The sequence below is a fragment of the Erithacus rubecula genome (assembly GCF_903797595.1).
Source record: "Erithacus rubecula genome assembly, chromosome: 3".
Taxonomy (NCBI): Eukaryota; Metazoa; Chordata; class Aves; order Passeriformes; family Muscicapidae; genus Erithacus; species Erithacus rubecula.
In genome coordinates, this window is record NC_136689.1 from 68,649,664 (window position 1) to 68,789,798 (window position 140,135).

Sequence of the window (140,135 nt, forward strand, 5' to 3'; positions counted from 1 at the left end):
TCCCATTTTTTTGCTTCCCTTGAAGGGATGACCCTGGCCATCACACCTGCCTTTCTGCACCTCTGTTTATAGGGTGGATTGATACCTGATGACAACAGCAGCCAGTCCAGGTGACCCCAACCTCATAGGGCTTCTCTGGGGCTGGCTTGTTTCTGAACACTGGTGCTGGTTCATCCACAGAGTTTGGGTTGGATACAGGCAGCCCCCAGCCACTTTTGCACTGCCTGCCCCAAAGTGATGCCTCCTGTACCGCAGAGCCTCTGCCTGCAGATCATCCAGATCAGCACAAGCCAAAGTCCATTGGCTTCAACAGCAGTACTGAGTCCTTGGCAGCCAATTTGAAAAAGAAGCAGCAACAAAATAAAATAAGCATGCGGCTTCTGTGCCAGCTGAGGCCAGAGAACTGGTTGGAGGAGCTTCATCAAGGAGCTTCCTCAATGAGCTCTGCAGAGACATGGTACTTCACGCCTACAGCCAAATCTTCCTCCGGGTTTCCCTGGCTCTGCCTCAGTTCTCTTTAATATTGGCTGGGATAAATGAAAAGAGAATTTGGCCTTTGCTGTCAAATGCATTTTTTTATCTACAAAGTGTCTTAAGGACACTAAGTAATGAGCTCACACTAAGGCCTGTGAGAGAAGTGAGACATTAGCACCTTATCTTTTTAGGGGAGCCAGAGGCTAAAGGAATTGCCCAAAGCCCAAGACGATCAAGGCCTGACTATGTATGAGTCCTGGGCTCTTAAAGCTTTGTCCCAATGGCAGGGTCTTAGTTCATTTTCATAGTATCTTTACCCACAAAATCTGCATGAATAAAAGCACCGGGGTTCTTTGACACCCTTTACTTCCACTGCAGATGCAGCCCGATGCTTCCTGTAACATCCTCCTTAACTGCAAGCAAGAGCAAGAAACTTGCCTATGATCAAAGGCTCCGTTTTGACAGTTCAGGTGCAATTAAATGTGAGTATCAAGTAGGGTGCCTGCAGTTTATCATTAAATCTGTGCTGAAGTGCTGGCAAAAAACTAGAGCCACAGCACTTCCTTGCAGATCGTGTAGTTAGATATCTAAATGGGTGCACTTGCAGGCAGGAAATTGTGCTTGAGCCATTGGAGGCTTGGGCACAGTCCAGCTGACACTGAATAGCCAGACACTCCTATAACAATGTATTTCATCTCACACATAGGCCTCTCACATTGCTGAAAGAGCCAGGGGCAAGCATTCAACAAAAAATTTTCTTTAATCATGGACCAGATAGAAGGGAGCAGACAGCTGCTACCTTTAAAGCAATTTTGAATCAAGGCCATTTGCTGTATCTTTGGTATTTACACTCAAAGGCTTCTCTAGGACCAAATATCTGCCTGAGCTTGGAAAAGCAAGATCACATTTGGTGTTGAAATCTGTTCTCCGATGGATTAAAATAATAAATGTTTAATCCACTTAAAAAACAAAACAAAAAAAAGCAGAAGAACTTAACATTAAGCAAAATGTCCAGTGGGAGCCAGATAGAATGAACACCAGAAACCAGTGTTCGTTAAGGCAGAGGAGAAAAGCAGTTGTTCTTTGATTTCCTCAGCTCCTGGAAAAATCACTCTTGCCTTCTGAGAGGAATGTTACATTTGTCTTTACAAACAAACTGTAGATCTGTTGGTAGGTAAAGTTAGCACCTATAGATAAAAGAAACAATGAGAGGGATTACACTGATTGATGAATGGAAAAAGAGATTTGCCTTTACAAACAAACTGTAGGTTTGCTGGTAAATAAAATTGGGTAACAGAAGATGAAAGAAGCAACGGGGAGGGGGAAAACTGAATTCTACAAGAATTAAAAATTAAAAGGGAGGGTTATACATTAGAGGGGAATGTCAGGTGTCAGGCGTTCCGGGAAGTCTGTGCCTCTCGAGTACCTCAGCCAATGGGGAAAGAGAGAGGGAAAAGCGGCCGGGAAAATAGGATAAAAAGGGAGGCTGCGTCCTCCAAAAATTTGAGAGATCCCAGGGGAATGCCCCATGGCCTCTCCCTTTATTCGAATAAAGCAAAAAGGACTCCTCTGTCTCCTTTTTGGACATAAACCTCTGGTGTTTGTGGGTTAATTTCCCTTACAACTTGGGGGCTCGTCCGGGATATTTCCACCGTCCGGGGCAGCAGGCAGCGGTGGAGCTGAAGGCGCGCCTCACCCAGTTTCGGTGATCAGCTCCCCCGGGTGCCGGCTGGCACTGGGCGATCGATTGGGTTCCCGAGACTGTCCAGGAGACAGACGAGTGGCGGACCAGGGGGGTCCGTGAAGAGTCCGCAGGGAAGGACCACTGAAAATCTCACCGGTGAGTAAAGTGGGATCCTCGGGGAAGCAAACCTGGGAGGGCGCCCATGGAGGGCAGCACAGGTGAAACGGGGAACCCATGGAAGGTAGCACAGGTACACCTGGGAGGGCGCCCATGGAGGGCAGCACAGGTGAAACGGGGAACCCATGGAGGGTTGGAAGGGTGAAGCCAGGAAAAATATTGTTATTTTGTGTGGCCAGAGTATAAGTTGTCAAAGGGGCTTATAAGGCCATGTTATATAGATGCCCTGGGGGGGCAATACGGGAAATCGAGAAGGGATCTCGATAGTCCATGCCCTGAGGGGCAAAAAGGGGAGTTGAGAGAGGGTCTCGACAGCGGCGGATGGATGGAGAGTGTTTGTGTGTTGGAAGAGAATTGAGGAGGAGTGTGTGATAGGTATGGGTGTGGCAATGAGCGGCAGGTCCGAGCACGGAGCTGTGGGACCAGGAACACGGGCTGGGGGCTGTGGGGCTTCCGGGGCTCAGCGCGGGGCTGTGCCTGACCCCGCCATCCCCGGGCAGGGCCAGCAGTGTCCACTGGCCCCCGTGAGGCTCGGGGTGCCCCGGCCCCGTAAGGTTTGGGGTGCCCAGCCGCCTGCGATGCTGCGGGCCGTGCTCGCTGGGAGCATCGGTGGGGGAGGAGCTGTGTTTGCACTGTGACAGGACGCAAACTGACTCTGGTATACCGTGTGTGATAAAGAAAGGGAGAACGAGAATAAAGGAATATATGGGAAATGCAGATTGTACGTGAAGAGATTAGGATTCTGTTTTAAGGATTTTGTGAGTTTTGCTGGAAAATACAAGTAATACAGGGAAAGGCATGGGAATTTGCTAAATGTGTGGGAGGGGTTTAAAAAGCATGAGTTTCTGATTGCTCCTCATTGTGACTGTAATTTACTGGGAAGAGATTTGATGACTAGAATGGGAAAGCAAATTAGTTTTGTGAAAAGTAACAAGAGTAAAAAAAAAAAAAAAAAAAAAAAAAAAAAAAAAGATGTAACACAGAGTCTGTGTTACTGTCTGTAATATCTTTATGTTAAATGTCTGGTAAGATTTATGCTGAAATGCAGCTGCAGAGATATACGAAGTTTGTTTAGGCAAGCTTTGCAGAAAATATTAAGAGTTTACTCCACCCTCAGGAGTTAAGCTGTTGCAATATGTAGATGATTTGCTGTTATAGGGGGAGCAGAAAGAGGTGGTTGAGGAGAGAGTCAGATATTTGGGACACCTTCTGACTGAGGAGTTGCAGTGTGTTAGTCCAGAAGGAGTGCAGGGGATTTTTGCCCCAGACTGACAAGGAGTTGCGGAAATTTTTGGAGTTGGTGGGGGACGGCGGAGCTTGGATCGAGGATTTTTCTGTTGTGGCTAGACCTTTGTGTAACTTTTTAACCCAGAGCGGTCCTGGTGTTGTGATGTGGACACCAGAAGTGGAGCAGTGCTTTGGAAAATTGAGGGATGGATTAGTTGGTGCTCTGGTCTTGGCTCTTCTGGACGCAGAAAAGGAATTTCAACTACATGTGGGTGTTGAGCTGGGTCATGCTAAAGGAATTTTCGTGTAAGAGAATAAGGAACGCAGAAGCCTGTCGCCTGTTTTTCTGAGTTGTTAACCCAGTGGCCAGAGGCTGGCTCCATTGTCTGCAGAAACTGTGACCACAGCTCTGATAGGGGCTGACAAGGGGAGGGTATGTGATTGTAAAAAGTTTAGCACCAGATTAAAGCTTTGTTAACTGAGAGAGTCTCTATGTGGATGACGAGTGTTCGATTATTACAATATGAATCTTGTTTAATGGAACAGGAGGATTTAGAATTTAAAAATGGGGAAAATTTTAATCCAGCCTCCTGTTTGAATGGCCCCGAAGAAAGGGGGAGACAGGAGGAAAGCCATGATTGTATCCAGGTTATAGATCTCCAGACTAGAGCTAGGGAAGATTTGAGAGATAATCCCTGGCCTGAGGGAGAGAATGTGTTCCTCGATGGGTCGTCAAGAGTAATAAACGGGAAGCGTTTTACAGGATACTCTATCGTGAATGGCAAACAATTAAAGGAAGGGGGGAGGTTACCGCCCCCCTGGTCAGCCCAGACAGCTGAGCTGTATGCGCTGATCAGAGCCTGTGAGTTATACCGGGATAAGACAGTGAATGTTTTTACCGATTCTAAATATGCTTATGAGGTGATACATGCATTTGGGAAACTGTGGGAAGAACGAGGTTTATTAAATTCTAGGGGAGAGACGTTCGCCCATGAAAACTTGGTCTCTCGCCTATTGGAGGTGATGAGTTTGCCAAAGGGGGTGGCAGTGGTCCACATTGGGGGGCATCAGGCAGGGTGCTCGGGGGGGGGCAATGGGAGGCCGATTGGCTGATGGGGAGGCTCGGAGAGCTGCGTTGTTGCCAGAGGTCTCTGGGATCCTCCCCTTGCTCCCAGTGGCTGCACCGCTGCCAGAGAGTCTGTCTTTCCCACCAGAGGAACTCGAGATAATTAGGGGGAGTGGGGCAGAAGAAATAGGAAACAATTGGTTTACAAGGGATGGGAGGCAGTGGATCCCAAAAGCTCTGGCCTTACAATTGTTAAAACAACTTCATGAAGGGAGTCACTGGGGCTCTCGAGGGTTGGCAGAAGCCTTCCTAAAAATGTATGCTGCTGTGGGTCTTTTTAGCTTGGCAAAACGAACTATTGAGGGTTGTTTGACTTGTGCTAAAACCAATAACAAGGTTACAAAGAAACTTGCCAGGGGAGGGAGGCCTTGGGCTGTACGTCCCTTCCAGAGATGTCAGGTGGATTTTACTGAAATGCCCCGAGTGGCAAGGTTTAAATATCTTCCGGTAATAGTATGTCAATTAACAGGCTGGCCAGAAGCATTCCCTACTGTTTCAGCAACTACAGGATTAGTTGTTAAAGTATTTCTGGAACAAATAATTCCAAAATATGGAATTGTGGAAGCAATAGACTCAGATAGGAGAACTCATATTACAGGAAAAATTCTTCAAGGAGTTATGGCTGCTTTAGGGATACAATGGAACCTGCACACCCCCTGGCACCCCCAAAGTTCGGGTCGGGTTGAAAGAATGAATGGAGAAATAAAGAAACACCTTCTGAAGCTGGTGATAGAAACCAAGATGCCGTGGGTATGGCTCCTGCCCCTGGCTTTGGAAGAATAAGGGCCAGATCCAGGGAAGATATTCAATTATCTCCCTTTGAGTTAATGTTTGGAATTCCTTATCCTTGCAACTCTCAGCCTAGTGGGGGGATAGAGATAAGTGATGTGTATTTGAAGCATTATGTGTCTCGGGTACTGTCTCTTGTGAAATCTCTTCGACAGGAGGCTCAGCTGGCACAGACCCTGCCTTTGGACTTTGCTGTTCACAACATCCAGCCAGGAGATTGGGTCCTAGTTAAGGAGTATAAAGAAGCACCACTGGTGGTGAAGTGGCGTGGACCTTTCCAGGTGTTGCTGACCACAGAAACAGCCGTCAAGACAGCTGAACACGGGTGGACCCATCACACTCGGGTCAAGGTCTCTAAGGCCCCAGAGATTTGGACATCTCAGCTGGAGGAGAAGGACGGGAAGCCGCAGGGGCGGACTGGAGCAGTAGCAAGTGCGTCGACATCGAGGGAAGCCTCGTGTGCCTACCCACAGACTGCCTGCTGAAATAAGTTTGTGTGGGCATCCCACCTCTCGGATCTCCAGTCACTGGGGGGCCAGCCCTTTGCTGTCACTGTTTTCCTTTATATTAAGCTGTTTCTGTGCCTTCACTCACCACAGGTGCAGAAGACAACGTGAAAGTAAAAATTAGGTTAGGGAATTACATAACCCAGTTAGAATGTTTCTCTTAATGATCTTACCTTTATACTGTCAGTTAGGATGGGGCCAGGAATGGGAAAATAAGTTTTTAACCTTAGAAGAAGAAGTAGCAAAAACCTTTAACCTTAGCAATTGCTGGGTCTGTGGGGGGGGCCAGGAGGATCTGAAAACTGGCCATGGGTGGCCAGCCCAGTCAAACCTAAATGGTGGGTTAGCACCCTGAGTGAAGTCCATAATGGAACAGGATTCTGGGATGAAGAAGGAAGTCCATGGCGGCTTCATTCTTCTGAAAGAGGCACTTATTGTCTAAATAGAACAGGAAGCATATACGTGGGGAAAAGTGTTTGTGACTGGACTTTATCTTTGGATTTAGATTGTTGGACCCCCAAATGCCTTCCTTATGATTGTTCCAGATATCAGGGCAGATGGAATCAAACTCATGTTAAGCTCTCAAATGGTAGCTGGGTAAAGTGTTCCTACCATTCTTACCAGAAAGATTTGGAAGGCTGTAAAGCAGTGGGGAGGGATAAGGTTTTTTTGACTCCTAACTTTAAAGCTGCCCCCGAGATAATTCCACAAGTAGGACACATGTTGTTCGTGACTATCAGTGGAAGTGGCAACACTGGAATGGAACTTGAACTCTTTTTAACAGGTTCTGGTCCCAATCTAATAAAACAGATCTGGGATGTAACTGCAGCTGGAAACCTCATGTGGGAGCATGGAAGTGCAAATACTGTGATTCTTATGGTGGGGCAACTATTCTTGCGGGACCACTAGGCCCAGGAAGCAAGCTGTATTTTGACCCCCCAGTAGATCATGAAAATTGGGAAGGTCCCTTTGCCAACGGGACGTGGGCTTTAAAGGGGCATTACTGGATTTGTGGCCAACATGCCTATCGCAGGTTACCCCCAAACTGGTCAGGAATATGTTATGTGGGGTATATCAGACCTCTGTTCTTTCTGCTACCACAAGTTCAGGGAAACCAGTTAGGAATCAAGGTATATGATGATCTAATCAGGGAAAAGAGGTCAATTGGTGTATTCTTGGCTGGGGGGAGCAGCCAAAAGTGGGGTAATGATGAGTGGCCAGCTGAACAAATCATACAACACTATGGCCCAGCCACTTGGAATCCTAGTGAATTAATATCAGGTGCCAGAGAACCCATTTATAATTTAAATCGGATAATTAGGTTACAAGCTGTCTTTGAAATAGTAAGTAACCAGACAGCTACAGCTCTTGACCTTCTTGCTGACCAATCTACTCAGATGAGAAATGCAATATTTCAACACCGGATGGTATTAGACTACTTATTAGCAAAAGAAAGGGGTGTGTGTGGCAAATTAAATGACTCAAACGGCTGTTTGCAAATAAATGACAATAGAAAAGTGGTGAAACAAATAGCAAAAGGAATAAGAAAGTTAGCTCATGTACCTGTCCAAACATAGAAAGGATGGGAATGGGACATGTTTTCATGGCTACCTGGTGGACTGTGGGTTAAACAACTGCTTTTTTTTCCTCTTATGTGCTGTAGCAACTCTAGTCTTTTTACCATGCATGATCCCTTGCTTAATACAACTTATTCAACATGTGATCAAGGGGATGCAAGTTATAGCCATGCCTACTGACCCAGAGATGGCTACAAAAGGACAGAAATTGATGTCATTGCAAATAATTGCAAAACCAAAAAGGACACAAGAACAAGAAATTAAGACAATGATAGCTAAAGTTTGTAAAGACAATTACTAAAAATAAAAGAGGAGGGATTGAGAGGAATGTTACATTTGTCTTTACAAACAAACTGTAGATCTGTTGGTAGGTAAAGTTAGCACCTATAGATAAAAGAAACAATGAGAGGGATTACACTGATTGATGAATGGAAAAAGAGATTTGCCTTTACAAACAAACTGTAGGTTTGCTGGTAAATAAAATTGGGTAACAGAAGATGAAAGAAGCAACGGGGAGGGGGAAAACTGAATTCTACAAGAATTAAAAATTAAAAGGGAGGGTTATACATTAGAGGGGAATGTCAGGTGTCAGGCGTTCCGGGAAGTCTGTGCCTCTCGAGTACCTCAGCCAATGGGGAAAGAGAGAGGGAAAAGCGGCCGGGAAAATAGGATAAAAAGGGAGGCTGCGTCCTCCAAAAATTTGAGAGATCCCAGGGGAATGCCCCATGGCCTCTCCCTTTATTCGAATAAAGCAAAAAGGACTCCTCTGTCTCCTTTTTGGACATAAACCTCTGGTGTTTGTGGGTTAATTTCCCTTACACCTTCTGTTCCTTTTTTGTAAGGAATCTTTAAACATGGTCAACTACAAGAGAGAATTGATGACAACTCTGTGAATCCAAGTCAGTATTTTTGTGGGGTTTACAAGTCATACTTGGACACTGGAGTGACAGTGACAGGTAAGTTTCCCTCTCAAAGAAATACATCAGCTGCTCCATGGTAGTCCTGTCCACTGTTGTTTATCCTTGTCTCTCATCAGAAAACAATAATTTGTACTCTCTTATGAAAGTAATGAAAATCTTTTGTCTTTTGCTGTCACCTCTCTTCCTGTTGGATAGGTGGTGATACAGCCACTATTGGTGTACTGAGACTAAAACTCAATAGCAAGCTGCAGCCAGATTTAAGGAAATGAGTCAATAAGCAGAACAGGAAAGAAACACATCAATTTAAGCCTAGAAAACCACATAATATGGGGGTTAATACATTTCTTTGTACTGTGAAACTGAGGGCATAAACTTTCAGGTGCAGTGGCTATGATGGGCAAGTTCCCACTCTGTCTCAAGTCAAAACATATTCATTACAAAAAGATCAAATTGGTATGAGGCAGTGCTGCCTGTAAATATTGAAACATAAATTGCCTGAATGGGCTTGCTGAAATGCTACCATGAGCAATGTGTTTGTCAACATGACTGCAAGGGAAAGCGAGCCAAATTAATGACAACTGCCAAAAAAGTAGAGCAAAAAAGGTATACTTTCTCCTGTGTGTCAGAAGCTGAATTTATGCCAGGCTGTGTCAGGATGCGAATGAAAACATGCTCGGAGGCTGCTGAATCCCACAAGTCTTCATTTCCTGCTCTAAATATTTTCCTCTTTTTATTTGGCCAGGTGTAAGGGAGGGTGATAAGGATAGATCCATTATTTTGTGGAGCAAGGAGGAGGACAGGATTGCTAGAAACATCTGTTAATTTGGATTTGGTGCCTTGAGGCCATTTCCTCTTCTCATTGTACCAGAACCAGCCAGAGACTTCACTGCACTTCATGTCCCATTGGCACCTTCCATGCAGGGTTTGAAGAAAGCTTGGAAGACTATAAACAAGTCTTTGAATGCACCAGAAGGTAGCTTTTATTCTCTCTGATTTGCATATTGTGAAATAGGAGCACTGAAAAGTTTATTTTCAGTTTCCTGCTGCTCAGCACCTGCATGGAAGGTCAGCATTTCAGAAGCACTACGAGTGCTTGGGAGGAACCAAGCTCTTTCTCATAACTTTGAACAACAGCCACCTCTTTGCTAAATTTGCTACTATGCAAATGCTGGGTAAAGTCAGCACTGATGTTGACTAAAGCAGAGTTTGCAATCTGTTTGAGGCACCCCTTAGCACCTCTTCTTATCACTGTGGTTTTACCCTCCCTAATGACTAATGCGCTAGAAATAAATCGGTGACATGAAAAGTGGCACATTTTTCTGCAAGCACAATCACCCAGGAAATTTGCATCATTTTTCTCCTCCCCATCCTGCCCATCTTTCCCTAGAGAACTGTTTCTTAATGGGGAGGATCACTTATGGTGCTGGCAAATGACTCAAGTAAAGGATTATGGACAGGGATGTCTCCAAAGGCCAGATTCTGGCATCCTGCTGCTTGAGCAATGGGGTGAACAGGAATTTGTGTTTGAAGGCTTGGTCTATGAATAAGAGACCTGGTTGCTCACATCAGTGTTTTGTCTCATAACATCTCTGGGCAGGGAAGAAGCAGTGTTTCTGTGACCTGTGATCATGCCATAATTATCCCAGGTATAAATGAAGATCTGGAGCCACAGTCATTGAAATCTGAGTCAGTGACAGTGATTTTCACCTGATGTTGCTGGTGTTATTTTAGAACTAGTGACCCAAATTGAAGCACACAAAATGCTATGTATTTGCTGCATAAACATATATAAATTTTGGACAGCTGCAATACGGTGTGTACTCCTGCTGTTGTTTTGACAGTCTTAGCTCAATGAAACTACTAATTGAACTTCCAGTGCTGAAAATAATATGGCCATATGTATAACTGCAGTGTGTACTTCATAAATGAGATGGTGCCACCATAAACTGTGAAAATAATGCAGCTGTATAAAATTAGAGTGATGAATGTGCATTGGCCTGCAATTCTACTGTGCAAGCCAAAGCTGGTACCAAACTGCTCCCTCAAAACCGCGGGCGTCTGAACAAGCTTTATAGGGCAGCAACTGCTTACTCTGCACTTGCATGTGTGGGATACAATGTCGGTATTTATTTCCCCCCTTTCATCCAAAGTTTTCTACTTTGGTGACATTTCTGTTATGATGGTCCTTCACCACTATAGGTGGGCTTTGCTTCAGTTTTGGAAAAAAATACCCATTCTGGGCTATGACCGGCTGTGTGGGCCGGGACTCCCAGATGGAGGAAAGATGAGAAACGGGACAAAGCAATGGGGAATTTGGGTTTTGCTGCAGTTGTCCTTCTAAGGAGAAACTGAGAAAATCCTCAGTTTAGCGGGTTGTCACCATCACGGGGCTTCCTCCCTCCGCTTCTCCCGCACACAGCTCCAAACAAAGCACAAGTTATAACAGGGGACAAAGACCTCGGCCATCAAGGGCTGAGATCAGTAAGGTAAGGAACATGAATATAGTGAAAAAACACCCAAGTAAAGAGACAAAGGACCGGGAGTGAATCCTAATCACTCACAGAGGAGGGAGAGGATGAGGAGACAAAGACCATGATTGCTATCAGCTCCAGCAGGGAACTTCCCAGCCACATCCCAGGCTATCACAGGGTGCCCGGAGGGAAGAAGCTCGGAGTGATACTGAGTTAGTGAGTGATACACCTCTTTGTGGTCACAGGCAAGCCTGGCCGAGACTGCTGGGGCATTATCTGCAGAAGACAATGGTGATGAAACAGCTTAGGGGTTGTTGTAGTGTTTTTTTTTGTTTGTTTGTTGGTTTGGTTTTTTTTAATATATATTTTTAATAAAACAATCTTCAGCTGCCACAGTATTGCAACATTAAAAGATGAAGGTTTAGCGCAGTTAGATCTCTGGCCAGTGTGAGTACTCTGCTGGATGTTTCCTGAAAGAGGCACACTTGGGATTAAGGGTAGTTAAGCCATCAGCAGATAAACAGAGAATTGTCAGCTTCCAGAGCCAGAGCAATCGCTGCAGGTGAGGGTGCATCACCGGGGGGTGACTGTCGCTGTTCATCGATCTTGATAAGCATGCAGAAACCCCTGCGGACAAATAGCAGCCGTGGTTCTTATCACTAGGGTCATAAACCGAGACTCTCCCTCTGATACTACTCCACAAAAAACCCCCAAACCGCTACATCACAGAAGTGATTAGCAGCATGTGAGAGATCTGTAGGAAACAGCGGTGGGTCCATATGCAGAACCCTATGCCACAGCACACTTTTCTTGCCTAAGCTTACAGGCTGCAGAATGAAATGAGATGGCGCACTACATGGACTCAGCAGAAAAAGATCACACCTCAGAGACAGTCAGAATAATCTTGCTCTGTCAATATTCATTATTTTAAATATAATTTTCATGTTGTGGCAACACAATTGCACCTTGTCTGCCTTAAACCAGCATTCACAAGAACCAACCCGCTGGCGAGGCTCCGTTGGGGCTTCAGACATGACTACATAGCATCAGCTCCAAAGAAAGGTTTGTCATGCTGCCATCAGCATTTTCTTGTTATATGGGATGTCTGGACAGGTAGGACTTTGGCATTAGGCTCTGGCAAGCAGCAACCTGCAACTGCAGCTTTTTACAGAGCTCGAAAGTAATTCAGTGCGAGGCAAGGATTGGCTGCACCGAGAATCGGGACCGAGACACCAGAGGTGGGCTCCTCCTCACCTCAGATTTGTACCTTGGTCCTCCTTGTCCAGTCGAGCACTTCTGCCAAAAGCCACCTGGCAGTCTCCTGGAGCCACCACTGCACATCAGAGAAGTTTTCCTCATAAATTAAATGACAGAACAAGCTGGCTGGGGCTGGATCTGGATCTGGATGGAGCAGGATGCTGCTATTTATAAGACGGCAAGGATGAGGAAGGTGGTTAAGGAGTTCAAGCCAAAGAATAGTCTTTATAGCAGCAGGGAATGAATTAATGGGCCATGAGGTGGAAAGGATAAAATAAAATCCTAGCACTGAGAACTATGCTTCCTGGACTAACTTTGATAAAGCCACAAGGAACAAGATTAAAACTGTCTGGGCCAATGAGCTTCTGCGGAGAGCAGTCCAATTTGCCTAAGGCAGGTATGACCAGTAGGAAAGGTGACATCCCAAGCAAGAAAACTGTTTGCTGAAGTTGGTCTCTCTTGTGATTCTGCTCAGGCATTGCCTGAAAGATGCTGATCCTGAGTTCAGAGCCTGCAGACTACTTGATTTTTCCACTTCTGATACAGTGCAGTAGATAATCTGTGTTTTCTCATCTGTCATTAGCACCACTGGTGTAAAAACACATTCAGAGAAAGCAAAACACGTCTGACTTTAAAATGAAATTGACTTCTGCCACGGATAGCCAAATCTTTGTTAAAGTTGGGAAGATGATGAAAGGGAACATTAGCAGAAAAAAGAATAAGATAAGAGGTTTGCATGTCTGCAAAGTGGAGTTTTGTGGAATTACATCAGATGGTTTTTAAAGAAGATTAAAAGAGAGAAATTAGTAGGAAATTAAGAAATGGAGAGGGGAAACTTGCAGGTAAGGAGTAAACCGCAGTTTAGGCTTTAAAGGAAGAGAGAAAGGAAGAGAACAACCCATGATAAAAACTAAAATGAGAAATTGTTGGAAGAGAATTGCAGTGTCAGAGAGAGAGAGCGTGAAGAAAACTGTGTAATATTAGGCCTGGCAAAATGTATTTTATTTATTCATGGTTCTTATGGATTATTTTTTGCTGGCAGCTGCTGAGGGTCCCATTGCTGCACATTCCCCTCCCTCCATGGAGGGCAGCCAAGCCCTTCAGTTTGAGGATGATGAATGTGCAAAACAGTTTTGAACGCTTCAACTTTAAACAAAGCACTCTCCAAAGCTCCGTTCTTCCTTGGGCAGTCAACCCCAAGTCTCCCTGGTGGAAACCTGGCAGCTTCCATGAGCTTCTTTTGCAGGTTGGTACATTATTAATGCTGAAATATAGATACAGGGGTTGAGGTAAAAGAGAATCAGGCAAAGTTCCCTTACAAAAAAGGTGTAATTTACTCCCTCTTTGTATGTGCTGTGCTGACTCGTTGCAGACAGGTGGGTGGGAATGTCCAGTTCTCCCAGATCTAGAGCAGCTTCTGTATGGGACCCTCCAAATCCTGTTGTAGTCAATAGAAACTCCACCACTCACTTTAATGGGACTTGGTGTGGCCCTGCAAGGCTCACAGCCCTCAAAGTCACACCTACCTGCACCCAGTGGCCTCTTCAAAAATTTGGAAAAATTGGGTAAATTGTGAAGTTGAAAAACAGCCTAATCCTTTTAATTCTTTTCCTGAGTAAGGGAAAGCCTTGTCCAAGCCTAATGAGAATGTTCAAAAGAAAAGCCTTTCTCACAGGTAATTTTTATTAAGCCCAACAGTGACACAGTAAATTTTTCAAAAGCTTTAAGCTTTCTTCTTCAGAAAGACTTTAGCAGTTTTTTGCTCTTCAGCCACATCTCTAAGGAGGTCTGTACTCCTTTAAGGAAGGTATGAAAATAGAGTTCTGAACATCTCTTTTTAAATCAGAGTTATGTTACAGGACTGACATTAGACATGGATTTAAGCAAGCCTTGCAGCCCACAGGTCTGGGAACTCTGCACTTATTTTCTGAGAGCAATCTTACATGAGATACAAGCAGTGCTGTTCTAGAAAACATGAACATGCTTGACTGGAGCTCTAGAAGATATGAGTAATAATGAGACTGATCTATGAACTTAATAAGATGCTTATTCTCTCAGACCATAAGCTGGTTGGTTGAAAAAATACCTACTAACAGAGTGAGGCTGGGAAAGGGCTGTTTTGAAGCTCTGCCACTGCAGAAATTCCCTCAGAATCAGCTTGTATTCAGCAGGGCAGGAGGCAGGAACCCATGTGGACATTGAGCAGCAGCTGTAGTCCCCAAGACTCTGAACATGCTGACATAAGTTTGAATGTATCTGCCTTGGTTGGTATGTCCTGAAGACATTTGCTTGCACAAACAATTTCAAGTTAGACACCACTGAAATTCCCCAAGCTTCTTTCGGGAGTGTAAGGGCTGCAGAAGCCCTGAATGAAATGCTGCAACCAACCAGTGTGGTTTGACCAGGCACCTCGACAGGGACAGCATTGTTTTTGATGTATTTCATAGGTACCAGTAATGTCCTCCCCTCTGCGAGGCACAGGCAGGCTGCTTTCATTTTTAGAAGCCCCAACAAAACAAAAAAATACTTCATATATCCATGTACTTAACCAGCCACACCATCTATCCCAGGAAATTCGTGGGGTTTCCTAAAGAGCTCTCTCTGTTACTTAATTCACTGTACATGGTGGGGAATCTGCAGCTGTAGTGTTAGTTATAAATGATGTAATTTTCAGGAAGTGTCAGGTTGAAATGCAGTTACTGCCATGCCAGCATCCAGCACATAAATATCCCAGTGGGCTTGTTTTTCCATGAGGATTTCAGATTTGACTCTGAAATTCCAGGCCCTGGTTCTCATTCTGTGTGAGTCCAGTTCCTCAGCTAAGGATGTTTCAGAGTAGCTTGTCCTGCAGGTAAGAGCTGGAAAGATCTGCCTGTGGCTTGGAAATGTGCAGTGCAAACAAGTCAAGAAAACTGGTCTGCATAACATGAAGACTTGCATACCTCACTTTATTTTCTCTGCTAAAGTGCACCATGACAGACACAATGTCTTGATGATTGCTGGACTTTGTTGGACATGGACTGGGTGTTCTGCCTGGGGTAACCATAGGGTTTATAACACCAATCACGGGGTGTAAAGCACCCTGAACCTGGTGACTGGTCCTAATGAGCTATATTTAAAGTGTTTACACAGTGCAATTTCATCTTCTCAAGGCCTGCAGTGTGAACTGTGGACTCTTAGTATCCTAAGGACAATATATCTGGTACTTCTGCTAGGCTAGAGAAAATAACCTTTCTTCTACTCAGTTTGCTGTAATTAATGCCAGAGTTGAATTGCACCACTTTCTTTTTTTCATATTCGGTAATTTGTTGAAACCTTAATCTTTTGGGTTAACATTTTCTGTGCCAGATGAATACCTCAATCTGATTCTGGAGGGATGTTTCTGGCTCTTCAGCTCTTTCTATGACATTTTTTCCCGTGAAAGACATAACACCACTAAATGCTTGAAACTAGATTTTCTACATAACATTAATCACTGCCTGGTTGTGATTCCCCTTCCAAAATGTAAGAGCAAAAAAAAAAAAAAAAAAAAAAAAAAAAGTGGTGCAACTCAACTCTGGTTCCTGTGAAAAATACCCAGATTTAGCTAAATTATAAATCCTTGCAAAGCTGCAGTTTGCACACTCCTGGCAGAGGCTTCTAAGTGTGGCTGCTGAGCTCTTTGATGTTTCAGTCTGTGCAGACTTGTGCTCTGGTCAATCTATGGCTGCAGGGACTGAGTGGGAGGTTTTCTGGTAATGCTCTTTTTGGTGCCTTCTGGTACAGCCATGGAGACTTGTGCTCTGTGTCAATCACCTCCTGGATCCCAAGCAATGAGGAGGAAGGAACCTGGACTTTATTTGTGGAGTTGGTATAAAAAGGTGGACTGAAGCAGCCTGCAGTGAAAGACTAGAACTGGGGACTTGGAGTGGAGAAGGTACCTGGGCCTCACTGTAAGAAACCTGGTCAGGGAGTTGGGGTTGGAAACTGAGGCTGGAAACTGCTGGGATGAAATGTGGGCAACAGCTGGACAAGGAAAATGGGAGAGATGGCGCTGAAGAGTAGAAAGTGGCCTATTAGGGCTGGAGACCAGGAATAAGGGAACAGGGAGTCTGTGACATGGAACTTTGGCAGTGGCACAGGGGCAGATGACAGAGAAGGTTGGCACTGGAGAGCAGGAAGCTGGGGTTGTGCTTCAGAGATCCCATGCAATTGAAGGGAAGCTCAGGATGCTGAAAAGCATCATGCACTCATGTAATGGAAGTGTGTGGTTATGTCATGAATGACTTGCACAGTCAGCCTTAATTTGGGTGTTTTCTGATTTTAAATGCTTATGTTTGCAATCTCAATTTTCTTTTTAATTGAGCTTTTTGTCAATGATAGGACTACCTATATTTACTCTGTAGAGCTGGTGCCAAAGGGCTATCATGATGCTTTAGTATGCAAGTCCTGAACAGTGAAGTAGTTGTTGCACTTAGTAAATTATGATGAAATATCTTCATGCCATTTATTTGTGGTGCTGTTTGTATATGAGGACTGTAATTCTCTTAAAACTCATCTACTTCAGATGAGAATGAATTAACATGAATGATTGAGGAGCTGTCTAACTAATGGACTTCCAATATAGTTAGTGCCCAGCAACAAATTCAATGTTGCTTTGGATAACAGAAGAATTAGGGTTTTTAAAATAGTCACATTTTGGTAATTGAAATTCACTGATGTGAAAATATTTTTCACATATATGTTTTCTCTTTAGTTTAATATACAGTGAACTATTAATTATTAAGAAGATACAGGCATATTCAGTACAGTAAAAAACAAAATTTGATTAATGTAAGTGTATTTTTCTAAATGTTGTCTTGTGATGGGATAAGGGAAGAGGAAAGTGCAGCTCTGCAGATAATTGCCAGAGCTTATAAACAACCCCTCCCTTTCATTTTGTGACAGCTGCAGCAGCAGAGACAATATCCAGGACTGTACAGAGAGCAACTGCTGCAGGAGCACCCCCGGTGTGTTCGTCCAGCTCTCTGTACTGGCAGTAAATGTTCAAAACGCGGCAGGAGTCAGCCCTGAGAGCCTGGCTAATGCTGCCCCTGCCTTGAGCAGGGGGATGGCAGGAGGATCTGCAGAGGTGCCCTTCCACCTTGGTTGTGCTGTGCTGACATGGGGAACACAACTCAGGCACATCCACACATGCTGAAGGAGGTGGGACCCTGGTTGGGGGATAGAGGGTTTGTGGCTCCTCCAAGGTGACTCACTGAGAGGAGTCTGGGCCACCAAAAGGGATGTGTCAGCAGACCCAGGTGGTCCTCAGGATTGGGAGCCTCAGGGGGCTCTTTGCACTGCCTATCTCTGGGTACTAAACTTCAGCGCAGGAAGCCTTTCCCCTTATCTTATCTGTGGAGGGAGATTAGTCCAGGCAGCAAGGAGGTGACTCAGAGTATGGATTTCTGCTCTGAATCACCTCCAGGGACATCTCCCCTTTGAGTGTAAAGGCAGTCAGCTGGTACTGAAGGAGCAACTTTGCTACATTTTGTACTAACAGATGTCAAATCACCTGACATGTCAATGCAGGATGAGAGAGTTGGGATTGTTCAGCTTGGAAAAGAGAAAGGCTTCAGAACGACCTAGCCTTCCAGTATCTGAAGGGAGCCAACAAGAAAGATGGAGAAGGGCTTTTACAAGAGTCTGTAGTTACAGGACAAGGGGGAATTGATTAAAAGTAAACAAGAGTAGGTTTAGATTGGAAATTAGGAGGAAGTTCTTTGCAGTTGAGGCACTGTAACAGGTTGCCCAGAGATGCTGTGGAAACCCTGGAAGTGTTCAGGGCCAGACTGTATGGGGCTCTGAGAACCTGGCCTAGTGAAAGGTGTCCCAGACCATGGCAGCTGGGGTTTGGACAAGATGATCTTTAAGGTCCATTCAAACCCAAACCATTCTATGGCTCTGTGATTCTATGATTCATTATTAAGGTTATAATTAATAGATAAGCATTTACAAACTACTGCTATCAGGAGAAAATTATTGATCAAATTTCTGGACCTAACCCAAGGACAAAAAATGGGTTGAATGGCACACAGGTGAATGGAGGATTTTTGCTCTCCTAAGGCAGGATCATTGACCATCTTCTCCTGCTTGGAGCCTTTAATCTTAATGAAGGGGTGAAGCCTCTCCTATTAACTTTAGGGTGGAGTTTTTTCTTTTTTGAGGGAGACTGGGGTTTCACAGCAATACCACGAATATGCATTCTTTTTACATGCCTGTTTTCAGGTTAGCGACCTGTAAAAATACTCACTCTGCTGAATCTTTTAAAGCATGCAATAAAACAGAGTTTTATGAAAGAGAACAAGAAAATGTGTATGAGACTGTCAGATTTCAATGAGATAAAATGTTCATCCTAATTTTATCACAGGGCATCAATATGAGAAGTCACAATTACCTGTGATCAGCAGGGCTTGAAGCTGTTTCCACCAATAGATGCTTCTTTAATCACTATGGGCTGTACTTTTGTCTCACAGTTTTAGGAAACAGCCTTCTGGAAAGCCTTTGTGCAAGGTGTGGAGTTTGACAGGCCTTGACTCAGTAGCAATTTTAACGGTCAATGTAATTTTCCCCCATTAGTCCCAGAACTCTGAGATCATAGCAGTCTTAATTTTTTTTTTTTCCACTGAAAGATGTCACCTGAGCAGGGGATATTATGAAGTTTGGGATATGTCTCATGCATGTGTGCTCACTGGCTGCTGGACTGAAGGGAAGAGCACTGAACTCTCCCTGCCTCTTGCTTGAGGAAGCTTCAAAGAAGCTTCTTTACCCCATTCCTTCAAAGAAGATTTCTTTGCCCCATTAATGATTTAATAAACAACAACCAAAATTAGGGACATTACTGTCTGATTCTTGTCAAGTTCTGACAGCTTGGCTGACTGTTTCAAAAGCAGCTGAAAGAAAACAGGAGGAAAGAAGGATACACAGTGAAGTGATATAAACTCTCTAGGAAACTGGGCTAAGAAGAGTTCCTAGGCTTTTTAATAACAGAATAAACATTGGAAATATGATTTAAGCCTCTAGTGTTGACTCAGAAATGAAAAGGAATGGATCCCCCATGTGCTGATTATTTTTAAAATGCTCACAAGCTCCCATAAACCCATTCGGTTTTATGATTATTTGGTGACTTGTTCCTGGCACTGAAGGTTTGACACTGAGGTCTTACATGCATATTGTGTATTAGAGGTCTCTTGGGTGATCATAATGGAGGAACCATGAGTTAGCTACCTTTGTTATGCTATCCCAGCACTTGCAGGACTTGCTGCTATTATTCCTGTGAATGATAGGTGTTCCCACCTCCCCAGTACTAGATATGCTTGCGTGTGTCTGATAGCACTTTGCTCTCATTGACTCATTGACTGTTATATATAATGTGCTTATAAAATTCACTAGAAAAATCCAGATAGGGGAAAAAAATATCCCCAAAGCAGACTGGTGAGAGAATAGCAAAGGGCAGAAGAGCACAGCTGCCTTTGCATGGCAGAGTGCAGGGCCATCCTCTCCTCTGTCTTTCGATGCCTCTGGCACTGGATGAACCCTTTTGATCCTTTTTATTCAGGTAGGAACTGAAAAGGGCAGTACCAAAGAACTTGCTGCCTTTTACAAATCCGTCTCCTAGTGAAACGTTTTATTGAAATAAACCATGTGAAACAATCTGAAGATGAAATCTATTTATCTTTCTTCTTTTCTTCCCAGGCCTATTGCTGTGAACTTCTCAAGATTTCCTCCCGAGAGACTTACAGACTCTTCTCATAACAGGTGCAGCCTGGGGGACGATGGCAGCAATCCAGGGATCCTCCTGGGAGTAATTACCTTTTCCAGTTCCCCTCATCTGCTGCATCTCTCTCTGGTAGCACTTCTGCCAGGTACTGTGCATGTAATCCATACAGCAGAGGGAGTCAGATGCTAAAATCTGCAGTAGCCCCTCCAGACCAGGACCTTGTGTTTGCACACAGGATCTGAAAGCCTTGATTCTTTGCTCTCTGCTTAACCTGGATGGGTGTATATGGGGTGAACTGGTGTCAGCTGAGCTGGCAAAACTCTGTTGTAATTATACAATCACAGCAGCAACAACAGCAATATCATTGAGTCATTGTGTGAATGCTCTTCAACGCTGCACTGCAAGATCCATCTCAGCAAGCATGTGATCTTTTCCTACATCTGTGTAGCCCCCCTGCCTTACTGCTGGACATCATTTGCAGCAGGGCTGACCAGTGCAGACTTGGAGGGACATTTGGTTCCATTTCGTAATGCATTTTTCTCCTTTGAGTCTATGGAGGTCTGGTACCATAGCACTGCCTGTAGGCACTAGATGACACTTGTTTTCTGAGGAAGAAAGGAAAACAATACCTAGGGAAGGGTAGGGACTTGGTGCACAGAGGCATGGAAGGAATTGTGCCTCCCAAACCTGGTGTGTCTCTTCAAAGACAGCATGTTACACAAATGCCTGATGTGAATTTGGCATAAGCACCTTCATAAATTGTAAAAACGACTGTACAGCCCCCTCTCCAGCATCTCAGAGGCATTTTCTGAACAAAGTCTGTAGAACCTGGAGTGGCCACGGTGGGAAGGTATGGGTCACAGCAGGTGCCCCAAGAGCAGAGGGAAGGACAGCAGGAGGCCCCTTAAGGGACATCTCAGAAGAAGCAATTTAGATGTTTGCTCTTCAGACTACTCAGCTGGACAAGGGAGGGGCGGGGAGATTGGCAAAATATTTCACATGGTCCTTCCAGCTGATCAACTGAGAAGTGAAAGTCAGCTGCATGTGCTAAAATGATGCCTGTGGTGTAAAATACATCCTGAGAGGTCAAAGATGACAGTGACTAATACTTCAGAGACAGATATGAAGGGGGTACCAGACTCAATCTGATGGCTGAAATTTGACCTATTTGACTTCTCCTGTGTTATCTCAATTATTTCATTAGGAAGTTTTGAATCAAGAAGCACTGTGGGATGCAAAAATCTGCTTCAAATGTTCATTGTGAGAATGGTAATTGAGTTTTAAATATTTATGGCAGAACCTGGAGTTGTACTAGTGAATGCATTATAGACTCTCCCTAGTGGTAAGCCTGGCTTGCTAGAGACCTTGCACTGCAAATAGCCCCAGTGCAGTGAAGAAGGGGGAAAGGAATATTTTTTTTCTGAAAATGATTTATTTAGCTGATTATAGAGGGCTTACTCCTTCCTAGGCAACACTTTCAGCTAGGAGCTACAGGATATGGGGAGGAGAAGGGTGTTCTAAACAAGCCTGACACCTGGACTATGTTCACACCACTTGAAGCTGTTTGCTCCCCAAAAACACTGGATCTGCAAAAAGATGAGGAAACGAGCAGTGAAAGACTCCTGCCCACTGTTGCCATTTGTAGCTCTTGCCGCTTGGCATTACTGATCCCATGTGAGACGCTAGGAGGTACATATGCATTTTTTCATTTATTGGCGGTGGAAATAGGATTTTTTTCTCTGCAGGCAGAGCAGAAATGAGTCTGTGGTCCTGTGCTCCGCTGCTAGCATAGGCCTTGGTGCAGTGGATAAAAACGAGGCCTTATTCCCTCGCCTGGCCCTGGGTCTGCCGTGGCAAGACAACGCACCACACGTACTTTAATGTGCCCGACTCACGGAGCTGTAAGCCTCCAGCGGAGGCGGATGGTGCTCCAGGCACTGGAGCCGGAGCTCCTGCCGCGCGCGGGGTGTCCGGCAGCCCGGCGCTCCCGGGAGCGGCTCCTGAGGGGCGCGGGCAGGCGCCGCTCTGTCCCGCCGGCAGCGCGCTCAGGTGCGGCTGTCCCTCACCTTGGGCAGGTGGCACAACAAGCCGCAGCTTAAACCCGCAGAGCCCGTTCTCAGCCCCGAGGAGCCCCCACCTCCGGCCGGCGGGGCACGGGCTGTCCGCGGCTGCGAGGCCGCCCCGCTCCGGCCCCCCGGGCAGCCCGGCCCGCGGAGCAGCGGCCGGGGCGGGCTGGGGCGCACCGGGGTCCGGGGCGGCTCCGGCGCTCCCCGGCCACGCCTCGCTCGGCCCCGCACCCCGGCGGGGCGGGGGGGGACGGGGGGCGGCGCCGGCTGCCGGGGCGAAGGCGCCGGCTGCGGCGGCGGGCGCGGGGCTGCCATCCCGCGGGCAGGCACGGCGGCGGCGGATGGCGGCAAGGTCAGTGGGCGCCCGCTGCCCGCCACGGGGCTCCCCTCCCGGGCTCCCCCAGGGGCGGCGGGCGATGCTCGCGGGCGGTGGATCCAGCGGCGGGGGCGCCTCTCCCTCCTCCTCCTCCTCTTCCCGGCGGGGAGCGGGGCCGCCGCGGGCGCGGATGCCCCCCGCCACGCCTCCCTCCTCCCCTCCCGCCCGGGCCAGGGGCAGCCGCGGGTTTCGTAAGCGCCTGCCCCGGGCGGCCCCGCCGCGCTCGGGTCCCCCCGGGCGGTGCCGCGGCGCGATGCGATGCGCGGTGCAGGTGAGCGGCCGAGCAGCGCGGCCGCGTCCCGGGAGGGCGGCGGGCGCCGAGGTTACTCCGGACCCGCCGGGGTCGCGCCTGCACCGCACCGGCGCTGCTGCGAGCCGAGGAGGGGTGTCCGTGTGCTTTGCGAGCAAGTAAACCCAGATAACTTAGAGACGGGCTTTGGTGGGGTCCTTTGTTCCAGCGGGAGGTTCGGTGGTGCTTTAGCGTTGGTTTGGTTCTTCTTTTTCTTTTTTTTGGGGGGGGTTGATTTCCCTTCCTTATGCCGGCGGTTAACGGGGAAGATACGCGGTAACTCGGGTGCTGTCATTAAGTGCCAGACATCTCGCCGGGCTTTTAGAAAAAGGCTTTAATTATTTTTTTAAGCAGCCTGGCGGTGAGGCGTGAAGTCCCCTGCCCAGATAGGATCCTCGCTGTACGGAGCGGCAGCGCTCGGAGTTCCTTACGGCTTTAGATGCCGACCCGGCTGAGGTCGAGCTGCCAAAAATGTGATTTACGGACCCTGGCGACATCCGTCACCCGAGCGCTTTGTTCCGCACGCCGTCCGGTGGAGGGACTGCTCTGCCAGCATCTCTGCCTCTCCTGAAATGTGGAGACACTTAGGATATGTGCACCAGGGTGCCAGCCCGGAGACATTGAGTGCGTGTGTTTGTGTAATAGGTGTCTGACGAAAAAAAAAAAAAGCAAACAGGCTTTTGATAAGGTCCCATTAATTGAACTGTAAACGTAGTAATTCCTCTGTGCTTGTTTGCTCACTGAAACTCTTCCTCCTCCTCGTCGATGTGGCTCATGGTTTGTTTTTCTTTGCTTTTTGTTTTCAACTGGTACGTTTCAGAGAGCTTTGGATACAGATTTACTTAGCTTTTTTGTCTGATTTAGGCTGTTTGAAGTTATTTGTAGCCTTTCAGCTCAGGATGAGTACGAAAGTCCTGTTCTCAGCCTTTCTGTACCATAGGCCTTTTTGAAATGCCCAGTGAGTCTGCACTAATGTAGAGCCTATGGGATGACAACAGCAGCAATCTAGGAAAAATACCCTTCTGCTGAAAACTCTCTTCTTGGCTATGTAACAGCGTGCGGTTGGGTTGCAGCTGCTTACTAGTTGCATGAAAGGTGGAACATAGAAGTAGTCCTGGCTGAGGAGTGCAAAGCTGGGACAGCCTTGTGCTGTTGCTGGCCGTGGCACTGGTGTACCCGTGGCTTTTGGGACTCCTGTGGAAAATTCCTGCTATGCACAAGCTGGCAGTACAGTTAAAAAGCCCAAGCCTCAGGCTCAAAGCTGGGAGGTCTCTCAGAGGGTTTGGACAGCTGGCCAGGTATGTGAACACAAATGAAAATGATGCCTGTTTGTTGCTGCTTTTCTGGGGGGAAGAAATTTGGTTGGACCACACCTGATAGAAGTTTTTATATGCTTGTTGTGAAGTCTTCTTGGGAGTGTTGGACAGTGCTGTGAGATATCCAGATTAGAAATGCCAGGAAGACAATAAATACTGTTTTGGCCTTAATGTTGTGTGTTTAAATTATACATGGAAATGAATCTGTCATCCAAAGACCTGCTGTGGCTTAGCAGAGTGCCCAGGGAATGGGGAAGTAGATCCTTCTGGGTGCTGGTCACCCTTCCCCGAGGGACTCACTTGGTCCTTCAGCTTTGCCAAAATCCGTGGATATGTTTTTGTCTTACCTGTACTTGGCTTCAGTTCAGGGTTCTCACCTTGACCCCTCGATGAACTGGATCAGAAACTCCATCAGCCGCAGTCCGACAGAGGCTTCAGCACAGGTTTAACTTCAGTCATGTGAGTTGCCCCAGTGAAATTAGAGGTGGATACTTAAAAGGCAAGCTTGCATATGGAACATTCAAGCTCAGGGCTGCCTCTCATAAGCTTTCTAGGGTGTGAACTGCACATCATTTTTCCATGCATGGGGCTGAGAACAAATGCCATATCATGTTTGGGTTCCATCCAGAGCAGCTGACATACTTGGGACCAGTCCTGGCAGAGTAGCAGCAGTGGTGCTTCTCTGCTGGAGTTTTATGGAGCATTAGTGTGTGCTTGGGGCTTGAAGTCTTGCTAGAAGCTAATGAAGCTTATACTCCTAAATACTCAAGCCATCCTTTTGAGCAGAATTTAGTTTTATAAGTGAGTGAAGTATTTTTCAGACTGTGACCTCACTCAGTTGATAGGGCCTGGAGGACACAGGTCTAGTGGTATGAATGGATCTAGATGATTCCCTTATGAGTTGACATGACTCTACCCAAGACCTGGTGATTTGTGGTTCTGGCCACATGGCTGTTGACTTTGGGACTTGGATTAGGGCTCCAGCCTTTTTAAGAAGAGTGTCCTTACACTGCCTTTTGTGTACCTGTGTCTATTTGTCAGCCAATTCTGCAGCCCCCTTCCATACACCAAGTAGAAGATACTTAGGCAAGTAATGTTACTGCCTCGATTGTGGTTATTCAGCTGAGTGAATGGTGTGCAATCCAAGTTCAAAGGAGTAGATTTTGGGTGTGAGTGCTCTTTTTGTGGAGCGTGTGGGAAACTAATTTCCAGAGCCTGGGATCTTGGCATGCCTTACATTTTCTCCTGTTCTTATGCTTTGCCTTCTATCCGGTGGGTGGGTGGGCTGGAAGTCAGATGGCTTTCCTCCCCTTGCAGAAAGCAGCTCTTCAGAGAAATTCCACAGCTGTTTCTGGCTCTGTCTGGAGCTGTCTTCTTGCTTTGTCGCTGCTGTTTCCTCCTGCTGCGCTCTGCGAAGGGAGCGGGGGAGTCCTTGGAACTGATGCAGCTCTGTAGCATGATCTGTCACACCGAGCGAGGTTAGAGGAAACCTCCCAGCCCTCATCAGTGCAGCTTCTCCCTGGGTCCTGGACTGGCCAGAGCTCAGCATTTGCTGCTCTGACTGCAGCAGAGCTGCCCCCTGCCTTAAAGGCAGCGATGGTGGCAAGCACCAGCATGGATTAAGGGGCACTGGAGATGGAGAAGGATGCTGAGGTCTCTGGAATGAATTAATTTCCAGGGTTGTGAAGGAGGGTGATGTCTGAGTGATGGTCCTTCAGCCCTGACAAAGCATTTCACCGTTTTCAGATGCAAATCAGCTTGCCCGGTTTTCTGCTGCAGAAATTACCCCTTCAGAGCGACCCCCAGATGTAAATAAGTTTGATATTTGCCCCTTCCCACTCCAGATGTGTAACATCTGGGTAATTACAGAGCTGAACTGTATTGTGTGCTATGCAGCTCACAGGCTGGGTTGAGCAAGATGTTTTTTGGGATGTAGCAGAACATGGGAACACCACTAATCAAACATCATAGTTTTCATCTGGTTTTATTTTATTTCATTTTAACTTAAGTTTCCCCAGGAAATGAGCGCTGCTTGTGTCCTGCTTGGCCAGTTTCAACCAAATTGCACCAGTGGCTGGCAGTCTGGAAGATCGCTGATTTCCACTTGCGTTTGTTAAGAGTAGTGGGTGGGCTGGGAAATCTTTGAAGCAGCACTCTCTCTGATGAAAACTAGACTGCCTACAGCTACTCTGTGTTCTGCCTGGTAGTGGCTGCCCATCCAGGCATTGCATGTGTGGTGATCAAACACTCAGCACCTCTGCAGCCCTGGCCAATTTGCAGGGTGTGTGTGGCAGGGGCAGATGCGAAGCAGCACTGAAGGGAGCTGCAGAGGCAGGAGGGCAGAGGACACAGATGTCTCACAGATGAGTCCTGTTTGCTACTCTTCCTTGCAGCATGGCTGCCCTTTGGTTTGTCAGGCTAAAGCCACGTGAGATTTAGGAAGGCTTGTGGGCTGACAGCCATAGTTTGGACAAGTCTGCTTTGTCTGTCCTCCAGACTACCTTGGGAGGTGAGTGTTGGAGCAGATGGGAATGTGCACGCTGGGCAGGACTTAGCAGAGATGTGTGTGTGTGGGCAAACTTGCATGTGTGCAATGGCAGTATGATATTCTAGTGCCAGCCATCCTGTTGAATTCAGTGATAATTTGACACTGATAACATTCAGTGCTGTATGTTTCTCCCAGAGTAGCTTCTGTGAGTGAATTCAGTCTCTGATTCCCACATAGCCCTCTCCTCAGTTACTTTAGGTAGGTGTGCACTTGGGCTGAGGTGCTGCTGTGAGGTGTCAGGGACGTGCCTGTGTGTTGCTGAGCATCCCAGTATAGATGCAGCTGGTTTGGCGTGGCTATCTTGAGAGGTCTGCCTCTGAAAGCTGGACACCACCTCTGAAAGCAGATTTACCCTCACCTGGATGTGCTGGGTGTGGTGAGCACATTTCTTCCAGATGTGGACTGAAAGAAAAAACAAGCGTTGATAGTATAAATAGGAATGTCAGAGGTGTCGAGCATTTATGTGCATCACATGCAGTTCTTAATATCTAATGTGATACCGTTTTGATACCCCTTCTGTAGCTGCTGATTCAGCCTATGCATACCTGCTGTCATAGGGCATAGAGCATGCCCTGCAGGGATCACCAGTGTCAGGCTCCTCAGAGTATTATATGACACCTTAGAGGGCCAAGGTAAATCTCAAACACCCATGTACATCTAGGTAAAACCAGATGCATCTGTCAAGGTGAGGCAAAGGGAGGAACTGTATAGCTGGTTCCCCATCAGGGTTTACAGAGGATGTGGAGCACTGAGTCGTGCCAATGAGACAAAATGCTGTTCCCTTTCCCCACAAAAAAACTGTGCCTGGGCATCTCTGGCATCCCAGTGTAATTCTCTACACTGTAAGGGATATGTCACTTAGTGAAGCAGAACATCTCTTGATTCCTTTCTTTTCCCCTCCATGAACACCATCTCTAACCACTGGTAGCTTGGCATGGTAGATGACTGTGGTGGGCAAGAATGGACTCTTGTGCTTGGACAAGACATTGCAGGTCCCTCCTCTGAAGGTGCCAGCCACCCAAGCTTCTGTGTCAGGAATCCTGAAGCAGGCAGATGTGGTGTAAAGCATGGCATTATCTGTGCCTGCTCTTGTTAGATGCATTGTGCTACCTGTATTCATTTAGGATGGTGCAGTGCTTTCTCTGTGAGCTTTTGAACTGAACCAAGCAGGTAGCATGCCAAAAAGGAAGGTTTGCAATGTTTCCATTACCACAGTGGACTTTTCCATGGTGGAGCTTTTCCAAAAGATGTGCACTGAGAAGAGCTGGTGTGACCCAAGTGCCTGGGACATTGCAGGCTCTGACTACACCTCAGGGACTTGATAGCTCGAGGTTTTGCAAGCTCTGTTCTCTGAGAATGAGGAAAGATAGAAGTGAAACTTGCTTTGTTATGTGCACAAGATCGTGTAAAACTTGTGGTAGTAGCTGCCAGCACCCCACAGGTAAGGTGAAAGTACTACTTAAAAGGTAGCTGGGTGTGTGTTTGCAGTTGGGGACATACAAAGGCAAATAAGACTTTTTGAAAAGCATGAAGCATGCAGAGGGAGCATGCTGTCAGACACAGTGCCTCTTGCCATCTAATACCATCTGCAAATAAAACAAGTTAGGTTGTTGCTATTGCAGCTGCTTTCCCTCACAAAGCAGGGTGACCCAGACGCTGAGAAAAATGTTGGCAATTGGCCTGAAGTCAGAGGTGTGCAGGGTAATTTACTTAAAGGACCCAATGTAACAATTATCATCCAGAATGAACACATGCAACTGTAATGTTTGCTTGCTAGTTGTATTTTACATGATGCTCTCCCTGAAGTTGCTCATTGACTGCATCTACCAGCAAACACAGAAGCGTGGCTTGGAGATGATGGGCTTCTTCCCTGACTGCAGTTAGGAGCAATGATTACACTTCAGTTTTATTGTGGAGGTAGGAGGGATTCAGTGGCTTGGGCAGAAGGCTGTTAGAGGGGTCATTTGGGATCCGGGCCTTGGGAGCTTTCCTTCTGACCTTGGGCAATGCACATTGGCTGCTCAGCACCTCTGTTCATAAAATCTGATTTGTGGCAATCAGCCTCAGGGTGGGTGATTGATACTGGACTTGGTTTCCTCCTCTGAAACAACCCCGAAATTCCCAGATGTTTGTGCATGGAATTGAAGCATAAAAGCTCCCTCTCTTCTCCTTGCTCTTTACCTCAGATTAAGGTGGAGGAAAGGGGGTTGTTCACAGCCATCTGCTGGAGGCATCCATCATGTTGGGAGCAGAGGCTGCTGGTTGTTCCACATGTTATTAATGATGAAAATAGATAAACATATGATCGCATAATTGTGTTGCATTTCAATTGCTTACAAAATAATGACATCAGGAGAACAACAGGGTTGCAAAATCAGGCGGACAAAAGCAATGAAGTTCCAGGACTAATGTTGCAGAACTCCCCTTTGCATCTGCATTATGATACAATCTTTAATTCTGTAATTGCATCATTTTTTCCCTTTCACAGAGTCCCTTTTTCACTGGATGGGTAATTGCTGCATAATTCATTTTCTCTTCCCCACATTTACTTTCTCCATGTGTCTCTACATGTATTTATTTTACATCCTACCCAGACCTTGAACTGAACAGTTGCTAATTGCTTCCTGGAGGGCTTTCTCAGGTGGGGAAGTTATTCTTGCAGCATTATCAGGTACAGGTACTGTCTTTGTTTTCACAGCTGAGGAATGAAGTCAGAGCAAATCAATCTCAGGTGATTGAAACACCTTCAATTTTGGCTGCATCAAAGAGGTACTTGGGTATGATTTTATTTTTGACTCATCCTAGAGTACCTGGCATGATGTAGCATGGAAGCACAAGGACAGCTGACCTCAGCTGCTGGTGTGGGTAGATTAGCCCTAAATGCCTTGACTGGAGGGTGGAGCCACCCCATTAGGGGTTACCTGAAGAGAAAACTGTTGTCAGACTTACTGAGCTTCTTAAAAGGTTGAGTGTGGAGCCAAGGAGGAGGTAATTCCTGCTTGTGGATAGCATGTCCAACTTCCTCAAGCAAGGTGGTTGTCTCTCTTCCTGCATTGCTTTGTTCACTAATGTTTGTGACTTTCAGAAACCTGAGTGAGGCAGGGTTTTGAGGGACAGCAGTTGCTGTTATCACACAACCTTACCTCCTTTTTTTGAAAGCATTTGATTTCCAGAGCTCAAATGGTTTGTGATCATTGAATTTGAAACAGAGTCAGTGCAGATATATACAGAGGCAGGGTGAATGGTTGTATAGGTGTTCTTCATTATCAAACCTCCAAATTTTGAAGTGATCGAGTTTGCAGACTTTGTATTAAAAAATAACATAGCTAGGTTTAAATGTAATTTTATAACTGTACAAAGGGAGAAGTGGGAGATAAATAAAAATTAGGCCCTGTCATATGAATCTGCAGTGGCCTGAGTCATCCAGAGAGCACAGACCCTTGGGATCTGGCAGTCATTTCTAACTCATGAGATTAAGGCCTGGTGAGGGAGCCCTGTTTGGCTATGGATGGTGGTCAGTGGCTGGAGTGGGATGACATGCTCAGCAGCTTGTCTGGTGCTTTGCAGCCCAGAGTCTGGATATCCTCAGATCCCAGTTAAGGATGGATAGGCAGAGGTCTGGTGCTTCCCAAGACCTCTCTGACTTGCCTGTGTCTGTTCTGCTGTTCACTATGTCAGCCTGGTCATCCCCTTAAAGTTACCCTTCCTAGTCCTGCCTGCTTTCCCCCTCTGTGTTCCCCTAATAAATGCCTTCTGCTTCTATCCATGCTCTTGGGTAACATCACGTTAGTCTGTTGTTTCTGGTCCCACTTACCATTTTCCAGAGGTCCCAGATAGCCTGGTAGGGTTATGTCCAGTCTTGATTACAGTGTAGATCTGTTATTTTTGCTTGTTCAAACTGGGGATGAAGGCAATCCCAATGCCTTTGAAGCCTTTTATCAGGATTAGTCGTCCTTACTTTTAGACCAGAGCCATTACTATGGGATACTTTGAGATCTAATAATGGGGAAATGGCTGCTTTATGCCAATCCTATTTATACCTTATATCTAAAGAATATGCTGTGTTCCACCCTGTTCCTCAGTGGTTCGTTGTATTCAGTCTTGTTTGATGTCACCTGCCTTCTATGGGGTTGAATATGATATTTTAACATTGCAACAGTTCATAGTGAGGAACACTAGTTGCTCATGCTTTTTTTTTATTTCCTGGAAATTAATATTTCAGCATGATAGTGCAAGAAAGTGTGTGCAGGTTCTAGAGGCTGAGCTTCCAGCTGAAATGCAAGTTGGTGAACTTGGCCACCTTCCAGAAAAGTGATGTGTTGTTCCAGCAAGTCATTAGATGTCTGCACTTCTGTCTCCTGACCAATTTACAGTGAGTCTCTTCCTACATCTTTATTCAGGGGAGGGGGGGTGGTTAGTACCAACCTCATGCAGCAGCAAGAGAGGATGAAGTAGACAATTTCTGGTTGTGTTCAAATGAGCATAACAATAGGCTTTGTTTATGTACTTTGGGATTTTTTTGTTTCATTTTACTAAATGAGGAAAAGTGGATGTACCAGCAAAGAAAATATGCTTGCCAACAAATTTGGTCTTGGAACAGACTAGGCTGACCTGCAGTGAAACAGTTGGGATGATAATAATTTAAAAGATAGACTTGTGTTCTCGGGAGTTTTTGATATAAATCATGGCAGTGATCATTATAAACCATGTCATACTAGATTCATAAAATAATGTCAGAGTGTCTTAAAAAGTTTCAGATCACTCAAAGGACTATCCACCTTTACAAAATAATTAATAAGCCAGATGCTAAAAACTGGCACCAACCAGTTTTTCTCCTTGCATTGCTGCTGTGTGTGAGTCCAAGAGCAAGTATTTGATTACTGAACTTCATGTATTTGAGGAGAGACAATTAACATGGGGACTGGTCTTCAGCTCTTATCTGAAAGTTCTTGAGGTTCCAGTGACTTTGTCAAGCCTGTGGGAAGTTACTGGGAGAAATGGTTTGTATGATTGGAGACAGCTACACATCTTTAAGAAGTGAGGGACAGGTGTTGTGGGGGGAGAAAGTAAAGAGCAAAAAACACTGCACAGTATGGCCTAGGCATCTCCAGCCTGGTGTGCCTGTGTGCCTAGAATTTGGTCTGAGCTTGGATAGGTTTCACTTAATCCCTGATAGAGCTATGTTCTCTCTATTTTGTATATATGGTTTTCTTTTGAAGTAAGCATGTTTAGGCAGACCTTCAGGCACTCTAAGTTGCCATAGCTCTCCTGGGAAAGAAGTGCTCCTCTGTGGGGTGGCCCCCATTTTAGGTGTGCCCTGCTGGCCTCTCTCCACCCCTGGTTTGCCTCCCCCTTCTCCTCTTCCTCACAGCATCTGTGGTCAGATGCTGAGAGGCAGGGACAGGGCTTGGAAAAAGCTGGCTCAGCAGAGGAGGTGGAGAGCCAGCTGATGCCACTATTAATGTTCTTTCAAAATTGATGGATGAGACGATTACAAAATTGCAGAGGGAAGTGAAAGTTAACAGAATCCATGTTTTAATTGTATTCTGGATTGTTTTCAGCAACCAGCTTCTGAGGTGCAGGACAGATCAAGCATTTTTGTGAGGATGTTGATGTGGACTCACGCTGTAGTGTTTTTAAAGAAGGAAAAAATTGGGCCAGTCTGTTTTCCACACTCTGCTGCTCTCAGTCTTCTTCACTTGTCCTGTGTGATAGTATGCTGTGCCTAGACAGTAAATCAGATCTGAAATACTGTCCCTGTGCAGTTAGAGAAGAAAGGCTCTTCCAAGCACCTGTGGTGTCAAAGTGCTCCAGCCTGTAAGGCGTACCTTGGTTCTGGACTTGTAATTTCCTCTGTGTGCTGCTCTTCATCCCCATGGAAAGGAGTGAGGATGATGGAGCTGTGTGGCTTGTGGGTGGCCAGCACTGCTGGCCTTTAGCCTGAGAGGGATTATTTTTCAGCTGATGAAGCCCTTCTGCTCAGGCTGGAAGTAGCAGTTGTGTGCTGCGTGAGGTTTTCTTCTGGACAAGCCTTTTGCTTGAGTATGCTTCATCCAGGATTGGACCAAAACACTTCCTTCTAAGCTTTGTTTTTCTTCAGGCTTTAAATAAAACAATTTTATTTGTAGTATTTTTCCTAGCTTTTTTTTCCTTTGTGACTGAGAACTTCTCCCCACAGGCTCCTTAATTCAAACATAACTTGCCGCAATTCTGCATGTTTTGAAAAAGTACTCGTGTAGGTGGTTAAGAGAAGAAAGCATAATTTTTTTTTTTTGCTTGCCTCCTCCTGCTTTCTCCTAAGTCAAAAGCTGAGAATGGGACATCTTTCAGGAGTGGGCTCTTAAATTTAAGTCCCAGTCCTGGCATCTTCATCAAACAGGCATTCTTTTCCATCAGTTTCAGGTGGAGTTGCATAAGAGAAGGTATCCTTGTAGTCTTGGAGGGCTGCTCTGTTTCTGAAAATGAATGATGTGGGGTGGAGATGGTCTTCTGCCTCAATATTTTAGCATGTGTGTTTCTTCCATCTCTCTCATACCCTTGTAAGAGTTTCAGGGATCCAGCTGGGGAGTGAGGAGCCTGCTCCATTTCTCCCTGCTTACCTTCATGGTGCAGCAGCTGCCATCCTAGTGGTGAGGATTGGTTTCTCTGGCTTCCTTTCCTGCTCTGGAGCTGGTTGGTATTTTAGTATCTGTAAGCAAACATTAGGCAGGGTAACACACCAAGGAGCTGGACTGCGGTAAGAGGAAAAGTTCCTCCAATTCTCTCAGGAAGGAAAACAGCTTGTGAGGTGTGGTTGTGATCCCTGTGAGTTCCAGAGGCTCTTTAGCTGAGCAGCAGTAAGTGGGGAAGATGAGCAGTGGATCACTGCAGCTTTCTGACATCCTACAGGACACAAAATCTTTGCAGTGTTGACTCTGAAAATACTCTCTGTGCCTTTGCAGAAGTGTGCTGTTTACACACACGCAAACACTGAGATCTTGCAGTGTACGTGCTTGCTCTGTTTGTGCTGTGGGCACAGCTGGTAATGCTGATAGGAGGGTTTCTCTTGTACAGACGCTTCCTGCTTGGAAAGTAGGAATTTGCTGAGAGTGAGTGGCACTGGAAGCCCAGCAATTCTCCTTCCAGTGTGGTAGGGAATTGTTGGCAAGGGCTGAGCAGGACCAGGGGGGCTGAAGGGGTGGCACTGTTATTTGGAATATTTAAATCCTTTAAGCTTTTTTCTCCCCCTTAGCAATGCTTTCCAAATCTAGTTAGTTGAAAGAAAACCTGCAATATGCTATTTTTGCAGATGCTTGGGAGACTGTTCCTTCTGCTGTGGTAGATCTGTTAACATCAGTGACTACAGCTACAGGTTGCTTGTCCACGTGAAGTTTGTCTTTGCTTTTGTGGTATTGAGCCCTGTTTGGTATGTTTTGATCTGATTCTCACCGAATTTCCTTTTGTTTGCTGCACTGTTGTTTATGCCAGTTTTCATATAAATGTTATGAGAACTGGCAGTATGGGCCTGATGCCAAGGGTAAGGGACTAATACAAATACATTTATTTTTATTTTGGAAGCTCTTGCAATTCACACTTTGCTGGCAGGGTGGTAATGATGTTTCACAGAAGAATGCCTTTCTTTTTATTTTGATTTCAAAGTGCTCTAACAGTGTCCATCTACAGTCTTAGGCGTGGCAAGTGATGCACCTGGATAAAGGTGCCATTCAGCAGCAGGCGATGGGGATGGAGATGGGCTTGGGGGCATAGGATGAGCCTGAGATTTGTCCAGGATTACAGCACTGCTGTAATCATCTGTGCCATCCCCGGAGCCGGGTGTGATGTCCCTCGGGGTCTAAAACAAGGTCATGTTTCCAGTTTTTAGTTGCCAGGCCAGTGCTGTAGCTGTTCTGCTGTGTTGCTTACTCAGTGTTTTTGTTTTCGGTGGTCTGAAGATGTGTTGCTGTAGTTGAACAAGGGTTTCTCTGTGAGATCTGAGCTCCCTGCCTTTGCAATTCCTGCCTGTTTGGGGTGTGCAGAGCCAGGGGCAGAAGTGGCTGTGAGCCCTTAGGGTAGCTGAGGGTTTGCTTTGGCTCCTGCTGGCTGTGCTCACAGGCTGTGGGGTGCACAGAGCATTGTGATGCCGAGGTTCTTCCAGTGGGACATGGCAGCTTTGGCACTCAGGGCTGTGCCAGTCTGAGGGCACAGTGTTTGAGCTGGAGAGACACTTGATGGGAGGTCAGGATGGTTATTTGCATTACTGATGAGATGATTAGTGGATGGTGTTCGTAGCTCTCATTAGAGACCTGTGGAAGATTGGGTTCAAACAGAAGGATCTGTGTGTGTGTAATTTATGAGAGCTGCTACTTGGACCTTCATTCGTACTCTTAATTGTTCCACAGTGGCAGTGGGGTGAAGCTGGAAAATGCTAATTGTGTCCTGTGCTCTCAAATAGGAACAAAGGCGGCCGAGGCATGTGGTCCACAGAGGCTTAGATGCTCTTCTGTGCTGTGGATCAGCAGCTTAGTGCAGGGGGATCTGATTTTCATGTCCTCTGAATGTCTGTTTAGAACTGATGATTTGCTTTCTTTGTATAGAAATAGCCATTTTTTAAAAATAGCTGAAATCAAAGGGCCAGGCTCTTTGGTTCAAAACTGTTTGTTCTTGGTATTTGTCACAAGCTTAGTTGACTGAATTAATAAAATTGAAAATGCTTTTTCCCAAACCAGAAAACATCCATGGAAAGAAATATACTCCACCTATTTTTTTTTTAATTTTAAAGCAAAATACAAAAAGATCCCTTTTCTGTGCTTCCTTCTCTTACCCTCTCTCTTCTGTTTTTCTTGATGGCAAAATGAGGAAAGTAAAAGGTTGAAGATGATGTTTTGTATGGGTATTCACACTTGTATGTATGGAGGGGAAAAAACAAAATTATATGGATTTTTTGACTTACCAAAAATAGGCTAGTGAAAAATCAGTGATTTATGTACATTTATTGGTATGAAGAAGATGCATTTAACAACTTGGAGTAAATTTGCAAGTTATTCCACTTTGTATTCTGGTGGTACATAAACAAAGACTTAATTTTACACTTTCTTGTCCCTGCATATCCTTTTCTAACTTCCAGCACAGTTACTGTTCATGTAAAAGTAGTCTAGGGTATTGAATTAATAATCGAGGGTATGTCCAATTAATTTTCTTTAGCTCATTGGCTTCTTTTTCCTTTTTCCCTATTAATTAGTACTACCGATGGAGGCAACTCTTCTGAAGTGTGCAGTGCACTTCATGGAGTGTCACAGTTCAGGAGTTCATGGAGTTCTTCTCCATTTCCTTCGTGACGTGTCTGAGCAAAAGCCAGTGACTGCCTTAAGAGGGTCTGAAGTCATGGGTGTGATGTGCTGTGTATTTTTGGGATGTATCAGCTTCCCCCTTTTGTGAATCAATTGATCCTGTGTGAGGTGCAGTTCCTTTTATATTTCAGCACAGCTGCTTGTTCAGTGGAAGGAATGCATGCAGTTGTCTAAGTGGATGGAGCTGGTTTTGAGTGTTGCAGTACTGCCACACGAGAGAAATTCTGAGCTTCTTTGTGTGAAATGTGTCTCTTCCAAGAGAGGAAAGTCCTTGACTGTACTTTCAAAACCTGGGTTAAGTAATTACTCTATGACTGCATTAACATTTTCTTTTCTTGCCACTGTTCCTATTGTGGCAAGATGTCCAGGCAAGAAAAAAGAAAAGTAATGTAAGGGAGCAGATAGTTTGGGGGTTTGTTTGTTTTGCTTCTTTAGTGCATCTTACCTGCATTGAATTTCTGGCAGCGTTTTGTGACCTTCAGTGGATCTCATGAGTGTTTTCCATTCAAAGTCCCAAGCAGGCAGAAACCTACAAGCCAGAGCACTGAAAGCTCTGAACTGCCTAAAAGGAAAAGCTTCTTGCATCAGATCTTCCTCTTTTCTCTTGTGTTGGTGAACATTGAAGGCAATTGTTTAAACCAGCTGAGCTTTACTGCAAAGGAAATAAAGGAAAAAAACCCACAAAACTGTCAACACTTCGTGATAAGTACCAGGAGGACTGACCACTCTAGGCAATCCCAAATTTATTGCTGGCCTAATTTCAATACTTTTTTTAAGCTTATGAAGATCAACTTCATCTGAAAACAGAACTGTGGTTTGGTTGTATTGCATCTAGGAAGTGAGGATTAGTCGTGTGTCAAGATACATGTGTTTAGACTATATGGAGCTTGAACATTCTTGGAATATTCTGAAAGTGAAAACTGGGAGTCATGCAGGCATTAGCTGAAGAAGAAAAGATCTTAAGTCACAAAAATCTTAAGTAGAAGAAATGCAAATTGCATTTCTTTAGTGCTGCATAAAAGGAAGTTGCTAAACATGTTTATTTGGTAAGCAAATGGGTTCATGAACTGTATTGTATTGCCTTTTTATTTTTTGTAAATGCCCCCATATCATCAGCTTCCAAGATAGATTGCTGGCACATTACCTTCTGTAGCCAAGAATCAAGAAGAAAGAGGTTTGTAGGAGTAGCAGTTTCAGCGGACTGCCTGGAATCTCAAGCTGCTTATTAGGTTTCTTTGAATTACTGAGTGATGTATTTGGTAGCTGGTGCTTTGTATCAGAACTACATAATGTAAATACATTTAATTAGAATAGTGCTCATACATTTTCCATCAGTCTTTTGACTGGATTTTGCTAGCTTTGTAAAGCACAAACTCCAGGTATTGGCAAAATCTCTTTGAACGCCTTTCCTCTAAAATGCTGGTACGAAGTAGTTATGTTCTATCAAAGGAAAAGCCTGGGGGTGTGCTGCTCCTCCTGAAATCACACTCTCTGTGCTACTTTGAGGATGCATGTTGATGATTTAGCTCTTGCTTCCTCACAGTTCAAGGGTCCCTCTTTCCTGATGCCTTGGCTGCCACTGCAAGGCTTCCTTACAGATCTTGCAGTGGTAGAGGGAGGTGACCCTGCCCTTACTGTTGAGAAAGGGTGCTCAGCATCTGGGAGGCACAGACACCGTAATGCAACTCTTGCTCTTCCTGGGAAAGCTGAGGCAAATCAGAAAGAGCTGGAGAAGCAGGGTCCTGCAGTCCACACAATGCCTGCTTTGCTAGCTCTTAGTGCAGTGGCTTTTTGGAAGCAATGAAATTAGATGGCCATGTGCCCAGTGCAAGAAATTATTCACTCCACTGTATTTATTTTTATAGTGAAATTGCATTTTCATATCTCAGTGAGAGAGACTGTAGCAGGATACAAACCCAGTGAAGCATTTCTTTTTGTGGACATAGCGATTCTGGCACAGCTGTGATGAAGCTTGCTACTCTCTTCATGAAAACACACTGAGCTGGGAATACTGCTGGTTTGCATCCTCTCCGAGGAAATTTGGTGATGCAGTTGTGGTGGATGGAGATTTTGTATTTTGTCACAGTCCACATCGACATTACTGTGCAGGAAAAGTTGCTCCAAACAAGCATAGCTTTAGGAAAGTTATGTGACCATGATTTCACAGTGAAATATGGGATTAAGAATTGCCTAAAAAATAATTTAATTTCACTTTCTAGTGACTCAGGAATGTGAGCATTTTAGATTTAAGGCACATTTCTTAGAGGGGTTTTACATTTCAGTGCACTAAAATTAATATGCATGTAAAAGCTTGAGAGTACGAAGTCTGTGCTTGTGAATTGGGCAGTTAGTGGTTTGGCCCACCTGCATTTTGTGTTTACATGCAAAGTAATTTGCATTGCAGTAGAGCATTCCGTGTACATATAGCATGTGTTACAACTAATCTGTGCACAAACAACGTAGTTCTGAGAAATATAGGAGGCTGTGTAGTTAAGACAGGCTGCTTGTTGCAGGTGACTAGATTGCGTCTTGTCTAAAAACAGAAGAGGGGGGGAAAAGTTGTAAGTGAGATGGTGGGGCTTGTGTGATTTTTGTAGTTAGGATCCAGTCCACTTCGAGTAAGTGCAGCCTGCTGTTGATGTTAGAGAATTACTCAGGGCTCTGTTTCAACTAGTCTCCAAAATGACTCAGTGTAAGAACCGAGGTCATGTGAATTTTTTTTAAAAGACCTGTTGGACTAATTAGGCTATGCTATGTGGCTTAGTATTAGTTAAGCATGCCCAGAGTTACTGGTAAGAGTTCAACCTTTAATTTTCTGCTGGAAGCAACTTCCCCTCAAAATCCAGAGACATACAGCAGTTGTGATTAGAGATTGTAACATACAAACCCCAAAGCATTGTAGGAATTACCGGGGAAGGAAAGAAGCTGTAGAAACTGGAAGGGGAATTAATTATGTGACAAGGGATCCACTGAAAAAGCAGATGGCTTAACATTCAGTGTTGCAGGGAGAAGATGGATTGTGTGAGTGTTTAGTAACTACTTTGACTAAGTCTGTTCATGTTCATATAATATATATAAAAAAAATTGTGGCTGTTGTGATTATGTATAATGGCTTATTATGTAGTTGTTAGAACAAGACAACAGAGAAACAAGACTTCCAGACGTACTTCTTTTGCTCATTACAAACATTCAGTTCCTCTCTCTCCACCTCTGGACACGCCAAATGTTGCTTTCATGTTATCTGTTATCTGCACATTCCCCTTGCTTCCCTCTCACTCTGTCCATACCCACCTCCTGCCCCTGCCCTGGCCTCCAGCTCCTCTAGGGCATATGGTGTCTTTTCTCCTGCTGCCTTCTCCATCCTCTTCACAAGCTTCCTAAACAACAGTGTTACAGGTGTAGATCAGGCAGATTTTTGGTTCCCTCTTAATTTCTGTAGCACATGTAAGTTTAAAAGATTTAAAATAAATTTTAATAAAGGTCTTTGTCCAGTGTTTGTTTCCAGATACTGCAAATGATTGGTGAAGATCTTAGATTATTTGTAGAAGGAAACTCTTAGTATAAACTTAGAAAATTTTACATGGCTGAAAAAGTAATCTCTTGACCTGTAATTCCAGAGGGGTAATTTTATTGAGATTCAGACTCAGGAGATTTTGTATTGTAGGAAGTCTATGTCTGCTAAGGAAGAGCCTTCATCTGTCACATACTGTTTACTGTCCAGAGGCAAATGTCAAGTCTGGAAGTGTGAGCCCATGTGCCATTGGGAGGGTTCTCTCAAGATTGGGTCTTTGTATTGCCAGACAGAGGGCAGTATGATCAGATGAGCCAGAACATGCAGTGGGTGTTTTTAGTGATTTTCATCAATTGCAGGAAGACAGAGGAGTACCTGGCTGTTCACAAGGCCTGCTGGGCAAATGCACTGAGCCAGTAAAAACATACTGAAGCAATGCTGTGTTTTGTGCCTGCGGTATCTGTGGCTGAGCATTGGGTTGTGTCAGTACCATCTTTGCTTTTGTGTGGCACGTTGGCCTTGTGCAGGCAAAGGTTACAGGGTGGCATTGGGTGCCTCTTTGTCCCAGCATAATGTGCAGCGTGGTGTGCTTCCTCCAGTAACACAGGATTGGTTTCTGGTTGAACTTTGGTCCAGAAGTGACCCCTGCCACCCCAGGGTGGGTACAGCATGGGTGTTGTACTCAACATAGCACAGCCAGGCCTGCCCAGTTTAGTGGTGGCCAGTGCTGAGTCCAGAGGAGTTCTTTCCTTTTCAGCTGTGCTTGGTGTTGGCACAGCATAAGCTAAACCTAAGCTGCCTGAATACCATCTTAGCTAACTTGTTGTTCTTTGCTACTATTTGGTCTTCCCAGCACAGACAAGCATCACTTCATTTCTCCTCTTCAAAGGCTGTTGCTTGCTGCTTTTATAATTTCTTCCCCCCGCTCCAGTGACACCTCCAGTAATGTTTCATTGCCATGCAAAAGGAGGAAAGCACTTTGTCAGCAGCCTACTTCAGGCAGATAAATTTATATCTTTGAGAAACATATCTACAGAACAGCAATTACTCAGATCATCAATATTTATATAGCAGATAATAGACATCATGGACAAGATGAATATTGTCACAAGAGCAATAGCTGCTAGGGAGGTGGGGGAAATGCAAAATGTAATTGCTAGATTTCTTTAAATGGGATAATTATTTAACTTTCAAGTGATTGGTAAAATAGCTTAGGGTCTGAATTAACTATCAATTGGGAGTTCATCTGTTTCTAGAAAGTAAAGGGAAGTGACGCCTCCTGTCTACCCTCAGTTCACACTGAATTCAAGCTGCCTGGTATATTGTCCCTTGCATGTGGCTGTAGCTGAAGGCAGTAATGATGCCACTCTCAGAATGAGGAATCATATAAACAGTAAAGCAATCAAACAGCTTGTTTTGAAAATTAATTTTTGCTGTGTCTGCTGTGGATGGACAGTTGTGGTTGAGATGGAGACAGAGTGACACATGCTTTGATTTTCAAAGCTGACCCCCAGTGTTGAGGGAAAGGTGGCCGTGCTAGGGCAGGTTTTTTACCAGAGCTTTGCAGCTGCTGCCTGCCAGCTGATGTGCTGCTGGCTGCCCTGGATTGTCTGATTGGATGGGCAGCCCACTGAGTCCCTCTCTGGCCTCCTGGCCGGAGGGACAGCCCAGGTCAGGGCTTCCTGTTTGCACAGGAGATGCAGCTCCTGAATTCTCAGAGAGAATGCTTCCTCCCACCCACCCTTTTTAACCTTTTTGTGCCAAGGTGACTATTTGTAGGGCTTTAATTCACTGGCAAGAAAATCTGCTAGCTTATCCTGTTTTTGAGATGTATTGAATGAAAAACTAACTGCATGTGGGCTGTTTGCTACAGATAATTTATTTGCTGGCTTTTTTCTTTTGCTTGTGAAATGCCTCTGAATAGCTCCATTTTTTCTTTATACTGACTTACTCTTCACATGTGGCTTCTGATGAGTCTGAAACCCTGCACCCTCCTGACTTCTTTCAGCTGAGCAGGAACAGTGGATGGGAAGGCACAGTACTTGATGTTCAGTGTTTAGCTCAGCTGGGTTGGCTGTCATTTGTAGCATTAATCACATGGTTTTCAAAACATTAAATCAACTTGGGAACATTTGCAACAGAGTTGGTCCACAAAAGATTTAAAGTACTGCATTGTCAAACCTCTGGGCTCTGTGTTCTATGGGATGCGCATACCAAGGTTTCTTGTGCAATGCCCAGAGAAAAGCTGGAATGGGATTTGCAAAAGCAGGCAGCCTAAATCAGGAGACACATGAACTGACTACAAGGGGAGATCAAGAGGAGTACTTCTAAGTTGGTATCCCTCTTTCTGTTGCACAAAAAATCAGCTGAACTCCTCCTTTGTATTCCTTCCTGGAGTTAAGTACCTTCTCTTGAGCTGTAAGCAGTGGAGGAGCTTGGGCTTGGCTCTCTCTGAGTTAGGTCTGACACTCAGCCCAAAGGAAGCTAAGGCTGAGTTCCCACCTTTGTCTAAGAGCTTTTGATTGTGGCCCTTTTTATCTTCATAGGTAAACTCATTAGATTGCCTGGATTCTAGCCCTTTTCCAAATTAATTTTTAATATAAAAGAATTAAACATTAATTGGAGCAAGGACAGGAACTTCCTTCTTATACTCACTTTTCCTTTCTGACCTGACTATTGAATTGCACACTTGAAAGTGGGAATGGGGTTAAGGAGGAGGCATTGGTGAAGCTCTGGACTACTGAAATTCCTGATGTTTGAAACTTTAATCTGGGAGAAGGGAAAATAATATTGTAAATTAGTCAGATTCACCCTTAGTGAAAGAAAAGTTTTCCTTCTGCTGTGAGCATACCCAGGTTCTTATGTGGGTTCATTGAGTCTGCCACTGGCATGTGGCTAGGGGAAATCCTGACCCTGTTGCATGCAGCTTAATTTGAACGGAAGACTTGTTTGAAGCTAAATTTAGGCCAATTTAGATCTTGCTATTGCAGGTACAGCTGAGATCTCCAATAATGTCAGTATTAATAGTTTAAATGCCCATTCTAGTGCAGAACTTTATTAATAGTGGTGGTTTCCAAATTGCAGATCAGACTCTGTACTGCAACTGCATGTTTCAACTTTAGAAAAAATAGTACCCCCTAAGCTTTTAATGATGGTGGTGTAATGTTTGCTGGGAATTTAAACTTGCAGTCAATGGGCTCACTTTCTTAGTTGCCTTCCCCAGATCCCTTTGAGGCATCCACTCTTGAGACTCTGTTGAAAGACTGTCTGCAAAAGGGTTAATTTAAACACTATCTTCTGTCTGAGGTTCTGCCTTGAGGAAAGTAAGCACTAGATACCTCTTGGAGAGACCACTGCAGTTCTCAAGCCAGCCCCTTACATAGGTGTGCCAGCCCTGTGACAGATGCATTCATTGCTCCTCCAGGTGCATTGCAGCTTGGAACAGCTTTTTTCAGAGTAAGGAGAAAAACAAGGGGCCATTGAAAAGAGCAGGTTATCAGCACTACTGATATGCTAGATTATTGGACTGTGTTGAAATAATGAGTTTTTCATCAGTCTAGATTGTTTGTACCTCATTCTCTGAATAGTATGTTTTTGTTTTGTTTTGTTTTTCATTGCTGTAACTTGCACAGAGATCCTGGAGATAATGAAAAGGATTGCTTTCCCCTCATGTCTAATGAGGTACTTGCTGTGTTTTGGTTGTCTTGTCCCTTTGCTAAGCCCTGATATATTTATATTCTAATTTGAGGATGAAGTGTTAGTGGAATGAGGAGATGGTGTGTTTGCAGCATCCAGAAGCCATGAGCCTCTCTTAATTCCATTCTGCCTCAGTGTCAAGCACTGGGGCTTCACCATGAAGACTGTATATCAAGGCCATCAAGGCTGGGGCAAACTATCTAAAGCCTTGAGGGGTTTTGGTGAGTTAAGTGTGTAAAGATCCAGTCCTGTGTAGTGATTTTCTTTTCAGGCAGAAATGGGAAGAACTGCATGATGAAGGATGGGGTCAGGGATATGTTGCTACAAAGCTTCAAGAATGTTCTTAGAAAAATCCCTTCTCCTTAGCTTTTGAGCAATACAAGGGTGAAGCTTTGTTTGCTTCTTCAGTTGGTTTTAAGCTGGTTTGAGGATTTGCTCTGCATCACCTTCTGGAAGAGTTTTTCTGCATCCTGATTTTGTCTAAGTTCATTGGTTTATTTTATGGAGGAACACTGCTCCCCTACCAAATCTCCTTACATTGAAAAATACAACTGAAGGGTTAGATTGAGGAAAGCTAGCACCATATCCCATGGGAACTGTAATTAGCATACTTTATGTCCCATTCTTCCTCCAGGGTTTGGCTTTATGGCTGACTTCCATCTCTTCTTATAAACAGTCTAGTTGCCGTTGTGGTTATGGGAGATGCAGTGTAGCTGGGAAGCCCAGTCCCTGTTGAAGACTGGAAACAAGGGTCATCCTGTATGCAAGTACCTTGAGCTGGAGTAAGCAGCATTTCACAGTTCTGAAAATGGATGGCCTGATTTCTAATATTTAATAGAAAGGCACCACTTCCCTTAGTACAGGTGGCATAGTTGTTAATTTAATATAATTCATAAGGTGTTCATTTGAAAACCCATAAATTTTTATTAAAACTCACTTTTCTCTATTTTTAATTCATCATCCTGGCTTAATTTGCAAGCACAAAATACCATTTTTAAGGACTTGTCCCACACTAATGAAGTGTAATACTAGGATACTGGAGTTAGTTGTAAGTTCAAAGTGTAGCAAGTGGGGATGTGATATGATTTGCCTGAGGACACCTCTTGTTTTCCATAAATATTTCTGATGTGGAAGGGAGCTAGGCTGGGAACAGGAATAAACTACTTCCGATTTTACTTTTTGAAGTAGATAAGATTCCCTTCTTAAAACTGAAATCAGCAGAAATGCTGGAATTGTGTTAATTGAACAGACTGATAGTCTGGAGTAGATGTGTCAGTATGAAGTTTAAGGATGTCTAGAAGAGAGAAGCTGGTCAGCAATAGCAAATTAGTTAGAATTCAGTGAAGTTGTATTGCTCACAAATTTGCTTTCAATAAGCAGTGAGCTATTTTTACGAGGACTGTTTACAACTGCTACTTTTATGGTTGGCTAATTAGCAGCCCCCTTCAGAAAGAAAAATGACCCTCCTGAAAGTCTTCAAGCATACAGAAACGTGGATTTTTTAATCCTCTCAGTTTCACAGTGTCTTCTGCCTTTCAGTTTACAATCTCTTGCAAGCTGCCACTCTCCCTGTTCATGTGACTTCTACAGAAAACACAAGTAATAGTAGTTGAAAGGGAATTTTAAAATAGATCATGAAATCTAGGGCATGTCAGGATGATTTTGAGGTGGTCTTAAAAAAATCCAGTGGTTGTCTTCTTTGGAAGCTTTTGCTGAATGTTTGAGATTTAGCCTTCCTCATATTTATCTAAAGATTGGGAAGGTCTGTTCCTGTCAGACAACACATATCACATATGTTGGCATTTGGGAATTTGACCAGAATGGCTTCTCCACTGGAAGGATTCCTGGGCAAGTTTGGCTCAAATCTACTCTTGAGAGCAGCTACTGTGAGAGGAGCTTCACCAGCTCAGTGGAACTGCTTCGTATGGAGGAGTGGTCAGTGGCAGAAAGAAATGCTGGCAGAGCTGTACCCAGACTGGTTTTCACAGCTTTAAAGAAATTGTAGGTTCACCTACGAAGTGTCTGTGACACATTTCCTTAAACTCATGTATAAATTTATAATTATTTTCATGTGTAAAATAAATTGATTCATGCTATCATACGTGATGGCATGCTCCTGAACATCTTTGCAAAAAAGCAAGGTAAACAAGTGAAAAGCATTTTGGTAAGAAAATGTGTATTTTAAGTTTGTTTTGCCCATGTTCAAAAGGAGTTTAGGGAAGAAGCTCCTTCACACTGTGCACATCTCTTCTGATGCAGCTGCATCCGTGACACAAGAAGGTGTGAGCTGTGCTACTTATGGTGGTGAGGAGTTACTTGAATAAAAGTTGGAATTGTGTGACATGCTGGCTTTCCTTCCTTTAGTCCTGTTTGGAGTTAGTGTGACTAAAGATAAGTGGCGGTGTTTGGTGAGGGGCGGTGGAAGTGTAATCCCACAACTGCAGGAACTTTATGGCTGTAGCTCTTGATGGAGCTGCAGGAAAAAACCCTTTATATTTTGAGGAACCTGACTCATTTTTTCCAGTGTTACAGGCTTACATTCCTGTGGTGCTGCTTCCTCTGCTGGCTGAAACTCCTTTATGTTGTCCATTGGAGAAACTATTATCTTGTATGTTAATCGGTGGTTATGAAATGAGAACAAAAAATTAAGAATGATGAACTGGCAATTTTAAGAAGTGATAAGAATCTACAAATTTGTCCTTTAATAAAATTATAATACTGTTGCTTTTTAAAATGAAGAGGGACACAGAGGTCCATAACGTGTACTTGTGCATTTTAAAATCAGGATATAATGCTGAGTTGGAGTTTTTCAGCATATTCCTTTAAAGGTCTCATTTTCTAGCATTCATGCTGCTTTCTTTTGTGTCATTTTAAACAATATACAATAGCATTTTTCCACCAGCAAAGGCCTGTGCATTTCAGTGACCTTTACTGCTTTCTTTAGAAGAGTTATGCAATCAACATACGGGAATGAAAATATTTAATAATTCTTTTCTTCCTAAAAGATGCCTTTATTCTTATGATTGTAGAACTCACACCTGTGTCTTGCACCTGCATTCTTTATTTTGAGGAGCTTGAAAGTCTGCATGCAGCATCTCATTAGCAAAAAATCAAGCTTAAAAAAGAATATAGGTGGATAAAACTATTGTCTTTAAAGCAAGAAGCTTTCATTCTAATGTTCCTTCTTTGGTCTCCCAGCCCCACTAAATACATGATATTTCTTCCAAATTTCGTAGAATCACAGAACTAACAAAGGGATTGACCCTTTTCACATCTATTAACTAGTCAGTGCCAGAGAATTTTGTGTGCCTTTCTGAACCTACTTACAATGCACTTGCTGCTTGGCAACATTAAAGCTCCTGAGAGTCCACACTAAGTGCAGTCTTCTCACTAGAGATGCAGGTTTATTGCACCTATAGCAAGGAGAATACTGAAGCCCCATCACCCCTTAGTTCTGCTTCCTGATCAGGTGGGTGGAATATTGAGGAGAACATCCATGTATCTGTTCAGGGGCATCATGGAAGCAGGAGATTCAAGTGAGTTCTTTAAGCAACAGCTGTGTGACTTTCAGGATTGGAAATACTTCTGATATTAACCAGCAGTTACACACTTCATTGCTGCTCTATGTATTGGTTACAGTTATGCTTCATAATTTGTTTTTCCACAGGTGAATATTTTATTGTCCACATCCACAGTGAGATAACAGCTAGGGAGGCAGAGTAAGCATGAACAGTTGCAGATAACTTACTCTAAAAATGTGTTTTGAGCAAACTTGTGTGCAGAGCATATAGTGCATAAACCTTGACTTGAACTGTGTCTCCTTCAGTGGGTGACACTAGTGAACCATCAAGAGAAAAGGTGTTTATAGAGTGTGAGGAAATGAGTTTGAAGTTCTAAATACAAAGGAATTTCCTAAACACAATGGACGTCATGGCACTGATCATGGGCCCTGTTCTATAAGAACACATTACTTTGGTTTTATATTTGCTGGTCATATCCACAGATATGACCTTAAACTATTCCAGTTTTGTGTCTATTTGTATTTGGAGTCAATTTGGAGGGAAGGGGCAGGGAAATGCCAGTGATCTACTGACATATACAGAAGAGGAAAGGAAATTACTTTATGACAGATCTTTTCTGCTATTTCTGCATGAACAGACAGATCCTATGGTACAGGTTTGCCTTTAAGGAGGGTTTAAGCAGTAAATACTTTGCTTATTGTAAGAGGGCTGCTTGTTTTCCATGTTTGTGTAGCTTTTATGTAATTGTAAGGACTTGATAAAAATGCAGGCTTTTTTTTTTTTTTTTTTTTTTTTTTTTTTTTCTTTTCCACTCAGTTGTATGACCTTCCAGTACTTTTAAACACTAGATTTTTTCCGGGGTAGAATGATGTGAAAATTTCATCTCTGTCAACTGAGCAGTTCATTAACTCTCTAAATGTTCATTGCTGTGCTTAATGTCTCGAATTGCACAAAACTTCTATGGTTTTTGTTTAAAATTCCATTTTCAAGGATACCTCCTTCTACCTCTCTCAAGTTGCACAGGGTTTTAAAGGGCCTAATTTTGAACATTAAAGGATTGGGAGTGTTTTTAGCAGGAGCAAAACAAGCAATTGCTGTTAAGAGTTGGATGAGAGATGTGAAGACGAGGTGGGCTCTTTAAGGTGGATTTATTTCTTCTGGCCGCTGAGACCTCTAGGTAGAGGCTTTACTGACAGTGTTTGATTCAAATAAGTGCTGGTGTGACTGGCTTTGCTGTGGGAGGAGTGCAAGTGTTGGGGCAAGGCAGAAGGCTCAGAGCAGGATGGGTGTCTTCACCCTGGTGCTGTGGAGAACCATAGTGACACTTCCCAGCCATGCCAGGTGAGCGCTGTAGCTGTTCTGTGTGTGTTGGGCACAGCTGAAAATAAGCACAAAGGAACTGCTCTCCTAGTTGTTGGAGTCTGTTTTTTGTTGCTGGTGCTGTCTTAAAGCAGTAAAAGCCAGCATTACTTCAGCTCTGTCCTGTGTTGAGAGGAGTGTAGGAGAGTGGTGGGAGGCAGCAGGATGCACTTCTGCATGCACAGGGTGGGAAAGCCACTCCACCTGCCTGGTGGGAGCCTCCCCTTGGCCAGGGGTGAGTGATGAGCTCAGTGCTTTGAGTGCTGCTGTCCCTGACTTGCACAACGTGCATCTCAGTGTGCTGGTGCATCCCATCCAGCACCAAGGTAAAAGCTGGGACTGGCAGCACTTTTCCCTGCTGTTTGGGAGAGGGAAGGTGGAGACAATCATCCTAAACCAAACCTCCTGAAGGGTGGTAAAGGGGTAGTGGGACAGCCAAGCAGAACTGGCTTCCTTGGTCCTGTGAGCCCTGGTGCTCAATGGTTTGTATTCTGGAGTGCCACCTGCTGGCACTTCTCTCTTTGCTTGCTCTTTTCTAGAGGCAGCTGCTCCAGAAGTTGAGAAAAGAGAGCAAAGAAAGCCTGAATGTCAATAATAGGAATAACAGTACTATTTATTTGTATTGATCTTTTCATTATTTTTTTTAATCATCGTGGCACTTAAGGATCCTGTTTATTGGCAAAGAACACACTCTGGCAGGTGTTCTGCAAACTTGGCATGAAAGAAACTGGCAGAGGCTTCGTGGCTTAAAAAACAGAGAGCACAGTGTGAAGGAGTGATTTAAAAAATAGAAAATTATTTTTCCAATCCATGCTGTTATTTGGCAAAATATGAAGCATTTTTAAAAATTTATGGGTTGCTTTAGTAAAATGTTTGGATCATTTCTGTGTTTGGCAAAAAATCTCCCAAAGCAGAGATTTCAGTTTCCATTGAAAGACCACCTGACACTTAGGCAAAAGTTAAGAAAACACTGACTCAACTCTAAAAAGTAAAAATTATGTCAGTAAAGTAATTCTTAAAACCTTTTGGCTATAAAGCAAGAGATATTGTCGTTTGTGTCACAAAGCAGATCTGGGTCCAGAACTGAGTTTTTTTTCATCCTGGCCAAGAACTTGTTTGGGCAGTATAAAAGAGGCAGATTTTGATTCTGTATTTTAACACTGATTTTCCATCTGTGGGTCAAAGCCTAAATGGGTGTTAAGTCAGTGTGGTGCCTTTGGCATCAGTTTGGTTGTGGGCATTGGCATTGCCAGTGTTCAGTGTGCCGCTGTAAGACACAGATACAATACTATAAGAAAAATAAGTGGAATATGGTCAGATCTTGCAGATATGCATAAAGCTGTGTGTATTCACACCATGTCATAGATTATCACATCCAGTGCAACACTCTCTAGACTTTTTGCCTTTTCCCTTCCTTAGTGGGCTGTCCTGTCCCTAAGGCACCTCTTTGGTTCCTAAGTGCTGTTCTGTGTGATGTTTCATGGAATCGAATCACAGAATTATTTAGGTTGGAAGAAGCCTTTAAGATCATTGAGTCCAACCATTATCTCAGCATTGCCATGTTTATGCTAAACCATGTCCCCAGGTGCTAGATTTCCACATCTGTTAAATACCTCCAGGCACAGTGACTCCACCATTTCCCTGAGCAGCTTGTTTCAATGCTTGGCAATCCTTTTTGTGAATAATTTTTTTCTGACATCATTCTAGGCCTCTCCTGGTGCAACTTGAGGCCACTTATTCTGTCACTTGTTACCTGGAAGAAAAGCCCAACCCCCACCTCACCACAACCTCCTTTCAGGTGATTTTAGTGAATGGTAAGGTCTCCCTTGAGCCTCTTTCTCTTCAGGCTAAACACCCTCATCTCTCTCAGCTGCTCCTCATCAGACGTGCTCCAGACCCTTCACCAGCTCTGCTGTCCTCTGGACACGTTTCAGCCCCTCAGTCTTCCTCTTGTAGTGAGTGGCACTGAATTCAAGGTGAAATACGTGTTGGAAATACATGGTAAGACTTCTCTGATGTAAGGCCTCAAAAGTAATTAACAATCTTGGGATGTATATGCAGGAGAGCATTGGGATGAGTATGATTTTTTTTTTTTTTTAAGACATCAGAATCACCTGGCTTTTTGCTGTAAGATCCTTCAGATCCTTTGCAGGAAACACTTGTAAAAGCCAGCAGTCCTATTGGCCACATAGTCCTCTTCAGCTTTTGGTCACATCATGAAACATAACTTGTACATTGAAAATGTCCCGTGTTGTGATGTTATTTTTAAGCCAACAGCCAAAAAAGCTGAATAACAATTGTTGAAAACACAGTTCCATAAAACTATAGCTAATAGTTTTCAGTGTATCTTATTTGTCTTTTGTTAGGCTAGGAAAGCAAAAAAAGTCATGCTGTATCACTAGACTTAAGCATTCCACATTCAGTGGTAGAGCAGCGTGAGAGACACTTCTGGCTCAGCCAGTGGCTCACAATATCAGAAGAAGAATTATTCCAGAGTCAGTACAAAAATCTTTGTCTGCCCTTTACATTACCTTTTTATAAATTTCTTCTAAAAGAAGACAGTCAAATTGAAATGGAAGTTGAAATGAGCTGACGTGATGGAAATTTCCATTTTTGCTGAAGGAGAAAGTATTTGCATAATTTGATCTGAAACTGCCAATGAATTTGTTCACCTCAAAACTTAATTTCTTGAGTTAGAGCTAACTCTCATGCAGGAATCACGAGACTGGCCTGCAAATCAAGAGACTGACGTTTAGGGGTCCTACCTAACTGGGATCTGAAGTTCATGTTTTCAGTCTTTTCTTCAGATAAACAGAACTAGAAGTCTTCTTTTTACAGAATATTAACCTGATTGTCCTTACTCCTGCGAGCCTAGGACTCACTGTGGTCATAGCTGTCAGGATTGTGATACTGTGTTCAGCATTACAGCATTATGCTAGTTTCCTTCCTAAGTCTGGTCTGCTGTTACATTGCAAGAACTGCAGAACCAAGCACAAAATTAAGAGGTGTGAAGCAGTTTGCTTCTCTTTGACTGTTTTGCTCTAATGTGGTGTAACACAGTCCTTCCTGAGCATTTGCACTCCTTCATACAGCAAAATGCTGTTAAACTGTTAGTTTAAGGGCTGCCAAATGGAGGGTATTTTCACACCAGGGTGTTTCAAAAGCAGATTTTGACTGGCAGAAGTATAATGGGTGATGTCTAGCCTAAACTTTCAAACTCACTGTAAAGAATTAAATTCAACATAAGAAAGCTTGGCAGGTCTGATAAATTCATGCAGCTATAGGAGTGACTTGAGTACCATCTCTGTGAAGGAAAGCAACAGTAGGTTGCACATAATGTGGGCAGGAACAGTTCATCTTTCTATGCCTGAGCATTTGAGCAGCCTGTTGCCAGTCCCTGCCACAGCAGAAGGGGCTGCAGCTCTGAGCTCAGTGTCCCAGAGCTGTAATTTGTCTCAGCCCACCAGAGAGGGTTGTGGTAGTGCTAAACCTGAGTTATGATCATCGCCCTTGAGAGAGAGCACTGCTACTTTTAGCTGCAAGAATACTTCTGAAACTGTCTGAAAACAGTGCTGGTTCACATGATGGGGAGACTGGGTGCATATCCCTTCACTACTCTGTTCTAGGCTTCATTCTAGAAGTCCATCCTTGGTAGTCTTGTTTCTGTCATGGGCATGGAGAGAGCCGGGAGCCTTTCCTGGTGTTAGTTTGCTGGCTCACCACTGATCTGCAGTTTCACCTGGTGCTACTGGGGCTTTGTGTGACGGTGTGGAGCTGGTTGGGAGAGTCGATTCATAACCAGTTTGTTTAGTTGCAGCTGTTTTGGGAAGGTTGCCATTGTGTTTCTTCGGATCACACCTTTTCAGCGTGGTGTAGGGGAAGCAGATGTGTCAGCACTTGGAAATTACCTTGCTCTGCCTGTGGCTTCTGGCACTGGTTCTGTATTGGTGGTGTTGATGGATCATGTGTTAAATATGTAAAATGTGTAAGTGACCTCAAGAGCATGTGTCATCCCATTAACTTCTCTGGCTAACATCACGTCGTGTGTTTCATGACTTGTCTGAACTGGAGCTTGTGGAGTGGATAGTAACAGGTAGAAACCTGTGGTTTGGAAAAGCATTGGAAGTAATTATTTATCTGGTATAGCCCGCTACATCTCTTTGGAGGATTTTACTGGTCTAAAGACAGAGAGATAAATCATGAAATAGGAAATAATCAATATTATGCAGTTCAGGCTTGATCTAACTCTGCTTGTGATCCATATTTGCAGAGAGCATTGGACTGTTCCCAAAATCCAGGAAACGAAGGTGGTATTAATATTACAAGTTGACAGAATGTTACAGGGTGAATGATTAGTTTCCAATAAGAAGGGAGCTTTTGGATCAGTTCCAGTTCCTTTTGGTGTAATCTGCAAATGTGAATGACCACTGGTGTGACCTGGAGTAGCTGTAGTGCTTATCAGAGGCCAGAGCTTCATGAAGATCATGATTTGTCTGCATTACGCAATGACAGAGCCGTTGACCTTGAGGAGGCATATTAGTTGGCTGTCTTCCCCTCTCTTGTGAAGATAAACTTCTGGAAGTGGTGGTTTGGCATTGGCACTGGCACAGCTGTTAGGCATTCTCTGTTGATAAACAGGGGGTTTGATCCTTTGTGCTGCCCACTTAGATTGCAGGAGACAGGTAGAAAGATGAACAAAGCTCCCTGTGCCCTTCTAATCTCTTTCGGACCTTATTCCACCTTATTCTATTCAATTATGGTGTATGAAAGAAGAGAATTTCCTTACTTACTGTTGTGGGGCTTTTAACAAAATATTTTTCATTTTCTTAATTCCATCTATTTCAGTGTAAAAGGATGTATTACTTGGACTTCTGTAGATCTATTGTGCTTTTCCCCCACATTTTTTCTGAAGCAAAAGCACTTGAAGAAAACAAATCCCAGGCCTTGAGAGCAGCCATGTGGAGGTGGGTCACATAGTTGCATCCTTGGGGAAGCTGTGCTAGCTAAGTGCAGAGAGCATGTTAAGCAGGTGGAGGCACAGAGCCATTGAAACTGTCCTTTGAAGGGCTTTTGTTTCCTGAGGTAAGTGTGAAATTGAGTTTGCAGTTTTTGCATTGTATTGACAGTGTATGAACATGTGAGTGTTGATTCCTTTCCTTACTGTTTAGGCCCATGGGCAGATAGATTTTATCCTAGTTTTATCAAAATCCTCTCAATGACCTTGGAGAGCTGTAGCACTCTCTCCTTTAATTATAGACTAGTGCCTTAATAGACTCAGTCACCCACTGACCTGTATCAGTGAGAATAGTCTGCATTTGAGCTTTATTCAAAATTTCTTTTGATGATGTGTTTTATAAGTCTAATACCAGATCCTCAGGGGAGGGAGGGAAGAATCTTTTAATTAAGTTTCTATTTATTATCAGGCAAATTCTATCAATGGCAGATGAAGCATAAAGCTCTAATGGGAGAGAAAAATTTGTAATTTCAGTGATCAGGTGCTTCATGCCTCTCTCAGCAGTTTGAATGCCACGGTAGTATATCATACTGCCATAAGTGAAAAGCCCTCAGAAAAAGGGTGAAAGATGTTACCGAGTTTGAGTTTAGCACTAGTAGCTCCTCCTGTATTTTGTGGGATTTTAGCCTCAGTGACTTAACTTGTAACCTTACTTCAGGTTAGAGAAGCAGTTTCTAAATCTCTGCCAACTACCTAATCACTTCTCCCGTATGTCCTAGTCATAGTTATTGGTGCTGCTTTTATTAAGGCCTGAAAGGTAGAATTGTTTTCACACCACACCTTCCACTGTCATTTTTCACGGTGTTGGTTTGAAGGTCAAATGGATCTCTCACTTGGTAGTGGAAAACTGGCTTTTCATTCCTCTCATCCTGGGGTTTAGAAGTGAGTGCAGGCATAATTAAGAGCAGCCAACAAAACTGAGGAAGTGCTAATGATCTTGCAAATACTGTTCTCAGAGTGGGCTGTAGAATGAGCAGCATCCCCTGGGATGCTGTGAATGCTGGAGATTCTGTTTATTTGCAAAATGCAAGGAACCTTTTATATCCCACGCTGGAAAATTTTCAGATGTGATATGTCTTAGGACCACAGTCAGATCTTTTCATCCTGCCAGTGCACCTCTCATGGAGAGAAGGGAAACTTAGAACAGCAGGAATGGTGAGAAGTACCATCACACTTGTTTTAGCAGGACAGAGCTGCACCTGGGGCTGCTCTGGCAGCATGGAGGAGGACTGGGAGATTTAGAAAACCATAGCTCTGGGACAGCTTCACAATTGACCTTGTCAAAAACCTGCAGACACATCAGAGCTGGGCTGGTGAGGAGCAGATCATGCTCCTACCTCCTGGCCTCTAGGATCACCTGCACAGAGGGCTGCTGAGAGACAGGAAAGCTGTCCACTCTGTCTCTGCCTGTCTGAAATGGGCATATTTCTGTGGAATATTTTAATTTAACTTTTTTGCTTGTAAAGTGCCTCATGTGAAACTGTCTGATGAGCATATCATACAGAGCAGCTGTACTGTTCTGCCTCAGCACGACAAAATGTTTGCTGACCTGGCACGTTGCAGGTGATTAGTAGTGTTTGCTGTTGGAACAAAGTGCAGCTTATCCTGGTCATATTTGACCAAAATAAGGTCTTTGGAGGCAGGGAATGTGGACGTGTCAAAGTTTGCAGATAAAAAGAGGGAGCAATGCAGCTGGTGATGCGAGATGGAACACGGAGCAGCATGTGAGTCTCTCTCTGTTTTCTCTAAACACCAAAGGCTAGTGTTTCTACCTGATCTGTTTTTGCTCCAAACCCATAAATGTCTACATCTCATTACATTCCTGTAGGTGACCTTTCTTCCTCTGTCTCCTCTTCCTAGGGCTGGCTGGTGACAATTTCTAAGGTAAATGCTGTGGAACGATACCTTGCAACTAGGCTCCTTTTTTGTGATCCACCACTGATTTTTCAGCTGTCTGAGGGGCAGGACAAGCTGGTGTTCTGTCTGGTGTGTACCATCAGGATCATCCATAGCAGGTTCACTTGCCATCAGCATGGGTCCCCTGGTGCTGGTTCATAGGATGTTACAGACTCATATATCACAGTTTCACTCAGCTTTATTTTTTGTGGCTTTATGCATCCAGGACTGTGTATACCAAGATGCTCATATTGGCAAAGGAGTGAACTAAAGCTAAAGGAGCAGTGACAGCTTGTACTGGCTAAGGCTTTGACTAAATTAAAATACTTTCCTTCTGCAATAATTCTGTGCAATTGTGAATAATGAAATGGAAAGGATGGCGGGTGTAGGCTGCCTGGCTTACAGGAAGATTCCTGGAAAACAGGTAATTCTGGAGAGAGGAATGGATTTACTTTGTTGTTTTATTGTGACTTTTATGCCCTCAAACTGCATTTAGTCTCTCAGTTGTAATTTGCATGGTGGATGAACTGTGTCTGTGGAGATACGTAGCTTCTGGGGCATAGGCTCTCATGTTTTTAATAATCTGTGAAAAAGCTGATCTATTTAATGAAAGCCCCCCCCGTCCCCCCCAAATCCCAGGCATACCATGGAGATGATGCCAGCTGAAGGAGTTGAGGAGAAATGTGGGGATTTCTGAGCTTCATTGAAGCTCATTGTCACCCCTGGCTTGTGAGGTGAAAAGTAGAGTTGTGGTGAAATTTTATTGGAACCTTGAGGCATCTGGGTGGTGCTTGCATGACCTTGGACCAACTGGTGTGTCTCTCAGTGCTTCTTTTCTTAGATGATGAAAGAAGATAATGATGATAATACTTGTCTCTTAACAAGGGTATTGTGATGAATAAATTAATTGTTCATTGTGCTGTTCTCAGTTACTATGGTAATTAGTGCTACAGAACAGCCTAAAAATAAATAAGATCATTTAGTGAAGGATATTCAGGGGAAATCAGGTAGTATGTCCTGGACATTTGCAGTAGCCCGAGTGTGTTTTGTCCAAATGTGAATTTGAGAAAAGAAAGTTCATTGATGCTGAATTTTTGTAGCAGAAATGCTTCCAATTATCTTAGAAGCAAGTCTAGCACACATTTCCTTCCATATCTGTGGGCACATGATTCTTGCAATTAGTTCTTCTATTGAGAACAGCACTCCCTCCTCACCCCATCTCCTTTACAGCCTAAGGGCACCTGAAACGAACAATTCTTTCTTCTTCATAAATCATACATACTCAGTAATGCTGCCAAAGAATTGTTAATGTGTTTGGGGAGTTTACATAATGAACCTTTCTCGCTAAAGGTGAAGTGTTGTCGATGCACTGCCTTGCTGAAATTCTGTTATAACCTTGCTGTGTGGCAAGTAGACTGCCTAAATCCATGTGTAAGTCTGTGCAAAGTGTTTGAGGCTTTCTCTCAGTGATCAGTTAACTACATCAGCATACCCCAGAGCCAGCCTTTTAAAATGGTATATGATGTTTAGTCATCTGTGAATTGTATTGGATTCTGCAGGCATCACTGAAGTATATTTTTGGGGTTTTCAAGTTAATAGAATTTTGGGCCCTAGTAAGATAGGAATTATGTCTTAAGGTAGTTCTGTGTCCTTCAATGAAGGTGTCACCCCTTCAAGGCTGTGTTTTCCATTGCTTAATATCACAGGGTCTATCCTTACATGGGAAAATTATCCTGGTGCTAGGCAAGGATTTGCCATTAATTACTGCGTTCTCTGACTTTATGTATAGCTCTGGGCTTGGATGTTTGGTGTCTTCCTTTGCACTGGGTTCCAAAAATAGTGGTCTTTCCTGACCTGGCCAGTTGGGGACCAGTTTGTAGTTAGCATTCGTGCAGAGCGAACCTGTGCTTTCTTCCTCTCACTGTCACAATTACAGCAAGCTTCATCTGTTCACCTCCCACAGCACCTCCCCCACATTGTGTTGGGAAGATGTCAATAGTAAGGGCAACACATGCCCCTTCTGCTGCTTTGGGAGTAGGAAGCTGATGCCTTGGCATTCCTGGCCTCTTGCTCACCCAGACAAAGAGAACTTGGGTCTCCAGTGATGTACTGGCAGAACAGATAGCATGACTGACAGACAGCTGAAATACTTGCTTTATTCTTCAGAGCTTTACTGCTCTTGAGTCGTGCAATTTGAAAAACTCATGGCTTGTGCAGAGAGCAGCCCAAATCTGCAAGGAGGACTTTTGTGCCATGCTCTCAGCCACCTGGCAGCTGCAGGGGCTTTGCAGGTTTCTCCCTGGCTCTCTGTAACTGCTTGTGAACTCCTCTCCTTGCCAGCCAGTGGTAACCCTGTGCATATTGGGCAGATATACAGAAAGGGAGTGCAGGGTAGGCAGAGATTATTTTTCGTGGCCTGTCTCTTCTTACTTACTTTGTTCCTGCTGCACCTTTCTGACACGTGAGTTTTGGAGCTTGTGGATTTCCATTTCCAATTAGTTATTATATGTGTTACAAGTTAGATGTCAGCCCTGAAGAACTTCCAGTTGCTGTCAGGTTTGTGCCAGGCAGTCACTACTTGTAGCTTCTGTTGCTTTTGTGTGTGTGGTTTCACTGTCATATTCCCCAGTTCATGTTCCACGTGTGTGCCCCTATTCACACGTATAGGTGCAATAGCAGAGACCTGTGGGTATCCCTGACAGTGTTCTCTGCCTTTTCTCCCCCACTCTGTTTTCCTCTGTCAGCAGTCTGCTTGCCCACTTTGGGTGTCTCAGTGTGAGGAGAGCAAACGACACAACAATGGTTTTGGCTGATACTTGGAGCGAGCTGTGCCCTCTTGTGCAGCCCTGGCTGCCTCTCTGTCTTTCTGCTTCAAGCACAGAGAAGAGTCTAGTCTGAGTAAGCTGTGAATGAGCTGTGTTCACCTGTGACAGCTGGTGTGATGGTGCATTGAGCACAAACTAAAGAGCTTGGTCTCCTGTCCAAGAGTAAGCCTGCTCCTCTTGGCATAGTTATTAAAGTGAAGTGGTAGAAGAGTACTGAGAGCTCCTATGGATTTTTTCCTTCTTAGGTACACAGTGCAAATTTTATTGCCAATAGATTCTTACTGTAGATGATGGCTTGACTTTCTTTTATCCAGAGATTGAGCTGTAGCAGAGTGCAAGAGGGTTGTATGGTTGGAAATAAAGTTGCATTGCACCTGTAAAACTGCATGACCAACCTTTGAACAAGGCAATGTCAGCAAAGGTCAAGGGGTTAGGTGGCTGTGGCTACTCTTTAACTTGTCTTCAGTTATGTTCTGAAGGAATCATACTAACCTCTCTGCTTACTGGTCATTACTGCTGATCCACACCTCTGATTATTAGTATTTGAGATGCTTTGGAAAAATATGAACAGTTTGTGTCAGTCCTGACCTTGCAGAAATACTAATTTACATCTGCAGGAGGAATACCTCCACTCTGTCCTTGGGCAGGGTAGTCACAGGACAAAGGGGAAATGATTTTAATGTGAGAGTGTTTAGGTTAGATTTAGGAAAAAGTTCTTTACTGTGAGGGTAGTGAGGCACTGAATAGAGTGCCCAGAGTAGTTGTGGTTGCCCCATCCCTGGAAGTGTTCAAGACCAGGCTGGATGGAGCTCTGGCAGCCTAGTGTAGTGGAAGGTGTCCTTACCCACAGCAGGGACATTGGAACCGGATGATATTTGAGGCTCTTCTATCCTTTTATGATGAGCCTTAGTTTCTGAATTTGTAGGCATTGGGAATTTTTCTTGTAATAACACTGCAGTATTGTTATACCTGAGGTGTTTTTTATAGATTTGCAGATAAAGCAGGCAAGAGTTTTGTCTTGTAATGTGTGAGTTCAGCTTTGGCTGGTGGTCTGTAACTGCAGATTGTGAATGCATACTTCTGTGCAAAATTCAAATCTACTGGGTTGCTTGTGGCTGAAACTGGATCTGCTAGCTTCAGTGATGCTTTTCTGAGTTTCTATAACTAATTTCTATTCTGGCTGTTGTCTCTTAATATTTTTTTTTTTTTCAGCCAGAAATTGCCCAGCATCATGGATATCTCTCTTTCATTTTTCTCTCTCAGCTGCATGCCAGTCTGTTATCATGTCAGCTCCTTTCTTGATAGTCTTCCTTTGTGTGTGCCTGTACCATAGGGATATAGAGATAGTAATGGATAAGGAAATAAGGAAGATAAAACCTCTCCTCATTTTCTTCCACTTTCCTGTGCTGTGGCCTGCACAAGGCAGCTGATGTGTAGCCCCTTCTGCAGCAGTGTTCAGCTTCCCAGCACACAGAATATCTGCTGATGCCTTTGTGTAGCATGGCACGGGTGTGGAGCTGGTGTCCCATGGGCTTCATAATGGTGGGGGTCTCTCTCAGCAGTGGCCTCTGTGCCACATTAAGATAACGCATGCCAAAAGTGCTGGTGGACAGTGTGTGCCACTTTCCCCTGCAGCCATTGTAGGTGTTTCAGGAGCCTTCTGAACTGCAGCCCCTGCTCCCTCCCGAGTCAGGATTATCACTGCATGTTTGTTGAAGCATCTTGTGAGCCAAAATCCACTGCTGTTACAAAATCAGCAAGCAGGGCCAATTCTGCCAGTGTTGGTGATACCAGGCATCAGCATCTGAAGAGATGACGTGGATTTTGTTTTCCCTATTCAAATACTGCTAACTGCCAGAAGCAGGGTACAGGACAGTGAGGTCCAGAGCACTGTCCTGGGTTGCAAACCCCATGTCTGTGCCTGCCTTCTCTTCTTAAACTACAATATTTGTTATACTGATATCACCCATTGATTAGTGTGTTGCAACCTAGTTGCTATAATCTAGAGAGGAGAGCAAGAACTTATTTTATAGAAAGCAGGAAGTCCTCTGAGAGCTGTTGTCCTTGGGTATTAAGTCTGCAAATATTTTGGGTTTTCTTTAATCTCTGGAAGCAAATTCAGGCTGATACTTCTTCAAAAACAGGAAGAAATTGTAAAATGTTGTAAAACTGTCACCCCTTCATATTAATTGTGTTGGAGTGAGCAAAATCAAACAAAGCTAAAGTACACTGTGCAAGTAAACACAGATGCCTTTTCTTTTGGCAAAGATGTAAGTAATAAATGGGAAAATGGGAATTGTAAAGGGAATCCCTTTGTAAGGATTTAGAACAAGATTAGTAACAATTGGCTTTTAATTCAGTGCATTATGTTTCTTTTTGTTATTACTCTATTTCATTTTTGTTCTTTGTGGTGTTCAGTGGTCCTGGGTCTAAACAGAGCCTTTTGTCTCAGGTGAGGTTTTCATTAGTGAGAGGGTTTATGTTTCAAGAGGGCCATGTTCAACAAGCTGCTTATGTAACTGGGCAAACAGTTAATTTGACTGAAAATGATACCATTCCTTTTCATTATGTGCAAATGTAGGTGTTGCAGTGGACTTGCTTGGTTGCTCATTTGTGCACAGGCACAAGTTCAGGAGCCTGTGGAAATGCTTCCATTTTAACATACTTCTTCTTTCCCTCACCCTTCATGCAGACTTAGCAGTTGAGCCAAATAGCTAAAAATCCTCAGAGATTTAAAGGATTAAGTGAGAACAATTGTTTTGGTGTAGGAAGGGCTGAAAAGTCCTGAAAATATGACAGGAGGTTGTTGCTGTGGGGACCTGGCTAGTGAGCTACCTCTGTTATAGGCATAAATATAACTGTGAGTGGTGGACTGATGGGTCGATGGGGAAATTAGGGGAAAAAAAAAGAAACCTAATGATAGTACTGATGGCTGACCTGAAGGTTTGCCACTGGACTGTTCGGTGAAGCTGGTGGGAAGATGCTTTCTAGTGAAAGATAGGGAGGAGAAACAAATTAGTCAACAAAGTCAATGCTAGTTTTCATTCTCCCGTGGCTGGGCTCTTCTGTTCCCACAGCTCCTGTGAGTAACCTGTTCTTTCATGTCTTTTGGTTTGTCCCAGGTGCTGAAAGTTTCGGTCTGGAGGTTTTCCTGTGCTCTCCGTAGGAGCTGCCCCGTGCTGCCCTGAGGAAAAGCAGCGTTGGGAAGGCAGGTGCTGCCCTGAGGAGCAGTGCTGGGAAGGCTGTGCCCCTTTCCTGCGGGGTGTCCGGGCGAGGCTCCTCACAAGGCCTGCTGCGCTTTCCCTACTCTGGCCGCCATGGAGACCTTGTCCCAGGACTCTCTGCTGGAGTGCCAGATCTGCTTCAACTACTACAGCCCCCGCCGGCGGCCCAAGCTGCTGGACTGCAAGCACACCTGCTGTTCCGTGTGCCTGCAGCAGATGAGGACCAGCCAGAAGGACCTGCGCTGCCCCTGGTGCCGCGGCATCACCAAGCTGCCTCCGGGCTACTCCGTGTCCCAGCTGCCCGACGACCCCGAGGTGATCGCCGTCATCGCCATCCCGCACACCTCGGAGCACACGCCCGTCTTCATCAAACTGCCCAGCAACGGGTGCTACATGCTGCCCCTGCCCCTCTCCAAGGAGCGGGCGCTGCTGCCGGGAGACATCGGCTGCCGCCTGCTGCCCGGCGGCCAGCAGAAGTCGCTGACGGTGGTGACGATCCCCGCCGAGCAGCAGCCGCTGCAGGCCGGCCTTCCTGCCGAGGCGGGCACGGAGGAGCCGGACCGGAGAGGCGCCGTGAAAAGCTCCACCTGGTCGGGGGTGTGCACCGTCATCCTGGTGGCCTGCGTCCTGGTCTTCTTGCTGGGCATCGTCCTCCACAACATGTCGTGCATTTCCAAGCGCTTCACGGTGATCTCCTGTGGCTGAGGCGGCGGGGCCGCGCTCCCCCGGGGCTCGGCTCGGCGGCGGTTTTGAGCGAGGCGGTTCCGTGCAGCTTTCCCCAGTGTCCGCAGGACGCTGTGCCGGGGCAGCGGTGCCCGGTGGCGTCCGGCCTCCCGGCAGCCTGCGGAGAAAACCACGTCCCGTGTCTGGCGGCAGTGGCACTGAGGAGGACTGCATGTGTCACCGCAGCCGTTTGTCAAAGGGACTGCGCCTTCACGGTGATCTTTTTTTATTGTGTTACCAGATTAAAGACCTCTATGTAGCTGGTTATACTGTGAAGTATACAGTATGGGCTCTTCTTTCAGAACAGTGTATTAAAATCAAAACTGCTCCACGTAGAACTAAACGAGAATTGGCGCACAACTGTACGAGGGGTTCAATATCGGTCCACACATGCATTATTTTTTAATGAGGGGAGGGAGGGAGACTCATGAAATGGAGAAATCATTTAGCTGGTAAAGCATTTTATATGTTCTAAGTGACACGTTAATTAAACCAAGTTAGGGAGTTGTACAATAGTTTTTAAAAGGAAGCATTTTACAAGCAATCGTTTCCTTCCTTGCTGTCTGTTTTTTGCCTCTTTTTTTCCCCATTTCTTTCAAATACAGGGAGCTGGTACTTCTAGCATCTTCTATTTGAAGGACCTTTCAAGAAGGGATGCAGAGTGGGCTAGAAAGAATACCTAGAAGTGCAGTCAAAACAGTTCTGCATAACTGGCTTTATGGCAGGGATGGCTTTGCATGGTAAACATTGGACATGCTATTTTACCTCCAGTCTGGCTGCAGACTTCCTGATGACCTGGCCTGCATAGCATTAGTGAGGAAATGGGTTATGAGAAGTCCTAGGACTCCTGTGAGGATGTGTAACTTGTTGCTCTTAATTTTCTTTTTCTGCAGTTAGGTTTACTTTTTGAAGAGTTTAGACCTATTTTGCCGCCTCCTTTCCTAGGAGTTGCAACTGTGCACTAATGAATAGTATGACAGAGGTGTTGCTCTAAGAAAGGCTCACCATCAAAACTGAGACCAAGGACTCTTGTATGCAGTCATCTGGTAAGAGGCAGTGAGTGATGGAGCTTGGAGAAGAATCCAGGCCACCCCTCCTAAACTGCTGTGGCTGTCCTGGTGTCAGAATGTCTGGGTGAGCATAACAGAGCCTCTTCCCAGTCTTGCTAATGTTGATGATTTCATAAGGATAGATTTGAAAAACAAACACAGTAAGTGTCTCCCTCCACCTGTGACTGTCACAAAGCCCCAGTCATTTGCAGTTCACTTCTTGGGAGAGTCAAATTCCTGAATGTTCACTGCAGTAGCACCTTGCTCTAAGCAGTCCCACTGTACTACTTAGTATTACTGCTCATAAGTAGAGTCCAGTGTGAATTTGGGTATTTGGCAGGTCTGATTGCTGAAATTTACATGAGATTTAGGGATTGGATCAAGGGGCACATGGCATGTCTTTAATAAGACAGAAAAAACTGTTGATTTGCACTGCTTCTTTTTGTGAGTATGAGGCATAACCTCCCTGAAACGTGTCTACCTACTGCTCTTTCCAATTCTCGGAGATTGCTGAATGCCATATTATAACATAGTTTCGACTATGCAGTGCCCAAGTTTACTCCGTAGTCATCCTTGTTTTTCTGGTTTTGTCACAAAATCCAGTTGCTGACTCACTATAAACATTCTCAGCTCACACTTCTGTCAGGAACATGCCTCAGACTTCATGCTGGATTTCTTTCCTTCCCTGTTTTGAAACCACCATTTTCTTCCTTGTTTCCTGTTAAGTGAAGAATAGAATATAGAGTGCTTAGTTGTGAAGATGTGTGTTTGCTCATGTGTGAAGAGGAACCATTGTGCTGATTTTTATCTACTGTCATCTATATGCATAACACAGGGGAGAAAAAAAAAGTCTTCAGTTAACACACTCAATGCCTTTTCTTGTGCAAGGCCCATGTGCAGTATGCCTTGAATCTGGCTTGCAAATATTGTAATTACATGGACACGTCTCCGCAGCATGTTTCATTTGGTTGCAGTAGGGAACACCAGGTATTCCCCAATGTGTCTTGTGAACGTGCTGTCTCTCGTTGCCAGTAGCTAGCCAGATTTCTACTGACATCCATGCTCTGCTGCTTATTGTGTAAAGGAAAGCCAGCTCACAAAAAATCCTGCCTTTTATAAGACTCCTGAGGAACTGACCAGACACAGGACTTGACCCTCTACTGCCTTACCCTGTAGCAATTGCTGGGTGTACCAGAAGCTTCTGGCATAGGTGAAGGATGCTCTGAGAACCGCGCTGGTGCATTTTGCACCAGCTCCTGCCTATGTTTATCTGAGTTGATGCACAAAAGCACGAGGCAGTCCAGGAGCAGGTCCTGGCAGCACCGTGGTGGTAACATTACCTCCTTCCAGCCATACCTGCCCGACTGAAGCTCTTGAGGCGGAGGATTCTCTGGCATTGCAAAGAAAGGCCTTCTTCATCTCTATATGGAGAGTGTGGAATAAAAGAGGAATCAGAAATTAGGTTAAAATACCACACTGCATAACACATTATACAACAGGCAGACCTGGAGTTTATCCGGAATTAGTGACGTAAGTGTTATATTAGCAGAATACCATGGTGTACTATGTAACACGGTACATTGTTTTGTTAATATCAATTTCCTGTACTTTTGTGCCTGCTGAAATGCATGTTTGACCTAATTTCTGATCCAGACATTTGCCTGCTCACAGCCTTGTGTAAGAGCAATAAGTAAAACCTCAAGATTTTTGCCTGCGTGTGCGCGCATAGTGTGTATGTTCATTCCTTTTTATAAATAGGAGTTCTGGAAAAGTTTTTGTTCTGGCTTTAGACTGTAACTAGAATTTTAAATTTGCAGCTGTCATATATGTTAGATCACCTAGCTTTTTTGCTGACTTGTGTAGAAATGAACTAAATAGTTTGTTGTAATGTACAGTGTTAAAATGTTTCTCAAGTATGTCAATAGTCATACTACTTTAAAAATGCAGTGCAGTCTGCCCCATTCCTTGGTTCAATACCTGGCATTAAAAAGTGATACTGCTAAATTTTTTGAATTATTAATTTAAAACAACCGCCTTGTCTTTGTAATTTTTCCTTTGTGAGAAACACATATGGACTTGTGCCAAAATCATCAGGTTCCAGGTTAGTTTTGTTCTCTGGTGTCCAGTAAGAAGTCACTGCCCAGTTCCACCAAAAAGAAAGACAGAAGTTTACTGTGACCCAGTACTTTTTGAGAAACCAAAACTTATGCTAAAATGTGTGGGTAATTATTCAAGCACCTGCATTTTTAGAGCACATTACTCTGTATGAATGTGTATTTATTTGCTTGTTTAATAGGAAGGATGGGTGTGTTGGGGTCCAGCTTCAGTTTTTTTCCTGAATGCTCCCAACTTCCATCGTTGGCTTGTGCTTTGCTGGCAAACAGACTTTAGGGTTCACTCTGTGAAATTTTGTTTAGTGAATTTTAAAAATTCAAAATATGCAATTTTGGTATGCGGGATGTTTTTTAGGAAATGTGTGTTCAGTGATTGTTCATGCTTAACCACGATGTAAAGGAGCCTGTATGTTTTGTAAACATGGAGCAGTCATGAGTCCAAAGTTTCATCTTTACTAATGAAGCTCATTCTGAATAAAACGTTAGCAGGAAAAGAATGATAGCAAGTGAATTATGGTTCCTCTGTTATTTTGCCATCAAATGAAGAGTGTGGAAGGGAATTTGGCAGAATTGCTCCATATTTCATGAGAGGGTGGCTGAAATTCATCACTCAGCGTTCAAAGGCAATGTGTAAAGTATGGGTTGTGGTAAATAGTGAAAGGGCATTCATGTTTTAATTAGGGACAAATACAGAATTATAGCTGGTGGCTACTGAGCCACAAAACATTTTTTCTGTTTTAATAAAATTGAAAATTTGAAGTAAACACTTTGCTTATAGGAACGAGCGATTGCTGGGCTTCACTTAAGCTTGCATTGTGCAGACTGGTACACTGATTCCTTCTTGCCTTGAGCCCCCCTTCCCAGTCACAGCATTGTAGCCATTGGGCAGCCAGCTTTTTGTGATAGTGCAAATGATTTTCTGGAGTAGAGATGGTTAATATTACACACTGGTTTTGTTACATTCACAGCAGGGCTAAACCAAAACCAAACTATGGTCTGAACTCTTCTGTAGATGCCCCAGAACCAAAAGCTCCAGGCACCTGTCTGTCATGTAAATTGAGGCAAGTCTGTGTTCTCTGGATCTTTGCATAGCAATGCCAAGGAGCAGAGGACTCATAAAACTGGATCTGTACCCACCATCCACAGCCAAACTAGCCCCAGGGAATAGGGCCTGCTGGCATGAGGCACTTTCATGAGTACTGCAGGAGTTGCTCACATGTTGAGTGAGCACCTCTATAGTAAGTGTTGGGGTTGAAATGCCTCCTTACCCCAATTGCACAGAAAGTGTGGCTTGAGGTTTGTTTTTTCCCAGACCTTTTCTAGGGGTGGATGGAGGAGGAAGGGAGGGAAGAAGGTACATGGCAGCAAATGAATCCCAGCAGCATCTGCGTGGCTGCTGAAAGATCTAGCCCTGAAGGCAAAGCTTTTGTGCAAGAGCTTCAGCAGGACAAGATTGTCTGTAAATGCAGTGGATTTTAGAACATGTTCATGACCTTTCTGGTGCTGTACAGTGTTTGTAGGCCTGACAGCTGGGCTTGCTGTGTTCTCTCTCTTTGTCACTTTACCTCTTGCATGTTCGTGTCAACAAGCAAAGCTTCTTGCTTCAGCCTCAAGTTGAACAATTTTCAAGACATTTCTTTAGTTGCCCTGAGCATCTGTAATGGAAAAAAAAAAAACCTTCCAAGGTCAGTGAAATATAATGCTTAATGAGTGTTCAGAAAATGCATTTTTCAAAGCATTTTCTTGTGCTTCAGTATGTCTTTATTTTACTTCTAAATCCTATAATTTTTTGTGCTAATCATGTTCCTGAATATCAGAGTCAATTCAAGGGATTAGTTAAGATCCACAGGCAGAAGAAAACATTTTCTATCCATCCCACAGTCCCCCTTCAGATCTGAGTCTGTTTTCACTCTGCTCATCCATTTCACACTGGAGCACATAAGCATTGGGATGCAGTGGGAACTCATGGGCATGCATGAAGCACCTGAGCATACAAGCATATTGCCATTCTCAGGGGGGACATGCACACAACAAAACAGTCAAGAGGGCTGGTGAAAGAGCCTCAGGCTCTTCTGTCTCAGGAAGGTCATGTACTTCATGGTGCTGGGATGGCTTGGTAACATGAAGCTTTGTTATGGCCACCTGGGTTTCCTGTGGGATGAGTTGCTATATGGAACTCTCTGCTCTGCAGCTGACGCCTCTTCTGGGTTCAGATGAGGAACCATACATCCCTCTGTTCCTCCAGGATGGAATAGCTGCCCAAAAGGGAACAAACAGATGCCTGGGCTTTAGTTTATGAGGAGTTTGTAAGATCAGCTGAAGTTCTTTGGAAACAGAACTGCACAGAGCACTCTTGCAGGCTGGAAGGAAACCCAAACTTGGCCTAACTGGTTTGAAAGAGTGAAGAGTGGCTGGAGAAAGAATGGACACCTGAAAATGAGCACACAATTAGACACTAGCCTGAAATTCAGATCTCTTTGTGCAAAAACATCTACTGGGCATGTTTTGCAGTGGCCTGCTTACGTAATTTCTGACAAAGTGTGCCTCAAGAATGTCACTGAAACTCCAGATCTTGCTTTTTCTTCAACACCTTTGAGCTGGGAAGCAGCCTATTTCAAAAATACAGTTTTCTACCTCACTGAAAGACATGATGGATGTACAGAAATTTATTAGTGTACTGAATTGTCACTGAAGCTCAGGACTAAAGTTGAACAGGAATTCAGCGGGGAGAAACTGGGATAAAAAAGCCAAATCTTTAATTCTCAGTGTGTGGAGTTGAGTCACATTGTTTAAAATAAAACCTTTGCCTGTGTGTCTCCCAGGACAAGTAATGAAGTTGACAAAGTTGGTAATGCCAAACAGCTGAAGACAGGACTTAATGAACCTATTAGGTCTGAGAAGCTGAAAACAAAAGAAGTGGCTATTTGCTACAATTCTTGCACTCAAATAGTAGGATAAGGTTAGGGGTCTGTAGCTTTCTGGCTTAATTGTCAAGATTAAGTAAAAAAAAAAACAAGCCTGAATTGAGAAACCTGAGTGGTTTCAGGCTGAAGGTTGTTTTCATTCCTGTCTTGAGAGTTAAGAACAGATGAGTGTGTGTTGTCACATCAGTTTGGGAAGCATTGCCCTATGGTGCTTGCATGCCCTGACTTGATCTGAACCACTGGGATTTGCATCTGCTTGAGAGAAATCTGAATGTGCCTCAAGATGGGGGGGTGAAGGGGAAGGAGGAAAATAATCTTCTGTAAAATGGTTTGAATTCAGGTGTCATTGTAAAGTGTGTGATCTCACTGAAGAATTAAAAAATGGTGGTGAATTGTACAAGACTGTCAAAGCAGTCTGTTGTGTGGTAGGCACATGGGGCTGGCTGTGAGAATAATAGGGAGATCAGTTCCCAAGTACAGCCAATTTGCTGATTGAATTGCAAATTAATTTCTTCTTAAATTTTTTTGAATAATGGTTGCAGATGTTTCTTGAAAATTTGCTGACGGAATGTATTTAAATACTGGGGACACAATTCAGAAAATATGCTTACTGAGAAAGCACTAAAGTATTAAATGTGAGGAAGCCAAAGGGATTCAGTCACAGATGATTAAATACTTTCCTGACCAAAGGTAGACATTACATTCATGTATTTGTTTCTTGGTGCTTGGCTAGTCTGCACAGTTCTTGAGGAACATTTGAAGTAAAAAGCTTTGCTTTGGGGAAGGCTTTATTGTGAAATTTAAAAGTATATTGACTAGGAGAGACACTTTAATACTCCAAGGCAGATGTTTTCAAGCATTTGAGTCTAAAAACTTATTTCTGTAGCTCCTGTTTTAAATTGCTTATTGCAACATAGCTGAGCATAATTAATTTTGGAAGACCCCACAACCCTGCAGTTCAAACCCACACCAAAACCCACCTTAGGAATCCAGAACAATGATGATTTAAAAAGCTTGGGATAAATAAACTGAATTCTAAACACTTCTTTTCTGCTATGATGAAACGCTGAGGGATTTGCTTTACCTACAGGTCGATAAAACTGAATCCCTGCTTAATGGCTGTATTTGCTAAACCAGCTAACTGCAATGGATATATAGTGTGTTCTTTATTTTTGACCTCCCCTGGTTTAGAGAGGACAAGATTTGGACAGTTGTAGCTGGATTGAACAGCATGATAAGAGTTGTAAAATGTTACCAGCAAGGAGTGTGGTTTTGTGATAAACAAAGGATTGCAACACTGAATGTCTGTCGGCAGCCATCCAGGCAGAACAAGCATGCAGCAACTCCAGCAACCCCTGGGATCGAGAGAAATGTCAGGAGTAGTGCATAAATGAGGATATTTTTTAATACCATAGATACTGTCTGTTATTGCTGATGCTAGACATCTTTGGGTTGGGGTTCTTTCTTTTGTCCATTGAAACAAGCAGCCTAAAAATCTTTATGCTGCTTCCTTAGGAGCTGCTGTCTCCTGTTTCCTCTTCAGTTCTTTGTTTGTGGATGGTTCCTGTTTCCTTGTAGATTTGCAAGGAGAAACTTGCCTTTGTATGAATGAGTGACTGCAAATTTCTACTGCATTTTCAGTGATGAAACTGCTAACAAAATCTTCACAGAAACAGGAACATCTCCAGAGCTCCCAAGTTCTATTTGCAATACCCCATTATCTGCTGTTATTATCATAGGTCCTTTCTAAATCAGTACTTTGGATTATTGTTTCTTTAATATAGCCCAAATGTTTTTGAAAAAAGCAACAGCAGAACAAGATAGAGCAACTTGGAGACTAGAGATTATTTTCACAATCTGATTTTTTAGAAAGGATAATTTATTAACATGAATAGATCATTATTTTTTTTGTTTGGTTGTTGAGTTTTAGATTTTATTTTTTCTTAATTTTTTTTCTTTTTTGTCAGTGTACCAGTGACATTAATTTGGCGAATCCACTTCCTTTGGTGAGGGAGGGAGGTATGGAAGAAGAAAATCCATATTCACAGCTTGGATTTGATCTGCTGAGTTTCAGAATGTGTGTATGCACTTCTGTTTTGTAAAAATTCATGAACCTTCTAACAGCTGAAAACTGCAGCAGCACTGCAATCCTAATGAAACGTCCTGTGCTGCCTGTTATGTTTAAAATGCCTGCTGAAATGTGCAGAGCCTGGGCTTTCTGGCTGTTGAGCACACAGAGCCCTGCATGTGGAATTCATCGTGACTGTCAGTTCTCTGAGACCAAACTTGAGTCTTATGCCTCATTTAGAGCTGTTAGCAGACTTGGGCTCTGAGGATCTGTCATATGTCCTAGATGCAGCAGCAGCCCTAACTGTATAGATCTAAAGCAACCAGCCTTTGATAGGGAGATGTTTACAAATTTTGAGGGCAAGTTACCCACCTCCGTAAGAGATTCTTAAATGCTTGATTTGGTCACTGACTCAGCTTTTGCTAAAGGAAATGGAAATTTGGTTAAATCTGCCCTACCCTGCTCTTCTTGCTTAGAGGCCCAGAGGAAGGAGGTGTCTTGGGATGGGTGTTGAACCAGGTGATGGGATGTGACCCACCACAAATCCCTGCTGAAGCATTGGCCCCATAAATACATATCTCAGATAACTCTCTTTGCTGGAATGATCCAACATGACATCTCTTGTAAGAGCATAGGATTCCTCTGTTGTAGATAAGGCTCTTAAGCTTTAAGTGAAACTGTAAAATTCTGCAAGATTCCTTCAGCTTTCTAAGTTGATAGAAAGGTCAGCTCTTCTGGCCATGAGGTGCTCTGCAAAATGGAGGAGCTGATGTTCTAGTCAGCTTAAGGTAAGGAAAGTCCCAAAGTAACCTGCCTTGTGGCAGGGCACTGTGTCTGATGCTGCATTGAGGATTAGTGTGCTGCCCAAATGCCCTTTTTGCATAGCCTCTAAAAAGTTCTCCTCCCTCAGTATTTTTTTTTTTCCTTATAATTGTTTTGGGAAAAAGAAAAACAGACAGTAAGAAAAACAAAAAGAAGACTAAAGCTGTTCTTCATGCAGGCCACGTTTATACCATCTGTTCTGTATCTATTTAAACTCTGTTGGGAGAAAGCAGAGGTGCCCCTGAATTTCAGCTATGCTTCAAATGAATCCCATTTGGCTTCCTGTTTTGGAGACTAAACCTTGCTAAGCAGAGGACCTCTGATAAGAAAGTTTTTTTTTAAGTCCCAGGAGTGAGCAGATGTGGTTGGTGGTTGCTGGAAAAAGCAGAGGGAGCAGTGGCAGTCCTTGCAGCAAGGCATTTTGCCTGTGCTGGTGCAGGGCTGGTGCAGCACAGGGCAGCAGCAGGAGGGCGGGACTGGCTGCACACACACAGATTCTCTCGGGGTGCTGCTTGACAGCTTCCCAATGTGTGTTTTGAGCTGTGTGCAGTTGGTATCCGTTTAAATTGCTTCAGCTACTGTATCCCTGATTGCTCCAAAGACATTGCAAGTGAGCTGTAACCTAAAGCAGACATGAAAAGCCCATCCCACAGGGCCTGTCTTTGCACTGTCCCCATTTGCAAAAGTTTCTGTATTACTAGGGGAGATATGGAGCAGTGAGGATGGTTGGATGGTTGGGGTGTGTTTTGTTTTTTTGGTGAAGGCAAATAAACTTTGACAGGTGTTAAAACAAAAAGGCAAAGGAAAAATACTGAACAGTCTTTATGTCAGCTGAAGTGTCCTCAGCACAGCTTTGAAGTGAGAGCTAGTTCCCTGTCTCAGTGCCAACTTTGAAGATGTGTGCCTCTATTCACATACTTAGTGTGTTAATTAAGACAAGAGCTGAATGAAGGCTTGTGTCTTATTTTAGAATAGTTGCACCAGGAACTGGAAGGTTGAGTCTAGCCTCAGGCATGCAGGTATTACATGGCTCTCCTGGAGCTCTACCACTGTCTCTGCTCCTTGTTTTACACTGTTCTACATGGTCCCTTGCCTTCCCTAGGCTCCCTCCCCAGTCCTCATTAATTATATTCTAGCTAAATAAGCAGACTGGCAATGTTCAGTGGCTGTGAATAAAGTCCATGATGTGTTTTAGAGGCAAGAACAGGTATCACTTGGTTTTACGTAAGTTCCCCCTTTTTTTCTTGTGAGGGGCCAACCAGCCTCTGCAGATACAGGAGCTGCTGGGTCACCATGTCAAAACCTTTCCAAATATTTACCTTACAAGTGTGAAATCAAAGTGCTGGATAAATTAGAATGGCTGGAGAAGCATTCTTTGCTTGCTGTGTCTGCCCTAGAAGGTGTTTCAAATACTGCTCAGTTTCTAACCACCCCCTTCTCCCTGCCCCTGTTTGAATACATGATACTTTTGGAGGTCAACCTCTGTAGTCCTGTCTTTTGTATAGGTGGAAATATCACTTTGATGAGAACAGTTTAGACACATTTGCTATGATTAAATTTCTTAAAAATTATTTTCAATAGATTAATGGTGTGCTTTTTTTAAAATGCAAGAAGTAAAATTGGCTGGGATCTTCCCTCATCGGTTCCACTGAGAGCTTTAATAGAGTTGTGCAGTAATTAAGAAAGACTGAGATCCTCAGCCAAGTTTCAGATGGGTGGAGGTGACATTCAAGTGGTCCATCAGTACCTGGTGAGAGAGAGAGAAAAAATGGTTTGCACTCCCCATCTTTCCCTGGTCAGCTCTACCTTTTCCAGTAGACTTTAGTACAACTTCGGTCTTGGCTTAGGTCCAAATCTCTGTCCTTTGGGACAGGAGCTGTTGTGCTATTTCTCTATGAATACTCTGATGCCTGTGTGCACATGTGCTCATGGCCACTCATTTCTGTGCTCATGTGTGTAGAGCCAGAAATGCTCTCTTACCTCCTTAACTTACAGACATCCTTACAAATATGGAATTAATGGGTTGCTGGTATTAATGAATGTAAATCCAGTGACTTCAGAGGACCTCTGAGGAATTCCAACAGAGTGAAGGCCAATAGAAATAGTAACTTTTTATGTTTACCAATCTCTGAAGTTTCAGTGTATTACTCTGAACAGAAGTGCAGCTTATTTTTCTTGTAAATCTTCCATTTTATAAAGACATTTCCTATGGAAATAAGACATGCTCCCACATGCTCTGCATGTGTGTGACCCTTTCCACTGACCTTTCAACCCAAATTTAATGCAGTGATAGCAATCCAAAAGACAATCAAATTTCTGTTTTGATGATGTGCAAGTAGAGGAGTAGAAGGAAGAGAGAGATACTGTTAGTCTCAAATATTTAAAAAAGCTGCAGTGTGTACTTGAATCATTGTAAAGACCATGTGGGGGATGACCTCCAATAAAAGATGCAAGCAGAACAAAAACCTCAAATTGAAAATTGCAGTGAACAGTGAGACAGCACAGTAAATTAGATTTTATGTTTGCTTCTTTTAATGCAGTTCCTTTTCTTTTGACATGCAGCCTCTTCTAGCATTTTATGTATGTCTTTTAGTCCTGAGTGATGAATTTAAGTGGCACTGGTTGCCAATATAAAGCTCAAGGCAAGTGGAGTTTTGCAATCATCAGAAGCAGAATCTCTTCATTAGCAGAGTCATAACACAGCTTTCATGACATCACTTTAAACAACTTAGCAATTTCACTGAGATGGGGACAGATACCAATTGGCAGAACTGTAGAGGCACATCATCAGAGGGAAATTCCTGGTAATGATGTGTCTGACTGGGTTTTAGTATCAAAAGCAAGGCAAAACCATACAGTGCTCTGTTTATGATAGCATAGTAGATATGGTTGGTTTAGCTGGGATGAGCTAGGAGTGTGAATTAGATTAGGTGGGGTAACATTTTCTATTACTTGAAGCAATAAAAAGGAAATTCATGAATTATTGTACCCACAAGATCCCCATCTTCAAGGCTGTAATAACATCAAAACTAGGTACAAGTGACTTAGTTATGCCACTTACTTGGAATACTGAGAGAATAAGAGAGATACGGTCTATGGAGAAGAGGAAATTTTGTTGAAGGCCAGGAGAGCTTTTAGCCAAACAGAACAGGCAGAGAGTGCAAGAAAGAGGCAATTTCACTAGTGAAAAATTAAAAGTAGTTAAGGGAGCAAAGGTCTGAGGGAGACTTATAATTTTGTATGAAATATGGATATTCAGTAGATTCCAGTCTAACAGATGAAAAAAAAATTCAGGATTCAGTACAGCTGTTAATTCCAAAGGCAAATGGAAATATTCTCAATTAGCAATGCATTTTTCCCCCTGTGCCATCAACAGGAAGCATAGTGGACATTTCCAGTGTCTTTAAACCAACTAATATCAAATAGGGCTTCTGGGTAAAGCTCGGTATAAGGACATTTGGTATTTTCACTTGTGTAAGTCTCATATAAGGCAGATTTGTCCAAGACTTGATACCTTGCTTCAGTGAGTAAAAGCCTTTTGTGTGTCGTTGAGCTATCTAGAGTAGCTTAAAGAGTGCTAAGCAGTGAAAACACATCTGGGGAGCAGAAATTGTGTGTCAGCAGTTACTGCTTCAGACAGATGGAGAATGAGAAAGAAAGGAGGAAAGAAAAAGACTGAACTAGGCTTACCTAGAAGTTGAACAACCATTAGGAGATGCAGACTCCCCTGAACCCTGCACTGTCCTGTCCCAGGCTGCAATGCTGGAATCAAGAGCTGCATCTCCAGTGTGAGTTACGTGTCACTGTGCAGAGCAAGCACCTGGAGCTGCAACCTGTTCCTGCTGGTGCAACAGGCAGGTTTGCTCTGCTGAGCTCATCTTTTGGTGGGATGCTTCTCTACTTCTACAAATGGAAAGCAAAATAGGGCCAGTTGTAGTGATTCTGCTGCTGGGTTTCATCTCCATTGCCAGTGCAGGAAGGTGGGAGGAGACTTCCTACAAGAAATGGAGTGAGGCAACAGCTGCATGCAAAGATATGAAAAATGTTGTTTCATCAAAACCACCCCTTTCCTACCAGCTGAAGGCATTATAAAAGATTGCTGGTAGCTGAAGTCTTAGGCAGGAAGACAGGTTAAATTATCACAGTGTTCTTCATGGCCTCCCAGGCAATGAATCAGTGAAGCAGTGAAGTGGGTTGTTGCTTTCACCATGGAAGAATTCATCACAGTAGCCAAATTAATGACTGCTTTTCAGAAGTTTCTCCTGGTATCTGAAGGACTGATTTGCTGTCTGCTGTTTGTTATCTGTGGCAGTTTTAAGTTTCACTGAGGTGAGTATATTGCTTTGTGTGTTTAATGCCTGAATGCATCCTTCCTAACCTTGATGATGTCCATTGCTTTGCTTTCTTCCTTCGCCGGGCTTGATGATGATACCACAACAATTTACCTAGCTAAGAGCTAGTTCCTCATTTTGCCTTGTGGCTACATTAGAGAGATTGCCCCTTCAAATAGGCATGCTTGCTAGTTGACCTTGGGATAGGAGCAGTAAGACTGTAGTGTTTCACTGGCACACTGTCTGTGCTTGAAGATGCAGCACAGGGCTCGTGGTGGCATTAGGGAAGAGGAAAAAAGCAAACAGGTTGGAGGAGTGGATGCAAATGAGCTTATGAGGCCCTGACTGGAAGGCATAGCACTGACTGGCTGATTTGCACACACCTTGAGCTGGGCTTAGATTATTGCCAGCACTGTCCTGGCCTGGGGCTCTCACTTGCATTTTTTTTCTCTCTGTGCTTCTCTCACCTGCCACAGTCTGAGAGCTGTGGAGCTACAGCCGGAAGGCTGCCAGGACAGGGGCTGCCTGCAAAATGCAGGAAACCTTACTGAGAAGAAGGGTGTTGGTTGTGTTCCCTGGCATGGCTGGAAAATATATTAGTAGACTAAATACAGTGGCATGGCTGACAAAGTATATTCAGTGGTTTTCACTCTGACACTATCTTTCACCCAAATATCAAACCTCCTAACTCATACAAATTAATTTGAATCTTTCATCAGCTTTATATACAGCTTTTGCTGCTGAGGCATCTGGATACATGTCTTGTGTCCAACTCTTCTGTGTCCAGGACAAACCAGAATCCCTGGACTTCAACAAATGAGATGTCTCCTTCAACTCAGTGACCCCCAGCTCTTCATTCTACCTGTGTTTGAGAAGAACTACAAAACAATACCAAGCCAAACTACCCAACCAAAAACGTGGAGGCTGTAATTTAAGATTCAGGGGAATCAAAACACACACACATCAGTAAACAAACCAGTGTTTTCATCCACTTTTGCCCGGGACAATTGTCTGTGCCAGGCAAGCAGCCCCCAAGATGCTGTTTAGTTCAACAGCCTAATTAATGTGTCTCCAGCCTAATTAGTTGGTCAGAGGTGCAGATGAGTGCTTTAATTGCACCAATGTATCATCACTTTTGACCAGTCCCAGTCATGCCTACACAAGGAGAACAATGCAACTTGTGCAGATTTTTGTGGTCGCTCTACAAGGAAGGTGGATAAATCACAGAGGCCTCATTCTGCCACCCCTGTGCTCACAGAGCCAGAAGCCTTGTCAGGAGAGGGGTTTGAAGTGCTGGGGCTAGCAGTGAGTGAAATGCTTTCAGCATGAGTGAGTGTTCCTGAACAGCAGCTTAGCACACTGAGCCAAGCCCTTATCTAAAATTAAGCGTTTTCCTCTACTTACACCCTGACATTCTTGTCTCCAATTATGTTTATTTTGTTTGCTTTTCCTTTTTTCTCTGTGTGTATTCAAATGCTGATGAGAGAAGTCTACACAGAGACCAAGGAATGGGTAAAGTCTGAGCAGCACACTAAAATAAAAGCTTGGGTGGAGTTCAGCTGTTAAATCTATATACTTTAACTGTTATTATCTTCAGCTGGGTTTGAAGTACTAAATGTACCTAGGCAAGAAAACAAATTTGCAATAGCTTAGTTAGAAAATCCCTCTCCAGGAAGAGCTAGAATAAGCAAAACATAACCTGAAACAGGGCCAGATTCCCTTGGAACTTATTGAAAAGAATCTTTGTGAAATCAAAACAGTTGTGTTCTATTAAATTAATGCAGATCCCATTTGGCCACAGGCAGATCCCAGTCCCAAAGCTGCATTGCAGGACCAAATTCACTCATGGGATCGCTGGTTTTACAGAGGCAGCAGCTGCTGACATGGCACCTCTGTGTTAGTCTCCCACCACACCATCCAAGGAAGCTTTTTGTTTATCTTTCTTCCTGGAACTGGGAAATCCTGTGTGTGCTGGCAGTGTGCTTGGACAAAAGGAGCTGGGCTGGAGTGCTGGGGTGCTACAGCTGAAGCAAACCTGAAAGAAAAACCCACCACTACCAACCCTCCACTGCTCCTCCTGAAGACCTTGTGCAGCAATTAGCTTAAAATACCTTTAAAAAATATATATTCAAGTGTTGTTTTTAAATGATGTCTCTGACCTCGATCACTTGAGAATACATGGCTGAATTAAAAATGAACTGAATAAAACTTGTTAAAAATATTACCCTGCATTTCAGAATATGGCTTATATGCAAATTGCATAAATATTCAAAATTGAATTGTTTATTAATATATCAACATCAAACTGGTATATTCATGTAATTAAAACAACCCTTTCATTGCTTCGGAAATTATTTAATGGTTTGCAAGTTCAAAAGCGAAAGAAAGTAAAAATTTCAGACAAACATGGTTTTGTCCTTTACTTTGGTAATATAATTATCAGTGTTAGTAAACTGTTCCTCTTGTATACCTTCTTTTGTCTTAGTGAAACAGGAATTATGATGGAGGTATCATGTCAGAATTGAGTAAATTTGCTAATAACCTGTATTCCTTGAAAATTTGTGAAATAATGATGATGATAATAATAATAATAATGCCACAATTAGATGTTTTTTCATGTTTATCCAAAATCTATGTGTAAATTTATAAATAGTGCAAGCTGAAGCCTATTTTATAAATGTCCATGGTTATAAATAGACATTTATATATGTACATATACACATGTGTTTATCTTTAATGATACATACATTGAAAAATTTCACATGGCATTACCTGAGAAGCTTCAACAGCACAGAATAGTTTTTGTAAGGTTATAAAAGAGTCATAGGCAAAAGCTTGCAAAGTCCTTTAATCTAAAAAAATGGCAGAATCATCATAGATTCCTAGAATGGTTAGGGTTGGGAGGGACCTTAAAGATTATCTCATTCCAATCACCTGCTAAGGGCAGGGACACCTCCCACTAGACCCAGTTGCTCAGAGCCCATATAAGGTTGGAGATTTTGCCCTTCAATGCATCTCACCTCAACATGGAGCTGTTCAGTTTTGCAAGGAGTGTTCTCTCTCTGCTCCTTCACCCTTTCATGCATGCACACATATGGATGGATATTCCTTCTCAAAGGAGGTGACTCCAAATTACTAGATGGCTGCACTCCAATGTTAAAAGAGCATTCCCTGGTCCCTTTCATCTTAGAAATAACTTCATGTGAATATCCTGTGCAAATTGATCTACTTAGTACACTGATGTGATATATGCATGTGAAAATCTGAAGGAATGCTTCATGACAAAGCTGGATGAGCACTACTGTGGCCACATATTGCCTGTGAGTACCCCACTGTATTTTCAACCATCCTTCTTTTGCTCAGCAGGAAATTAATCACAGCTATCTCAAAGAAAAAAGTGTGGTGAACTGTGGGTCAGTAGAGATTCATATGGATCACATGAATCTCTATTGATAGTTTGTATGGATATGATTTATTTTTCCCTATCAATTTTTTTTTAAATTAAAAAAATGCATTTGTTGGTCCTGCACTCTTAAGATGTCTGGTTTTGCTTCTTTGACTAAATATTTGAGGGAAGAAAGTAGATACTCCTGAACTCATTATGCATTTAACAGAGTATCCTGGTTTGGGAGGACAGGGTTAAATTTGCAGCAGCCAGGAGAGACCCCATGGCTGGGACCCAGAGGTTGTTTTGTACCACCTCAGGTAATTTTCCAGGGAAAGGGGTCTCTTCTGGGCTGGTGTAGTTTGGTGGAAGGAGAGGTTGGTACTGTCAGGGGGGAGAACTTGTGCAATTCCTTTGTTTCTTGCACACCTTTGTTATTGATATTGTTGTTGTTGTTCATTTTCATATCTCATTGCTGTTTCCAGTAAATTGTTCTTTTCTTAACCCATGATCTTTACCTTTTGTGGCTCCAGTTCTCCTCTCCATCCTGTGCAGGGGAAGGGGAAGGAGGAGTGAATGAGTGAAGAGCATGTAGTTTGGAGAGTCTCAGTGGGAGCACCATTTCTAAACCATGATACAGAGCAACTGGGATAGTTTCCACTGCCAGCTGAATGCAAGTGAGATTCTTGCACCTTTCTGTTGTTCTGTTGGTTAATGGAACTTCCTCTTTATCTACAACACTTTGATTTTTTTTATTTTTTTTTCCCCTCAAGCTTCTCCAAAGTACAGGTGCTACTAGAGCTTTTCACACTTATAGCCCATAACCCCTCAAGGACACTGGAAACAGTACAGAGGAATAATTGGTATGCTCAGATTAGTTGCATTACTTGTAGCTGGGACCTGAAAATATGCAAAAAGTTCTCTGGGAGATTTTATACTGGGGTCTTACCATTTAAAAGAAATTAGGAAGTAGAGTTTTGGAGACAGGGAGGTTGCTGGGAAAAAGACACTGCAGTAAGTGCATCAGGCACACAAATGGTTATGCTTGTAACCTAAGCTGAACTGCTGGGATTTCTTACAATATATTTCTTACTATAGCAAGTTGTGTATCATATCCTTCTCTATCTCCTTTCTGTGGGTCTTCAATTTTTTTCCCTTCACCTGCAGTGTGACAGTCCATTTTTCTATGCTTATGGTTGCCACCTCATGCAAGAAGAAAACACATCATTTCCAGGGTAATCTTGTGTGGAGGATCAGGCATAAGCAGATAAGCATGTTTTATTCTGATTGTTGTGAGAGGAAAGTTGTAAATGGAATAGAGGGTCCTGTGGAGATGGGGCAGAGCTCTTCTCAGCCAGCTTCCTTTTGTGCCTTGAGACTTGTGCTCATTGTGCCTGCACCAACTCCCCCTCAGCCCAACTCACTTCCTGGAGAGCTCTAAAGGGTGTCTGTGCATGCACAAACAATGTAATATGAATGGTGTGATAAACCTATTTTACATAAGAAATGTGCCCCTGATAAACTAGAAAAGGAGTGGGTCACTCCCTTTTCCTCTTTCTCTCTCTTTGTTGACCCCAGATTTGGACTATCCACAGCGGCAGGACCAACATCAATGTAAGGACTGGTGATCTTTTTCCTTCTCTTTCTCCCTTTATTTCTGTCCTTGCTTGCTTTGTCTTGGCAAAGTGCACCTATCATGTTCTTACCCTGTACTCTGTACTGAATTTTGCTGTAAGGATTGGGAACATGTTAAAGGTAGTTGTAAGAGCTGAGAGCTTGTTAGTCAACACTTCTCTGATTATATAATGGGTTAGTTTTTGGAATTACAGTGACTATATAATAAAATATAAGAGGTCCCTGACATGTGGACTGGTGTCTTTGTTCAGCCAGATGAGAATTTATGAGGAACAGCATGCCCTCTCCTGAGTGGGCTGTGACATGCTGCCCATGCAGTTTTGACCACCATGCAGAACAGTCCTGGTCCACATGGAAAACCACCTGTACCCTATATGGTTGACATCCATCCAGTTGCCCACAACAGAAATTTCAGCTGGAGATGTGCTATGGAGCTGTAATTTACCCTTGGAAGGGTTTGGGTAGAATCCTGAAAGCATCCACAGCTGTGGGGTGGAAGTGAATGAATACTGGGCTTCTCCTAAGCACCACTATGCTGCAGGGCTTACTTGGGCTGTGTTTTCAATTGTGTGGTTTCACCCTGCCAGCTGGAGCTCCACTCCCTGTTTTAGCCATAGGCACCCAAGCTCAGCTCCTTTCATGGTCTGCACAGAGGAGTTCTGCTTATGGTCCACCAAGAAAGCTCAAGGATCAGATAACTCCTCTCTCATTCCTAGCCTGTAAATCATCAGGAGAAATAGTGTTTGCCTCTGGGTTAAAGAACTGATCTTATAATGGTGTCTGTAGATGGGACTGATTATGAAGGTAAGCTGGATGTATAAAACCAAATATGCCCCTTTGGCCTTTCAAAGCAACAGAGAGGCTGCCACCTAGAAGCCATCAGGGATGTGTACCTTTCTCTCCTGTTCTGAAACAAAGGATGGGCATTCTCCTATTGGCTTTTCAGTGAGATGAGTTTCTGTGTATTGATTTTATGACCTTTCAACAGCTGTCTCTCTAGTCTTCTGCAGTGGCAGCATTATGAGGGTCAGCTGTATAGTTGGAGCTTGGAAAATGTTTATATTTTTGGTTCTTTCTGAGTCAGATGGGTTCATAAAATCCTTGGGGCTGAATGATGATATCATTTCTCACCTCTGTACTTCACAGGTCAAATTATTGCAGCTGCTCAGAGAATTGGAAGCATTCATGCCAGAGAATTAACCTTTAGCATCTGCTCTTGGTGCAGTTAAGGGGAAATTCCTTCAGGATCAGAGTGGCTACCTGTTTGTGCACATTTGCTCACTCTGGAACCTGTTTTTGTATGCCACTATGTTAAATTCTGCACCTAAAAACAGATAACTGTGCAGAAACAAGGGGCTTGCTTTGTTCACATGTATTCCTTTATCCCTGACTGATTTTTTCTGTCTGTCAGAAACAACAAAGTCTCATTGTATTGGTGCTCCAACTGGACTTGTTAACTGGATCCTATTTTCAGAAGCTGCTGAGACTCCAAGCCCTTGAGATGTCTGCTCATTAGAGTGTTTCTCCCTGGATAGCCCAAAGTGGTGGCAGTTGCACCTTTCCTTCTTAGTAATGCCTGCTTTCTATGCAGTTTTCTGCAAGTCAATGATTTAAAGCCCACCTAGTTTGTTATTGTTGGGGAAAAGAGGCAGCAGATTGTTCTTCAGATATTCACCTTGGCGTTTTGTAGAAAACAGTGCCAATTTTTAGCCAAGTGATCTCTCACTTTTGTTCATCCTCATCCTTCTGACCGTTCATTCTCCATTCACCAGGCTCACAAACAACCTCATTTTTCACACCTACTTCTCCATTTGTTGACACTTTGGGCTCCTGCCCATTGCTCTCCCTCAGCAGCAAGCTCATTCACATTCCATATTCAAAACCCACAACATGATTCATTGAACACCAAAGTGCTTTTGCTTTGCACTGTTTGTCTGAGACTGACCCGAAGGATGACATTATAAATGAGCTCTTACATCTGAATTGCTTTGTCCTGATTAGCAAAGTCAGTAGAAAATGGCAAGGAGCTTTTGGTCTTCAGTGGGATAGCTGCTTCTCCAAAATTTCTCTACTCATTGATCTTATGACTTTGCTTCCCTCTGTTGCATGGAGTGTGCCAGTTTCTGTTCTTAGGCTCCTGAAGGAGATTTTTGAAATGGACAGTTTGCTACAGATGACTCTCACAATAAAAAGCAAACAAAACCAACAACAACAAAAAAATAACAAGCCCAAACAACCCCAACCAAATCCTAAACAAGCAGAATGGAAGCGTCATTCAGTTTGAAAAGAGGGGGATGAGCTGGACACTGGAAATGTTGTAAACCATGAGCAGCTGCAACTTTAATTTTGCTGATTTGTGAGGTTTCAGACTGTTCATTTAGGTCATTAAAATTAATGGAAATATTCACTCCTCAATAGGAGAATTCAACTTAGAAATGTCACAGTATTTTCTAAATTCTTCGTTGGTCATTCAGATCAACATTCCAAATATAGATTTGTGACTAACTTTGATGCATACCATTACAAGAGAAGAACCAAAGATCAATCTTACTTTTGTCATCCACAGATTAATGTGAAAATTTTGCCCCAGTGAGCTCTCTGTTTTGCCATAATTACTCAGCTTTCTCTTAATTTCAGTTATATTCTGTATCCATGCCATCAAAATCTCAGTCATGACCATTGACTACTGCTGATGTCAACATCAGCAGTCAACATTTATAGAGCTGCAAAATATGACTCTAAGGGATAAGACTTTATTTTGAGACATAATGAGTCTCAGTAGACATCGTAATAGAGATTATTAAGTGCTTTATTACACACAGTAATTATTGTTGTCATGCAGAACATAGCTTGTGACATGAAAGTGGTAGTTTTTCAGACTAATATTAAGGAAAATGAGTTTAAATTTGAGATCTAGAAGAAAACCGATCAGAGTAGGTCAAGAGCCTTCCTAGCACCTGTTATTTTTCACTGGTATGAATGAAACTCTGGAGTAATACAATTGGCTGATGAAGAGCCAAGTTTTATTCTGTTACAGAAAGATGTGAAAGCAGCAAGCAAACATAAACATAGATGAAATAAGTGTCAAACTTGTAGTGTCTTAACACTGCTGAAAGTTGGAACTCTTTTGTTTTTTAAAAAAGTTGTCATTAAAGGTATAAACGAGTTTTGGTGGAGTGGAGTAATGGTCTCAAGGAACCACTGGAATCCAGAAGTTAGAATCTCTCAAAGGAGGTGAGGAAGGAGACAGAAGGATGATTACAGGAAACAGGACTTGGTTGTACTTCAGGAAAGGTGAAATATAGGTGAAACATATAAGGTAATACTTGTGGCTGATTTACTGATTATTTAATAGTTTGTGACCTATATGTTAATATTATTAACTCAGCTGTAAATAAGCTGTTAGTTAATAGTATGTGACCTATGTGTGGCCACTGTGAGATTGTTACAGAGACTTCCAGTGACTGCTGTTTCAAAAGGATTTTTTGAAACATAAATGAAATAAGAATGAATGGTTTTTTGAAGGCTTAGGGATCTGGTGTTGAAACAAGACTTAAGTATCTCAGTTTATTTTATCAGCAATGAGAATCAAGAGGTGACAGGTTTACAGTGGAGAAGTTCTTTCAAGGAGAGAGAGTAATGAGGTCTAGACAAGCGTGTGACATGATCTTATAGCTGGAAGCTAAAATTACACCAGTGGAGACAGCAAATAAAGCACAGATTTTGTACTAGGAGCTCTGGTAGCAACATAACAAAAACCCCACAAATTTCTTCCCTATATTTCTGATGTTCATATCACCTCTTTGGAACGTGTACTTCAAGTACAAGGTACTGGTTCCAGTACTAGAGTAGGTAGATGAGCACTGGTCATTTTTAAAATACAGAGAGGCAGACTGGGTCAATTAATTACTACTTTTTGTGGGCTACAGCTCTGTGGATCTATTATGTTCACTCCTTTCAATCACAAAGTATTCAGAGACCTGGATCATTCTGTATTATTCATTTCAGATGTAGTATCTTCCCTCTGTGTCATGAATATGGGATATAAAAGTGACAGACACTCTCCTTGTTCCTTCAGCATTCAGGTCTGTCTCCCATTAGCTCAGAGTTTAGGACTGAGATTGCAGATGCTGCTTTGTCATGCAGTTTGTGGCTTTCATCACCATCTTATCATTTAAATGTAGGATTTCAGTTTCAGATGTGGATGTTATCACAGGATTTGGACATCATGCCCTCATTGTCACCATGCAGATGTGGGCAGCATGTTAAACAGTGCTTAACCGAGTGTGGTCTTTTTCATGGCTCATACAATTGCTGTCACCTAAATTCTAAACTCCTAGACCTTGGGCACTAACCTTGAGGCAGTGTTGTCCTGTGGTTAATTTCTGGAACAAAATGACCTGTCACTTTCTCTACAATACAGACTCATTTCAATATTGCAATTTTTCTTAGAGGGGAAAACCTCCCCTCTTTTCAGAAAAATATTTCCCTGTTTCTATTATTTACTTGTTTATGAGGAATGATACAGTAGGAAAAAGCATTTGAAAGTTTAGACATGATGTGAAAAGATGCAAACAGTGGCTACAGGTGTAAAGGGAACAGAAAGTGGGTACTGCACTCAGCTGTTCTTGATTCTGGAAGTTTGAATAGAGTTTGTGAAGCTTTCCTCCTGTATGGGTGTGGGACAGAGCTGCTCTTTGCCTGGTACACACTAAGATAATTATAGGGACAAAGGTGTTCTGATCTCAGACTTGGCCATTTCAGTTTGCTCTACCCCAAAATTAAATCCAGTAACTTACTCCTCACAGAGGAATGTGTGGAGGAATTTGTGTGCCAGGGTTTTCTCATCAGGATGCTCTAGGGAAATTGTTGGCCAGAGAGATATAGAGCAAGCAGGTATTTTGTCAGCAGAAGGTTAAGTGGGAAGAGGATACAAGGACAAGATGTGAGGAATGAAGTCAGAACAAAGGTCTGCTGATCTGAGGGGGCAGGCCACTTCCTAGACCTGCTTTTTCATGCCTGCTGGGCTGAACCCTGTGCTGGTCCTGAACCAAAGTGAAAGAGCTGCCCAATCAGTTCAAGAGGAGCCTGTGTAAAGAAGGCAGGTGGCTTTGGCTGTGCAGAGCTGCTCTTGCAGTAATCCTGCACACCAGGAGCTGCAGGCAGACAGGAGCTGCCTGGGTCGAAGCCTCAAGCTGGGAGGAGTGGGCAGAGATCTCTGAGCTGGGTGGGTGGGTGGGTGGGTGCAGAGCAGTGAGCTGATAAAGCCCACTGTGAGGATGTGCAAGCACTCTCAGTTCAGTCCTGGGCTATTTTTTCTGCTTGGTTTTACAGCCTGATATCAGCTCTTTCAAAGCAGTCTGTATTTGTGGGATATACATATTTTATCAGTTTCTGTGTGCCTTTTCCCCAGAGTCAGCATCTGTAAATTTATGGCACTGTACTGCTTGAACTGTGCCACTTCCATCTGCCTCCTTTGAGCTGGGAAGCTACAGCAACTGGTGTAATAGGTGTAATAGGGCTTATGCATTTAACCTGAGAGATTTCTGAGGTATTGGGAAGGAAAGGAGAGAATCTGTGTGTGTCTCTCGATATGGAGCTAATTTAAGCCCCAAGGAAAGATTTCCATTGATTATAACACAGTTTAAATCTGGTCTGTAATACCTACTAAACAACAAATCAGGTTGTGATCCTTTTAAGTCATGACTTTTATATAAAATCAAGAGAATTATTCTTATGTATTATCCCTTTCGCTTAAACCTTTTGGGGATAGAAACACATTCAGTTCCAGTGATAAGGAAAACACTGCAATCAATGGCTTTGGAAAATCACTAAAAAGAAAGGGTTTGTGTATGAAATTGACTCAGTTTTTATCCTGCTAAGTACCTATTTTGGAACAGAGTGATTTACTGAAAAGTTGTGGAGGAAACCAGAGCACAGTAATCTTGATACTTCGTAGCTAAGTGATGGAGGAAACGTTTAAAAAATAATACAACGATGTCAAAAGCTTTTCATAGCTTGTAGGGTTTTCTCTACGAGAACTTAATTTCAATCTGAACACAATTACCTGGAGTAGGCCACTCTGGGGAGTAGAGAGGGGAAATCCTTTAGTGTTTTCCAAATTGATAATGGAAAGTAAGTAGTTGTATTTTAGCTAAGAGTAGAGTGTTTTTTTCTTCATGCCCAGATTTTGCCTTCTCCACTAAGATTGCGACACTTGAGGCTGGTATTCTGCAGTCTCATTCCTCATTGTCATCTTAAAACTGCCTCTAACATTTGAATGAAGAAACACAGGAACAAATCACATAGAGTTTCTCACATTTCTCAATATAGTCTGTTTTCAGTATATGCTATTATCTGAAATACCATTCATCATAGGAATGTTTGTTGTGTTACACTTATTCCTCAGGCCAATTGTAGAAGTAAACTATCCTCTGTATTTCAAATCATCTTACAGTATGAAGGGCTTGGCTGTGCCTCCTCAGCTTTGCAGGGCAGTTTGGCAGTAAATGACTGTGCAATTAATTTATTTTTCAACCAGTGTGATTTAAAATGCACAGACATCAGAAATTACTGATATTCCTGCAGATAACCTCCCTGTATGGACCTCATGCCACAATACCTAAGCAACTAATTTTTTTTTTTTTTTACCCAAATGGTCTGTTTTGTCCTTCCAAGACTTGGAAGTTCTAGGCTCAGAGAGGTTGGGATACTGCATGGAAGTCAGACCAGAAAGTCCTGGGTGAGCACACTGCCTTTCATCTCCCTGTTGGCTTAATGTGGATTTGTATTTTGATTATTTGCTGTTCAGCTTCCTTCAATGCAGAGTTTAAAGCAAGGTTTGGATACATATCTACCTCTGGAGGCATCAGAAATGTATTTTTCTATGAAATGATCCCTCTCACAGAATTGTTTTCTGAATTGAACATGAAGAAGGTACCTCTCAGTTCAGTAGCAGCCTGCACTGGCTTTGTACCAGCTCAGTCAGGTGGTGCAGTCAGTGGAGCAAGAAGCATTTTCTATAATGTGAAACCTCTCTCTGGGATAAGGAAAATGTAGCTTTCTCTAGGAAGATAGCACTTGTGAGTAATATTTTGTGGGTTCCTTAAAGACAGTTTCACAATTACACACACCCAAACACAGCCTGTGAACTCTTTTTGTGGGAGCTCATATGATTGGAAAGGAGTCAGGAAGGTCAGTACCTTTGGTTTGCTCTGAGTGACTCCTGACTTCTCTGTGGGTGAAGGCAAAAGCCTTTCTGCTCACATGCTCTGCCTAGATTTGGTAGACATGCCCTTTGGCCACTCAATAGTTTTCCAAGAGGGCATATCACAGCTGCTTCTGAAGGGATTAAACTCATGCTGCTTTGGGGTGTTGACAGGTGGCCCTGGTGTGCAAATCATCTCCCCTCAGGCAAATCCATTCTCCTCAGCAGAAGCTGTTTTATAGTTTTGAGTGATTACATTTCAAGGGTCGATGAAAGCAGCAACCCCATGCTGTTAGTCATGTGTGAACACTCCTTATGAATTACCTTTCAAAACAAGGTTTGAAAGGGGTACTTAGGCACAGCAGAGTCTTGCAGTTGAAAGGGGGGGCTTCTTTAAAGTGCACTGTGACTGGGAAGGCTCCCCCTCTCAGACTCCTGTCAGCATGCAGATGTGTCTCCAAAATGGCTTTGCTTACTCCTTGCTCAGAAATCCTGTCATGTTCATACTTCAGAAGCATACTGACTCACTGAAAACCAGGTTTTTACTGCCTGAGGAGACAGCAATATTTCTCCCTTACAATACAGTCTTGAGGCCTTATGGCAAAGCTTTTCTTTGACATAGGCAAAATGTTTTATTTTGCCTGACTAAGGGACCAGGACCTTAATATATGCAATCTTTTAAGTTGGCTTGGTTTTTAATGCTCACAGAAGTGAAGTGCCTTATGAATTACGACTGACATCTCCTTTATCAAATGAAATTACTATGGTGAACTCATTCATGGAATATTTCTAAGCACAAAACTCACTCTGCTTTCTATTTCTGTTAAGAACTGATCCACAGTATTCTGGTTTACGCTCGCTGGTGGCCATTTAACTCTTTTATTATAAAAACTTTGCATGATGCTATGTGTGGTTGAGTAGAAACAATCTCTCACTGTGCTACAGTGACAGCTTTAAGATAAATAATGGTATTTTCAAAATAATTTGAATTTTGTTTATAGCTTCATCTACCACTTTAGTAGTAATGCATGGTGTTTTAAGACACATGAAATCATCGTTGGGTTCCTGGGGAGGTGAATTTAGAGAGTACCTTGAAAACTCATTTGACAGATTTAGTAGTAGCAAGAAAGCAAAGCAGATATAAACTACCATAAGTAAATCCACCCTTTTATTAAGAAGGCTCATATTTCAAATCCTTCTGAAAAATTACTCTGAGCATTGTCAGTCTGAAATTCAGCTGCTGTAAATGAACACCCTCCTACTGACACACAAGAAGATGTGAGGTTTTACACTAAGTCTATTCCCACATACCTGCACTGTCTTCCTGCAGAACATGCATATGTGATTCCATTCACTTTTGATAATTAATGGATAGTCCTTGCAGCTCCACATCAGAAATTACAATGCTTGAAAATGCTGCTCATCAGAAGCAGTTGAGTTTAATTTGTTAACCCCATTCTAGTTTACCTTGGTCACTGAACCCTGAATCTGTTTCCAATGCCAAAATAAAGATGTGAGCTTGCAACACACCTAAAATTTTGCTCTTAGATGCACACAGTTGTCACCAGACATCAACCTGGCTTGGCACTGGTATGTCCATTAGATTCCACTTCATTTTAATTTCCAGTATTTTATCTATAACGTAGCTAATCTCAATACCAAATTGAAGACTAAGTTTCTTTGCTTTTTGTGTTTTGAACAGTGATAGAAGTGCAACTATCCTGGCAGTGATGATGAAGATTTGTCATTGACTCTTCTTTAAGGTCACTTCCTGTAACTCCTGTGGCTCACTCCCAAGGTTTCAAACAGTCAATAGTGTAAGAGATTTACTGCACAGGTACCACTAAGGAAGAGCCCTGCTCATTTTAAACTGTGCTCCAGCCTCATTTCATGTATTTTTTTTTCCAGACCAGTTCTTCAGGTCTGGTATTTTCCACATTTGGGTTTAGACCATTTACTATTTTGAAAGGAGTTTGGTTTGTTTGAATTCCAGGAGCTCCCACCTAAACAAGGAAAATAACTTTAATTCAATATCTTCCCATACCTCAGATTGTTGTTGTTGTTGTTGTTGTTACAGACAGAGATATAATTCAAGGTTATGAGAGCAAGTTTCTTTTTCTTCATGGTTGAGGTGTTTTAATGGCAGTAAGAACCAGAAACAGAAGAAACTCATGGACTCAGTGCAGTCTCCTGCTATTCCAGCATTGGCAGCCGATAGTTGCAATCAGAAAATGGTCAATTTCTACAGCATTCTGTTGTGAGGTAGGTTCTGAAGTAAATTGGTTCTGCAGGTAGGCATTGATGATAGAAGATTGTCTTAATCCAGCAGTTCCAGTTCAATTACAGTGTGAATTACTGAGATATTTCCATATTGACATGAAAATTGCCTCAAACAAGAAAATGAAGGATAGGATTATTCAGAAATGCCACATGGCTGCATTTTGCCTTTTGAATGCTGGACTACACTGTAATGAGAAGTGTTTTTAAAGCAAATAAGAATGTTGCTTCTGCCAACATAGGTGCTTAATATTAATCAGAGCTCTGCCCCAATCCTGCTGAAACACTTAACAATTTTCTGGCTGCCACTCACTGTGATTCTGATGGTGGTGATGAAACGCTGGTGTCAGGCCTGTTTGGTGCCCTGTGAGACTGCAACAGGTGTCATTCCTGTGTTAAAAAGCACCAATTTATTCCCATCCCTGTGGGAAATCCTGTGTAAATGCAAGGAGCAAAGTGCAAAGAGCCAGGGTGAACCATCGTTTTCAGGCAAGGTGTGGGACCCCCTCTCTCCCTCTGCTCAAGGCATCCTCCAGAAATAGTGATGTGTGGTTTAGAGCTGCCTTCCAAGCCCACTCCAGCCTAAGGATATTTAATGCCTGAACTCTGGGATTTTCCCTTTGAAGGAAAAAAGGTGGGACACAGGCTATTGGCGTGGGGTCTGGATAGGAAGTGTTTATTTTCTGTAATTAGATGACGTTTTGATGTAACTACCTCTGCAGCCCATCTAGACTTAATGCAAAGTGTGTGAATTTATTTTAGCCCTGAAACTTTATCTAGAGATCGCTTTATAGACTTGCCAGGGATGAAAAACAAGCATAAAAATGACATTTATCTCTAATCCTATTTGTATTATTAGCCCTCCAGCACAGAGGGAGGAAGTAAGAACAGCATTTGGGTGTACCGCCCTAGCCAAGGGAATACATTTGTGTATAAACAATAAAAATTCCTCAAGTGACAAGCCTTTAACCTTCCATGGGGTGGATACTAACTTCCTGTGTTTTTTTCTTTTCTACACTGAAAGTCTTCCTTTTACAGTGCCATACTCCCTTTTATATTTCTATTACATTTGAGACCGTGTTAAAATTAAGAAAAAAAAAATTATGTATAGTTCAATTTGGTATGGTTTAAAAATTAAATTAAACCCCACATACTAAAGGATAAATGGCTCCTTTTTTTTTTTCTCCCCAGGTCTTAATCTCCCAGGTAAATTTTCTGGAACAAACACTTCACTTTTTAAACCAAGACTTATGCTATATGAAAGTACAAACATATTCAAATATTTTTCTATACTGTCTGTAGTATTGTTTCTGCCTTAGAGGGGCTCAAATACTTGTATGCAATAATATATGAGTGATTCTTTTCTGCAGCAACCTCTCTTTTGAAAGCCTATTCAATTTATTATTGTGAACTGGAAGGTATATTTTAAAAGTAATGATGAAATATTGACTGGAAAATTGGGTGTGCCAGTCGTGGGGGCCTGTCCCTCAGGGGAAGGAGCTGGTTTGTCAGGTGGCTGATGTGAAGCACATGCATTTGTCAGCTCTTTCAGTGCTGAAATCAGAAGTGAAGTGGGATCACCAGCAGTGGTGACACCATCAGTGAATTTTACCTTCTTGCCCCCTGGCCCGGGCTGGAGCTTGAACAAACACATTGCAATTCCTCTGGGCTTCCTTCCAGGAGAAACGCAGGCACAGGGAAGTGCTGTGTGCCCAGTTCTGTCTTGGATATGAAGGAGAAGTGCTGCTGGAGCAAGGTGATGTGTGCCCCAGCTGGGATGCCATGGTCCCACGCCACGTGCAGTGCAGATGCAGCCTGTTGTTTCTGTCACAAGAGTGGCTGAGGCTGGAGGCACCTCTGGAGGTCATCAACTTCTCTGCTCCAGCAGGGCTACCTACAGCCAGTAACTCAGGACCATGCCCACATGGCTTTTGAATATCTCCAAAGGCTGATACTCTGCAGCCTCTCTAGGTAACTTGTCTCAGTGCTTGGTCACCCTTAGAGGGAAAAAGTGTTTCCTGACATTCTGAGAAAACTTCCTGTATTTTGGTTTGTGCCCGTTGAGTCTGATCTGTCACAGCTCACCAAGGACAGCCTGGCTCCATCCTCTTTGCACTCTTCCTTGGGTGTTTATACATATCTAGCCCCAAGCGTGCTCTTCTCCAGGCTGAACAGCCCCATTTCTCTGACTTTCCTTGCAGGGGAGGTACTCCAGTCCCTTCAACACCTCAGTGGCCCCTCACTGGACTCCTCTCTTGGACTGGGAAGCCCCAAACTGCTTACAGTCAGTCTTATCTTAATCCATCTGTCTTAGAGCACCTTGAGCCAAAACTCAGAGTGACTCAGCCTCTAAAAGTACCAACAGTAGTATGACCTTCCATGCAGCCCCATTTCTCCACTGTTCCTCCTCTTCTGCCCAACCTCCAGAGATGTTTTTGCATCCCCATTTTCCCAGAAAAACCAATTGCCACCACCCTGCCCCTCCTTTCCTTCCCTCTCTCCTGGGCACTTTAGATTTTTTTTTTTCCAGGATGGAAAAGATGTTATGTATAATTAAGTTATGGATTCTACATTTTTGTATATTTATGAAATACCAAATAATGTTTGAAACAACAAATAAAATTAATGCATAAAAATAAAATTAGTTCCTTGGGCTGCAGGTAAAGCTGAACTGCATGCTAAGAAATGTTTGCCTTTTTTTCTCTCTTTTAATATAGCTGGATAAAGATAAAAGAAATACACAATATTTCTAGGGGAAATATCCTTTCAATTACAGACAAACCAGCGTATTTTATCTTAATGCACTAACTCAACACTATTATGTTGAGGAACAGAAATAACCTTGGGTACATGCTCAAGTTTAATAATTAATCGCTAGCTTTGAAATTACAATTTGCTGATATTAAAATGTCTTTTACAAAGAAAGTTTACTTTAAAATCTTATTAGTTACATATTCCCTTAAAAGTGTATATAAAGATATAGAACTTATAAGTTGTAGAAAATATACCTCACCAGTCAGAGAGAGTGTTTCAAATAAACCCTTTTTATTTTCAACTGAAACTCAATATTGATTTATTTTTCCATACTACAGTTTGGAAAACAAAGGACAGTTGTTCTGGTAGCCTGATTCCTCTTCCCTCCCCTCTCCCTGCTCTTCAGACCTCCTTCAGGTGAGAGATGCTGCTGCTGAGGTTTCCTCTGTGGGTTGCACCAAGCAGCTGATGCTCATGGTGAATAAACGAGGGGCAGAGGAAGGGAACAGAGGTGAAGAGCCTCAGGAGATGGGAAGCAAAGCACATCTTGATTTCCTGAAGTTGACTGGTAGGGAGCATTATTTTCTTTGAGATGATGTGAATTTGGATTTCCGTGTGGAAAAAATGGGAGTAACAATGGTGTACTATGTAAATCTGGGAACAGGAAATTCAGAGGCAATGTGTCTGGTTAAACACAGCTTTTTCTCTGGACCTCTGGCTTCTTATGAATTGTATTACCAGGCTTTTTGGAACTGTTGGGGTGTGGAAACTTTCAGCTTTGTCCACCCACAGGTAGACATTCTGTCCGCAGGTGTTTGCTGTCCAGTATGGTCAGTGCTTCCTCTGGCCTCGATGAAAAGTGCAGCCCTGGCTGCCCAGCCTTGAGCTCAGAGAAAGCAGAGAAACCTTCAGGGCTTTCTGACTGAGAGCAACACAGAGGCACAGCCTTGGGACAGCATAAGTAGGCTGTTGAAATGGGGAAAGTCTCAAAATGTAAGTTTTCATCCCCAGATCTGGAGGCATCCTGGCCTTGCACATCATTGGTAGGGAGAGCAAATAAGGACTGGTGTTGCATACCTTTCTTCAAGCAGAGAGGAGTAATGTGGAAAATCCTGGGACATTTTGCAGGTGAATTATAAACTTCTGACAACTTCATGGTGAGGTGGAGCCTGGTCAGCAAACTTCAATACTGCAGAGCTGATTGTTTCACTCAGGAGAAACCTGGAGTCTCAGATGAGCAAAGAGAAGAGATGTGAAGAGACAGAAAACCCCCACCCCAAGAGAGATCTTAAGAGAGGTTCAGGCAGAGGCTGCCTGAGATGGGGCAGTTCCTGCTGTGCCCCGTGTGCTGGGTAATCTCTTCTGCAGAGACCCTTGCTTAGTCTGGGGCGAGTTAGGGCAGCCATAGGGAGGAGAAGGAATTTGCTCTTCTGTGTGAGGTTAGGGACAGAAAGAAATAGCAAAAGCAGTGGAAATTGCAATGAGGGAGGAGGTGCATCTGTGCTTCCAGGGGCTGCTCTGCTGCCTTTCAGAAGTGAATCAGAGCTCAGGCTTTTGAACAGGAGGAACACAAGATTGAGGCTGATAGCTTCACTTCTCAGACAGTATCATACCTTTGCATGCTGACAGGTTTTAACATGAATTATTGTCATCCAAGTTCACTGCTTGTTTGAATTGCCTTGCCTGTCCCAAATGTCCCTCAGATGTACTTGTTCCACAAGGCTTGTCACTTAAGTACCTCTGCAATAACAGACATCTCTTGTCATATCCTCTTTGTTCATACCCAAGACTTGGCACTGCTGTTACTCATCAATTTGGTGGCTTCAGAACAGCTGCTAAGTACACTTGGGAAGGACTTTTCTCAAGGTGCACCTGAGCCAAGAAATGTAACAGTGAGAAAAGTTGAGATATCAGTCTCAGTCACTCACCTGTAGTGGGGATGTGGTTGCAATGCTCTTGCATTACATTAGTCAATATTTATCCACAAAAAGGATCAAAACTAAACAGAAGAGTTTCACTTTTTGCCCGATTGTGTTGTTTTGCCTTTGGCCATTTCTATTTATGTGTGGATTGTGTGTTATCATACATCTGTTTAGAATTCTGCTAAGGCATCTGTGTTATATTTTAAAAATAGTATTCCCTTTTAACCAGAGCTATGTCCTGTGGTGATGACAGAACTGCTGTTCCAAGTCTCAAGTTGACAGTAGAAGGCAAATAACACCAGATCTTCCCAGCTTGCTCTTTTCCCCTGGATGAACTATTCTTTTTGTGTTTGTTTAGTATGTAATATTAAAGGGGTATTTAGTCTGTAATCTCCTATTAAATCAAATGAGATAGGGCTGCTGATTTTCTTAAAGTCTGGTGGTGAGAGCTGCTTGGATGAAGATATTTCTTTGCAAAAGGGACCTGACTAAATAATTAATTAAAACAATGATTAATTTTTTTTTAGGCAGCAAGAGAAAGAGCTCAATAGGATAAACACCCAGGGTATTTCTCATTAATTTAGAAGTCACTTTCATGAGAACAATAAAGAAATCACTTGTGGGAAGATAATCCAAAGTTAGCTAAGCCTTGATTCAGTGGTGATGGATTTGCTGTCTCCAGTGGTTCATATTATGCCTTTAGGTCAGCAGCATTGTTCTTTAAAGCTTGGTCTTGGAGTCTAGTTGCATAAGAATTTAACTTTCATTTAAAAATATAAAAGAAGGGGCTTTCTGCAGTCTAGAAAAGGAATTTAAAATGCCACCAGAGCCAACTGTGATTAGGATGAATTTGCTTTGTGTGAAGGGGGGTGAAGGGAACTCAGCAGTATTTATGATGTGGAAAAGCCATTGGCCACTGCTGTGGGGATCCACATAGGCACACAGATGTGCATCAGAACTGGCAGCAGAGCATGTGCTGTTTGTGCCCAAAAGCACAATATTAAATCATGAGTGGGCTTGTGTGTGGGCATGAGTCACACCATGTTAAATCAGACCTTTATTTAACCTGGTGACATTATGACATTTGTTCAATGTGATTGACCACAAAGTATTGTCTCTGCTCTATTTGTTACTCTGTTTTGCTTGAGGTCACGATGCAAGTAGTCTGTCTGGATACTGGGGGTGCAAACTTTTGGATTAGTTTTGTAGCCAAAAGATGGGATTTTCCCAGGGGATATCCAAGGTATAAAACCCTAGTTGAAGCAAGACCTCTGCAACTCTTATTTTGTGGTAGGAAAATGATCTCAGCATTTTTTGCCTTACCTGTGGGGTAAACTTCTAGAAATTTGCCTAGAAGTGAAAACTACAGGAGCTTTGTCTTCCCTAGCATTTTACTGAGAATAGCAGTATCAGCTTTTCATGTCTCTCTTCTTTAGCAATGAAGACAAAACCAGTCTTGGAATACTCTCAGTGTCCTTTTCTACTGTGTTGACCATATTCTTCCCTGAGCAGCTTTGTGGCAAGTCATGGCTCCTTTGTCAATCCCACTGCTTATCCTGAGATCTGCTTCTAAGGCAAACAAGATAGTTAATGTTTGTATAGGAAATTTCTGAAAACTTTGCATCACTGCTAGTGTGCAAAAGTAGGGAAGGGGAGTAAACAATGGGAGGAAGTGTACAGCAAAAGTGATTTGAAACATTTCCTTAATAGACTAAAAAAAGAATCATGAGGAAGCATTGCCTGACATGGAATATCTCCCCTGCCATGTGAGGAGGCTTTAAAATATAATCAAAATTAAGGTGTGTCCATGAACTGTCAATTATAATTACTTCAGTAATGATTATGCAGTTCTTGAGAGAAGGAATGGAAGGTGAGGCTTTGCAAGCCTCTAGGGTGCCATTTATGCACCAGGGGGTTTCTACTCAAATGCTCTGTTGTTCCCTGTTAATTATATATGCTTGACTTTACACCTTAAAAATACCTTGGCCTCTATGATAAGAAATTTCATACATGCTCTGTCTTTTCAAGCAGAGCTTAGCTTCAGGCATGCAAATTAAATCTCACATTCTTTCCCATAACAAGTTAGAGTTGTGCTCATCTACTTCTCATGGTTTTTATCACAGGGCTGTAAACAAAATAATGAGCAATGAAAAATATTTAGGCAGAGTTAAGGCTAAAAAGACAAGCCAACACATATTTTGAAAAAGAATAGTTATATTAATCTCTAGTCTATGCCGATTGCATGCCATAGAATTCAGTGCAAAGAGCAGGAAGAAGAGAAACAAAAACATTTCTGGTGTGTTTGAATCAAGTTTATTTTGGTGATGACTTCTTGCTCAGCTGTGCACATCAAAACAAAGCGATTGTTATGCTCTCGGTGAGAATTTTATTTATGTGCCATGACACTACCAGTACTGAATCATGATGTTCTTCTAACTCTCCCCAAAACAATGGTCTGCCTAAAAGTATTTAAGAAAATACAGCTATTATTGTTTTCTTACATGGTTTTGTACGCTGAATATGGGAAGTCTAAAAACACAGCCAGAGTCTTGCTGACACTGTTGTTTTCATACAAGTGAAATGTGCTGTAATTTGTTTTGAAAGGAGGATCTCTCTCCCATCAGGGAAATTCAGAGGTGTCTAGGGCATATCATTAAAAAAAATAAGATTTCCATTCTTGTGGTCAGTTGCTGGGTTGAGGGTGCTTTGGGGTTGCTTGGGAGGATATTCAAAGCCATGATTTGCTCTCTGTTCTCACAGTAACACAGTTAGCAACACGCTGTGTTTCCTGCAGGGCTTTCACCGAGCTCTGCCTCCACCAGAGCCAGCTCTGGATGCTTTCACTGTGGCTTTCGTGTGACCTTATAGCTTTCCTGACTCATCTGGATTTGTTTCATGTCAGGAGACCACTTTCACTGGTATCTTGCCTGCAGCCAAGTAACTCCTCCTAAGGCTTTGTCAGAGTACTTTGGGGATATGACACTTTTCTTCATGACTCTCTTTCTGTAGATCTCTGTGTTTAACCAGTTAAAGGCTGTTCACACTCCTTAAATCTAGATAAGTGTCTGTTCCTTTCCAAGTGGGCCTTTGAAGACTCTTCTTTCTGTTGGGCAGCTGTTCCTTCCTGACATCCCCAGCCCTACAGAAGGAACTACAACTGCAGTGGGGTATATAATTTTGTAAGGATGCTTAGAAAAGGGAAGAAAAGCCTGTTTCATTCCTTCTTGTTGTGCCTTTCTAATAGGAAGAAGTAATGAGTGAAGTAATAGATATTTGCTGAGCAGAAATTCCTTCTGTTCATAACCATGTGTTGTAACATTAAAATAGGAGCAGCTTGACTAAACCTTTTCCCCTGAAGTATATGAAGAGATGGAGGAAGACTGCCCCAATTCCCATCCTTTGTGGAAAGTGCTGACCTGCATCCCAGCCTCCTTCATGAGTGAGCATGGTGCCTTTGAAGGCCCAGCCCAAAGAATAAGTGGCTGGCCAGAAGTGGAGGGTGCCTGCCTTGCTTCTCTCCCAGTTCAAATGCTGCAAACCCATACTTGCAGCTGCAGATGTGCTAAGCTTCCTGCCCCAGTGGAGGGTGCTGTTGTCTATGTATTGTCCTTTCTCCTTCAGACACAAGCCCTTCATCACTGCTGCACAGCTTTGTGTAGAGAGGAGGTGTAAGTAGACTTCTGTTTCGTTTATTGGTGGTTTTCCTGATCTGACAAATACTGATTCCTGAATTTTCTTTGCATTTCAGTCCAGTACTTCACCCTAACCACAATTTGCCCCCTCTCTTTGAAGGATTATGAATTTTCTATTGAATTGGGCCCTGTCCTGCCCTGTGTGTGTTTCCTCAGTTTCCACAAGCCCCAAGGGTCCTGTGTCCCTTTGTGTTACCTCAAAATGCTGGTACAGCCATCCCCTTGCAGAGTGGTTGAGTCATAGTTGCCCTCTGCACTATTCTGTATCTGGTCTCTATTGGGGTCGAGCAGGTACCACACTACACTGAAGAGCCTGATGTTTTTCACTCTAAAACTTTGTTATAGCCTCCTGTTTCCCATCAATTTTAAGGGCTGAGGGTGCAGACTGGGAGCCTACACAGATGCTCACCCATTCTCAGCAGGGCTGCCCAATAACATCTTGGGTAAAATTTCCCATGCATGTCTGCACTGACCATCACTGTACAGGGTAGAGCTTTGCAACTGGTAATGGGCCAGAGCAGATTATTTTGGAGGAAACCTGAGCAGGTGTGCAGGTGAATGAGTGCGAAATAATACTACAGGTTTTGATCCAGTGGCTGAGTGTAAAAATCTCTTGTCAAGTGTTACGAGGCAAGCCTGCTTTGTGAAAGTCACACATGGCATCTCAAGTATTCTGGTTGCTCATACAAAGACAAGGGTGCCACAGCAGTATTTGACTGAGATATCTGTAGGGAAAATATCAGACCCAGCTAATACTAATCTCTGTTAATATGTGATTTGCATCCCAAAGAGGTAGAGAAAGTGCAATAACTTTTATGGAGAATTTTGTGAAGCCAGATATATAGACAGCAGTTGTTCTGGGCCATCCACTAGCTCTTCTGGACATGATACAAGCAGAAGGGAGAGCAGAGCTGGAGCTAACCCTTCATTCACAGCCAAGCACATAGTGGGTCACAAGCCATTGTTGCTGTGTCACACATTTCTTGGCTGACAGCTCTGTGCATAACACAGTGCTCAAATCCCATCCCAGTCCCAGTGGCTTAAACTGTGCAAGAAACTACCTCCTGCCCCAGATCATCAAGTCCTACTTTTGAGGTGCAAACAGATCATACAGTCTCTTCCACAGATTAATCAATCTCCATTAAAAAATAGTTAGAACTTCCTGCTCTCTTTCTTCTCTCTTCCATTAGAAGGCTGTTCATGAATAAAATTGCTTTGCCAGGCATAATTTGCAGGCTAAGTGAATTCATTACTTGTCTTTATCCTCTGGTTCTTTGGTTTGAAAGGTTCTTTTCCCTATCTCATGCTTATAATGTTTCATGTGTACATAAAAAGCAGCTCTGGCAACTTTTCCCCCTCTTTCTTGTTTCCCAGGTGGAACAAGGCAATCTTGGTGTCCTCTTGTGACATAGTGCTTCCACTATGATTATTGGTAGATTCCCCTCTGGATGGTTCTCTTGTGTTTCACTGTTTTATTAACTTGTGCTACGCTTCCTTTAGAATTGCCCAGCCTCATGTCCTGTTCCTGATCACATTAAGCCAGTGGCACTCAGAGACTGCTAAAGAACAGCTAAAAGCCCTACAGAAATCAGGGTGTGTATTAAGTGCCACAGATTAATCCTTGTGAATTCAGAAATTATTCTATCTTTCCATGCTGAAGTCAATGAACATGGTTAGAAAACATAACCCCAGTGTCATTATTGGTACTGATGGCTAACTATGAAAATAGATAATACAACATTCCAAAGCATACAACTTAATATTTTTCAACTGAAAAAAATTAAACTAAAGCTATTAAAGATTTTTTAAATATGTCAAGCACACAGACACTGTCTATAAAGAACTTCCAATATATATGTGTGTTATCAGGTGCAATTTGTTGGCTGATACCTGAAAATGTCCTTGTGGGAATGGTAGTTTGAAAATATTAGTCCTGTGTGATAGTCAGTAAAATATCCCTGGACTCCCCCCACACATACACCACCAGTCTGTGCACATGATGCTGTTCCCCATGTGGCACTGGAACCACTGGTAGTGTCTCCTTATGGTTAGTAAAAATTGCAAAGGCAGGGACTTTAAAAAAATTTTTTTTATTTGTGCTTTGTGCATCTTTTTGACACCATGTAAATAATATAACAGGGCTCTGCTCATTTTCTTCTTCATAGATGAGCAGTTTCTGTCACAGCAATAGACAAGAATAAACTCAATAATATATCAAGATTAAGGTTAGATATTGGGTTTGACTGATGCAGACCTTTTATTCTGTGTAAGCTCTTGCTGAGAATTGCAAGTGAAGCAGCTATTTAGACTCTGAAAATGCTTACCTGTTTACATTTTGCTCTTCTCACCCACTAGAAATCATTTAAAATGAGCTGGGAGATGGAATTAACAAGAAGAATATGACAATACCATAGAATGAATACAGTTACTTGAGAAAATATAGATGATTCCTGCTCAGGATGGAGGAAAAGATACTAAATGATAACTGGAATGTTTTCTTTGAAGGTCAGTTGTTTTCACATTGTTGAGCCAGCTGTCCAAAGAGTTTTTTACAGTTGCCTTTCGGCTGGAGATATAAATCTATCTATGTAGTTCATGCTGCTCTTAGGCTTTTTTCTCATTGACAAGAATGGGGTAGCCTACCAACCTATATTGTTCTTGTCAGCCCAGGAATACTGACTATGGCATTGCAGATATCCTCCAGAAAGAGAATTTCAGGGTCCCTGTGATGTGTTTTCTGCTCCAGCAGTTTTCACCCTTGGGCAAGCTATGATGTATGATGCTGATGTATTGGGCATAACAGTTACCTCAGCATGTTGCTAGCAATTCTGTGTAGAATTTAAGGTCTTCTCTCATCTTCACTATCAGAGCAAGTATTTTCTTCTGACATCTTGGCATTTAATGTTTTTTTTTTTTTTTTTACCAACCATGAGCCAGTGGTGGGAGAAACTGATTGCAGAAGTACGAGCATGATTCTCTCTGCCTGTTTGTACTGGTGATCCTCAACTGGTGCTGTGAGCTGAGTTGCTGTACTCCTGACATGTTTATAGAGCATCTGACTACAGGGAAAGCTTGACTTTTCACTGGTTTTCTTTTGTACCATCTACATTGGCTTTTAACCTGGTTTTCTCCTATTGGCATACTGTAGCAGCAGTAGAGCCAGGATGAAAGGAAATATATCTAAAAGACTCAGTCTGTCAGGCAGGGCATATAGTGTTGTCACAGTTTCTGTCCCAGCCTCATGAAGCTTATTGCAAGCTGGGTGAACTGCAAAGTGTCTCTTCTCAGAAGGAGCACAGCTCCTCAGACAGTGCTGCTGAGAGGGCAGGGCAGACATCCACAGCTTTGCTGGAATGTCAGGAGGATCTAAAGAAGAGTCCCTGTGGGTCAGTGTCCCCAGTTCTGGCAGCAGCCAGTGCCAGACTCCTAGGAAAAGACTGTAAAGTGTAGAGCAAGCTGAGGGTTACCTCCTTGCAAAATCTACCCTGCTGCCAGCCATAGGAACTTCTTGCACTGGAGCTTGTATTAGTCTAAGCTTTATAAGTGATTGAGAGAGCCCAATTTAAAATACAGCAAGAGTGGTGATTCCACTACCAAATTACAGAGGAATCTTCTGTATTCTGAATGTCCTGCCTCTGTTTTTCTGCTCTGCAGCAGTTACATCCACTGTCTCTAAGGGCTCCCCCAGTATCCAGGTCTGACTTCTGCCTAGCAGGCAAAGGTACTAACACACAAGCTATGCTGATACTTTTCAACACTAACCATGTGTAAGGTGCATTCCTTAAGGGGCTGTGGGAAGTTGAATTCACTAAGGAGAAGGCAAGCCCATAGCAAAGTTTAGTGGACACCTTTTTTCTGCAGCTCTGAGGCTCCCTGAGGTGACTTTTTTTGTTATGACTTCAGTTGCTATATTCCTTGTCATGCTGGGTGCTGATCCAGCTGGTGCAGTAAAAGATGACAGAGGGAACCAGAAATTGCTTGGCTCTCTTCAGTCTTCACTGGTATTGGGATTTCTCCCCCTCAGTGAAAGGAGGTGCTTTAAAAGGATCATCTGATCAGTGTGTCCTCTGTGTCTAAAGCAGCTCTGGTATTGACCACAGAGGTTCTGCTGCCTTTCCATTCCCTGCAGCTGCTAATTTGTAAATACATCAGCGTCTGCATTAAGACACACTCTTCACATGATGGATGTAAATCTGAATAGCACCTGCACAGAGGCATTTAATCAGCAGCAGTCATTTAGCACAGCAACTAAATTGTTGTTACATAAGTGAGTCATATCATCACAGAGTCACACCTAATAGCTGACTGATTGCTGCACAAAGCTATGTGCTCTGACTGGGATTTTTATGTCCAACTGTTGCCAAAATGAAATCAAAGAGACTGATCCTGGCTAATGCTGAGCTGGGTTTCTCTGCTGTAGTTGATACGCCCCTTTCCACTGCTTTTTCCTGTCAGGGTCTGTCACAGATAAATCTACTGGAAGTCTTGCATTAATCATGTCCTTGTGAATTATCCAGCAATATAATTTTTCTGTCAGTTAACCACCAATTTGAAATGATAAAGCCTGCTTGCTACAATATCACTGGTTCTGTTCTTACTGGTGTTAGTAATAGAAGCAATGGGCTTAGGCTGGTTCATTTGTAATTCCAGTTATCTACCTCTTGCCAGTTCTTGAAAATCAGATGTCTAGATAAAGCACAGGCAATGTTTCCCAAAAACTAATTTAGAAAAGCCTGCTTTTGGCTGTAGCAGTGTCCTGCCCTCAGAATCACATAAATAAAGTTCATCCTTACAGTATGATACCACTACCACAATATTCTAATTATAGAATATTAATCAGAAAGAATTCTCATCAGATTTTTTTTAAAAGAAACTGTCCTGAATTGACTGAATGAAATCAGAGAAACAAGACACTAGCTGTGTTGCATGTGCAGGGATTTCAGCTGTTAGCTCAGTATTTTTCTCTATAAAGAACAATGGGAAATCTTAGCCTTTAAGTAAAGAAGAACTATGATAAGGTAAAGAGAAGAAAACTGTTATGTATGTGGATTAAGGAGATAATTTAGGCTCTCAGCCTGATGCATAGTGCCAGATTAAAAAAAAAAAAAATCACATTTCTGTCTGCATCACTCTGCCTATAAATGTTACTGATTATCCAAGAGATTGCAATGCTTTTATTACATTCCTTTTGTGTATTTCAAAGCACTTTTACATGGAATAATTTCACTTTCCCCCTGTGTACTGTCAAATGATTCCTTTGTTGCCTATGTGGATTTTTTTCCACAACAATGAAGAAGGAAAAAGATTTTTAAAGGCAAATGTAATTATAAAAACATTGTTTTTGAAAACAATTATAAAAATGTTGCCAGGGGAATGTGGGATGGGGCAGCACTATTATCATCTCATTGATAGACTAAAGATAGTCTTTTTGCTCTCTCCCTCTAGGGATCCCTCTTCTTTTCTCTGCCTTTCCTTGAGCTATATTTTCCTGTATAAGAAACTGAGCCATACTCTGTGGAAGTGAAAGCTCCCATTTCCTTCAAGGTAAAATACAATTCACTTGCTAGTCACAGGACTGCTTCTGTACACCAATAACTTGAAGGTGTGGGGGAATACCTAGAACTTCTTTTGGGGGCTTGTACTGAAATTCTGGACACTGTAAAACTTTTTGAGGGCAGTGATCTCAGACACACAAATGCTTTTTAGATACCTAGTGGTTTATATTTACGACAAGCAAAACTCAAGACCTCCTAGGAATCAGCCAGCAGTGCATCTGTGGGTGAAGAAATCCAGGTTTTGGCTGTTGGCTTAGTGCTCAATCCTTCAGTGGTGGACTACAAACTGTGAATAAGTTCTTCTTCTCTTTAGATGAGCAGAAGAGGAGCTCTGACCTAAAGTTTGTCTAGTAGCACTGACTTTCACCTTGAAAACACAGATGTAAGAAATGAGCAGTGACACTGTATGAGAGCTCCCTTCTCCTAGTCCTGCCTAATTCTCTAAGATGAAAATTTAAAGTGTAGTATTACTGACCCAGGACTGTTAGTATCCTGTTGGGCAGGAGGATTTTGTGCAGAGCACTTGTGGGTAGCAGTAGTACTCCTCTTGTCCATGCCAGGCACACCACTATTTCCACTAGTATGTTTATGATCTGTTGTAATAACTTCCCTCCCCAGCCTGTCTCTGCCAAGCTCTGGTTCTTGTCTGAGGTTGTACATTTTGTTACCTCTAAGGGTAGAAGCTTCTTGTGCTGTAGGGCTTCTTGTTTTCTTGAATTTTGCATGTTTTTCCTGAGTGTCAGGGTCCTGAGCAGTCTATAAAGCCTTGCTTTTTCTGACCCTGGTTCCTATTACAGGTCCTGATCCTGATCCCTCACCTGCACATCTCAAATTAGACCTCACAAATCCCAGCCCAGCCTTGGTCCCTTCCTGGAAAGGTGTTTGAGGCTGTCCTTGTCTCCTCTCAGCTTCCTTGCTTCTGGCTGGGGCTGTGGGACAGATCCTGGCCCCACAAATGTCCTGACACTGAGCTTTGTGTGGCCTTTGTTTTCAAGTTTTATTTTGGGTAGTATCTTGTTATTTCACAGTGTGAAGCCATTGTTCACATTTCCTAAGGTCAGCTTTACTCTGGTTGGAGTTCTCATGCTTTCCCAACTACTCCAGAAATTTGTTTCCCTGTGCTCAGATCTGAGGCACATGCATGACCCAGAAAGTGTTCCTGCTCTTCACATTAAAATGTGAACAAAGCTTTTGGTTTTTCTGACTTTTGCTTTAAAGCACTTCTGCCAAGCCTTTATCTGGTGTGCAGACCTCTTCTAGCTCCTATAATTACATTTCATAACCTCCTGTACCTGAAATAACTAAAAGCTCTTTAAAATGTCAAATGATCAGAGTCAAAGCCTGTCAGGAATGGTGCTTGTCAGAAACAAAGCCATCTTCTGATTGCCCTCCACTTTGCTGGCACCCATTTCTTGCTGATACATAATGAAGCTCTGTTTAAATCCTTGGCAATGGGCGCCTATTTTTCTTTCCATTTCCCATGAGTTTTGTCTCTGGCTGGGGCTTGAATAATTCTGTTCTCCAGAGGTGTTTTCTGAGCTTGCTTTACCCACAGGATGATGTGTAATTTGGGAATCACTCAGAGCCAAGGAGACCAACAACTGCTTGGGCTGTCCAAGGTGGGAACCCATCATCCCAGCCTGCCAAACAGCTCCTGCCTCTGTCTGCCTCTTCCTAGAGCACACACAGTTCCTCTCCATCCCACTGCTTGTGCTTAAGGAGGAGACCTGTTATCAGGACAGTCAGAGGATGCTCTAAGAGGAGCAGGCTGACCTTGTCTGGTATTGTCCCTTGTATGGGGGTTACTTTTGTACAATTCCCACCACGGATTTTTCTTTCTGTTGCTGGAAAGTGAACAATCCTTAATAGTTTTTAGTCCCAGGCCTTCAGTTCTCTAAGTAATATCAGTTCTGTATGTGTGAAGTTTCTTTCCTGGTATTATGTGTGAGTGACCCAGGCAAGATGAGTCTAAATCTGAACTTAGACTTCCTTCCCACAAGTTTCTCTGTGCCTCTGGGGTAGTTGTGCTTAGGTCACTGTGAGCATGAAGCCCTTCCTTCTGCCACTGATAAAAGAAATAGGCAGATTGAGCTCTACAAGAGAGATAAACCCCACTATCAATCACTTTCCTTTTCCTAGAAATAGCAATTCATCTAACCTGTCCAGGGCTTTCTGAAGACAGAAATTTGTGAGAAAGGGACCCAGCTTCTGCCCAAATCACAGGACAAAATATGAATGTTGTTAATAAATGCTTCAAAACTTGGTTTATCCCTCAGGAATGCTCTACAGGCTGTTTCTCTGTGGTGAGGTGGTTTTTACACATCTGTGTAAATCCTGTGCAGGATTCTGACAGAGGCTTTTTGCTTTAAGAAATGTACTGCCCTCTGCAAACCAAGGCTTTTAACAGGATCTGCTAGTTTAAGCCAGCACTGCCCTCTTCTGGAGATGACATTAGGCCTTTTCATAGAAATGATGGTTTTTCTGTGGCCTGGCACTGAGTCAGCTACATACTAATTCCACTTGCATATATGATGCAAAGCATGTCTGTAGGTCTGCTTAGGTGCTTAAGAGCATCAGCACACCAAACTGAATTAATAGTTTGACATCATAGCTTCAGTGGAAACACTTGTGTGTAAAATCACATGTGTTTGTACCAGACTGAACTGTGTCTCAGTGAATTTTAAATTAACTCTCAGCTATGGCCATGAGGGGCTCCATTTCCCTGGCATGCACACATGGGTCTGAGAGCCAGCAGAAATTGCCCTGAGTTGCACCCCTGAAGCCAGAGATGATACTTTGTATAATTGGTTATTGTAGAGCCCTTGAATTTTAAGTTACCTGTCAAGTTTGTGTCAATTTTGAGAGCACTTTGTCTTATGGGTTGTGATGTGCTCAACTCGTTGCAAAGGCTGAGAAGCAGAGATAGATTAATGTTATAACTGTCACCAAGCCCAGATTTCACTTTAAATATTTTATATTGTGCATTTGCAGCCTGGAGAAATTTGTACCTCCCTGTCAGTATTAAGTTTTCTGAAAAATACCATGTGGGGTATTAAAAAGGAAACCCCAAACCTCATTCAATGAAGAGTACAGTGCTATATCACTCTAGCAATTTCAGCCAAGAATTAGTGCTTTTCAAGAATCAATGACAAATTATTTACAGTATCCTTGTAACACCTAAGGTATAATGAGAGAGCTAAGCTAAGTGACTTACAGCAAGTCATTGAGCACCTCATTTATGAATGAGGGTACCCAGTGTCTAATTGGATCAGACACTGTGGTTATTTTGGTGTGACAGTCTACCAGGACTGCAAAACAAATTAGAACTAAACTTTGGTGATGTTCAATAGAGTTTGAAATAGACATTTTGCATTCTTTCTTTCTGTAAGCTTCCTAGACACTCCTAGAAGGGCAACTAAAAGAAAACAGAAAAAGAAGCCAAACATTACTTAATCATTACTATGCCACTGGCACAGGAAAACATTGCATACGTGTATGAAACATGCATGTTTTCTTACAACGTAAGAAACTTACATTCTTTTGCAAGTTTTACTTTCTGATTGGCAGTGCTTGGGTATTCTGAGGAAGTATGCAAAAGGTTGAAAGTGGGTATTTATCCAAACTAGGACTCCAGCTTCTCGATATTTCAGTCATTTTCACTAGTCCAGCAAGACCTTGGTACACTCAGATCTTTTCCTTTCAAGCTGTCCACATTTTTAAGAGAGAAGAGTCTTCCACAATATCTTTTGAAGATATTCAGCACAAAGTGATTGCTTTTCTGATTTTTCTACAGACAACAAATGTTTGTTTTTTCATTATGTGTTGTGTGAAAAGACACGTACAAGACTTTTCACATTCACCAACAGAAATCTCTACTGCCTGTGCAAATTAGGAGTAACTCAGTCAAAAGCTATGAAGCTCAACTGGTGTGAAACTGCTCTGAAGAATTGATTCAAGGGCAATTGGAGTTAATGGGAATGTTCCCATTGACTTCCATGTGCTTTGAAGTATGTCATGTGTAATGCAGAATAAGTAATGGACTTGTGGGTTGATGGTGCTGGTGACAAGAAATGTTCAGAGATAAATTTCAGCATGGGAAAGCAGTTATCCTTAGTCTTCCTGTGGAGTCAAAGGGAGAAAGCCATTTCTCTTCTGGACTGCTCTTCTTTGTCACAGCCCTTTGAGTCAATAATTAGCATTCACTTCTGCACCAGTCCCACCTGTCTGATACCTGATACCTTCAAAACTCCGCTGAGTCAGTTCTCTCCACACTTTTAATTAGGGTTGATTACTTGAATTATACTTTAATGGTTTTGCTAGCAATACTTTTTGAAACTACTGAAAATGTCAATAGTACCCAAGTAGGCTTTACATAGGCTTAGTCTACTGGATGACCACCAGGTACCTACTTCTTATATTAGGGTCAACAATATTTCAAAAAGATTTTTTGGTATTTAGGGATTTGTAAAAGATATGCACATATAGAAGGAGTCAAGGACAGTAGTCCTGAGCACACAGAGTTTTCACATAGTGTTTTGTTGCTGTGGTACCTGCAAGAACAATAGGTTTTGAAAGAAAATAATGTCTTTCAGGATTGGAAGTATATATAATTTTTTTTTTTTCCTTTTAAGGCTTTCATTAACAGTAGGCAGTATAGAAAATATCTACCACAAGTTTCATAAAAAAAAGGGCTGTACAACTCTGAGCTAAGGAAGACATTGAAAAAATGAACAAGGCGAAACATCAGAAAGCCTGAGCTCTCTTCACTAGCTCTGCTCTATCTGGCAGATTTTTGTTGTGATTTGTTGTGATGTAAAGTGTATTTTTCTTTTCATCTGACAGAATAGCATTAATTTTTCTTGGAAGAAATTAATTTTGTGTTGGAAGATGAAAAGTTTTCTGGCTACTCTCTGGTAGATTATAATGCAGGCAAAAGCTGTGCAAATTTTAAAAGTTCTGTTTGGCCTTCATTGTGTCAAGATTTCATAGTGTTTCACAGAGATTTTATAATATTTCTGTGGTTATTACAAGCACTCAATTACTATGGAAATTATAGACTGCTTGAATGTTTGAAGTGAGGCATTTTAGATAATTTCTGGTATGTTGGTCCAGTTTCTATGGTAATCTGAATAAGTGTGAATTAATTGCCTATTGTTGCCATGGCTTTTTATGGTAATTCCAGACTTCTAATGCTAGAAATGTACCAGGTTACATGTTATACATGTCTTTAGTACTTGTTAACCTACCTCTTAGGATGTTTCAGAGATTACTGCCATCTCATTTCTCCTGTTTTTTACTATCTGAGGGTGTTAGCATGAAGAGCTGGAAGATAATCTTCTTTAGGAGAATCCCTCTGGCCACACTGGCTTTACTTTGCAGCCCGAGAAGTCTATTAAGAAAAATTTCCCATTACTACTTTAAATTCTGGTTGGGACCCATGATCTTTCTTGGGCAGCCATGATTGGCAGGCCATTATTTTTTACTTACCTTTCTCTCCTGCTATTGTTATCAGATAGAACTACTGCCAGTTTCAAAAATTACTTGGGAAATGTAATGACCAAGCCAGTACAAGAGCAACATTGAGATCCTTCTAAAAAGGGATTTTGGCTAAAGAAAAAAGAAAAGAAGAAGTAAATAAAAAAGAGAAGTAGAAAATGCTGGAAAAAAAGACAGAACACTGAAAAATAAGTATTCAAACAAAATTATTTTCCACTAGTGTTTACAGCATTCTGGTGGATGATGAAAAGGAATCACTGCACCCTGAATGGGGTGGTACAGCAGTAAAAATTTGCAATGGTCTTTCTTAGGGGGCAATTACTATGTTCAGGATAAGAATTCACGAGCAGTGTAAGGTGTCATTTATGGGTGAAGCCTATACTTCATTTGGTGTTGAGCAATGTGGTGAGGAGGTATCTGCTGTTGTGTGCATTACAGGAGCATTCTGACTGCCATCCAACATGTTTTATCTCTAAATGCTGTCAGCCTCAAAACAGGCACAGGCTCTTCTTTATTTGTTATTCAGTGGAAACAATATGAAAGATTTCACTATCTAAGCATCTGTCTTTACTACTATGATAGGTAGATAATTATGGATCTGTCACATTAGTCATCATTAGCTACACACAACTCCTAAATTAATTAATGCTATTTAAACTGTGAAGTCTAAGATTTCAGGAAATGCTGGTTGAGCTTTTAAATAATAGAATTAAGGCATTTGCCTTTGCAGGCTTAACTCAATCCCATTGTGCATGGGCTTTGGGATCCAGCTTTTTATTACATGATCATGTAGGTTTTTCCATATTTGATGCCAGAGTGGCAGTACTGTCTTTATAAGACAGCTAGTTTACATTTTGTGCTCATACTTTCTTAGTGGGCAGTGCCAGGATTATTTGTGATGTTCCAGTCAGATACTGTAGATGTGTTAAATTCCCTATTGTCTACAAAGGGAGTGGGCACCCTGACCACCCAACCATTTTCAGAAAAATGACATTTAAAGAAGAAAAGAACTTCATGAAAGTTGACAAATTTCCTGTAGTGTTCCTACTACATCTACATTGTTTTGAAAAATGAAAAGCAAGCAGAAATTTTAAAAATTGAAACAAAATAAAAACATTTTAGCATTTTGGAAGCACTGAAATAAACTGGTTCAATATTCCAATACAAGCCTGTGAATCTCTTGTTTGAGAGCAATGTATCTTTAGACATTGTCTGAAAAGCAAACAAGAATCACAGAAAAATATTAAAATAGTTAAATAATACAAATAATTGCACCAGGAAGTTGTCTTAGATTGAACAGAATGTTTAGATGATTGTGATTGTCTATAAAATATCTGTTTTGACTAGCTTGGAACAATTTTTTGTGGCATTTCTCATTTGAGCTGTTGTGTTAAAAACCCAATTACTTTTGCAGTAAAATGTTCAAGTAACTGATAGCAGTAGTAGCTTCTCTATTAATCAAAATGAAATTGTGGAGGGATTTTGTCACTGGGTGTAGGTATTTATTGATGGGAAACAGCTAATCTAAGGGTAGGAGTGCATTACAATTTGGCTAATCAAAGTGTAAAAAGATCCAGAGATTAAATTAGTAAGTTTTATCTTCAAGTAAAAGGCAATTGATTGTCAGTGAACTTCAGAAACTGTTAAATCTGTGGGGTTGTGTGTATGTTTGTGTTGCTAGTGGCAGGGCTCAACAAACTTGCTCTTGGGTGGAGGCATGAATGTGTCACTGAGCACAATTCTTTCATTTCTGCTCTTTCTGCCTTGCTCTTCTCCTCAAATCTTCCTCAAAGTTGGACAATGAATACTTGATCCAGTATGGCAAAGCAAGTAAGTGAGTGCAGGGAGTGAGCTGTGATTTGAAGCTGAGAGACAGTTTCCAGGCACACTGTAAGAAAACTCTGGGCTCAGGAGAACTTTCTGGATGGTCAGATCCTAGACATGGAGAGTGCTGCAGCCTCATTTCCTTCCTTGTGTGACCAACGGTACCAGGGCTCCCTTGGTCACTGTTCTCCCTAGTCTCTTTCTGATGCTTTGTCCAAATAGATAACAAGTATTTAGAGTTACTGTATTTTGAAATTCTTTCAGCAAAGTAATAAAAGGAGGGGGGGTTTCCAAAAGACCCTCAGAGGGGCAGAAGGAGATGGCTCACCCAGCTTCACTTGGTGTTTTTACTCCCAAAAGCAGGTGATAGAAGATGAATGCATTCAGCAGTTTCCAAACCATCCCTGAAGATCTCTGTGGTGTGAGTCCAATTGCTAACCTGTAAAGAGAGGCATTCCTGGGAGGCATCTTTGCTGGGTGAATTCAGAAGAACTGTAAAACTGCTGAGGAAAGATCATGCAGGGGAGGTGTGTAAAAGACCACAGCCACCTCTGGAATTCCTCCTGCTGTGTGCTCCTGACTTCCACATATCCCCTGGGAGTCTCTATGAGCCATTAAGTACCAACCACAGCTGCAAATGGGGTGAAAATCTGTAGAAAGTCATTACATACCCTCCTCTGCAGGAGCTTTGTCCTGCCCTGGCTGCTCCTTTTGATACTCTCTGAAGAACCTTATCATGCATTGTTCTAACAGGCATCCACTCCTAACCTTGCAAAAAAAATAAAATGCTTATTTAACATCACTATAAAAAGAAAACCAACAACAAATCTTATACAAATCTAATCTCCTGTTGAAATTTGCTTTGAACTACTTGTCAGTATTTTTACCTTTCTCTTTTAATGGATTGCTGATTTTTTTCTGCTTAGGATGCCTCTTCCTCACCATTCCAATTACTTCTGTGTTTGTTGTTGCCTTTGTCCCTGTAAAGCTCTCAGATTTTTAAACAGCTTTTTCACACCTATTTTTCATTATTCTTCGGGAAAAACAGACAAAAGAACTGCATGTTTTGCCTAGGATTAGTATAAAATACGTGAAATACAGAGGCAATGTCACCTCCTTTTCTTCCTAATGACTCTATTCTTTATGGATCAAGGCATCTCATCAATTGCTTTTATTACAGCATGGGAGCCTGTGTAGAATTGTTTGTTCGCTGTGGTGGTGAGATTTTTTTTTTCCCCCGTCCTTCAACTGTGTAAGGTGTAGGTTGTTCTGACAGGAGGACATGGCACAGTCCTTTATTGTACCACTTAACATGTTTCACAACAGTGACTATTTAATATTTATTTCTGAATAATTGATAGATATATTTGTAAGAAGAGATTTGTCTGAGGGTACTCAGACCACATGTACATACCGTCTAAATGTGGTTTGTTCTGCAGAGTGGGAAAGTCTGTGACTCAAAAGGTGTGCATGCTTGGGAGTTCTTTAGTGTGGGGCTGTTAACTACTATAAAACATTGCAAATTAGTTGCAAATTTGTGCTGTGAACAACTGCTGTATTGTTACACTTTATTGCTCCTTCTCTAAAGAACAGGAGAAAATATATATATAGCTTAATGATTTATTTTTATACTTAATATCTAATATTTAGGGGAAACTGAGTCAAATTAATATAGTGTGACTTGAAAATATTCTTAAGGTGACTCAGTGTAAAGCCATGAGAACTGCAAGCCCTTTGATTCCTAATCTCAGGATCCATTGCCTTATCTTTCATGTCTCTATTTTCTACTTTGGGCATAATTCAGCTGAAATTTATGCCTGTCCTTTCATCATCTGCCATCAAAGAGAGGATTTTCTGTGATCTGCTGCCTGTGAATTTTGTCATGATTTGGCTGAGCCTCCCTAGTGGATGGTGGCCAGATTGTGTTATTTGGATCTAATGTTAAAATTCTGTAGTAGAGCCCTCTTCTTCAAGCTGAATTCACTTCTCTCTTCTTGATGTGGAGATCATCAAATGCTTTCTCAGGGACACATCTTTGCTTCTAGTCCCTTTCCTGCATCTCAAAGGCAGAGCTGATACATCCTAAAGCACATACAACCTGGCTTACAGTTTAACCCCTCTGGGAGCTTCGTGGTAGCTGAAATAAAGAACACAGGATTTGCAAAGGAACTTCCCAAGCACAGATACATGACTTAAAGCAGTGCAAGTGAACTGCAGGTCCATGGAAATCAATATCTGGATGCAGTGCTCTCTTCATCCTTCTGAAGCAATTTCTTCTGACATTCAATGGATTAAGTCAGTGTCCTTCAGTTCTTTGTTGGAGGGTTCCCTTTCTTTAATGTTTACTTAACAGTTAGTGATACCTTTCCTCTTTCTTAGCATTTTTGGGATATTTTTATTCCTTAAATCACTGCGGGATTATTATTGCAAAAAGTCTCTAAAAGTCAATGATTTTGTTAAAACAGCTCTCTGGCTGTTAGGATAATACTGTTTCAAATGGACAACCCCAAGAGGACCCATTCAGCTTTTTGGACAGGGTTTATTCTTATTTTTAAGCTGAGATTCTTGGTGATACTCAAGGTGAAAATAAGAAAATAACTCTATTTACTTGAATAAGAATTGTATGCCAAAATCATACATACCCATGCACTATTAGCAAGTTGGGCACTTACCATGGTTATAAATTGCTAATTTTGAAGCAAATCCTGAAAGAAAACATCCTGATTATTATTTATGTACTTGTTCAATGCGTTAAAGTTATAAAAAAAATCTGATGCATATTCTGCAATCAGTCACAGGTATTTTTCCTAGATAGATGCTACAGCTTGATCAGATATCATCTTCCTCCTTTTCCACAGCCTGGCAGTCACATTGGCTTGGTGGTGTCTTCTGACTTGTGCTCTTGCAGCATCACTTGGAAAGTGTTTCTCTGTGGTGTCTTAGCTCAGAGAGTTATGTTTTTGACTGTAAAACCAGCCTATTCTTATTAGAAGACAATTGTGTGAAATAAACGTGCATTCCCACCAAACTGAAAAAACCCTGCAACGTTAAACCAGCAGAACACCTCTGGGCTGGTGGAAAGTTTTTGAGCAGTGTGCCTGCAGTCTCTTTGCAGCAGGGCTTGCACTGTTGCTGGTGCAATCAGATGCCTGGAAGGAGGGCAGATGTGGTCCTGAAAAACATCTTCTTGGAGAAACATACCCTGGCTGTGCAATGCCATGTCAAGGTTTGAAGGTGATGGAAAAGAGCATCAGAGCAGTTGTACAGATGTGGAAGATTAGAAATGAGGAAAAAAGTAATGATGAAGGTAAAAATGAGATAATGTTTTAATAGCTTTTGTTAGGAGAGAAAAGAAATGCTCTGTAGTATTTGGCTCACCATGTGTATAGCCCTGAAAAATACTGGTGGTGTTTTGAAATGAGAAATGAGGGTGCCTATGGGTAAAAACTCCACTCTTCTCTTTTGAGAGTAAGCAAAAGCTGGAAGAATTTTTGGATTAAGTGAATAAACTCTTAAAATGTCTGGAGGCAGGATCTGACTGAAGACATGAATGACTCTCTGCAGTGCACTGATGGGTGCTTTCACTTCATCTGGACATAGATTTGCAATGCCCATTCTCAGCATTCCCTCTATAACTATATATTCATGGTGTGGGTTCATTGCTCAAAAATGGGAAGGGCTGGGAGCATAGGATGAGTAAGCAAGAAGAGAGCCCATTTATGCCCACCATCCATCAAGGGCATCTGCTCAGAAGAAAACCCAGCTAATTCAGGGGTTTCCAGAAAGGTAAATATCCTCAGCAAGGCATTGGCATGCTGGGAGCTGGTAACAAGTGAATGCAGCAGGTGGTGTTGTATGTGCTGGTGTGGAAGTACAAGTATAATAGACCACTGAGGGACAGGGTAAGGGAAGTAGAAAAATATATTTTTCCTTTTTCTGCTGGGAAAATGTGAAGGAAACTATGACCAACTTCACTTCCAACGTGGCCTATTTCCATACACTTCATGTGGGAAATGTTGCAGAAAGAAAAAAAGCTAAGTAATTCAGCATTGTTTTATTCTATATTCCAATATTCTGTGAGGTCTTGCATACACTGTGCAAAGCATTGTTTGCAGTAAATAGTTGTTGAATATGACTGTAGGTACTGTGGCATGGCAGATGTGAGAAATGTCATGTTGTGTGAACACTGATAGAGGGAGATGGAAAATGGGAGAATTTATTGTAGCAAAGTTAGGTATTGGTCCCCAGGAAGGAATGAAAGTGCAATCACTAACTGCTGTTCATCCCATAAAAATTGATTTTTCTGTCTTTCTATTTGGATGCTCATATGTAGTATTATATTTTTAAAAATATCGTCCAGGAGTGAAAGAAGAATTGGGATGTGAGCATTTAATCTTTAAGCCAAATTCTTGATATAGAGGCAGTGTCTCACCTTTGATTTTCTGAGATTTGTGCTTTCTTTGGACTGCCATATTTTTCTTGCACTGACATTACCTCAAAAACATGCATTAGAAGTATCTGGTGTTGAGATAAGGGTAACACAGTGGTGGTAGCATAAAGATTATTGACAAACTGGATTACTGAAAAACTTGCTGATGCTGAAGAATGCTAGATGAAGTACAGGACGGGAAACAACAGATGGATCTATTGTATATTATATTCAGGAAATAGTTTTTCTTATAATTATTTTTGCATTTATCTCTGGATATTGTGGGTCAGAATTGATACTGACTCTCTACTCGTATGAGAAGATGAATATCAGCTTTCTGGCATTCATGCCTCTGTGGGAGGAAGCTGGCTGAGCTCTAGAGAAATCAGTGGAGCATCACTGGCCCAAATTAATTTTCTAAAGGAAGTGGTACAAGGTGGATTGCTATAAAAAGAGACTGGATCTGCTGGCATGGCCTGTCTACCCAGTGCTTGTGCTGCTACCAGTAATTTCATTTTCATTTTTATCATTCCATGATGTCGAGTTATTAGAGCTTTTTCCCTTCCCACTGCTCTTTCCAGGTGATTAATGAAATGAAAATGTTTCTTCCAGGATAATGAGATCCAGCAAAGATGAGCCTGATAAACCAGCAATAGCTTCTTCTGTCCTTCTCTGGATGGCATTTGTGGATAGTTACAAGGGAGCCCTTCTAGTTTCTCTCATCTTTTCAGAGATTTTACCTCCTAGGCAGCTGTGAGGAGGCAGCTTTTTATATTTAGCTACCTGCTCCTGGGCTCCCAAAGGTGATTTGCTGTGTTCCATCAAGGGAGGGAGTGGATACATCCAGACCACAGCTATTATTTTGTAAGAACCAGGCAACTGAATTGTACTGTTGCAGAACTGATGAGCACAGCACAGCCACCCCTGGAATATAAAGGCACTTTGAAACAGGTGATAATCTTTTTTATAACTTTCTTGTCTTCTGACAGACTTTTAATTACTGCTAAACCTGTTCAATATTTCGGTTGGTTGGTCCGGTCACTCTTTAATCTCAAAGAGCCCCGGCTGTGGGAAAGGAAAATAAAACAATTTACTTGTTTCATTGTTACCTATTTTTATTTTGCTAACACCCTATATTCTGCATTGAGATCACTGGAGACTCATCTTCTGTGAGCACAAGAACATCTCTGGAATAAAAGCATTCAGAATGTCTGACTAATAAGAGGTTAGCTAAATGGCATGAAATTATTTTAAAAAGATAGTATTAAAGAGGCAAAGCCAAGTACCCAGAAACAAAGAAATGCTGGAATTCATGCTCAGCAGAAGCCTTAATTTGCTTCCTCTCTATGTAAGCCTCTATCTCACCCAGCACACAGGACACTTGGTGCTCATTCACCAAATATCTTTCATAAGATTTTTCCACTCCCCCATATATACTCTCCCATAAACATGGATGACTTCCTTTCACCTTGCACTTTTCTAGGGTGCTTTTGCTGAAATAACCTTCTAGCTTTCAAAGAGTAAAGATTTCAAATTTCTCCTTTTAAGGAGTACCCACTTTTTACAGACTGAGACCTGAAGATTAAAGCAAATAAACATCAGAAGGAAATCCAACAGCAGAGACAGAGAATGGATACTATTATTCAAGCAGATTTTCAGTTTCTTTACTCATGAAATCTTTCTGCTCCTCTTCTAGCTTCCTGCCTATCCATAGAGAAGCAGTGGAAAGCACAGGAAAGCTGAATGATGGATTACTGAAAACTGATTTGGAAAAGAGAAGTGAAATGAATACAGAAAGCAAGCAGATGCTCTGCTTTCTGGAACTAGGAATAGAATTAGGCAATTGCAGAGGAAGATGAGGAATGCTTCCACAAGACTTCTGTAGCCCCTTTGTGCAGGCCTGCAGGTCTCAAGACCTGTCTGATGGGCTGGAATTCCTGTGAGAGCCTGAGGTAGAACAGCATACTGAAACAAAACCTAAGTTCCTTCAACTTTGCAACCCACCTGTGTGACAGAAGAATTATTACAGGCTTAATGAACTTGCAGGTCTCTTCAGTCATTTGAGGGATGCAGACTTCTCTACAAATGTGGTAGGAAAAGGGTGCTGAAGGTGGAAATAAGAGTTTTCATTATTAAGGGAGGAGAATCCCAGTGGAATTTGATAATGATACCTCCATGTTACAGTGATGTTGGTGCAGGCTAGCATGGTCCAGATTTGAGATTCTCAGGTGATCTGCACAACTGAAAGAAAATTATGTAGCACTTTCATGGGGTTATGCATGATTTTCCCCCCTTGTGTTTGGTTACCCTGCAGCAGGATGAGCTCTTACAGCTTTTCTGAAGTGAAATTTTAACTCACCAGTACTCCTTTCCCAGATCTTGTTGAGGAAAAATTTTTAAGAATGTAACCTTTAATATGAACTTTATTCTTTACTGACACACACACATAACTATCCTACAAGCACATAGTGGATGTGGCTTTGCTTGCTAATCTTGAAGAATATTCAGAATACATTAGTAGCTTTTGCAGTTGGTTACTTTGTTTTTGTGCCTCACCTTGTAATGAAAGGGCATAGAACAATTTTATTTCCCCATTATTGGATTGCAGAATTACAATTCAGCTGATTCTCTGCCATTACAAGCACAACATGTAAGGCAAACCACACACAGATACATGCAATGCTCTGAAACACTGCCATCTTTTGGTGTCTGGGAAATGTATTGTGTGATTTGTTTTGGGTTTCTCACAGTGTCTTGGAAGAGAGAGATCTATCATGTGCTCCAATGACTTTTATCCTGTGCAGCAATGCGTTGCATTGAGGAGCCTGGGGAGATGTATCTCCATATTTTGGTATTTACTTCTGTGCTTGGGAAGTGCTCACTGTTTTCCTTCCTGCACCTGTCCAGGAAATGCATATACAGCTCTCTCCTTAGGAAGAGGAAAAATGACCTACACATAGCAAAAATGTTTGCTGCTCTGCAGAAAAATACTCATACAGCCTTAGTGAAGACTTTATGAGACTCTGTCTGGAGCTGCTTCAGGATATGAAGGAGGCAAATAAGCCTGATGTGAATCTCATACTTTACCTTGTACCTTTTTAGGGAATGTGCAAAAGTTTCTGAAGTTACTCAAATCCTCCAATTAATGAGATTTCCATCCTGTTTCTATGATGGGCTTGGCCTTGGCCAACAGTGGGTGTGTTTTGGAGTCAATGGCCCCTGTAGCCCCACAGCTACCAAAACCTTGGTGTGTAAACAGCTTTAGACTGGGCAGTTTAGGAATGAAGCCTGGAAATTGGGAAAATGGAGGAATGAACTCTAGGATCAAGTCTCTGCCATGCTGAGACCAAAGAGAGGAATGAGAGGATTTTCTCTCCATGCTGAACACAGTCAGGGAAATTGAAAGTGATCTGAATCCTTCTCAAGGGCTCTGTTGTGTCCTTACCTGACTGCTTCTCTAGTAAGTGTAGCATTTTGGGAGATGATTAAGGTGATTGTAAAGTAGGGCTGTAATCAGGAAAAAGAAAAAGGATATAGTATTGTGTTTGTATTGACTAGACTGAACTTTCATTTCCTCTCTGCAGATTTTTTTTGGGAGTTAACTATGTTACTAAAGATTTACATCAATGCAAGAAAAAGCAAAATTAGGCTCTCTGGTGCAAATGTCACATGCCATGGTAACACCTCTCTAAGAGCAGACTGAAATATGCAAGAGGAGAATTTGATGCCCAGACTTACTGTACTAATAGATGCTTACTGATATGTGACTGTACAAGAATGCAAGTTGGTATGATTTTTCTTGGCAGAGAACCAGTAGAAATTGTCACATTAAATTAGGAGGATCTACTTTAATTTTCTCCTTTTGACATCCTCCTATTGATTTGGTCCAAGTGCCTTTATTCAATAATTCTATGGAAGGAATATCAAGCAGTCTAGTTGCTTAAATAGCATTTATATATCAGTACAATTTTTAATACACAGGATTTCAGTCTGTCAGGACCCAGGTTATTTACTAAAGTGCATAATTAAAAAAACCTGAAAAACAACAATAAAAAAAAAAACCAAAAACCCAAACACCAACAAAAATGTGTTTTAGCATGTAGTCTGTCTGGAAATTAGCTGTTGCATGGAAATGCCTTTTTCTCAGGAACATCCAGATTGCACTTTTTCAGCAATAGTGCTATTATATACACATTGTATTTTAGAGAGGATCTACCTCCTTGATCCTCCTGTAATCAAAATAAAGTAAATAGATATATGGCAGGAGGGGACTTTTGCCCTATGGCAACCTTCTACTAGGATGAGATTATCACTTATCCACAGAAGTAATTGCAAATGAAGAGGTCACTTGTGAAGCTGTTTGCAGGCATTGTACCAAAAAAAAACCCAAAAAAAAATCCCACAAAAGGAATGATCTGAATATTTTCTGAATGGGATGACATAATATATAAATATTTTCTGATAAAGAAAATCTTTATGTATTATATCTTCATGAGAACTGATTGCAGTATTAGCCAAGCTTTAATGTATCTGTTTTATTGCTCTATGTACATTTTGAAAATGTAGTTCATGATTGTAATATCTTTTTTGGAGGATAAATAAAAGTGAAGACTTGGTAATTTGTGGGGTAAGTCAGAATGGGAAGGCTGTTCTTCCTCTAACCCAGGCAATTTTATTTCATGAAATAATGTTGACTTTACTCCAACATCTCCAACAGAATCAGTTGTTAATGGCATTTTGTTCACTTCCTTGTCTTTACATTTATGCTCTGCTCCTACCATCCCTAATGCAGTGACAGCGTTTCAGGGGTTGCTGTTTTTGCATCTGTAGGTGAATGTAATTAATAATATTATAGAGGTTGGAAGAATTAATAAGAAATTAATTCAGGAGCTCACTGTGTGTGACTTTTGTGGGCAGAGCTGCTTTGCTCTTGTAGAGAGGAACTGGTGTGAATATGCACAACTCGCATTCTAATGGGTAATGATTTTTGTCATACCCTAAATCTGTGAGGTCTCATCCAGTTAATGCATGGTCATAATGGATCAGTATTGATAATCATAAAGTTGGCCATTAAGCATTCATTGGTAGGGTGCCTAGTGTACAAGGGAGGGAACATGAAGACATGGAACAGTAAAGAGAAACTTAAGCAGAGCTCAAAGAAATGTGGTCTCTCGTGTAATCCACACACTTCCTCACATATGGATTATTGTGCCCAGTGAACTTCAGAAGGAAACATCCAGCTCAGCCTGCTAGACACCAGAAGACCCTGTATGAAGAACTAAAGTACAAAGTTTAAAACTAATTAGCTCTCCTGTTACCTTAGTAGTGCTAATTCATTTAAATGGATTTGGTGGAGCACAGTTTGATCAAACAAGGATCAGAGAGAGACGGTCATTGACAGCTGCTGATGGGAGGAACAGACGTCAGGAGATTTATTCCTTTCTTCCCCTGTCCTGTTGGGTCTCTGAGAATTAGTGTTTGTAATGATAGCAGGCTTCAGAAGAAGCTAGCAGCTTCTTGCAGTAGCTAACTTATGATCCTGATTAATTTTCTATAACTCTGTAAACTGTAAATAAATGGATTAAAGAGCCATTTGATCTTCAAGAAGAGGTTTAAAGTGGCTTTGATGACTATGTACCTAGGGGAATACAATGGATTATCATGGATAATTGATTAAAGAAGAGAGAACATTAAATTGATGTTACATGTGAACACATAAAATTCACAATTTTTGCATATGAGTTCTGTGTGTGCGTAAGTGCAGACACCTGTATGCAAAAGTGGGTGTATAAAAGTATACGTTACTATTTATTTAATTTCTCTTCTTTACAGTTAGGAAATGAGAAATGAGACATTGCTCAGTTAAACTGTAATTGCATTTGGAGATGGAGCAGCAAGCTACTAAACTCTAGGTGAAGTTCAGTCAGCAGACAAATTTCTGTCAATCAGACAAGCTGGATTCATTAGCAAAACTGTAAAAGGCAGCACAAAAATTGTAGTCCTGTGTGAGCTAAAGAACTCACTGATGATTCAGAAGGTGGTGAAAATGCTAAAATACATTGGAAATTACATGCCATATATAAGAGCAATTGAAAACAAGGTTCTTCTTGCTGTATTCTCCACTGTGTCTTAGCTTGGATACCAACATCTCAATCTGCTATGGGTGTGTGCTCACAAGGACTCCTCTGAGGAAAGCTTAAAAACATGTAGGGCAAATAATAAGGGAACAAAAAGATCAAGGAACTGCCCCCTCCAGATTTCTTGATGGAAGAACATAAAGACTTGCCTCAGCTTTTAGAAGATTAAATTTTTAAGTCCCACATGACCAGAAATTAAAACAATGTAACATAACCTCAAGACTAGTTTTGTGACCTTGACAGATTAAATAATTGGCTGTCCTGCTTTGTAAACTGGATTTCAGTTTGCAGTGTATTAACTCAGCAGTGCTGAATAAACCTGCTAAAAAGAAGGGTTGGAATGGAAACAAGTCAGTGTTGACCTTAGTCCTGTGAAGGCTAGCTTACAGGAATTGAAGTGAACCTATGTATTTTTTGCTCTCAATTTCTTTCTTTCCCTTGGATGAAATATGCTTGATTTTGGAGATTCATTTTTCTCTTCCCTCATTGTGGTAAAGACTGTGGAATAGGGAAGGTTGAATGTGGCTTGGGGAGGGAAGAGGGAAGTGATGTTTGTGCCTTATGGCAGTTACTTCCTTGCATCCATCATGTCACTTTCAGTTCTGTCACTATTGTAGTTTAAATGAGAATTTTACAGATAATACAAATGTTAAATGATACAAACCAATTCCTTGCTTTTGCTCCTCTCCTGCATACATTCCCTGCCCAGGCGTCATTGCTCTTTAAAATTAAGTGGAGAGAGAAGGATTTATTTTGCACCAGGGCTTTGGGAAATCTAGAAAGCAGCTGTTCACTTCCACTAGAGCAACAGAGACAGCACAGAATGTCCTCTGGGAACTGACATTGAGTATAGTACTGCATTATAAATACCATTTCCTAAATACAGGCTTGGCTCCCTGCAGCTGATGAATAGACCCATGCTGTCTTAGAACAGGGAGTTAAAGAACAACATTTTCCTCACTTTGAGGGCAAGGGAAGGTGTCTTATAGCATTACTTTTACTTTGCTGACTGTGAATATGGCTGGATTGAACTTTAACAATAATTTATGGAACTGACCTTGATGCTTGCTATGGCATCATCATTTCCCACTGAGGTGACCTGTAATTAGGGGTTGGGAGTGCAGATCCTACATGGTGAGTTGGGCAAAATCCCATGTGAGTCAGGGCAATCACCAGTACAAATACAGGCTGGGGGAGAATGGATTAAGGGCAGCCCTGAGAAGGACTTGGGCTGTTGGTTGACAAGGAGCTCGACATGACCTGGCAACATGCACTTGAAGCCCAGAAACCCAACTGTGTCCTGGCTCCAGCAAAAGTCTTGACCAACAGTTCCAGGGAGGTCATTCTGCCCTGAAGTGCTGTGCTCAGCTGTGGAGCCCCTGGTATAGGAAGTACTGCTGGAGTGAGTCCAGAGAAGGGCTGTGAAGATGGTCAGAAGGTTAGAGCACTTCTATGGACACAGGCTGAGAGAGCTGGGGTTGTTCAGGGAGAAGAGAAGGCTTTGGGGAGATCTTATAGAACCTTCCAGTACCTAAAGGTGGCCTACAACAAAGCCAGAGAGGGACTTTTTATAAGGGCATGCAGTGCTGGGACAAGCAGGAATGGCTTCACACTGAGAGTAGGTTTAGATTAGGCAATTAGAAGAAATTCTTTACTGTGAGGGTGATGAGACACCAGGACAGGTTGCCTAGAGAAACTGTAGATGTCCCATTACTGGAAGGGCTCGAGGCTAGGATTGATGGGGTTTTGAGCAACCTGGTCCAGTGGAAGGTGTCCCTGTGGATGGCAGGGCAGTTGAAACTAGGTTGCTTCCAACTCAAACAATTCTATGCTTCTCTAATCCTTTCCAGGACTGAGACAGATGAGAAGATAGATAGTACTCTTCTGTACTTCTGGGCTTAGGCATTGGTTTGATGTATGCCCCTGATAAATGGCTTCACAGCATCTCTGCATCACATTGCTGGGCTTGTGAACTGGAGCCTAAACATCCTCATAGTACTGTGGGGATATCTCATAGTACTGTGGGGGTACAGATACGCCACATTAAATGTCTGTTGGCTTCACAGAGTGCCTCTCTATTCTTACTCATCTGAAATAATTTTCCAGGCTCATTTGGAGAGTTAAATGCCTCTTGGATAATAGGAAGGAATTAACTTTGTTAAACCAATACAAACTAAAATGGGCAGTAAGTAACTGGGTAAGTTCCCACTGGCTGCTGAAAATGCTCCTCATTAAAGTACACTCATTTCTTTGAGTACTTTTATCCCTTTTGAGCTCCCTTTTCTGCAGTAAGATACAACTTTGTCTGTATTTTGTATTCTCATGCACCTGTTCACCAGCAGATATTGTCTGAGGAGGTGAGGAAGTGAAACAGACGGCACTTTGCAGCTCCCTGTGTCAGCTGTGAAAAGCCTCCTGAGAATCACAGTTGAACAGACATGTCCTCTCTTCTTTAGAGAAAGCATCCTAAGACAAGACTGTGCTGTTAGGAGACAAACAAGCTGCAGGAGGGAGTGTGATTTTTTTCTTCTTAATAATTCTTAAGTGATCCTTTTCTACTTTGAGGTCCTTCTTAATTAATCACCAGAGCGCAAGCGATTGTTGGCATCCCAAATGCACAGCTGCATGATCGTTCCTGAAGATTTGAAATTGCAGTAGCTGGAATTATCATAGCCCCCATAAGAGCTAGATTGCAGTTGAAACTTTGGCACCTCCTGTCCCTGTCAAGGTCACTTCCATGCTGTGACATGAGCCCTAGATCCAGAGTTCAGCACACACAACAGCGATACAGGTAGTAATGTAAGAAATGAGAGCATCCTGATTGCACCCTCTGCATCAGGAAAGAAAAGTTGCAGTAGGTAAATACAATTTTTCACAGGATGGTGGGGTTGAGTTAGAATTTCAAAGAAGACAGACTTTTGGGAATTGAAGAAGATTTTTATAATCTCTTGATGTACCTCCTCAATTAGAGCTTTATAAGTGAATTCCTGAAATTCTTTCTTTCCCTCTCACTTTTCAGTGCTTTCCTGATTATCAGGAAGACAGCACCTACCAACTGCTATTGGAGTCAATAAAAGCAACCATAATGCTTGCCTTTGACTAATAACTCCTGTGCAAGGGATTCTCTTGTGCAAATCTGTCCCTTGATTTTTATTAGAGAAATGGATATTTAGAGCAGTGCTATTTCCACATATTGCAAAAAACAGTCAATGAAATTAAACTTGTGTTTAAAAACTTATTCCTACCATTGAGGAAACTGTAGATGGAACCTTAGGAGGAACCAGCTGGAAATTGGGTGGTTTTTCTTATGAAGAATTTGAATAATATTTCATAATTTCTCAAAATGTTCAGGAGAATATATAAGTTTTTCTTTGAAAAAGTGAAAAATTAAATTTTTACCTAGCAAGACAGAGTAGTTGTCAAGAAAAGAATGCACTTTCTGGAAAGATAATTTAACAATCATAGTAACAATAACAATGACACAACAGGTTTGAGCTCATGGATAGAACAGGATGAATGGGATGGAAAGGAAGAACAGGAGACAAAGCAAAACAGATGGGTAGTTCTGTACATTGAGGTTCCTAGGACCTGTGTCACCAAACAGCCTTGCAACAGCAATTATAATTACCATCCCCTCCAGAAAAAAATCACAGAACTCTTCTCACTCTTCTTTCATTTGCACGTGTTGCCTCTTCATGCTGTGTAAAACCAGGTATCTTCTGCTTTCTGGTTAGTAAAGAAGTTACAGAAGTTACCTTACAGTGTTGGTCCCCTCTTTTCCCTTTGGCCAAGGTCAGGTGAGCTGATGGGACACAGAAGGGAATCCATCTGTACATGCAGTAATGTCACTTCCACTGGTACTGAACATGGATTTTTCAGGTTGCTGTACTATCCATGCTCCCTGTCTGAGTGTGTTGTTTAATGCTTCATAGCCATTTCCCTTGGAAATAAAATCAGAAATGACAATTCAAGTTATTCTAAAAAGTGCTGATCTTGTGTTTGCAGCTTTACTATCTCCCTTGAGTGCAGGCAGGACAGAGCTCTTAGTGGGAGCTGTGCCTTGCCCCAAGGCAAAATTAGGACAAGGAAACCCATGTGCTGCTTTTCCTCTCCTTCTTTGAGTGTGTCCTGTCTCTTTGGAGCAAAAGTATTTCTGGTGTAATGCTGACACTAAAGGAAAGTAAACAGGCCTGATGGGCAACTTGCAAAGAGTTTAGCTCAGTTAAGCATTCCAGGTTTATTTCCTGTTAATTATTGAGAGTATCTTTGTGCCGGAAATGGTGGAATACACGGAGGATAATGTGAGCTACAGAACACACAGTGTAACTGAGTCACTGTATTGCTCTTCCACCAAATGCAGTTTGGGGACGAAGGGTGAGAGGGGTTTTGTCATCATGCTTGTGAGTCAGGCATGTGCAGACACAGTGACTTCATGCAGCTTCCAGAGCACACACTTGGGATGACTTTTGACATGAGTAAGCCTGTGCTTTCTTGATCCTGCTGAAATCTGGCTGTCAGGTGTCGTGAAAAATCACAGCGCCCAGTCCTCCCAGTTTCAGAACCAGTAGTGTCAATTTCCTTAAGGAAAAACTTGTTCTGGATTCTATTTTTTCCAGTCTGTTGTAGCATATAGGACTGTGAGAAATTAATTCAGTACTGAGCCATGCTGTCCTCTCAAACTGAGTGGAATTCAAGCTGATGACTTAAAAGGAAAAAACCATATAGGTTATTGGCAGTGTCATGTGGCATCAGTGCTTTGAACTTGTGAGAATGACTCTTCTAAATTCTTCTCCCTGTTAAATCAGTGAATGAACTTTTTAATTCTTTCATAGCAGAGTCAAAAGATCTGTTCACAGGACTGTTTCATCTGGAATAGAAATTGCTGTAGGACAAAATCAGGGCAGATAGAAATTTTACAGTGAAAGGGATGCAGTAAGAGTGCATGATGTGAGTCACACATACAAGCACCGAGAGAATGTGCTCTGAATAAGTTGCATTTGCAAGGAGGTTTAAAAGATGAATAATGGCACCCAGTTTTCAAAATAGAGGTAGCATAGAGTTCTTTCAGGTGCCCTCCATCTCCTGTACTCCAGCTGCTCTCCCAGAAGGTTGTGCCATGTGTGTCAATCCCATGAGCATGTCTTACATACTTCAGGGCATCTCAAATGGCACTTCACACTGATGTTCAGGGAGCCAAAACCCTGTGAATGACAATTCCAGAAAATGCCTGGGTGGAACTGTGGGGACTGATCCAGCTTTTTGCTCTGTATTAGTAATTCCTCCTAACACTTCTTTGTTCTGCCTCACTGAAGTAAAAGCAGCCTTTACCACAGGTTGTTGCACAGTTATGTCTGTCCCACTGTGGGGCAGAGGTAGAAACAGTAACTTCTAACTGAGGTTTGAAAAGTGAATAAATCTTACTGCCACATTAGGAGATTTATTAAAAATGCATTAGGTGTTTTTAATCTTGGCTTGAACCACACTTAAGAACCTTTGACTGAGTAACATACGTTTTGCTAAATTAGGTATCAAAAAGATCTTAAAAATGAGAGTTCCAGATTACAATAGTATTTTCTTGTCCAGACAGTTAAAAGAAGAGCTGCATTAATTGTGTGCTAATCAGTGACTACTTAAGACAGTAGTTAATATTACCATAAATAATTAATAATTCTTGGACTTGAATTTGAATACTGAAACGTATTTGTGCCATATTTATATGATCTCATTATGTCTTCTGATTGTTCTCTTTTTTTTCTTATCAAGATAATAAATTCAGTTCTTCACAACTGTTCTGATTCTTTTCTTTTCAAGATATTCAGATTCCTCTCTGTGAATAATAGTTGCTTTTTAAAGAAGTTGTATGTGCAGCAAAGGGCAATGCACTGGTATTTGGAGAATCCAAAGTTTTCAAATAATTAGATTGAGATGGGGGTTTTGTCTTGTTTGTATGTCCTCAAAGTGCTGTTTTTCTATTCCGTACAGAACCATACATAATTTTAGCATCTGAGTGCCTTCTGGCACTGCAATAAGCAGTGTCCTTAGTGTTTTGAGGTCCCTGAGTTCCTCTAGATCAAAAGCAGAGTCAGAGATTGCGTTTGTTTTGTTTTTCCAGCTACACTAGGGACCAGTGAAGACACTGGATTTGATCCTTCCAGCTGAGCTTGGAAACTTCAGAGTTACAAAACCTCCTTTACACTGGCTTTACAATATGTTGCTGTTTTGAAAACACATAGACTGCTTTTAATTCAGCAATCAGAACAACCAAATGTTAATAGGATTGACCAATACAGAGCAAATGTCTCCTTGGATCATATACAGTCCAAGGCTTGCAAACAATTTGGAAATCCTCTGAGATTTTAATACAATTCAGCTTTCCTTACAACAAAAGAATTATATGTTTGTACCTTTTAAGGACTGCTACGTCCAGCTAGATGGGTTAATCTGATAACGACTACATGCCTAGAATTTGGTGATCCAAAATTTGCAGGTTTAGGTACAGAACTATTTTTTGCTGAGGAAGCAATGTATAATGAGCTCTGAGAGGTGCCAGCAAGTGTCTGCAGCTTCAAGTCATGCAGATAAAAAATGAATTCAGCCCTGTGAATTGTGAGCAGCTCCTTGGGAATCTTTTTAACATGTGTAAAGCAGGGTATGCATAGTAATAGCAAATGTATATGGATACCACAGTGCAAACATTTTGGAGCAGGAAAACAATGTATTTCCACTGTTTTATTTGTTTTAACTAACTCACGTGCAGCATCGAAAATGATATCTGAGACCAACACTGGGTTGTTGAAAAGTCCCTGTACTGTGTTAAACTGCAGTGGTGGGGAGATAAATCAGTGTGAGCCTGAAGGAAATATGGCCCATGCATTATTCTTTGCTGTGCTTAGTGTGAGGTCGGTCGCTGAGGCTTGGCATGGGTTATTGACTATTTGGGGAGAGAAGAAGCTTCTGCAGTGATTGCTTACACCAGTAAGTCATCAAATCCATGTTCTTACTGGAGGCACTCTGAAGGCAGTTCAGAGACTGGCTAACCAGTCACCATGCCTGGGTAGTGACCCAGCTTTACTGGGTTATGATCTACCTGCTGGGGGAAAATGGGCTGCCTACACTGGATCAGGGATCATTCCAAGAATGCTCCTCTGCAAATGTAGCTTTGATATCAACCACTGGACACATTTCCCAATCTTTCTTTTACAATTAAGCTTTGGGGAATAGTGACTCTTTAAAGCTTTTAGATGCTGAGGCTGAACAAAAGCCTGACTTTTCAATGACTCCCATGTTGTTTCAGTGCCTTCTTTATTTTGCTTATGCTATTGCTTCTGCTGTTTTCCCACAGAATTTGGTAGGCATGCCTCATATTGGCTGAATAATATTTATATATGGTGTATCTTCTGTGATATTCTAGGTCTTTCAAAACATCCTGGCAAACTTCCAGCAGTTTCACTTCAGGTGTTCTTGCAGTCTGAACAGACTTAGATGTTTTTTAATATACTTATTTTCTTATTCCACTTACCTGCAGGACATAATTGCCTTCTGGCATACTGATCTATCTTTGAGAAGAAAGAGATAAAAAGAGAAGATAGTGTAACTTTCAAGCTGTTGATTCTCTTTTTCCTGTTTATTATTCTCTGTTACTAAATGAAGCAGAACTCTCAGTTTGTAGATATAGCATTGCCTCTGTACAAAAGCTTTTTTTGTCATCTGGATCACCTTAATTTTTCATCATCCTCTAAATGAAAAAACAATGTTTTTTCTTACACCCTTCCTTGTGAATCTCAATTATAAATTGTGAGAGGGTTACAAGTAAAATGTACAGAATACGAGATGTTGCAGTTTAAAGATTTTATGGACACTTATTTGGGATGACTTGCATAAGTCACTGGTCATGTAATGCTTTAGTAAATTGGAAGTAATTAATTTATAAATTAAATTAGTGGGAAAATGACAATGAATTTTAATAGAAGTGTGCTAGTCATAGGAATGGAACTTATTGAACTTCAAAGTATGAGGCAGCCTCTTCACCCCCAAACTCCACAGCTGCAATTATAACAGATGGAGATTTAGAGGTACTAAATTGGCTGCATGAAGGGTATCTAACTGGATATGAAGTGTAAGAGTAGAGGAGAGAGATAGTTGCAGAGAAAACCAAGACTGGAGGAAAAAAATGCCGACTTTATGCCATGCCTGTTCTCCAGTTCATGGTGAGTTATAATGTTCATCATCTGCACTACCCAGGGCTTTGCTGTCCTCAGTAAGAAAGGTGGAAGAGTTTATCTTGCCTCTCATATCCTTGCTTGGGGTGTTCCCCCATTAGAAGCACTTTTCTCTCTGGGCATGCTTTTCCTGTCTCACAAGGTGCAGCCTCTGTGCAACCTGGTGCTTCTATCTGACTGCAAAACCTCCACACCACTGAGAGCAGATAGAGAGCAGCAGCTTTTCCAGTATGGCTTGCTGCAGACTGAACTGCAGCTCTGTACCTTGTATGTCTCTCTCCTGGTCATTTTCCTGCCAGGCAATGCTAAGGTGTCCTATGAGTACTTGATTACAAATTTTCAAATATGCTCTCCTAAGAAAAAAGCAGTTCTCTGTAGGCTGATGCTACTTGGGAAACAATGAAACTGTGTGTGCATGTGTTTTCTGTCTCCCTATTTGATACTAATAATTCTGGTCTTTGGAAAAGTAAAGCTTGCTTGTGTTTATCCAATTTCTTCAAACTGAAATCTAAAGTTTGGTTCTTTTGTACTCATGCTTTTCTTGCATGTCTGTTGGTGCTTAGTTCTGGTTCAGTTAATATGCATTTATATGCCTCACTTTTCAATTGAACTTTTACCCGTCGCAGGCTGAGAGGCAAGTTACATAGTCAGGCCTCAGTTAATTACCAGTGCCATTATTTTTTTTATTTGTGGTGCCTAAGCAATCAGGAGAACAGCAGGTTAAGTCACATTTGCAAAGACATCATGACTCAATTAGTACTTAAGCGTATAAAATTAAAAAAGGAATAATTAAGGGTAGGGCAGTAACAACATTAAATGCCTGGTTTAGTGCTAAGGAACCTGCTCTACGTGGAAGCTCACTAAAAGAATGAAGGATTAGAAGGGATGTATATAATGCCTGAAAGCAGCAGGGAATTTGTGTGAGAGACTCTTCTCACAGAAAAATTAGAAGAGCTTGTTAGAACAGAGCACAGCATCTGGTTCTGCAAAATCAAATGTCTTTGGTTTGGAGGATTTGCTGCATGGCTAGTTTAATTTTGGTTGTGAAAACAGAATTAAAAAGCATCCGACATTCAAGATCATGTCTGCTCTAATCAAGAAGGTCCCAAAGTGTCAAAATTTTACTTATTAGCTCTTCTCTCTCTCACTAGGGAAAACTGTTTTAACTTCTAGGTTCAGCCATGCTTCTTTCTGTAGCGTTATTGCAGTTATACTAAATCCCATTTTTAAACTACTTGCCCCAAAAAGTAGTGAACTGCAAACAGTAACTGAATGGATCACTGCATGGGATTGGAAAGGCTGTCTCTAATTTTATTCTACTTACTACCTGGTGGTACTGACAGTGTGGAGAAGAGGTGCTGCTTCCCTTGAAGTAAAACTGCTAAGCAGTTGGAGGCAGCAGAGGAGCCAGCTTTTTTGGGTTATGCATCCTTCCCTGGAAACTAATTAATTTGAGAGACACTGCACATGTGCTGTTCGTTAGCTGGGTGAGATATTTCTGAATGGGGTGGCGGCTCAAGGATTTTTAAAGGAATTCTGGAGAAGGGATTGTTGTACACAGGAGCAGAAATATGCCAAAAAACTGCTGACCTCCTTTTTCATAGAAAAGGTGGTTCCAACTTGTCCTCCACCTCCAGGCTGAGAGGAAACAGCCCCTTGGCTGTGGCTTGCTCCTTCTCACACTGCAGGTTTATCTTCCAAGTCTGTCATCTTGCTCACTCATTGGGGTAGTCTGTGTCTGAGCAATATACAACTGCTTGCCTTCTCTATAGGAAGCTGGCTGGGAAAATAAGTCTTTCTTCATGAAGAAAATCCAGCTGCTCTTAAATCTGTGTGCCTTCAGTTCACTTAAAAAACTTGCACACAGGCCCTGTGATGTGAGTCCGAGTAATGGAACTGGCAGCAATGCACAGGGGAATAGGGAAGCTGAATGGCAGAATTAGCACAGTAAAAAACAATACTGGCACTGCACCAGTCTGCAGCCGTGACTGGGTGCACAGATCACCACAGAAGGTGGATGGGGTGAATGTGCTTTTTTCACTGGGTTACAGATCCATTCAATGATGAGAACCTAGAGGAATTTGAATCTTCAGTGGAGAACAGCCACTTTCCTGTTGCCACTTGAATATACAAGCACCAAGATGCTTAAACCCCACAGTGCTATGTAGAATAAATAGGGAGTTCACTTGTCCTCCTGGGAAAAGTGCAGTTTGGTGGTGTGGTGCTCTGCTCTAGGTCTGTTATGAAGCAGGGGTTACTATTTTGAGAAAAATGAAATTTTTGTGCAGGTCCTTCATCCTTGAGCTGTGGGTTAAGAGCTGCAGATTACTGGTTTTGAGGGACTGGGTGGGTTCTTTGTTTCATGTATGGGGCTTGTGCTAAGGGTATGTTCATGACCAGAGCATTAGGGGTTAATAGGGCACTAAGGGGTGTTTCAGTACATGGTTCATTAGTTATCATGCAGGCTGATTGATTGCCTATCTATTAAATCTTCTATTGGTGGACCTATAAAATGTATTACTCATCTGTAAAATGGTTAGAACAGCTATAAATCATTTAGGAAACCTTATAATTCCTTTATGAACCTATTCTTTAGAGTGAGAATCTTCATACCCTGTGTTTTTAAATTACACATATTATGACAGCTCCTCATGTGAGCATATTTACCATACTGTACAATTCAATAGAAAGGATCAACTGTGTTTCATAGTGGCTGCCTATTTTCCTCTCCAAGTTTTGATCCTTGCCTTTGTGAAAGTTAACACACTGCCTTTAAAGATGCTCTACAAGGTCTGTGTCAAAATCCTGTGTGACTTCTGGAGCCAAGGGGAACACAGCCATTTGCTCTATCAGTGGGCAGTGTTTATTCTGGGCTGTTACACCACCATGAGAACCAAAATGTGCTGGCCAAATGTCAGTTGGTCCTTTCCAGTGGAAGCTGGAGGGGTTCTCACTGGCTTATGAAGAATGATGTAAATTCTTGGCCAACACTGTTTTAATTTGATTAAGTCATGGGTAGCATGGTTTAACCTGCTGGTACCTGAGGGCATTTCTGATTGTGCTTGCTTATGCTTGTTTGTGGCACTTAGGAATGATTCTAAGGACTGTGGAAACCTGTGAGTGAAGCCTGTTTCCAAACCCTCTCACTCCCTGTAAAAGCTTCTCTCTCTGTGGAGGACTTGCCAACACTTTTACTTGACCAGTTTGTGGTATAATTCTGGTTATTTGTAAGGCTACAGATATTTTTTTTGTTCACTTGATTCACCTATGAGTGTATCATGCAGCCCCAGTACTATTGCTTGGAAGAGATTGCCAGGGCATTTTTTAAAATTAAATTTTCAAGTGCTTCTTTCCCATTCCTATGCTTTTTATATTAGGCTTTTTGAAATCAGAAATTGAAGTCTGTTTCCTCCCTCAGGTTTTCTCTGTCTCTCTTTTTTTTGCTTTTTTTCCTTCATATTGCTTGAATGTTTGATGACTGGTTTTAGAAGTCAGCCTGTAAGTTCATAAAATGAAACAAGCAAGAACCAAATGCTACTACACTGAGATGGGGAGGGTGTTAATATATTTTGCAGAAAGGCTTTGCAGACTTCAGACACAGGCAGGAATGCAGGGACACAATAGGTAATACTAGAATGGAGTGAATCCCATAGATACATTTAGGACAGATGTGGGCAGCTGACAATGAAGTCTGTAGATCCCAAATGAAACGTGTCTCATTATGAGACATCCTGTGTTACACCTCAGGACATGTGGAGAAGAGGGCTGGATGTTGGAACATTGCTCCAACAAACTGTGCCAGTTTCTCTCCATGTCCTTGGTGCAGTGGGGTGTGATGTCTTGCTGCTGTCTGGAGATGGTGCTGGCTCAGCCTGGCCTCCCTGGCACCTGACTCCTCACAGAATGCATCACCACCCCAAAGTGGGCCAGGAGCCTGTGCCTGTCTTATTTCTCTTTCCATCTGCCCTTCCCTCCTGTCAAGGGATTAACTTTAGGTGTGAGATAAGAAGAAAATCAGTCCCTTCTTTTATAATAAAAACCTGACTCGAGGAATCCTGGCCACTCTTCCTTGCTTGGGGGGCTTCATCACAAAATTCTTGCAATTCATGTGTTTTCATTTAAAAAACCACCCACCTAAGAAAGCAGTTCAGCTTTTCAATTATTTAGAGAGATTTTATCATGACTGGAAGCTCTGAGATGTGACCTCCAAAGTTGCTACTGTTTGTGGCAAATAGTTAAAGACAAGATGCAATTACTTCTTAGAAGAAAAACTTACTGTGATGAAGCAAAGTAAGTTTGATAATTTGGAAATAGATGCCTTTTGGCTTTTTTTTTTTTTTTCAATGCTTGTAACTGACATAGCTGCTGCCCCTGCAAAAGAAAATGTGGGGGTACAAGAGGATTACCTGTCCTCTGTGTCTCCTATATATTTTATACTTCATCTGTATGCTTGGTATTAATGATGCAAAAAATTATAATTTTAAAAAAATATTGTTTTTGTGCAAATTATACCTTTGTTATTGAAGACTTACCAGAGAAGGGCTTCTAGAAATGTTTGAATTAGCAATGTGAACATATATGAGGAGATGAATTTTCTCTTAGCCTGTGGTCTTACGTGACTGTACAACCTCCTCACCTGCATCAGAAATTTCAGCATGAAGTGGCTGCTGAAGCCATTGATTTTTGTTCATCCTCAGGTCTTTGTTCAGGCATTTCTAACATGGTCCTTCACTGGCTGCCCCTTTTCTTCTTCAGCTAAAAGAATATGAAGTAGGATCAATATTTTCCCCTTACTGTTGTTCTGCCATTGTATTTAGAATGTTCTCTTTGCAGGGATAAACAGAATATCCTCACAGCCACGAGCATCCTCACAACCAAATGCCTCCATCTTCTCTCCACTGTCTGATTCCCAGCCCTTTTTGACCAGTGTGCCCCAAATCCTATGGCAGCAGCTTCCCTCTGGCTGCCTTTTGGATGTGCACACTGCCCAGCAATGAGATGTTACCTCCTCCCTTCTCTCAAGAGCTGTGCTGCCCTTACATATGGGCGCACTTGCACATCTCAGTCGTGCTTGGCTGACACATGGTGTGGATCTCACAGGCCTGATGAAGCACCAGGTCTGGCTGCAATGGTGACAGTTTGGGACACCTGCAGCCTATGTGGGGTCTCAGTCTGCAATTAGGGCATCTCGACACCCTCTATGCTGGTGTTTCTGGATGGAACTTATTCACTCCAGAGCAAGCCTCTGGAGTTAAGCAGCCTTTGTCAGAGCTATTATGAATGCAAAGTAGTTATTATTTAATGTGAACTCTGTCTTGCCCATCCCCTGCACAGTGGATCCCCTTGTCAGTCATCTTAAAAGCAGCCCAGGGAAATCCTGAGCACAGTTAAAACAAACGAGTCCTGAAGGCAGGACCTTACAGCCACAAAAGACTTCAATTATAAACTCAGCTCATCCAAATGCCTTAAAAACATTGCCAGGCTCCTCAAACACTGCAGTGTGCCAACCCCAATTGCCTGTTGCAGGTAAGGCAAAGCTTTTCCTGTTTCCAGCATGGTGCCGTTGGAGCTGTTGTAGGTTTGGACTGGACTTTGTCAGGTCCATGGAGAATCAGTGAAGTTGAAAGGTCTGAGGGGAAGCAGGAGGCTGGCATGTGCAGTGGTGCAGCTGGCTTGCAAGAAGCCGCATTAGAGCCTGACCACAGTGTGACTCCTCATCCCTTGCCACATCTTCAGCAAAGGGAGACGCTCCAGCCTTCATAATGTATTGATTAGTGGAGAAAATAGTGTGCCTGGAGATGCTGTTTGAGGCCCTCCCTGTGAAAGTTTTCAGCCAAAACTAGGTCAGGTTTGAAACCCTAATGTGTGCAGTGAAGCACAAAGGCAGTGATGGAGAGGACTTGTTCCCAGTAATGATATTTTAAACAAAAGGAAAGAGCAGGCATTCTGTTTGTTTAATGGCTGCAAGCTGATCGGATGGTTCACTACAGCTGTGTTTTGCTTTTAGATGCTATCACTGTATTTACTTGCAGAGACAGGACAATGAGATGCAGGCAGAGGCTGGCAGGGAGAATGTAACAGCAAAAGTAGCTAAATAGCATAATTTTTCCTGTTATAATTCTGATACATTGCAGTAGCCATTATCCAGACACAAAATGAAAGGTGCTTCCCTGGCCTTGCAGGCAGAGCAGCTAAGGTGGAGGAGACCATTATCTCTGTGTTGTGGACAGGGATCTGATACTAATAGAACAAACAGTTTGCTACAGGTCTAAAGAAAGCCTTTATCACACGATGTATGAAACCAGTGCCATGTTCTTGCATCTGGTCCTCAGTACAAACGTCTGTCAATTAAAAGAGGGGCTGGCCAGTTTGTTTTTGCCACATGTCAGATTGAGCAGTGAGACAGGGGGGTAGTAGTTGGTGCTGACACCAGGTATGTCCACCAGCAGTGGATGTGCCTGCTGGGCTACATACCCTTGTAAAATTTGTGAAGCATGTGTGCAGTCCTACAGGTACCCAACCCAGCAAACTGGGCTCCTCTGAGATGTTACTCTTCACCATGTCTCTTGCACTGATATCTTAATGAGCCTTCTCTTCATTCCTTTTGGAGTTGTGCAGACCAAACATGTCAGGATCAAAACATCATATAATGGTCGGGTTGGAAGGGACTATTAAGATCACTTAGTTCCAACCTCCCTGAGTGTGGACAGGGACACCTTCGACTAGACCAGGTTGCTCAAACCCTGTCCAGCCTAGCCTGGAACACTTCCAGCAATGGGGCATCCACAGCTTCTCTGGACAACCTGTTCCAGTGCCTGAGCACCCTTACAGTAAAGAATTTCTTCTGAATATCTAATCTAAAACTACTCTTTCTGTTTAAAGCCTCAGCAGTCCCTTGGGCACCTCTGGTCCTTGGGGACACCTCCTGTGTGGCCAGCAGATGGTGGCCTAGGGAGAGAGAAACACTCCTTTAGGGGTGATATCTTCCTGTCCTGAGAAGGGTGTCTAAGATAATGTGCATGTTTTGCTGAGGGTTCATCCTCTCTCTCTATTGTCTATAGAAAAAGCTTAGCCATTACATTAATTTTACATCTGGTAATTTTTACATGTGGTCTACATTTTTCTGGAAAAAGTGGGCTCTGCTGTATTATTGGTCTCAAATCCTGCTGGGCTGCAGCTTATTTTCTTTAGCAATAGCATTACAATAATAGAGTAATACTCTCCCAGGGCTACTGATAACAGAGCCACTGTACAGATCAAGAAAGCTATGCTGCTTTAGTTATTCATATTTATTGTGTGCTTTGATGTTTTTGGAGAGAAGGTCTAACAAAGAAGAAAATATTGTGACTACAGCTGATAAAGTGAGACAAAGGGAATGATCTAGGATCTGGCTTGCCACAGCATTTTGTTCAAATCTATTCTAGGTAGGCTTTAAGGGAGCCTGCATCCCTATAACCTCTGAGTGCTTTCCAGTAATGTGTTAAGAGATGCTACCAACATCTGCTGCTTGTGACTCATCCTTCTTTTTTCTCTTTTCCCAGAGCTAGAAGGCTATGTGCTTTTTGAAAAGAAATATGCAGCTTTATATCCTATCTAGCATGTGCCTGGGGACTCTAAAATGCTTCAAGGTCTGCTTAGATAAACACCAAAATTCTTCATGTTATGATGTGACTTTAGAGTGGGTAGCAGAGACAGTTACCCCTGTGGTATGCTGGGTGTAAAGCCACAGCACAGAAAGAACATGAAAATTGCCTGACCTGCATGTAGCATCAGAGTGAAAACCACACCTCAAGTCCTGTATTTCCTTGGTGTTGGCTGCTAGTGATGAGCTGGGAAAGCACACTGGGCCCTCTGTGGCTTGCACAGGGTGGTGGCTGCTCACCAAAGTGTTGGTGGCAGATGCCTGCTTTCTGCGAGCCCAGATATGAAAACATGGTACTGGGATCATAGGGAAGGTTTTCAGTCTTCCTTTCTCCACCAAACGTTTTTGGGGTGGCTGCTGCAGTGGTTTATAGAGTCTAACTCCAGCCAGGGGATGGAGCTGTTGTCTTTGCTGGCACTGGTTTTTCTTGCACCAACCTGCAAATGAAGACAGGGCTGGCAAGGCATTGAGACTATATCTTATCAGAAATTGCTGACAGAAAATTCTTGCTTAATTTGGTCTTGTTCTAAGCAAAGCCAGCAGTTTACCACATCTTTGAATGTGCTGTTCATTTATCAAGCAGAACCATGAGGTGGATGAAATTTGTCAGAGAAGATGAAGGAGGCACAGCATCTCATAAATCGGTCAGTTTGGAACTCTCACTGTGAGTGATGTTTCAAAAATGCTAACATCATCTGTAATTTCTCAAAATTACACATAATTTATGTTGTGCTTGTTCACTTCTCTAACAGTCTAGGAAAACACTTTACATTTAACTCTGGATGATAAGATTTAATAAGAGCTTTCAGACATTTTTATCCTACTCATCTGTTTGGAATTGTAAATGCAACATTGACTTCTGATTTCTTTAGTGGTTGGACAGTTGGCTGAATAGTAAATGACAGGTTCAAATATACAGAAATCATGAAGTGAAATTCCCTTGGATTAGTAGCAGAGATAATTTTCTGTTATGGGACTATATTTATCACTTAACTCAGAGATGTGTTTATATTATCGATAAAAAATAATTTTGCACCTGAGCTATAACTCAAAATTCTATTGCTCACCTGCCACCTATGCCACAGGCATAATTTACTAAGTTGCAAGAGGAATTCTGTTTAGATCAGCAGACTATTGGGACAGGTTACCATTTCTACAATTACTTCTTTTGAAATCTTAATAATTTTTTAAACTTCTCAGTGTTCCCATTTATCTGTCTGTAAAAAACCCCAGACTATTCTGTAGCAGAATTTGCAAAACACATTGCAATCTCAGGAAAAGAGCATAGTGTGTAGTCAGAATATGAACTTATTTCCTTCCTTCTAGTGTACATCTTGAATGCAAGATCATGGTCAGTAGGCACAAGATTGAGGGTGCTGAAAGTATGTGCCTCAGCTAATCAGTTTTCTTTTTGAGAATATGTCTCTAAGCTGAAAGTAAAAAAGAGTTTTTGTAACCAGAAGGCTGCTCTGAGGTTGGAATAAGTCATATGCAGGCTGGGGCTCATTAAAAAGACATTTGATTGCTCATTCTTATCTACTTTTTCCATCTGTGATACCTATGATCTTACAGAGTATTTGTTGAGATTCATAAATAAATGATTTTTCTGAACAGATTGTCTCTCTTTGACAAGACCCAAGAATAATCTATGCAAAAAAGAAAATAAATAATGCCAAATAACTCATCATGTGTTAGCACCCCTGCTCAAAAGGAAAGTTTTTCATATTTTTCTTTTCCTAGATATGGTAAAAATTACCAAGTCTTCTGTTTGGCACTCATCATGGTTCTGTGATGCCGAGGAGGGCCCCATTTACCTGTGTGTGTTTGGCAGAAAGTATCATAGAATTATCATGGAATCACAGAATAGTCAGGGCTGGAAGGGAACTTATAGATCATCTAATTCTAGTACTTCTCCCATGGGCAGGGACACCTTTCACCAGCTCCTCAGAGCTCCATCCAGCCTGGCTTTTAGCACTTCCTGGAACATCTGAAACTACTAATCCTTTAGCTAGAGATTCAGCTTCCTAAATTCCCTTATGAGTCTGGTAACCTTCACCCTTCCCATAAAGCAGAAGGAAAATGTGACCCCCCATTATGATAGTTGTTGTCATTATTATTGTTATTAGTTTTATGTGGCATGGCAAGAGCTTCTAGTATGAATGTGTAGCTTGTGCACCTTTGGGAAAAAAATACAGGATTAGTCCTCATGGAGCCAGCCTATAGATATTAAGATGTGCATTTGAAAATTCATATTTCCCAAGAGATCTATTCCCTAATGGTGAGCATAATAACAAATGAGGTCTGAAAATTATATTCAGACTGTGTACTGTCTCCTACATCAGCTCTTTAAAAATCACATTATTTTATACATAAAAGTCATTGTGAAGTGACTCTTCTACCTCCTCCACCATATTACTATAATGTCTCTTGGGAAATACAGTGTTAACATTGCACTGCTGCTTCTGCTCAGAGCCAGTGATGCAGGTGGCCTGATGTGCCATCTCTGAGGTCAACAGCAAAAGATCTTGTGTGTCAATGTGGACAAGGTCTTCAGAAGGTTAAGAAAGCAAACCAGAAAATCTGTACTTAAAGTCTTTGACAGTGAGACTGCCCAGCTCCTGCTGGTTTGCTAGGATCAAGGATCTGACTCCACCTCAGTTTCACTGCTGTCTGTTGATTTTCCTGTCTGTTTCAACAGGATGCACTGATACAGATTATTACTGCATTAGAGTCCAAATGAGAGGCAAATCACTGACCTTTATGCAGGAGAATGAATCCCTTAGGTGATACAGCTGTTTTGCAGCAGTGGCTATCTTGGAGCTCTCTGATGCCATATGGATTGGCATGAGGGAGACAGGGCACAAGTGAGTGAAACACAGCTCCTCCTCTTCTGAATGCTGCCCATCTCAGCAGGCACAAATCAGACCCACTGCCTGTTTACACCTGCCTGGCGTGGAGACAATACATTAAAGGCTATCCCTCGAGCAGGATGAAATGGGCTGTCTCACACCCTG

The 140,135-nt window shown here is 42.4% G+C and overlaps 1 protein-coding gene and 1 long non-coding RNA gene across 8 annotated transcripts; both read left to right on the forward strand.

Moving 5' to 3' along the window:
- Nucleotides 1-22,254: 22,254 nt before the first annotated feature.
- RNF152 (ring finger protein 152) lies at nt 22,255-65,299 on the forward strand. Of its 7 annotated transcripts, none has more exons than XM_079301659.1 (3): nt 54,567-54,695; nt 54,832-55,291; nt 60,815-65,299. In XM_079301659.1, exon 3 carries the CDS (start codon nt 61,010-61,012, stop codon nt 61,619-61,621), a length of 612 nt encoding a protein of 203 aa, XP_079157785.1. In that variant the 5' UTR covers nt 54,567-54,695; nt 54,832-55,291; nt 60,815-61,009; the 3' UTR covers nt 61,622-65,299. The 7 variants fall into 7 exon arrangements, with proteins under 7 accessions (XP_079157787.1, XP_079157789.1, XP_079157790.1 ...); XM_079301658.1 differs by having other exon boundaries at nt 54,587-54,695; nt 54,832-54,855; XM_079301660.1 differs by lacking the exon at nt 54,567-54,695 and adding an exon at nt 54,708-54,729.
- Nucleotides 65,300-92,548: 27,249 nt separating this feature from the next.
- On the forward strand, nt 92,549-96,613 carry LOC306800088. The gene is made up of 2 exons (XR_013773754.1): nt 92,549-92,682; nt 95,564-96,613. It is a non-coding gene; the product is annotated as an uncharacterized lncRNA (long non-coding RNA).
- The last annotated feature ends 43,522 nt before the right edge of the window (nt 96,614-140,135 follow it).

Excerpts from the sequence above, each read along its gene's own strand:
- RNF152 (XM_079301661.1), top strand. The coding sequence starts at position 61,010 with ATGGAGACCTTGTCCCAGGACTCTCTGCTGGAGTGCCAGATCTGCTTC.